Source organism: Nyctereutes procyonoides, unplaced genomic scaffold (genome assembly GCF_905146905.1).
Source record: "Nyctereutes procyonoides isolate TBG_1078 unplaced genomic scaffold, NYPRO_anot_genome, whole genome shotgun sequence".
NCBI classification, from domain to species: domain Eukaryota; kingdom Metazoa; phylum Chordata; class Mammalia; order Carnivora; family Canidae; genus Nyctereutes; species Nyctereutes procyonoides.
Genome location: NW_026575121.1, coordinates 31,033,431 through 31,177,609, shown reverse-complemented (window position 1 = coordinate 31,177,609; position 144,179 = coordinate 31,033,431). Strand labels below are relative to the sequence as shown.

At 38.5% G+C, this 144,179-nt stretch overlaps 1 protein-coding gene and 1 pseudogene across 2 annotated transcripts; both read right to left on the bottom strand.

Moving 5' to 3' along the window:
• Window positions 1-45,170: 45,170 nt before the first annotated feature.
• On the bottom strand, window positions 45,171-46,018 carry LOC129516462 (14-3-3 protein theta-like; annotated as a pseudogene).
• A 19,295-nt stretch (window positions 46,019-65,313) lies between these two features.
• Window positions 65,314-123,813, bottom strand: SLAIN1 (SLAIN motif family member 1). 2 transcript variants are annotated; one of them, XM_055335581.1, is made up of 8 exons: window positions 122,975-123,813; window positions 109,289-109,428; window positions 82,051-82,200; window positions 80,763-80,912; window positions 78,379-78,720; window positions 71,807-71,962; window positions 68,094-68,376; window positions 65,314-66,405 (listed from the first exon to the last, which is right to left on the bottom strand). In XM_055335581.1, exons 1-8 carry the CDS (start codon window positions 123,583-123,585, stop codon window positions 66,330-66,332), a joined length of 1,908 nt encoding a protein of 635 aa, XP_055191556.1. In that variant the 5' UTR covers window positions 123,586-123,813; the 3' UTR covers window positions 65,314-66,329. The 2 variants fall into 2 exon arrangements, with proteins under 2 accessions (XP_055191556.1, XP_055191557.1); XM_055335582.1 differs by lacking the exon at window positions 82,051-82,200.
• Window positions 123,814-144,179: the final 20,366 nt, after the last annotated feature.

The following is a 144,179-nucleotide window of genomic DNA, read 5'->3' as shown; positions in this document are numbered from 1 at the left end:
GGTGACTTAGTGTTGCATAAAATAGGCTAAGCCAGAAGTGTTTCCTTGCATAGTTTGAGTTAGGATTGGCCAAAAGAGAAATTTTTCAAGATTTAGAAAATGGAAGAGAAGCAGCAGCCGTGTTTACAGGAGGGTTGGTTGAGAGTAAGGCACTGTTGCAGCTCACATTATGCACATTGTCACAGGTCTGCTGGGTGATCTCGTTGGCAGGGGGCAATATCCAGTCCTTAATTCTTTCAGCTCCTTCCAGATTTCCTTCAGCTTCTCCATGGCCAAGTACACCACCTCTTTTGCAGTCAGCCATAGCATCAAAGTAGGAAGCTTGGAAGCAGTCAGAGACCACCAAGAGTTCCAGTGACAGGCAACACAAGTTCCAGTTCATCTTCCTGGGTTTCATTCAGTCTGTGGCCTTCTGCATTCCATGCTCTTCCCATTCTGATGTCCCAGATGACCTGGGTCCAGCACTCAGCCACAAGGGCAGCATGCTCACACAACAGCTTCCCTGGCTCCCATAACCACATAATGTCAAATCCCCACAAGAAATCCTTTTTATAGTTCAGTGGGATTCTCCACTGATCAAACCCTTCCTGACACATCTGCATGACTAATTATACTGAAATCACTTAATAACATGATTTAGATACATTTAAAAAATTATTATTGACTACCATGTGTATCTACTAATCTCTTTTAAGGTAGCACACTTCTCAAAATCAATAAAAGAAGCTATCTCTGAAACCCATGTAATCTTAATTTGCACAACATTTTAAACTTTTCGTGTCCTGCTCACTTCCATTATTTAATCTGATAAATTTGTAAGAATATATAAACATTTAGCAGAGAAAGTTTTGGAGGTTACTCATTAATAACTGTGGGCAAGGTGCACCTGGGTGGTTCAGTGGTTGAGCACCTGCCTTTGGCTCAGGTCATGATCCCAGAGTCCTGGGATCGAGTCCTGCATCAGGCTCCCCACAGAGAGCCTGCTTCTCCCTCTGCCTATATCTCTGCCTCTCTCTATGTCTCTCATGAATAAATAAATAAAATCTTTAAAAATATTGTGAGCAAGATTAATGATATAGAAGTTTTTGTTAGCATTTTAGAATAGCAGGGCTATTGAGCTGAGTTTTATGTTTGTCTGTAAAGATGTGGTAGGTCTTGACTTCAAAGTCAATTTAGGAGTTTTTTGGAAAGTATAATGTGAAATCCAAGGCTTGACTCCAAGCATGGATCTAAGGAACTCCTAGAGATGAATAAGTGATGGAAGAAGTAGTCAAGAAAACCAACCATTGCCTCATTTACTCATTCATGCTTTACCCAGAAATATTTATTGAAAACATATCTCTATTGTCTGAATATGAAGTAGTAAACAAAACAAATGAAGCTCTACTTGTATTTTTTTTCTCTTTTGGAATACAGATGGGAATAAGTAAATGAGTGAATTATAAACAAAGAATCAAACCAATAAAATGACATAAATGATATAAATAACATAAATTCAAAGAATAATGAGTGCTATGGAGACAATAAAATAGAGGAATAGGGGAAGAGAGTGAGTGGCTTTTGAGGATATATATTTTAGCTAGGGTGGTCAGGGAAGACTTCTCTGAGGAGGCATCATTTGTGCTAAGACATAGGTAATGAGATTAAGCCAGCCACACAAAGATCTTGGGGAAGAGCACCCCAAGAATCAGCAACTGCAAAGGATCAGCAATTGCAAAGGTCCTGAGGTAGAAATGAACATGAAGTCCAACGTGACTAAAACATGGGGAGTGCAGCAAAGAGTATGGAAAAGCAAGCACAGGCCAGATAGTGCAGCGTCTCATGAGCTCTAATTATTGCTATGGGGAACTATGAGGGATTTTAATCAGGGAAGAAATATAATGATTTATGTGTTGAAGGATCTGTTTGCCTAGAGGGACAAGAGTGGAAGAAGTGAGGCCAAGGACAAAATCAGGCATCTTCTGGAAGGCATTCTTCGTGATGTGGTGAATCTTTACAAGAACTATAGAGAGCTAGATTCCAGGGAATAGTTTTCAAACCAAAAGCAAGATAATGCTCTGCGGTCATCCTTAACATGTTGGTAGTGGCTGCCTGGTCAGCCCCACCTCCGTGTAACATTGTAGAAGAAGGGGCATCACTGCTGTGTTTCACTGAACTGATTGGGCAGCACAAGTGGGCATTCTCCTATTTGAGGATCTTGACAAAAGCCTATCAGGTCTGGAGTTGCAAAGCAAGGCCACCGTCTCCACCAGGTAGAGGAGTCACTGCTATGGGGAAGTATGCTAAGAGCATCCATACCTCCTAGCAACTCCTCAGTCCTGTTAGGAACTCACATGAAGAACTGGAATAGGGATCCCTGGGTGGTGCAGCGGTTTGGCGCCTGCCTTTGGCCCAGGGCGCGATCCTGGAGACCCGGGATCGAATCCCACGTCGGGCTCCCGGTGCATAGAGCCTGCTTCTCCCTCTGCCTGTGTCTCTGCCTCTCTCTCTCTCTCTCTCTCTCTCTGTGTGACTATCATAAATAAATAAAAAAAAAGAACTGGAATAACAGCAGTAAGATGCTTGATTATTTGAGAAATATCTTAGCTGTGACTGATTTGTCTCATAAATGTTTTGTTACCCTGTTTATTTCAAATATTTGAAGCTCATATTTTACTGTTCGGTAAGACCACAGACGAAACCCTTATGTTCTTATTTGCAAGGCAAGTTTAGGGACTCAAAATGGGCTGTCAGAGAAAGGGAAGTGTAGATCTGAAAAGAATGTGCTAGAGGCACATGTGGGGGACGGGGACACCATACAATCAGAACAGGATATTTGCATGTAGGAGAGCTTATAGAGTTAAAAAGTAGCCTCAACCTGAGCTTTGTAGATTATGGTTGAAGTTTTATAACAAAGGGACCTGTACCCCAGGCAGACCAAATCCTAGAATTACGCCAGAAACTCCTGTCAGTGGGGTTGAGGTCAGGACGTTGGTCAGGACCTACTAAAGGCAACTAACAAGACTGAGTTCATAGCTGAAATTCTGAATGTCCTTCTATTCAGTAGATTGGAGGGGGTATGCAAAAGAGCCACATCCCAGGCAGGTAGATAAGGCTGGCTTTCATAGAAAGTATCCTTTTTTGTTCATTATCGTACATTTCCCTTTAGTTTTTCTGTGCTATTCTTTTAGTACATGCTACATGCCTGTTCATCATGACCTATTTTACAAAAGCTGTTTGCTAAGGTGAAGGATTCTAGGTGATGGCATATCAGGCACTAAAATGTTGAGTCATGATCACTGAGATAAGACATTAGGTTCTATTCACTTCCAGGCAGAGCAGTGATCAAGTACCAGTTTATATCTAAGGTCAAAGTTTTGTTTCAAAACTTAATCGTCTACTTCTACTTTGTGGTCTAAATCAGGGGTTGGCAAACTTTTTCTGTAAAAGCCACTTGGGAAACTTTTTAGGCATTGTGAGCCATCTGGTCTGTGATGCAACTACTCTCAGCTCAGCTATAGACAATATGAAAACAAATGAGTATGGCTGCGTCTCATGAAAATTTACAAAATCAAGTGATAGGCCAGATTTGATCCACAGGCTATAATTCCCAACCTCTGGTCTGTATCCACACTCTCCAAATATTTTGAGCACACACCTCATATATGCACATACACATTTTATACGTATACATTTATTATATATGATATAAATAATGTATATCATATAGTATATCTACTACAATAGATATCCACAGTAGTAATTTTAAAAAGCTGAGACAAAAATGCAAATGGAGATTCTAATATTTACTTCCCATACTCTCAATCAATGAGCCTGTGTACCCCCTAGGGGACATGCACCCTATTTGGGAAATCCCTTCTGTAAACACAATGAAAGCACTTGTAAGTGAATATTGTTTGTGCCTGTGGATGCTCTGATTTGCGTTATAATCCACTTTATGGTCCTAATGTTGAATAGTAGAATAAACATATCTGTGAAGTCAAATACAAACCTAGATTTAAATTCTACCTCCCCTTTCACTAAACATGTAAACTTAGGGAAGTAAATCTCTCCAAGTTTGGCTTTCTCCTCTAAAATAACTAACATAATAATATACAATCATATGTCTGATAAGCGGATTTAAAACTTTTTTAAAAAATATATTCATTTATTTCAGAAAGAGAAAGAAAGCCTGGGGTGGGGGGCAGAAGGAGAGGGAATCAAAGAATTTCAAGCAGACACCTTGTTGAGCACCAAGCCTGATGTGGGGCTTAATCCCACGACTCCAAGATCATGACCCCAGCTGAAATCAAGAGTCAGATTCTCAACTGACTGGGCCACTCAGGAGCCCCTAAAACTTATTTTTAAATACTCAGTAAATTGCCTAGAAATAATGAGAGCTCAAGAACTAACCCTCTTTCTCTTTCTTTTCAATGAGTATCAAAAGTAAAGTCTGACCAAATGTTACACCTATAGGCATGAAGTGGAGGCTTCCCATTTTCTTCCCACACAATCACTGCTCACCAGTCACCTGGCCCCATCCCTTAGATCAGAAACCTCATGGGTGCTTCCACTACAAGGGCTCTAGGGGTCCACCCTTCATTTCTTCCTCCTTAGCTATCACTTTGTCCCCACAGAGATAATTCCCTACATCAAAATTTGTTACCTGCCATCAACAAAGAGATTGATGAATTTAATTTTTCTGCATTCTTTAGAATCATTGTTTTCTTAGTGAGGTAGCTGGGCCTGCAGTGGAACCCACATTCACCTGACCACTATCACCAGCTTAAACAAACTATAAAACTTGCATTATAATATCCAGGGTGTTTTCTTTATCCTTTGGGAAAAATCAAACCATTCGTTATGAATCAAAAGATAATTATCAGAAATTGAAATGATAATGGCAGAAATATCTGTAAACAAAACAAACAGCATGCTGGTCCTCTCTGGCTCTCTAACCTGTGATATAAATAATTAACTCTAAAGAGAAGTGCTAAACTTGATCTTTGCTTCTCTTACCCAGAAAGAATGAGTAATGTGGGCCTGATAAGCACGGATTCCTAGTTTTCCTGAATCAGCTTGAGGCAACTCTTATACATTTTTCACAGAAAGAACCCTTAAAATTCTGGCTTATAGACAGCAACCATGAAAACCCTTAGAAATTTTATGGCAGGCACTGAGAGAAAATATGCCAAGGCTCTGTCACAGTCAGAAGTATCCAATGCAAGTTTCTTTCAATAAAATCCAACAGAGAAACACACTGTCATTGTTCTCGACGTTTATCAATCCAGTAATGAGATGAGCCAAATGCAATACAGGCTAACCTATCTCGGCAGGACTTCCCATGTCATCTTTCTTAGAACAAAGCCCTTCTGGTTCCATATTGAACGGGACAAGGCCATGGTGATTCAACAGAGGGGCACTGGTAATAGGATCTGAATCAGATTCCCAGGACCCCAGTGAAGCAACAGGAGAGAATCCGTGTGAACTCACTTTAGAGCTGTTTGGAAGAATAACCTGAAGTTTTGTTATTGATATTTTTAGCTGCCTTTGTGTTCCTGGCACTTGGCTGGAGATGCTGGATTGGTACAGGAAGATCAAAGGCTCAAAGAGTTCCCATTTGGGAGGAAATAAAAAACCTGCTGGTGGCCAAAAACTCGCATTTGCTTGCATTTCCACTCCCTCTTGCAGCCTCTCCTTTCCTCCTGTGATTCTTCCCCCAAGAAGAAGAGGTGCAGCATCACATCAGGCACAACTTAACAGAATTTCTATCTGAAAGAGCTAAGAGCTGATAAACTGAATCTCTTGACAGGAATTATTATCTGAGACTGTTTTCAGATGTTTACTTTTGTATATCTCCTTAATTTTATTTTTATATTTCAAAACCGCCCAAAGGAACAAATACAATAAATCTTACATGTCTATCACAAAACTTTAATGAATTTTAATGTGTTGCCACTTTAGCTTCAAAATTTTGTTTTTTAAAATATAACATTATAGCTCCAGCTACAATCCCAATCCTGCACCTCCCCTCACATCCCCAGAAAATCAATGTCCTGATTTTGGGATTTATCCTTCCTTGTCTTTCAAGTTGTGTGATAAATATATACAATTTATGTTTTTTTGATATTACCATTTACATAAATGTTCTCATTTTACATGTCTTTTGCCACTTGCTTTCTTCATTCAAAATTATTCGCATCATATGTCAATTATATCTCATTAGACCTGAAAAGATATTATGTTTTTAAGACTTTTCCATGTTACCTCGTACAATTTAGCTTATTCAACCTAACCACCATATAGTTTTCCAATGTGTCTCATGGTTTGTTTGTTTTTTTGCCCATATTTCTGCTGATGCTCATCTAGATAATTTCCTATTTCTTACTATTATAAAAAATACTTCTTTAAGTGTTCTTATGCTTGGATCTTTTCACATATTATATATATTTCTTCCTTTTCTAGATATTTACTTGATCATTTTCCTTTTAGGTAGAGCTATGAAAAACAAAATATAAAAGAAATTTAAAGGACGAATGTTGGGGCACCTGGGTGGCTCAGTTGGTTGGGCAGTTCTCTCTTAATTTGGCTCCGGTCAGGATCTTAGGGTCATGAGATAGAGCCCCGCATGGGGCTGGGCACTCAGCGGAGAGTCTACTTCTCTTCCTCTGCTTCTCCCTCTTCCATCCACCCCCCACACCTGTGCATGCACTCACTCTCTCAAATAAAAAAGTAAATCTTTAAAAAATAAATAAAGAAGAAATGTTCAACCCATCCTTCATCCTGATGTTCACATATGCATCCATAACAATCTGAACCTTCCCACTTATTCTGAACTAAGAAAAACTCAGTTGGTTTACATCAACTGAAGTATCACATGTGATAGCAGCAAAGCAACTCAGAATTCATTCATTAACTTTATGATGGTTATTTTCTAAGATTTTTCTATCCCATGTCCAGAGAGAGAATGTTTGTATTCATAGATGAGAAACTATACAATTTTCAGACTATGGCTCGTTTCTGGGTTTTAGTAATAAGGTTTTTTCCAAGACCTCTTTAAACTGCAGCTTAAAATGATCAATTCTTGGGACGCCTGGGTGGCTCAGCAGTTGAGCATCTGCCTTTGGCTCAGTGCATAATCCCAAGATCCGGGATCGAGCCCAGAATCAGGCTCCCTGCAAAGAGCCTGCTTCTCTCTCTGCCTGTGTCTCTGACTCTCTCTGTGTGTCACTCATGAATAAATATATAAAATCTTAATAAAGATAAGATAAATAAAATGGTTGCTTCTGGGATTCAAACTGTGCTTTTAACAGTACAATGATTGATTCTAACTATAGAAATATATGCTATTCTATGTTCCTGTGTAGCAGGTCCTGAACCAACTCCTCCAAACATAGGCTATTTCTATTTCAAGCCCTGAAATAACAGTCTTAACACAGGGATTGCTCAGACCTTGGGATCAACAACCCTAGTCAATAGGTCACTTCTGAGAAAGAAGTAGAGATGGGCTGGGTCTGGCTGGGCTGAGTCTGGCTGGGCTGTTCCTGGAAACCACTGCGTGGCTGGTGGGATCAGAGTCTGGGACTGCCTTTTTAGGTTCTGGACCTGAAGTGTATGTGAAGGGAGGGATGTGATTCAGAAGAGTTACAATAAGTTTTTTTTTTTTTTTTTGAAGGATGTGATGTTTTATAATGATATTTTTAAAAGAGGAGAAAGAAAAAAGGAACGTGCATTTTGGAGTACAACTGAAACCAGGAACACATAGCTCTAACAAACTTTTGGGGTTTTTTTCCCACCAGGCATTGTTATTCCCCATTTCTTTCAGAATATGATGCTCCTCCTCTTCAAATTCTACTCAAGGTCTAGGTCATGTGCCCACGGTGCAGAGCATGAGTCCTCTCTGCTCTTCCAGTGCTTATTCTACTACACTATAAATAATTCACTGAGAATTCCTACTCAACTAGAAAACAGCACATTTTAGTGAAGCCTAAAATATACCTAGAACACATGCTGCCCTCCTGTGGACTGTACTGGTATTGTTGTCTCACAATAAACTTTTGAAGATTATACATTTGTTTACTCAACCGCACCTATAAATTTAATATATTAAATTTATTCAGAAATAATTGTTTGCATAAATAAATTTGAGTGTTTCTATTAAAGAAAACTTTGAATATTACTAATTAACATAAATCGTGTATATTAACACCATGTTTTTCAAATCATGGATTGTGAAACTTATTTTGTGAAATCCATTTTTTGAGTTATGATCAGCTTTTGCTAACAAACATTATAAAGTAGAACATAAAAGAATAAGTAGAAAACGTTAAAAAAAGGATTGCACTGATCCTTAGCAAAACCCATCCACACACCCTAAGTAATGGTCATTGTGAAGTGCAAGTGGTGTAAATTTCCACTAACTGAATAATGTGATCGATCAATCCACGTCTTAGCCAGGGAAGGTCATCTGATCTTCACTGGTTTGTCGCTTGATTTTCTGGCATGTAATAGTTAATCTGAGCATCAACATAATGAAGCAAGCTGGTAGGCGGAATTCTAAGCGGCCTTCCAGAACTCTACTGCCACCTGATGTACACCTTAGTATGATTTCCTCCTGAGTGCATTCCAAACACATGAGTAACGCGGAGTATCACTCCAATAATTAGATTACTAACCTGTTGACTTGTGAGCTAATCAAAAGGGAGATTACTCAGGTGGGCCAAATCTAATCCCGTTAGCTCTTAAAAGAACCTGGGCCCCTCCAGAAAGATCTGAAGCATAAGGAGGGAGTCCCATGATCCTTTAGGCTAACTCTAGGCCAGCAAAACAAGGCACTTAGTCCTACAACTGTAAGGAAGTGAATTCAGCCAACAATATAAATGAGGGTACTAGAACACCCTGAGCTTCAGAAAGGAAAGCAAACCACCAAACGCTTGATTTCTGCTTTGAGAAACTGAATGGAAAACCCACTTCCTCCCAGCCTGGACTTCTGCCCAGGACAAGCTGTAAAGTAATAAACTTGTGTTGTTCTAAGGCCCTAAATTTATGGCAATTTGTTAACGAAGCAGTAGAAAACTAATGTACTTAATGTCCCACAACTTAACTTTATATTTTATAATTAATTATAAAGCAGAATGCAGCACAGCTGTATCCTGCCTGCAAAAATGTTGGGACTTGCCGCTAAGTTAGGGTTATTTTAGTATTAGTTCAGGGTGTTTATCACTTGCCTTAAGCTCCTGATAGTTGTAACTTTGTCATGAAATAGTCTGTCCTTCAAGTTGATAATTTGTTCTAATAAAAAGGTAAAAAGAGCAATGGCATGTAAAATACAGAGGTATGTTTAAGTTCAAGCATCACTGCTGGATCTGAAAGTATAATATATTATGAGAAAAATGTTGACTGATCAGTAAATTTTGATTTCTTTTTTTTTAAGGTTTTATTTATTTATTCATGAGAGACACAGGGAGAGAGAAAGGCAGAGACATAGGCACAGGAAGAAGCAGGCTTCATGCAGGAAGCCTGATGTGGACTCAATCCCAGAACTCCAGGATCATGCCCTAAGCCAAAGGCAGACACTCAACCACTGAGCCACCCAGGTGTCCCAGCAAATTTTAATTTCATGTGAGTCTCCTAAAAAGAAAAAAGTGGAATGTTTTATAATATTATCTCATGTTTGTTTTTTATTGAAGTATAATTAACATGCAATGTTATATTAGTTTCAGCTGTACAACATAGTAATTCAACGATTCTATATATTACTCAGTGCTCACCTCTGCAAGCACAGTCACCATCTGTCACCATTCAACATTATTACAATATTATTGACTATATTCCCTATGCTGTGCTTTTCACCTCTATGATTTATTTTATAATTGGAAGTTTGTATCTCTTAATCCCCTTTATGTCCCCCATCCCCCTACCACCTCCCCTCTGAACTTGTTCTCAGTATTTAAGAGTCTGTTTCTTTCTTTGTTCCTATCTCATATTGTTTCACTGTGCAATGAAAATAACAAATCAGAGTGTATAATTTTTTTAAAGATTCTATTTATTTATTCATGAGAGACACACAGAGAGAGAGAGAGAGAGAGAAAGAGAGGCAGAGACACAGGCAGAGGGAGAAGCAGGCCCCATGCAGGGAGCCCGACATGGGACTCGATCCCGGGTCTCCAGGATCATGCCCTGGGCTGAAAGCGGCGCTAAACCGCTGAGCCACCCCGCTGCCCTATAATCTTTAAAAGAGTCTTAAAAATGAAAGCTTACCCCACTACAAAATTAACGAGATACCTGGAAACACAAAATGTGAATTTATTAAGTCTCTTAAATATTACTTAAGAAAAATAATGAGGCTCCTGGAAGTATTTCCTATCCATTCTACAACTAATGGAAAGCTTTATATCTACCATGTAGCAAAGGAAGAAATAGCTGCTAGCAAAATAAAATTATTTTGACATGTATGGATGTGTTTTCTATGACTTTCTATGCTAATATGCAAAAATCTGTATCTCCTATTAGTAGCAAAATACAATTGGTTTGTCCTATTGCATAATAATCATCAAAACTTAGCTGTTTCAGTCTGGTCCAGATTCTTTTGGGATCCAACTTGACATTTTCACTGAAAACTGCAAAACTTTGAGTTTCTGTCAGATAGGTGTGGCAGGATTGTTTTGTAAGAATTTGTTGTGTTGTTTAAATTATACGCTTAACTGAATTTCAATGTATTTACAGAGTTGGGAGAGAGTATTGCTGGTAAATTTAATCAAACAGAAAATTTAAAGGAATTACAACTGATAGAGTAGTAATCTATCTTCTGTACTAATTTACAATTTTAGTAAAATTGCTCTAAGCTATTAATAAGAGTGCCATTTGGAATCACTGTCATATGCACAGTTACCATTCCTTCAGATCTAAAGGAATTCTGAGTTAAAAATAGAGTTGCCCTACAACCCAGCAATTACACTACTAGGCACTTACCCCAAAGATACAAATATAGTGATCCAAAGGGGCACCTGCACCCCAGTGTTCATAGTAGCAATGTCTACAATAGCCACACTGTGGAAGGAGCCGAGATGTCCATCAACAGATGAATGGATAGGGATCCGTGGGTGGCGCAGCGGTTTGGCGCCTGCCTTTGGCCCAGGGTGCGATCCTGGAGACCCGGGATCGAATCCCACATCGGGCTCCCGGTGCATGGAGCCTGCTTCTCCCTCTGCCTATGTCTCTCTCTTTCTCTCTCTGTGACTATCATAAATAAATTTAAAAAATTAAAAAAAAACAGATGAATGGATAAAGAAGATGTGTGTGTGTGTATGTACATATACATACATATATATATATACACAATAGAATATTACTGAACCATCAGAAAGGATGAATACTTACCATTTGTATCAACATGGATGGAAATGGAGGGTATTATGCTGAGTGAAATAAATCAATAAGAGAAAGACAATTATCTGGTTTCACTCGTGTAATACAGGAAACAGCACAGAGAATCATGGGAAAGAGAGGGAAAACTGAATGGGAAGTTATCAGACAGAGAGAAATACCATGAGAGACTCATAACTATAGGAAACAAACTGAGGGTTGCTCAGTTTGAGGGGAAGTGGGTGTGGGGGGTAATTGAGTGATGGGCATCAAGAAGGACGCCTGATATGATGAGCACTGGGTGTTATATGCAGCTGATAAATTGTTGAGCACTACATTTGAGACTAATAATGTACTGTAGGTTGACTAATTGAATTTAAACTTTAAAAAAAGGAACTCTGTCATAGTATATTGAAAGCCAGTGAAATTTGCTAGTTTTATTAGGAGAATAACCCTCCTCCCTTTTTTCTTCAGAGACTGGAACTAAACATAACCACCTACTGGACCATATCAGTTTTTGGTTGTCAGAAGGGACAGTAGAGCATATGAACTCAATTTATGGTGCATATTTTTCATGGAAAAACAAAGTATTTGGGTAACAAAATGGGCATATTTGACATTTTCAACATTCTTAATACAATTTGAAATTGAAAGACAAAAATGTCTAACATGTTCAGTGGTTCCAAAAGACTTTGTTGTTATGTCAACCAAGATTTAGAAAGTCATTGCCCTAGTTACTCCATTTCTCAACATTATTGCAACATACTCATGAGAACCTTATTGAAGAGAAATTAAACAAAATGACAAAGTGTCGGATATCACTTCTCAGTCTCAAACTTTTAATCATTACCTTTCAGAACAGAAATCTAATATTAAGCTAAAAATCCATTTCACTTTTAAAAATCTAAAATCATTTATTGACTTAAACTTAGTTTCCCCAAGGGAGAAAATAAACCATTGCAGCTTATTTATTACATGAAATAACTAGGTTGTTAATTTACATTGAATAAATGTATCTTATTATTTCAGTATGTTTATCATAATTTTAGGTTAAGAACAAGGAAAAGTTCTGCTAAATTCAAAAAGACTATAATTACCTGGTTCTTTATTAATCAGATAACTATAGTCTTTTTGAATTTAACATCTTAACCTAGCATCTTAATCTAAATTCAGTATATATGGGTTGGAATAAATTATGGGATACTCCTATTTTCCTATTACATCAAACATCTCCTAATTTTTATTCTTATATTGGATATTTTACATTTATTCTTATTGAGGTATAATTGACATAAAACATATTAGTTTCAGGTATGTAACATGTGTGTATGTATATGTACATATACACAATATATACAATATGTATATATTGTGAAATAATCACCACAAGAACTTACCACATAGTCACATTTTTTGTTGTTTTTGTTGTGATGAGAACTTTTAACATCACTCTCTTAGCAACCTTTCTTTTTTTTTAAGATTTATTTATTTAAAAGAGAGAAAGAGCATGTAAGCAAGCACGAGGCAGGGAGAGAGGAAAAGAGAATGTGGAGCAGACTTTCTGCAGATTGCAGAGTTGGAGATGAGGCTCAGTCCGACCACCCTGAGATCATGACCTGAGTGAAAATCAAGAGTTGATGTTCAACTGACTGAACCACCCAGGCGTGCCTCTCTTAGCAACTTTCAAATATGCAGTATAATATTGACTGTAGTCACCATGTTGTACCCTACATTCCCATGACTTATTTATTTTATAATTGTAAGTTTATACCTTTTGACTCCCTTCATTCATTTTGCCCACCTCCATTTCTGGCAACCACCAATCTGTTCTGTGTGTCTCTAAGTTCAGTATTTGTTTTGGGGGTTTTTTTTAGATGCCACATATAAGTGAAATCATACGGTATTTATTCTCTGATTTATTTCACTTAGCATAATGCCCTCAAAATCCATGTTGTCACAAATGACAAGATGTCATTGTTTATGGCTGAGTAAAAAATATTCCATTGTGTATATATACCACTTTTTCTTTATCCATTTACCCATTAGTGGACATTCGGTTTGTTTCTGTGTCTTTTTTTTTTCTGACTTTATTATAATTCACAATAAGAAATACACTTTATATTCAGAATGACCCTTAATGTATGTTTATGTGTGTTAAAAACAGAAATAAAAGTTGCATCATTTACCCCATTACATATGATGCACACTGATATTTTGTTTTTCTACTGTATATTTCCTAAAATGCCAAATAAAGCCTACTAAATTGATCTTAGAAGCAACAAACAGGGCAGCCCGGGTGGCTCTGCGGTTTAGCGCCGCCTTCAGCCCAGGGTATGATCCTGGAGACCTGGGATCCAGTCCCACGTCGGGCTCCCTGCATGGAGCCTGCTTCTCCCTCTGCCTGTGTCTCTGCCTACCTGTCTCTCTGTGTCTCTCATGAATAAATAAATAAAATCTTTAAAAAAAAAGAAGAAGCAACAAAGAGCCCTGACCTGTAGCTTGAAAGACATTAGAATAGCGAATCCAGAGAAAAAAATATATATTTGGTCATTTAATATGATTAAGATATTTTATTTCAGTAGAAAAGCAGTTAAACTTCTGTTTCATACCATATATAAAGTAAGTTTTATGTGGATTAACTATACAAAGAAAACATTTTAGAGGAAGATTTAAGCAACTGCATTTATAATCTGGAAGTTGGGAAGAACTTTTTTTTAATCAAGGTCATATTGTTATATAACAGTAGACTAATTTCAAGTGTACAGTATAATAGTCTGATACATACCCTACAAAGTGACCACCAAATAGGTCTAGTTACCATCTGTCACCATGCAATCAACCCTCCTCACTCTTCTCACACTTACCCCAACCTTCCCCTCTGATAAACATCAATCTGCTGTATCTAGAGTTTGATTCTTTTTGTCGTTTGTTTTGTTTTCTTACATTGCACATATAAGATCATGTCTCTCTCTAGCTTATTTATCTAATTTAGCTTAACACCATCAAGACTCATCCATGTTGTCATAAGATTTCCTTCTAATGGCTGAGTAGTATTCCATTGTGTATACCACATCTTCCTTCTCTGTTCATCCATCCATCAGTGGACACTTAGGTTGTTTCCATATCTGGACTATTGTAAATAATGCTGCAACAACTATAGGGATGCATATATCTTTTCAAATTAGTGTCCTCATTTTCTTTGAATGAATACCCAAAATGGAAGAGCTGAACAATATGGTAGTTCCATTTTTAATTTTTTGAGGAACCTCCATACTGTTTTCCATAGTGATTACACTAATTTACATTTCCACCACAGTGCATGAGAGTTCCCTTTTCTCCACATTCTCACCAACACTTATTTCTTGTCCTTTTGATAATAACCACTCTATCTTATCTTGGTTTTGATTTGCATTTCCCTGATGACTAGTAATCATGAGCATCTTTTCATGTACCAGTGGCCATCTGCATATCTTCTTTCAAAAAAGTCTGTTCAGATCCTCTGCCCACTTTCTAATTACATCGTATATTTTGCTATTATATGATTCCTTTATATATTTTGGATATTAACCCCTTATCAGATATATGATTGTAAACATATTCTCCCGTTCTATAGGTTGCTTATAATTTTGTTGATGGTTTCTTTTGCTGTGCAGAACATTTTAAGTTTGCCATACTTCCATTTATTGATCTTTTTGCTTTTGTTGCCTTTGTTCTTAAAGTCCAATCCAAAAAAAAGAAAAACAAAAAGGCCAAGACTGATGTCAAGTAGTTTAGTGCATAAGTTTTCTTCTAAGAGTTTTATGGTGTCTGGTCTTACATTCAAGTCTTTATTTTTGTGGATAGTGTAAGATAATGTTCCTAGTTTTATTCATTTGCATGAGGCCACTCAATCCCATATATGTGACTTTATTTCTGAGCTCTTTATTCTTTTACATTGCTATGCTTATTTTTATACCAACGCCATATAATTTTGATTACCATTGCTTTATAATGTGGTTTAAAATCAAGGAACATGATGCGTCCATGCTTTGTTCGTTCTCAAAATTGCTTTGGCTATTTGAGATTTTTTGTGGTTCAATACAAATTTTGGAATTATTTGTTCTAGTTCCATGAAAAATACTCTTGGTTTTTGATAAGGATTACATTGAATCTGTAGATTGCCTTGGGTAATATGGATATTTTAACCAATATTAATTCTCGTAATCCACAAGTATGGAATATCTTTCCATTTATTTGTGTTTTTGTTGTATTTTTTCAGCATACAATCCTTCACTACTAGGTTCAAATTATTCCTAGATATTTTATTCTTTTTTATGTCATTGTAAATAAGTTTTTTTGTTTTTTGTTTTTTTGGGGTTGTGTTTTGTTTTTTTAGTTTTGTTTCTGGTAGTTTGTTACTAGTGTATCAAAATGCAACAGATTTTTATGTATTGACTTTGTATCCTACAACTGTACTTAATTTATTTGTTCTGACAGCTTTTTGGTGGAGTCTTTAGGGTTTTCTATATATAATGTCATCTGCAATTAGTTTTACTTCTTTCTTTCCAATCAGAATGCCCCTATTTCTTTTTCTTGTCTAATTGTTCTGTCTAGAATATGCACTATTATGTTGAAACAAAAGTGTAGGAGTGGGTATCCTGCTTTGTTCCTAATCTTAGAAGAAAAACTTTCAGCTTTGTACTATTGAGTAAAATCTTGACTATGGGCTTATCATATATAGCTTTTATTACTTTGAGGTATGTTCCCACTATACCCACTGTTGAGAGTTTATCATTATCAGATGTTTAATTTTATCACATGCTTTTTCTGCATCTACTGTAATGATCATTGGATTTCATCATTTTATGAATGTGCTCACATTGAATGATAAATGAAGGTTGACCATTTTTGCATCCCTAGAATAAATCCCATTTGACAATGTTGCATGATCCTTTTAAAGTATTGTTGAGTTCAGTTTGCTGACATCTTACTAAGAATTTTTCCATCTATGTTCATCAGGGATATTGACCTATAATATTCTTTCTTCTGGTGTCTTTTGTTGTTTTTGAGATCAGTGTAATGCAGATATAAAAAAAATGAGTTTAGAAGTCTTTCCTCCACTTCTTATTTTTGGAAAATTTCATAAGAATTGATATTCTTTAAATTTTTGGTAGAATTCACCAGTGAAGCCATCTGGTCCTGAACTTTTTGGTTTTTGGGAGATTTTAAATTACAGATTCAATCTCCTTACTAATATTTGATATATTCAAAGTTTCTTTTATGTTTTAGTCGTGGAAGGTTTATATATCTAGGAATTTATCAATTTTTTCCAAGTTGTCCAGTTTGTTGGTGGTAATTATTCATAATAGTCTCCTATGATCTTTTGCATTTCTTTTTTTTAAGATTATTTATTTATTCATGAGACACAGAGAGAGAGAGGTAGAAACATAGGCAGAGGGAGCAACAGGCTCCCGGCAGGGAGCCCAATATGGGACTTGATCCCAGGACCCCAAGATCACGACCTGAGCCAAAGACAGATGCTCAACCACTAAGCCACCCAGGTTCCTGATCCTCTGTGTTTCTAAGGTATCAGTTGTGATGTGTCCTCTCTTACTTCTGATTTTATTTGAATCCCCTCTTTTGTTTTCTTGGTGAATGCAGCTAAGGATTTCTCAATATTTTTTTATTTTTTTCAGTAACCCAGCTTTTAAATACAGTGATTTTTTCTATTGTCTTTTTAGTCTCTATTCCATTTATTTCTGCTTTGATGTTTGTTATTTCCTTCCTTTGGGATTCATTTGTTCTTTTTCTTTTCTAGTGCCCTGAAATGTGAAATTAGGTTGTTTATTTGATATGTTTCTTGTTTCTTTTTTTCTTAATGAGTTTGGTAAGCTTTTATTTAGATTTTTTATTGTTGAAGTATAAATGGCACACAATGTTCTATTACTTTTATATATACAACATAGTAATTTGACAGTTCTGCACATTAATCAGTATGGTCAGTAAGTGTAGTCAACATCTGTCACCACACAAGGATATAATATTACTCACTATATTCCCTATGCTGTATTTTCCTATGCATGATTTATTTTATTTATTTTTAAAGATTTTATTTATTTATTCATGAGAGACTCAGAGAGAGAGTGTGTGTGTGTGTGAGAGACACAGGCAGAGGGAGAAGCAGGATCTATGCAGGTAGCCTGACATGGGACTTGATCCCGGGTCTCGAGGATCAGGCCCTGGGCTGAAGGTGGCGCTAAACCGCTGAGCCACCCAGCCTGCCCGCATGATTTATTTTAGAACTGGAAATTCGTACCCTTTAATCCCCTTCACCTGATTTGCTAATTCCCCCACCCACTTCCCCTCTAATAACCATAGTTCTTCTCTGTATTTATGAGTCTGTTTTTTGTTTGTTGTGATTTTTAGATTCCACAGCTAAGTGAAATCATACGGTATTTTTTTCTCTATCTGACTCATTTCACTTAGTATAACTCTAAGTCTATCCATGTTGTTGTAAATAGCAAGAATTCATTATTTTTTAAAGCTGAGTAATATTCCATTGTATGTTTATACTACATCTTATTTATTCATCTATTAATGGACATGGGTCACTTCCATACTTGGCTAGCATAAATAATGCTTTAATATACGCAGGGTTACATATATCTTTTTGAAACAGTATTTTTGTTTTCTTTGCATAAATACCAGTAATAATACTCCTGGAGCATGTAAGACTTCTATTTTTAATTTTTTGAGGAAACTCCATACTGTTTTTCACAGTGATTATGAAATTTACATAACCACAAGTAGCTTCCTTTTTCTCCCAAAACTTGCCAACACTTATTATTTCTTATGTTTCAATACTGGCCATTTTTACTGGTGTGGAAGAGTTTCTATTTGAACTTTCCTGATGATTGGTGATATTGAATCTTTTCATGTGTCTATCGGCCATCTGTAGTGTGTCCTTGGGAAAATGTCTTTTAAGGTTCTCTGCCCATTTTTAAAATCATATTGTTGGTGTGTGTGTGTGTGTGTGTGTGTGTGTGTGTGTGTGTGTGTTGAGTTGTATAATTTCTTAATGTATTTTGGATATTAACCCCTTATCAAATATATCATTTATCTGATTATTAAATATCTTCTCCCACTTAGTAGGTTGCTTTTTAATTTTGCCAATGGTTTCCTTTGCTATGCAAAAAAAAAAATTTTTTTTTGGTGTATTTCCATAGTTTGGGTTTTTTTTCCCCTGCCTGAGGAGATATAGCCATTAACACAGTGCTAAGATTGGTGTCCAAGTGATTATTGCCTATATTTTCTTTTAGTTTTATGGTTTCAGGTTTCACAATTAAGTCTTCAGTCCATTTTGAGTTTAATTTTGTATATAGTATAAAGGATCCAGTTTCATTCTTTTGCATGTAGCTGCCCAGGATGCCCAGCACCATTTATTGAAAAGATTGTCTCTCCCCATGGCATTTTCTTATGTCCTTTGTTGTAGATTCATCGATCATTTAAGTGTGGGTTGATTTCTAGGCTCTTTATTTTGTTCCACATTGATCTATATGTCTGTTTTTATGCCAGTGCATTAGTGTTTTGATCACTATAGATTTATGGTATATCTTGAAATCTGGGATTGTGAGACCTCCAGCTTTGTTCTCTCTCAAAATTGCTTTGGCTATTCAGGGTCTTTTGTGGTTCCATGAACATTTTAGGATTATTTATTCTAGTTCTATGAAAACTACTAGTGGTATTTTGATAGGGGTTGCATGAAAGCTATATAGATTGCTTTGGGTAGTATGATCATTTTAACAATATTTCTTCCAAGCCATCAGCATGGAATAGCTTTCCATTTGTTTCTATTGTCTTCAAATTCTTTCGTTAAAGATTTATAGTTTTCAGAGCTACAGATGTTTCACTTCTTTGGTTAAGTTTATTTCTAGACATTTTATTATTTTTGGTACAATTGTAATGGAATTGTGTTCTTAATTTCTCTTTCTGCTACTTCATTTTTAATATATAGAAATGCAATCAACTTCTGTATATTAATTTTGTATCCTGCAACTTTCCCAAATTTATTCTATTTTTTTGGGTGGAGTCTTTAGGGTTTTCTATATATGGTATTGTGTCATCTGCAAATAGTGACAGTTTTACTTCTTCCTTACCAATTTGAATGCCTTTTTTTTTCTGTTTGATAGCTATTGCTGAGACTTCAGTGCTAAGCTAACTATAAGCAGTAAGAGTGGAAATCCTTGCCTTGTTCCTCTGTTACAGAAAAAACTTTCAGGATTGACCTATTGAGTATGATGTTAGCTATGGATTTGTCATATATAGCCTTTATTATTTTGAGATATATTCTAAAGTTACATCATTTAGAGGGTTTTTTTTAATCATGGACTGATGTTGAATTTTCTGCATATGAGGGGATAATATGGTTTGTATCCTGCATTTTGTTAATGTAATGTATCATGTTGTTTATTTTGCATTTATTGAATTATCCTTGCATCCCTGGAATAAAGCCCACTTGATCATGGTGAACAATTCTTTTAATATATGATTGAATTCTATTTGTTAATATTTTCTTGAGGATTTTTACATCTATGTTCATCAGGAACATTGGCTTGTATTTCCTTTTTTGTGGTGTCTTTGTGTTTGCTATACAGGTACTATTGGCCTCATAGAATGAATTTGGAAGTTTTTTCTTCCTCTCCTATTATTTGAATAGTTTGATATAAATAGGTATTTATTTTTATTTAAAAATTTGGTAGAATTCATTTGTAAGCCATCAGGTGTGAGACTTCTGTTTGTATGCTTTTTTTTTACTATTCTTTCATTTTTATTACTACTAACCAGTTTGTTCAAATTTTCTATTTTTTCTTGACTCAGTTTTGGAAGATAGTATGTTCCTAGGAATTTATCCATTTTTTTCTAGGCTGTCTTATTTGTTGGCATATAATTTTTAATAATATTCTCTTATAAACTTTTGAATTTCTGTGAAGTTTGTTGTTACTTCCCTTCTTTAATTTCTGATTTTTCTTATTTGGGTCTTCTCTCTTGTTTTTGTTTTTGTTTTTTTGTAATGAATCTGGGTAAAGGTTTATGAATTTCATTGATTTTCTCAGAGAACCAACTCCTTGTTTCACTGATCTATTCCATTGGTTTTGTTTGTTTGTTTGGTTTCTATTTCACTTATTTCTACTCTAATCTTTATTTTTTTTTTACTCTAATCTTTATTTCCTTCCTTCTACTGGTTTTGCGTTTTGCTCTTTTTCTAGCTCCTTTAAGTTTAAAGTCAAGTTGTCTGAAATTTTTCTTTCTTCTTGTGATGGGCCTGTATTACTATAAACTTTCCTCTTAGAATAGCTTTTGCTGCATCCCAAAGATTTTTGGAGAATTGTGTTTTATTTTTATTTGTCTCCATGTATTTTTAAATTTCCTCTCTGATTTATTGGTTAACTTATTCATTGTTTAGTAGTATGTTATTTGACCTTCATGTATTTGTGCTGTTTCCATATATTTTTCTTGTGATTGATTTCTAGTTTCATAGTATTGTGGTCAGAAAAAAATATGTGATATGACTTTGATCTTTTTGAATCTGTTGAGGTTTGTTTTGTGACCTAACATGTGATCTGTTCTGAAGAATGTTCCACGTGCACTTGAGTAGAATGTGTATTCTGCTGATTTAGGATTGAATGTTCTGAATATATTTGTTAGATCCATCTGGCCTAATGTGTCATTCAAAGCCATTGTTTCCATGTTAATTTTTCTGTTTGGATAATCTGTCCATTGATGTAAGTGTGGTGTTGAAGTCCCCTACTCTTATCACATTACTATCAAGTACTTTCTCTATATTTGTTATCAGTTGCTTTGTGTATCTGGATGCTCTCACATTGGGTGCATAAATATTTATAATTGTTACATCATCTTGTTGATTGTTCCCTTTATGATTATACAGTGTCCTTCTTTGTCTCTTAGTATAGTCTTTGTTTTGTATTCTGTTCAGTCCCTTACAAGTATTGCTACCCTGACTTTCTTTTCACTTCTATTTATATGATAAATTCTTTCCTATTCCTTCACTTATAATCCGTATGCAACTTTAGGTCTGAAATTAGTTTCTTGTAGGCAGCATGTTAGATGGGTCTTGCTTTTTTATCCATTTCATCACCCTATGTCATTTGATTGGAGCATTTAATCCATTCATATTCAAAGTAATTTTGTGATAGGTATCTACTTATTACTATTCTGTTACTTGTTTTATGGTTTTGTTTTTTTTTTTTTTTAGTTCTTCCCTGTTTCTTCTCTTGTTCTCTTCTCTCACAATTATTTGGCTTTTTTAATTGTCTACTTGGATTCCTTTCTCTTTTGCTTTAGCATATCTGTTACTGTTTTTAATCTGGGATTTATGTTAGGTTTGTATATGACACCTTCTGCATACAGCAGTCCATATTAAGTTGATGTCACTTAAGTTTGAATCCATTCTTTATTCCCCTCCCACCTACATTTTAGGTATATCACGTCATACTTTACATCTTATTTTGTGAGTCCTTTGACCACTTTTACAGATATACTTATTTTTACTGCTTTTGTGCTTCCTACTTTTCTTACTTATTATGATATTTCCAATCAATGAGTCCCATAAATGGGACATATATTGTAGGGCTGGTTTAGTGGTCATGAATTCCTTTGATTTTTGTCTTTTCTGGGAAACTTCCTCTCTCCTTCAGTTCTGAATGATAACCTTGCTGGGTAGAATATTCTTGGTTGCAGGGTTTTTTTTTTTCCTTTCAGCTCTTTGAATATATCATAACATACCCTTCTGACTTATAAAGTTTATGCTGAAAAATCAGCTGATACCCTTATGGGATTTCCTTTGCATGTAACTGTTGTCTCTTGTTGCTTTTCAAATTCTCTCTTTATCATTACTTTTTGACATTTGAATGATTACATGTCTTGGTGTGGACCTCCTTGCATTAATCTCTTTAGGGCTGCTGTGCTTCTTAGACCTAGATGTCTGTTTTCTTACCCAGATTGGAGAGGTTTTCAGCAATTCTTTCTTTAAGTAAGTTTTCTGCCTCCTCTCTTCTTCTCCTTCTGCAATCCCTATAATGCAATTATATGCATAATGTTATTATGTTTCATAATGCCACTGAGTTCCCTTAACCTATTCTTATTTTTCATTGTCCTTTTTTCTTTTTTGATGCTCAGCTTGGTTGCTTTCCAATACCTTGCCTTCCACATTACTGGTCCTTTCTTCTGCATCCTTTGACCCATAGTTGATTCACTATAGTATATTCATTTCAGTTATTGAATGTTTTTTTCTTTTTTTTTTAAAGGTTTATTTTTTTATTTTATTTATTTATGAGAGAGAGAGAGAGAGAGAGACACAGGCAGAGGGAGAAGCAGGCTCCATGCACTGGGAGCCCGATGTGGGATTCGATCCCGGGTCTCCAGGATCGCGCCCTGGGCCAAAGGCAGGCGCCAAACCGCTGCGCCACCCAGGGATCCCTGAATGTTTTTTTCTTTCACTTTTTTTTTTTTTTAGATTTTCTCTTTGTTGAAGTTGTCACAGAGTTCATTCACTCTTTTCTCAAGTTCAGTACAGTTATGACCATTGATTTGAATTCTTTATTAGAAATATTGCTTCTATTTCATTTAGCTCTTCTGCTGTGATTTTGTCATCTTCTTTCATCTGGAGCGTATTCCTCTGTCTCCTCAGTTTGTCTCTGTGTTAAGGATGTTAGCTGTTTCCTGGTCTTGAAAATAGTGCTCTTGTATAGAAGAGGTTTTCGGTGCCCTGTAGTTTAATCCTTCCTGGTCACCAGAACCAGGCACCCCACAGGTGTCTCCTGTGGGGCTGCATGTGCCCTGTTGTAGCTGAGGTACAATTGCTGTGGGCATGCTGGTGAGTGGGGCTGGTTGAAATGACCTGCCTTCCCTGCTCTGGAGCACTGGGCAGAGTTTGCTCCCTGTGCTGTCAAGAGGCCTGGCTGTGGCTAACTTCGGTTTGTTGGTGGATGGGGCTGGCATTTAGCCTATCTCTTTGCAGTTAGCCTCTGCCACAGCTACACACACACCACAGGGCAGGGATTACTCTCTGTGTAGCCAGCTAAGAGGCCTGCCTGCAAGAACTACACGTGTGGACTTTCTCCCCCAACTCCATAGGGCAGGAATCCTTTAGGGTAGCACTGGTCCAGCCAGTGCTGCTTGCCATGTGTGGCAGGGCAGGATCTGCTTTGGAGGGATGCCTGCTATAGTGGGCAGGTTTGGTGGGGCAGGCCTGCAGAGGAATGCTGGGGTAGGGCACACACAGCTAAGAAGGTGGATGGACAGTATTGGAAATGGCTCCTACAAGCATCTGACTATCTAGGCAGAGAGAGGGCTAGAAAAACGGCACCCACCAGCCCTTTTGTTCCTAGAGAAATCTCCTACAGATCCCTGCCCTTCTAGTGAGATTAGTTAATAAATCTCCTTCATATATACCCTTGGTATTTTTCAAACTGCTGCTTCTGTGCTGTGTCAGACCATTATTTGGAGTGCTGGCTCTTTAAAGGTGAGTACTCTGTTTTCTATATCTCTCTAGATCTTCCAGAGCTAAGCCCTACTTATTTAAAGCTCCAGAGCCAGGGGTGCTTGGTGTGGGGTCAGATCCTCCTTGCTCTTCCATGCTTGTATGCTCCTGTTTATGGTTAATCATGCCAGGGATTTGATTCCCAACTGCATTTCTGACACTCTTACCCTTTAAGATGCATTCTTCTCTCTATAGCTAGCTGTAGAAGATTTTTTCTGCCGGTGTTTAGGTCATTTTCATAGTTAGTTACACGAATGTAGTTGTTGCCTTGGTGTATCTATGGGTCAAGTTAAACTCAAAATCCTCCTACCCTACCATCTTCCCAAACTTCAAGTCTATTTGAGATTTTTCTTGATTCTTGATAAAAACTTTATTGCTATGAAATTTTCTCTTAGATCTGCTTTTATTTCCTCCCATAAGTTTTTGTATGTTGTATTTCCATTTTCATTTGTCTCAAAGGTTTTTTTCTTTCTACTTCATTTTTTATTTCTTCTCTGACCTAGTGGTTTTTCAGTAGCATGTTGTTTGATATTCACATATTTGGAAATTTCCCAAGTTTCTTGTAACTGATTTCTATTTTTATAGCATTATGGTTAAAAAATATGCTTGGTATAATTTTAGTCTTTTTAAATTTATTAAGATTTGTCTTGTGTCCTAACATGATCTAAACTTGAGAAGAATGTGTATCCTGGTCCTTTGGGTTGAATGTCCATAATTACTGTTAAGTCCATCTGGTCTAATGTGTCATTTAAGGTTGGATGTTCCATATTGATTTTTCAATTGGTTGATCGGCTGATTAATTCAGTTGATCAATCAATGCCTGATTGACTTTTTCAATAATATGTAATGCCAATATTTAGGTGTTTCTATGTTGAGTGTATAAATACTTATAAATATTATATTTTCTTATTAGATTGACCCCCTTATTATGTAATGCTATCTTTGTCTCTTATTACAGTCCTTGTTCTATTTTGTAACTTACTTTTATTGAGTACATTTGCCATATGCCATTATGTAAATTTAAGGCATATGACATGTTAATTTGATACATTTACATATTGCAGTAAGATTGCTACTATAACAATATAACTATCACATTACATAATTATCCATTTCAGTGGTTGAGACAGGTAAGTTTTACTCTAATAAAGTTTTATTGTAATATAATTTTGTTGTCTTTGTTATTCTATGCATTTGATCTCTATGGCTTATTTACTACTTGTGATTTTCTTACTCTTAAACATGTCTTATCCCTTCATGCCTATCTGATGATAACCACAATTATACTATTTTTTATGTTAATTTTTAAATTCTTTTTTATTTTAGTATGGTTGACACACAATGTTGTATTAGTTTCAGGTGTACAAGTTAATGATTTGACAAGCTTAAACATTGTTATGTTCACCACAAATGTAGCCATCATCTGTCCCAGTTATGTCATTATTATAATATCATTGACATAATATCATTTATGCTATGCCTTTTATTCTTTTTTCTTTTATGATTCTACATATAGGTGATATTATGCTATACATGCTTTAAATAACTTGTCTCACATTTCATAATGGGCTCAAGGCCCATCCATGATAACACAAATGACAAGATATCCTCCTTTCTAATAGCTAATAAAATTTCTTTGCATATTTGTACCACACCTTCTTAACCTATTTATCCATTGATGGGCACTTAAGTACTTTCAGTGTCTTGGCTCATGTGAATAGTTGTACAATAAACATGGAAGTGTACATATCTTGGTGTTTTCATTCCTTTGGGTATATACCCAGAAGTAGTATTGCTGGATCACATGGTAGATCGATTTTTAGTTTTTTGAGGAATCTCCAGATTGTTTCCAATAATTGTTGGACCAATTTACATTTCCAGTAACAGTGTATAAGGCTTCCCTTTTTACCACATTTGTCAGCACCTGTTGCCTCTTGTTTTCTTGATGATAACTTTTATTTATTTATTTATTTGTTTGTTTTTGAGAGAGAAAATGTGAGCACGTGGGAGAATCAGAGGGAAAGGGTGAAAGAGAATGTTATACAGGCTCCATGCCCAGCACAGAGCTGGATGCAGGGCTTGATCTCATGACCCGGAGATCATGATCTGAGCCAAAATCAAGAGTCAGATGCTTAACTAACTGAGCCACTCAGGTGCCCTATAATGATAACTATTCTAACAGGTGTGAGGTGACATTTCATTCTGCTTTCAATTTGTGTTTCCCAAATAATTTGTGATGTTGGGCATTTTTTTATTTGCCTATTGGCCATTTTGATGTCATATTTGGAAAAAATGTCTAGATAGATTTTTTGGCACATTTTTAAATTGGACTGTTCATCTTTTTGTTATAAAGTTGTATGAGTTCTTTATATATTTTGGGTATTAACTCCTTATCTGTTATATTAATTTACAAATTTCTCTTCCATCCTATGGGTCATCTTTTTATTTATTTAGTGGTTTCTTTTGCTGTGTAGAAGGCTTTGAGTTAAATGCAGTCCCATTTGATGATTTTTTTTTTTTTGCTTTTGTTCCCCATGCTTTTGGTATCATTTTCTAAAAACTGCCATCTAAATCAATGTCAAGGAGCTTTTTTTAATTTTTATTTATTTATGATAGTCACACACAGAGATAGAGAGAGAGAGAGAGAGGCAGAGACATAGGCAGAGGGAGAAGCAGGCTCCATGCACCGGGAGCCCGACGTGGGATTCGATCCCGGGTCTCCAGGATCGCGCCCTGGGCCAAAGGCAGGCACTAAACCGCTGTGCCACCCAGGGATCCCCAATGTCAAGGAGCTTTTATCCTATATTTACTTGTATGAGTTTTATGAGATTAGGTCTTGTTTTTAAATTTTTGATACATTTTCAGTAAACTCTTTGGTGTGAGATAGGGGTCCAACTTCATTGTTCTTCATGTATATCTCCAATTTTCCCAGCACCATTTTTTGAAGAGACATCATTTTTTATTTCCTCATTAGGTTATCTTGACTTTCTTGTCAAATAATAGCTAACCCTATATTCTGGGTTCTTTTCTGTTCCATGTTTTATGTGTCTATTTTTATGCCAGTACCATATTGTTTTCATTACTATGGCTTTGTCATATAATTTGAAATCAGGAAGGGTGGTTTCCTAGTTTGGGTTTTTGTTTTCCCTTCCTCAAGATTGCTTTGGTTGTTTGGGGACTTTTGTGGTGCCACACAAATTTTAAGATTGTTTCTTCTATTTCTGCAAAGAATGACCATTTGAGCAATATTAATTTGAACAATAATACTTTGAACACTTAATATTGAGCAATGTTTATTCTTCTAATCCATAAATACAGATGCATTTTTTTGTCTTCACAAATTTTTCACAAAATCTTATAGGTTTTAATTATGCAGTTCTTTTACTTCATTGGTTAAATTTATTCTTAAGTAAAAAAAATATTCTTAAGTATTATTTCTGGTGGTATTGTGAAGGGGATAGTTTTTATTTCTTCTTCAGATTTTCATCATTAGTGGAAAGGGCTGCAACTGAATTATGTGTGTTGATTTTGTATCCTGCAACTTTACTGAAATTGTTGATTAATTCCAACTGTGTTTTGATTGAGTCTGCAGGATTTTCTACAGATAAAATCATGTTATCAGCAAATAACAACTTTACTTCTTCCTTTCCAATTGGTTGCCTCTTATTTCTTTCTCTAATTGCTCTCTAGGAATTCCATTACTATATTGAATGTGAATGGTGACAGAGCATTTTGTCTTTTTTCCTGATATTAGAGGAAAAGTTTTTGATATTCTCCAGTAAGTATATAATATTGCTGTGGTTTTGTTGTGTATGATTTCTATTATGTTGAGTTTTGTTCCTTCTATACCTATTCTGTTAAGGTTTTTTAATCAGGAAGAGATATTTTGTCAAATGCTTTTTCTGCATCTATTAATATGATTGTGTGATTTATATCATTCACTTTATTGATGCAATGTATTACATTTATTGATTTTTTAAATATTTTATTTATTTATTCATGAGAGACACAGAGAGAGAGAGAGAGAGAGAGGCAGAGACAAAGGCAGAGGGAGTAGCAGACTCCATGTAGGGAGCCCAACGTCAGACTCGATCCCAAGTCCCCAGGATCACACCCTGGGCTGAAGGCGGTGCTAAACCGCTGAGCCACCCGCGCTGCCCACATTTATTGATTTGAATATGTTGAAATATCCATGTATCCCAGGAATAAATCCCACTTGGTCATGATGTATAATATCTTTAATATGTTCTTGAATTGGTTTGCTAATAGTTTGCTGAGATTTTTTACATATAATTTACATGATATTTATATAGATTTTACCTATATATTGACATGATATATTTATCATTGATATTGGTTTATAATTTTCTTGTGATCTCCTTATCTGGTTTGGTATAAGAGTAATGCTAGCCTTATAGAATGAGTTTGGAAGTGTTCCATTTTCCTCAATATTTTGAAAGAGTTTAAAGAAGATTGGTGTTAATTCTTCTTTAAATGTTTGGTACAATTTAAGAGTAAAGACATCTGATCCTGGAATTTTCAGTGTTGGGAGATTTTTGATTGCTGATTCAATCTCTTGATTATTATTGGTCTGTTCATATTTCCTATTTCTTCTTGATTCAGTTTTGGTAGGTTGTGTATTCCTAGAATTGTATCCAGTTCTGCTAGATTCTATAATTTGTTGACATATAGTTATTCATAGTAGTCTCTCATGATCCTATGTATTTCTGTAGGATTTGTTGTCATTTCTCTTTTTTCATTTCTAATTTTATTAATCTAAATCCTCTTTTTTAAGCCTAGATAAATGTTTGTCAATTTTATTTATCTTTTTGAGGAATAAGCTCTTAGTTTCATTGATTCCTTCTATTTTTCCCTGATCTCTTAATTTATTTTTACTCTGATCTCTATTATTCCTCTCCTTCTGTTTACTTTGGAGTTAACTTGTTCTTCTTTTTCTAGTTCCTTTAGGAATAGAGCTAGGTTGTTTGTTTGAGGTTTTTTGATATCTTAATACACATGTTTAGTAGTATATACTTTCTCTTAGGACAGCTTTAGCTGTGATCTACTGTATTTCCATTTTTATTTGTTTTGAGATAATTTTTTTAGGTCTTGATTTCTTCTTTGACCCACTGGTTGTTCAGGAGTTTGTTGCTTAGTTTCTAATTATTTTAAATCTTCTCACTTTCATCCTATCATTGATTTCTATTTTCACACTCCTGTGGTTAGAAAAAATAGTTGGTATGATTTCAATCTTAAATGTACTGAAAACTGTTTATGTACTATCATATGATTTATCCTGAAAATGTATATTCTGATGCTGTTGGGTGGAATTTTCTATATGTATCTATTAAGTCCATCTGTTCTAAAGTATGGTTCAACTCAATATTTTCTTGTTGATTTCCTGTCGGGGTGACCTATCTATTGCTGATAATGGGGTATGAAAATCCTTTATAATATTGTATTTTTGTCTATTTCCTCTTAAGATCTGCTAGTATTTGCTTAATATATTTAGGCTCTCTGATGTAGAGTACATATATATTTTTCTTTGTTAAACTTTTTTGATGTGTTGATCCCTGTCATTATACAGTGACCTTCTTTATCTCTTGTTACTGTTTTTGGCATGAAATCTATTTTGTCTGATAGAACTATAGCTATACCTGCTTTCTACTGATTTTCACTTGCTGGAATATCATCTTCCATTCCTTCACTTTGAGCCTATGTGCATCTTTTAGCACTGAAATGAGTCGCCTGCAGGCAGCATATATTTGGGTCTTACTTTTTATATATCCAGCTACTCTGTACCTTTTGACTGGTGAGTTCAGTCCATTTATATTTAGGATGATTACTGATGTGTAGGATGTGCTACTGCCATTTTATCTTTGGCCTTTTTGCCTACCTTTGTAAATTCGTGGTTTTCCTGGTGATTTGCTTAGTCGTTCATTTTCTTATGCTTCATGCCTCATTCCAAATTTTTCTTTTATGGCTACCGTAGTTATATAAAACATTTCATAGATAAAACAGTCCCCTTTGTGTTGATGACAACGTATCATCTTTTACTTGATAAGGTTCCACACTTTTACTCCTCCCTTTTACATTTTTTGATGCCACAAATTAACTTTTTTTCCTGTAAATTTGTTAAGCTGTAGTTAGTTATTGAATGCCTTTTCTGTATTATAATTATTTAACACACTATTCTAAAATAGAATTACAGTTTTCTGACTTTTGATATCCCCTTTATGAGTTTTGAGTACTTTCATTTTCTATTTTTCTCATTAGTGTTTTTTCATTTCAGCTTAAAGAACTCCTTTTAACTTTTCATTCAAGGCATGTATAGTGATGGTGAACTCCCTCAGCTCATGTTTTTAAGGGAAAGCCTTACATATAACTATGCCAGGCAGAATATTCGTGGCTGGCAATTTTTATATTTCAATACTTATGTAATTCCACTCATCCCTGGCCCGTGTAACTTCTGTTCGGAAATCTGTTATATCCTAATGGGAGTTCCTTTGTATCTTACTTTTTTTTTGGGGGGGGGGGGCTTTCCTGCCTTTAAGATTCTTTCTTTGCCTTTGAATTTCTTTTTTAAACAGGAGGAGACAGAGAGGGAGGAAGGGCAGGGAGGAGGGGCAGAGGGAGAAGGAGAGTGATAATCCTTTTTTTTAAGATTTTATTTATTTATTCATGAGAGACAGAGAAAGAGAGAGAGAGAGAGAGAGAGGCAGAGGCAGAGACACAGGCAGAGGGAAGAGCAAGCCCCATGCCGTGGGACTCGATCCCAGAGCTCCAGGATCAGGCCCTGGGCTGAATGCGGCACTAAACCGCTGAGCCACTGGGGGCTGCCCGGGAGAGTGATAATCTTAAGGGGGTTCTATACCCAGCACAGAGCCCAGTGTGCAGCTAAATCTCACAACCCGAGACCATGACCTGAGCCAAAGTCAAGAGTCAGATGCTCAACCAACAGAGGCACCTAGGCATCCCTGTTTTGAATTTTGGCAGCCTCATTAGGTATCTTTGAGAGGATCTTTTTGTGTTGAACTGATAAGGTATTTATTTTATTAGGTTCATGGACTTGTATGTCCAATTTTTTTTCTAGGTTTAGGAAGTTTTCAGCTATTGTTTCTTTAAATCAATATTCTGTCCTCTTCTTCCTCTCTTTTCCCTCTTGTATAACCATTATTCTTACACTGGCTTTTCTAATGGGGTCTTATAACTCTCATAGGTTTTCCTTGTTTGTTTTTTATCTTAATTCTCTCTCTTCTTCCACATAAATCATTTTTGCATTACTATCATTTATTCTGTCTTATATCTGTTATATTTTCAATTATTTTTAATGAATTTTTTATTTCATTTATTGAGTACTTCGACTCTAGAATTTGTTCTTTTTATAATTTTGATCTCTTTGGTAAAGCACTTCTCTACTCATTAATTTTATCCCTGACTTCATTGAATTACCTTCTGGGTTTTCTTATAGCACCTTGAATTTTTTTATAACAGCTATTTTGAATTCTCTATTAATTAGATCATAATATTCTGTGTCTTTGAGATCCGTTGCTGGAGATTTGCTATATTATTTTTGTGATATTGTAATTACCCTGATTTTTTATAGCATTTAATGAAATGTGCTTCTGTCACCCTTTTTGAAGCTGTGAACACTATTCTTGTTTGGGTAAGATTCATTTACTTTGATTCTAAGAGTTCAATAGGTTGATAATTAGAAAAATTCTGTTTTCCAGACGATGCTACTATAGAACAGGTTTTGGTTTGTTTTGCCAGAGTTGACTTACTGCTAAAATTGGGAGCATGTGCGTTGGTGTATTAAAAAAAAAGACAAAAACACAGAAATCCATTGCATTTCTATACAGTAATTATGAAGAAGCAGAAAGAGAAATTAATAAAACAGTCCCATTTACAACTGTGACAAATAGAATAAAATATCTAGGAATAAACTTAACCAGGGAGGTGAGAGACCTGTACTCTAAAATATACCTGAACTATAAAACATTGTGCCATCTTAATTGTTTTTCAAACAAATGCAAAGATACACCATGCTCAAAGATTGGAATAATTAATATTGTTAAAATATATACACAACCCAAAACAAAATGTGGATTAAATACTGTCTTTATCAAAATACTAACAGCATTTTTCACCGAACTAGTACAAATAATACTAATGTTGTATGGAACTATAATAGACCCCAAATAACCAAAGCAATCTTGAGAAAGAATAGATTAAGATCTCACAATCTCAGATATCAAGATTTATTCCAAAGCTGTACTAATCATAATATATGGTACTGATGCAAAAATAGACCTATAAATCAGTGTAGCAGAATAGAGCACCCAGAAATAAGCCTATGATTATACAGTCCATTATTCTACCACAAAGGAAGCAAGAATATACAGTGGGGGAAAAGGCAGTCTCTTCAATAAATAATGTTGGGAAAATTAGACATCTACATGCAAAAGAATGAAATTAGACTGCTTTCTTATACCATATACAAAAATAAACTCAAAATGGATTAAAAACTTAAATGTGAGACCTGAAACCATAAAACTCCTAGAAGAAAAGATAATAATCTCTTTAACTTTGGCCCTTGCAACATCTTACTAGATAGGTCTCCTTACACAGGGGAAGCAAAAGAAAAAATTAACTCTTGGAATTACACCAAAATAAAAAGCTTTCACACAGCAAAGAAACATTAATCAAATGAGAAGGCAGCCTACTTAATGGGAAAAGAATTTGCAAATGATAAATCCAACAAAGGGTAAATACTCAATATATACTAAAAAAAAAAAAAAAAACTTCTAGAACTCAACACCAAAACCAAAAAATCACCAACCTGATTTTAAAATTGGAAGAGGATCTAAATAGGCATTTCACCAAAGAAGACATAGAGATGGCCAACAGACACTTGAAAAGATGATCAACATCACTAATCATAAGGTAAATGTAAATCAAAACCATAAGGAGATACCACCTTACACCTGTCCGAATAGCCAGAATCAAGACAAGAAATAGTAAATGTTGGTGAGGATGCAGGAAGAAAGGAACCATTGTGCACTGTTGGTGGTAATGTAAATTGGTACAGCCACTTTGAAAAACAGTATGGAGGGCAGCCCCGGTGGTGCAGCAGTTTAGCGCTGCCTGCAGCCTGGGGTGTGATCCTGGAGATCTGGGATCGAGTCCCATGTCAGGCTTCCTGTATGGAGCCTGCTTCTCCCTCTGCCTGTGTCTCTGCCTCTGTCTCTCTCTCTCTCTGCGTGTGTCTCTATGAATAAATAAACAGAAAAGAAAAGAAAAGAAAAGAAAAGAAAAGAAAAGAAAAGAAAAGAAAAGAAAAACAGTATGGAGGTTTCTTAAAACTTAAAAATAGAGGGATGTCTGGGTGGCTCAGTGATTATCTGCCTTTGGCTCAGGGCATGATCCCAGGGTCCTAGATCGAGTCCCACAACAGGCTCCCCAGAGGGAGCCTGCTTCTCCCTCTGCTTATGTCTCTGCCTCTTTCTCTGTGTCTCTCATAAATAAATCTTTAAAAGAAAATTAAGGGACGCCTGGTGGCTCAGCCACAGCAGTTGAGCATCTGCCTTTGACTCAGGGTGTGATCCAGAGTCCCGGGATCAAGTCCCACATCGGGCTTTCTACATGGAGCCTGCTTCTCCCTCTGCCTGTGTCTCTGCCTCTCTCTGTGTGTGTCTCTCATATATAAATAAATAAATAAATAAATAAATAAATAAATAAATAAATAAATAAACAAACAAACAAACAAACTTAAAAGAAAATTAAAAATAGAAATGCCATATGACCCAGTACTTCCAATGCTGGGTATTTAACCAAAGAAAATTAAAACACTAATTCAAAAAGATAATATGCATCCCTATGCTTATTCCAGCACTATTTATAGTAGCCAAGATATGGAAGTGACCTAAGTGTCCATCACAGATGAATTGATAAAGTAGAATATATATTGATATACAGAGGAATGTTACTTGGCCATGAAAAAGAATGAGATCTTGCCATTTATGACAATATGAATGGACCTAGAGGGAATTATACTAATAAGTTGGACAGAGAAAAATTAATATCATATGATTTCATTTATATATAGAATCAGAAAAACAAAACAAACAAATGAACAAATAAAAAGCAGAAACAGTCCCATAAACAGAAAATAATCTCATGGTTGCTGTGGGAAATGGGGCAAAATGGGTAAGGGGAAAGGAAGATACAAGCTTGCAGGTATGGAATGAATGTCATGGGGGTAAAAGGTACAGCATAGGAAATATAGTCAATAGTATTGTAACAACTTTGTATGGTGAGAATGGTAGCTACACTTGTGATGAGTGTAGTCTAATATGTACACCTGTCAAATCACTCTGTTGTACACCTGAAACTCGTGTAGCACTGTGTTCAACTATACTTCTATAAAAAATCTAGATATAAAGAAATTCTACCAGCTCAGTAGATCTCTGTTATTTAGACATCAGAGTTATAATATGTGAACCACAAACAGAAGTGAGACATAAAAGAACTTTCCATGGAGGGGCTTGGGGGGAACCTGTAACAGTGAGACGGTGATGTGGGCTTAGCACCTGGGGCTTTGAGCATGCCCAAGGCCTTTGGATCTTTGAATTGTCAATACTAGAGTTTCATTGGCAGACTTCTTGTTGATCTTGCAACAGATGGCAGAAGACCCATTCCTTCAGTTCCCTTTGTTTTTGCCTTTTCCCTCTCTCTTTCCCCTCCCCTGAATTATACAGGTTAACCCTCAGAAAGAGAACAGGTCCTTTCCAGCTGCAGCCCTTGTGGCTTGGTAGACTTTTACTTCCCACTTTTACTGTCCAGTTCCTTTTTAAAAGCTGTTGCCACTGCTGCTACCCCCATGGTTTCCATGGTTCTGTAGCCTCTTCTGAGGTCCCATTTGTATGGTTTCTGATGCACAGATGGATGGCCTCTCAGGTGTCCTGGTGTGCTGTACAGAAGTACTTTTGTTCAATTATGGAGGTCCAATTAGCTGTAAATCAAACAGTAAAGAAATTAGGAACCTCTCATGCCACCATGATGCTAACATTACCAACAGTCTGTGTTAAAGTCTATTTTGTCTACCAGAAGTATAGCAACCCTAGCTTTCTCTTGGATTCCATTTGCATGGAATATCTTTTTCTACCTCTTACTTTCTGTGTGCATCCTTACATCTGAAGTGTGTCTCTAGTAGGCAGCTTATAGATTTTTTATTTATTTATTTATTTATTTATTTATTTATTTATTTATTTTAAAAATTTTATTTATTAATGAGAGACACAGAGAGAGAGGGGGGCAGACACACAGGCAGAGGGAGAAGCAGGCCCCATGCAGGGAGCCCAATGTGGGACTCGATCCCCGGTCTCCAGGATCACGCCCTGGGCCAAAGGCACCATTAAACCGCTGAGCCATCCGGGCTGCCTCTAGATTTTTTAAATTAATTCAGCCATACTGTGTCTTTTGATTGGAGAATTTAGGCCCTCTCTGCTTAAATAAATCATTATTTTTTTTATTGAAGCATGCGGACGTACAATATTAGTTTCAGTTGTACAATATAGTGTTTCAACATTTATATATATTACAAAGTTATAAATCTAGCTATCATCTCTCACCATACAAAGTTGTTAATAATAACTATCTTCCCTGTATTGTACATTGTATTTCTAAATCTTATTTTATAACTGGACATTTATACCTTTTTTTTTACATTTATACCTTTTAATCTCCTATTTTATACACCACCACCACTACCTTCCTTCTAGTAACCACCAGATTGTTCTCTGTATCTATGTCTGTTTCTGCTTTGTTTAATTTTTTAGATTCCAGGTATGAGTGAAATCATGTACTATTTGTCTTTCTCTGATTTATTTCACTTAACATAATACCTCTAGTTCCATCCATGGTGTTACTTACAAATGGCAAGATCTCAGTTTTATGGCTGAGTAATATTCCATTGTGTATATATATGCCACATCTTTTTTATCCATTCATCTATTGACAAGCACTTAGGTTTCTTATATATCTTGGCTTTGTAAATGCTTCAGTGAATATAGGTGTACATATATGCTTCTGTGTTTTTGTTTTTGTTTTACATATATATTTTTGAACTAGTGTTTTTATTTTCTTTGGATAGATAGCAGAAGTAGAATTACTGGATTGTATGGTAGTTCTGTTTTTTTAATTTTTTTTTTTAAGTAGGCTCCATGCTGGGCAAGATGGGGCTTGAACTCATAATCTTGAGATCAAGACTTGAACTGAGATCAAGAGGTGGGTGTTTGACTGAGCCACCCAGGTACACCTGTTTTTAATTTTGTGAGGAATTTCTATAGTGTTTTCCATAGTGGTTACACCAGTTTATATTCCCACCAGCAGCGCAGCAGGGTTCCCTTTTCTTCCCATCCTCACCACTACTTGTTACTTCCTGTATTCATAATTATTCATTCTAACAGGTATAAGGTGGTATCTCATTTTGGTTTTGATCTGCATTTCCCTAAAGATTAGTGATGGTGATCCTCTTTTCACCTGAGTGTTGGCCATCCAAAAGGTTCTTTGGATAAATGTCTATTCAGGACCTCTGCTCATTTTTTAAATCAGATTGTTGTTGACATTAAATTGTGTGAGTTCTATATGTATTTTAGATATTAACCCCTTATTAGTTATATGATTTACAAATACTTTATCCCATTCGGTAGGTTAATTTTTGAATCTGTTTTTCTTCACCATGAAAAAGGTTTTTAGTTTGATGTAGCCTCATTTATTTATTTTTGCCCTTGTTACCCTTACCTGAGGAAACAGATCTAAGAAAGTATGAAAGGACTGTCTTTTGTCCCATTGTATACTTTTGGTTACAGTGTTGTAAGTTAATTGAATATATATGCAGCTTTATTTCTGGGCTATTTTATTCCATTATCTATGTGCCTGTTTTTATGCCAAAACTATATGATTTTGATTACTAATGCTTCCAGGTTTGCTCTTTCTCAAAATTGCTTTAGCTATTTGGTATCTTTTGTATTGCCATACGCATTTTAGAATTATTTATCCTAATTCTGTTAAAAAAAATCCATTTGAGCTTGATAGAGACTTCAATGAATCAGTATACTGCTTTGGGTAGTATGGACATTTTAACAATATTCTTTTTTTCCATGAAAATAATATTAATTTTCCATTTCTGTTGTCTTTAATTTATTTATCGATGTCATAGTTTTCAGAGCACAGGTCCTTACATGTATTAGGTATTCTTAGATATTTTATTATTTTTGATGCAATTGTAAGTGTGATGGTTTTCTTAATTTCTTTCTCTGATAGTTTATTATTAGTGCATAGAAATGCAACAGATTTATTTATGTTAATTTTGTATCATGCATATTTACTAAATGCATTATGATATCTTCTATAAATAGTGACAGTTTTACTAATTGTTGATTTGGTTTGATTTGGTTTTGTATTGTTTTTGTTTTTAATTTAAATTTTAGTTAGTGAACATATAGCACAATATTGATTTCTAGAGCAGAATTCAATTATTCATCACTTACAACATCCAGTGCTCATCACAAGCACCTTCTTTAATACCCATCACCCATCTAGCCCATCCCCTACCCTCCTCCTTCCATCAACCCTCAATTTGTTCTCTATGATTGAGTTTTTTGAGGCTTGTTTCCCTCTCTCCTTTTTTCTTTTTCCCCTTCCCTTATGTTCATCTGTTTTCTTTCTTAAATTCCGCATGTGAGTGAGATCATATAGTATTTGTCTTTCTCTGACTTATTTGACTTAGCATATTTCACTGCTACTTTTCAAATTTAGATGCCTTTTATTTCTTGTCTGTTGCTGTGGTTAGGACTTCCTAAACTATGTTTGCAAAAAGGGATGAGTGTGCATCTACTTGTTTTATTCCTGATAATAGAGGAAAATCTTTCAGCTTTTCACCATTAAGTATTATGTTACCTGTGTGTGTGTCACATTTTGCCTTTATTATATTAAAATATGTCCACTCCATACATATTTTGTTAAGAATTTTTATAGTAAATAGATGTTGAATTTTATCAAATGCTTTTCTACATTTGTTGAGATGATCATATAATTTGTATCCTTCTCTTAATGTGGTGTGTCATTCATTGATTTGTAGATATTGAACTATCCTTGCATTTCTGGATTAAATCCCATTTGATCATAGGGTATGATCCTTTAAATGTATTGTTCAATTTGGTGTGCTAAAGGATTTGTTGAGGATTTTTGCATCAGTATTTATCAGAGATATTGGCCTGTAATATTCCTTTTTGTAGTGTTACGGTCTGGTTTTTACATTGAAGTGCTTCTAGTCTCATGTAACTTTGGAAGTTTTCTTCCTATTCAATTATTTAGAATCATATGATAAGGATAGGCTAACTTTTCTTTAAATATTTTATAGAATTCATCTATGAAGCCATTTGGTGCTGGATTTTGGTTTTGGGGGCAGTTGATTACTGATTTAATTTCATTACTAGTAATTTGCCTGTTCAGATTTTCTATTTCTTCTTGATGCAGTCTTGGAGATTTTGTGTTTTAGGAATTTATCCATTTCTTCTAAGTTGCCCACTTTTGGCATATAATTATTCATATTAGTCTCTTGTTTTATTTTGTATTTCTGGGGTATCAATTGTCATTTCTTCTCCTTCATTTCTGATGTTATTATTTGAATCCTGTCTCATTTTCTTTATGAATCTGGCTAAAGGTTTATCAATTCTGTCTCTTCAAAGAATCAGCTCATAGTTTCATTGATTTTTTTTTCTGTTGTGTTTTTAGTCTCTATCCACTCTGCTCTTAATTATTTCCTTTCTAACAATGCAGACTATATGCATTCTTTTTCTAGCTCCTTTAGGTATAAATTTAGACTGTGATTTTTTTCCCTTCGTTTCTTCAGGTGGGCCTGTATCACTATAAATTTCCCTCTTAGAACTGTTTTTGTTACATTCCTTAGATTTTGGATTGTTATGTTTCCATTTTCATTTCTCTTGTAGTATTTTATTTATAGCAGTTTAAATTTCTGGACCCCATTGGTTGTTTAGTAGAATGTCATTTAGTCTACATGTGCTTGTGTTCTTTCCATCTTTTTTTCTTGTAATTGATTTCTAGATGCATACTTTGTAGTTAAAAAAAGATGCCTGGCATGATTTCAAATTTCCAAATCTATTGTGATTTACCTGGTGGCTTAGCATGTGATCTATCCTGAAGAATGTTCCATATATGCTTGAAAAAGAATTGGCATTTTGCTGTTTTGATTCAATTTTCTCTATATATCTATTAAGTTTATCTGGTCTAATGTGTCATTTAAGGTTTATTTTCCTTATTGATTTTCTGTCAGGATGATATTGATGTCAATGGGGTGTGAAAGTCTTCTACTATTGTATTGCTGTCAATTTTTCCCTTCATACCTGTTATATTTACTTTATGTATTTAGGTGCCCCTATAGTAGATAAATAGATATTTACAAGTATTATATCCCCTTCTTGGATTGATCTGTTTATCATTATGTCATTACAATCTTTGTTTTAAACTCTATTTTGTCTGATTAAGTATTGCTTCCCAGATTTCTTTTTGTTTCTTTTTGCATTGAATACCTTTTCCTGTCATTTTATTTTCAGTTTGTGTGTGTATGTATTTAGATATGAAGTGAATGTCTTACAGGCAGCATATATTCAGATATTCCCTTACCATGTTATTTTGATTGGAGCATTTAGTCCATTTACATTTGAAGTAATTATTGATTAGTATGTACTTGTTGCCATTTTGTTCATTATTTTCTGACTTTTTGTATTTCTCTGTTCCTTTATTCATCTCTTGCTCTCTTCCCTTACTGTTTGATGGCTTTCTTTAATATTATGCTTGGAGTCCTTTCTCTTTATTTTTAGGTGCTTGGTTTGTGGCTACCATGAGATTCATACATATCATGTACATAGCAGTCTGCTGTGAGTGGATGATTGCTTAAGGTCACATATGTTCTAAAAGCACTACATTTTTATTTCCCCATCAAGTTTTATGGTTTTGGTATAGTATCCCTTATTATTTCATGAATACTTTGACTAAGTATTGCAAGTCTAGATGATTTTACTACTTCTGTCTTTTAACTTTCTCACTAGCTATGCAGGTTGTTGATCCACTGCCTTTACCATATGTTTACCTTTATCACTGTGATTTTTTTCATAATTTTCCAATTTCTTATAATGGCCTTTTCTTTTCCAAATAAAGAATTCCCTTTAACATTTCTCATAAGCCTGGTTTTGTATTGGTGAGCTCTGTTAGCTTTTGCTTGCCTAGGAAACTCCTTATCTCTCCTTCAATTGGCTGATAGAATATTATTTGGAAGTTTTTTTCTTTTCACCATAGTGAATATACTGTGCCACTCTCTTCTGGACTATAAAGTTTCTATTGAAAATCAGCTAATAGTCTTTTGGTTGTACCTTTGTACATAGTCTTATTTTTCTCTTGCTGCTATTAGGATTCTCTCTTTAACTGCTGACACTTTGATTATAGCATGTCTTGGTCTCTTTGCATTCCTCTTCTTTGGGATTCTCTGTACTTCCTAGACTTAAATGTCTGTTTTCTTCACCAGGTTAGGAAAGTTTTCAGTCATTTTTTCTTCATATAGCTTCTCTTTCTTTTTCTCTCACTCTTCTCCTTTTGGGACACCTATAATGTGAATGTTAGTACACTTGATATTGTCCTGTAGGTGTTTAAACTATTCTGTTTCTGTTGTTGTTTTTGTTCTTTTTTTCTATTGGCTTTTCTGATTGGGTGATTTCGACTATGCTGTCTTCCTAATCATTGATCCATTATTTTGTACCATCTAATCTGCTGTTGATTCTTTCTAGTGTATTTTTCATTTCCATTATTGTATTCCTCAGCTCCTGTTGGTTCTATTTTATATTTTTTATCTGTTTGTTGAAGTTCTTACTGTGTTCATCCATTCTTCTCCTGAGTTTTGTAAGCATAATTATGACTATTACTTTGAATTTTTTATCAGGTAGATTGCTTATCTCCATTTCTTTTAGTTCTATTTCTGAGATTTTGTCTTGTTCTTTTCTTTGGAACATATTACTCTGTCTCTTTATTTTGCTTAATACCTTTTGTTTCTATGCATTAGGTAGATCATTTATATCTCCTAGTCTTTAAAGGGTGGCTTTATGCCAAAGATAATCTGTGAGACCAAATAGTGCAAACACCTTTGGTCATCTGAGCTCAATGACTCCTGTGTGGACTGCATGCACCCTCTTGCTATAGTTCCCTCATGATTAGTGCAAAGTAACTAGTGCCTGGGTCTCTCTGAATTCTAGCCATGATTGCTATGAGTGTTCTGGTGAATACGTGTGGCCCCTGACCTGTCTGACTGAAAGGCCCAGCCATGACTTGTAGGCATGCTAGTGTGTAGGATTGGTTCCCAGTTTGGCTGGCTGTGAGGTCCAGCTGTGACAACTGCAGGCATGCTGGTGGGCAGGACTGACCTGTGGTGTGGCTTGCTGCAAGGTCCTGTTGTGACTGTTGTAGGAATTCTAGGGTTATGTGGCTGGTCCCTCAGGATAACACAGTGTGGGAGGGGCTCCAGTTCCTGCTGAGGCTATCTGCCAGGTGTGGTGGGGTGGAGGGTCTCTTTTGGGTGGACACCAGCAGTGGTATGGCAGGGCCCACTTGGGACTGTCTTTGGGCTAAGTGGGCAATTTAGCAGGGTGAGTTTGCAGGGGAATGCCAAATGGGGTGAATGGTACAAGCACATTAGATGGAGAGTATCTGAAATGGCTTACACCAACATCAGGGCAGCTAGGTAGAGATGGAGAAGAAATAAAACAAAAAAAGGTGCTCACTAATGCTTCTGTCCCCAGAGAGTAATCCAACAGATATCTCCCCCTCAGGCACATGCCCAAAAATTAGTCAATGAATTATGTGTAACCGAGTCTTTTCATACTGTTGCCTTTGACAGGACTCACAGTGAGTGAGATAGTGTATGTACCCTATAAGAAGAGTGTCTTGGGGGACACCTGGGTGGCTCAGTGGCATGATCCCAGGTCCGGGGATTGAGTCCCACATCAGGATCCCTGCAAGGAGCCTGCTTTTCCCTCTGCCTGTATTTCTGCTTCTCTCTGTGTGTCTCTTATGAATAAATAAATAAAATCTTTTTTTTTATTTATGATAGTCACACAGATAGAGAGAGAGAGAGGCAGAGACACAGGCAGAGGGAGAAACAGGCTCCATGCACCGGGAGCCTGACGTGGGACTTGATCGGGTCTCCAGGATCGCGCCCTGGGCCAAAGGCAGGCGCCAAACCACTGCGCCACCCAGGGATCCCAAATAAAATCTTTAAAAAAAAAAGAAAGAAAGAAAAAGAAAAAGAAAGAAAGAAAGAAAGAAAGAAAGAAAGAAAGAAAGAAAGAAAGAAAGAAAGAAAGAAAGAAAAGAAGAAGAAGAAGAAAGAAGAAGAAGAAGAAGAAGAAGAAGAAGAAGAAGAAGAAGAAGAAGAAGAGAGAGGAGGAGAGGAGGAGGAGGAGGAGGAGGAGGAGGGAGGAGGAGGAGGAGGAGGAGTGTCTTGGTTTCCCACAACCCTTCAGCTCTCCTAAAAAATAATACCTATTAGTTTTCAAAACTAAATGTTATGACTGCTCCTCTTCCTAGTGCAGGTCCCCTGGGCTGTGGAGTCCAATGTGAGGTTCAGACCCTTGTCCCCAGTAGAAGGTTCTACTATCTCTTTCTCTTGGGTTTTTTGCCAGAGTGTGGATCCTGACTAACCCACATCTCCATCCCTCATACCTATCTCAATATGTCTTTTTCTTATTGTGTATGATCTGTTAGGATAGTTTTTGATTTATTATTAGAGATAGTTGTTGTATATGTAATTGTATCCATGGCAGAAGAGAAGCTCAGGATCTCCCTACTCTGTCATCTTGATCCTGCCTCCCAAATTATTTAAAAGTATATGCTAATTGTCATTGTGTTAATTATTTTCCAGCTATTTTATAGTTCCTAGGTTCTTTTTTTCTTGCTCTCCTACTTTGTGATTTCATTATTCTCCTTGGTGGCATGCTTAGAGTCCAGGGTTTTTATCTTCTGTGTATCTACTATAGGTTCTGGTTTTGTGGTTACCATGTGGATTACATATAACAACTTTAAACACTCTGTTTGAAATTGTTAGTTTAGGTTTGAATGCATTCTAAAACTACATTTTTATACTCATGTTTATAATTATTATAAATTTTAAAATTATAAATTTTTTAAAATTATTTTATAATTGTTTTTAAAGATCTTATTTATTTACTTATTCATGAAAGACACACAGAGAGAGGCAGACACATAGGCAGAGGGAGAAGGAGGGTCCATACAGGGAGTCTGATGTGGGACTCGATCCCGGGGCTCTAGGATCAGGCCCTGGGCTAAAGGCAGATGCTCAACCGCTGAGCCACCCAGGCATCCATAGTTGTTTTATCATTTTAGTTATTTTGTTTTGTGTTTTAACCTTCATATTAGCTTTATAAGGGATTAATTCACCACCACCTTTACAACATTAGAGTATTCTAAATTTTACTACTTTTTACCTTTACCAGTGAGATTTTATATTTTCATATGTTTTCCTATTACTAATTGGCACCCTTTCTTTTCTGCCTAAAGAAGTCTCCTTAACATTTCTTATAAGGCTTGTTTAATGGTGATAAATTCTTTTACTTTCTGTTTGTCTGAAAAACTTTTGATCTCTCCTTTAATTTTGAACGATAGTCTTGCTGGGCAGAATATTCTTGTTTGTAAGGTTTTTTTTTTCCCGTTTTTTGTTTGTTTGTTTGTTTGGCATTTTAAATATGTCATGCAACTCCATTCTGGCCTGAAAATTTCCTTCTGAAAAATTTGTTCATGGTTTTATGGAGATTCTCTTATATGTAACATGTTGTTTTTCCCTTGCTTATTTTATGATTATCTCTTTGTCTTTGGTTTTAGACATTTTAATTATAACGTGTCTTGCTATAGGTCTCTTTGGGTTTATCTTATTTAAAACTCTTTGAACTTCCTGGACATGGATATCTATTTTCTTCCCCAGTATAGGGGAATTTTTAGCAATTACTGTTTCAAATAAGATTCCTGCCCCTTTTTCTCTTGGGATCCCCATACTGTGAATATTAATATGCTTTATGTTATCTTAGAAGTCTCTTAAGCTAGGTTCACTTTTCTTTATTCTTTTTTTTTCTTTTTGCTGCTTTGATTGAGTCCAACTGCCCTGTTTTCAAGTTCACAGATACTTTGTTCTGCTTCATTTAGTCAGCTATTGAACCACTCTTGCATTTTTTTCAGATTAGCTTTTTGGTTTTGTTTTGGTTTTGTTTTATAAAATGAGATTTACTTTATGTTATTCTGCTGTTACATACGGCATAACATTTTCACATGGCTTTTTTGGGACTATAGTTAATGATTAGCAATGTACACTAGTGATCCAACTCTACATGACAATCACTAGACAAACTGGACACCCTCTCACATATGCACAAATCTGTATGGAAAAGTATTAACGTTTTAGACTTGAAATTTGTGTACTTTAATTCCACTTTCTAGGATAGTAAGAAATTACACGCACTGTAATTTGCCAAAAGTGATGCTTGCATTCTGCCAGCAACATGCTACTTCTATTACATAGTAAAGTGAATACCAGAACTACAAAGGCAGGAGAAATAAGTGAATTTTTGTTGGGGACATTGTCAACTTAAACAGCAGCAAGTGAAGAATGAATTAGGAAGCTTCCTATTGTCACAGATACATAAGACCTCCGTCATATACCGATATGTGAGGCATTTCAATTTGTGCCCCCCGCCCCCGCCAAGCACAGAAATGCCAAATGCTTTGCCATTCAATCTAATATTTCTGGATTCCTACCAAAAAGGAATATATTAAAAGAATGGAAAAGTTGCTTACTGAAAGGAAACCCCAAAGAAGAGTAAAGGAGGGAATGTAGAAATTAAGAAGTTATGTAGAACACTTTTTAAATTATAATGAACTACATTTTCATATCTTCACACTAATACAAAACACAGTCACTTTGCAGAACTGGTTCAGGTTACTTAAATACCAGATACATTTTTTGTTCTCTATGTAAGTGTTTGGGAGTTACTTATGTTGATATGAAATGAAGCTGTTAATGCTTTCCTACAACAATAACTGCACACGAGGAAGACCAAAACAAACACAAATCAAGGAATGGAATTTTCCCAAAGCTGCAGTGTGAAAAGACTGTAACAGTTGGTTCCATACACATGAATGGGTTTCTTTGCTATAGGAAATCCAAGCAAGTAATGGAGATAAGTAAAAAGGTTTCTTGAGAGGAAGAAGGATGACACTCTGTATGTATATAGTTTTTTGCCTCTTCTGATACATCACATTCTTCTCCTGCACTGATGTCCATATTAGATGCTGTCTTTGCAAATAAGCAACTGCATGATGAGGGTGCTGTCTTTGTACGAGTCTTTGTTCAGTGGATCAAGTTCTGTAATAGCCTCATGAAAAGCTGTCTTAGCTAGTGTGCAGGTAAGCTCTGGGTTATTAAGGATCTCATAGTAAAATACAGAGAAGTTAACAGTCAGCCCCAGGCAGATTGGGTGTATGGGTTCTATCTCTTTCTTGCTTATATCAAAAGCCTCTTGCAAGCTCCTTGGGAATTATCTATCTTTTGTTTTCGATCACCACCACATGCAACTTCAGCAAGGTACTGGAGGTAATCCATTTCATATATTCTCTGGGTTAGTTGCATTGGCTATTAAATAGTTACCCAAAAATTCCAGCACCATGGCACAGATGGACCTCAGCGCAGACTCCACTTTCTCCCAATAGTCCTTAATCATATGCAGCTTCTTATTGGAGGTGTTGGTTTTCTGCTCAATGCTCAAGATGACCCTCCAGGATAACCCGCAGCCCCCAATCATCTTCTTTTAGGCCACCAAGAGCAGGTTGTGTTCCTTGTTGGTCAGAGCAGAGCCCTGCCTGAGCTTTTGTTGCATCGCGCTTGGCCTGCTCTGCCAGCTTCACCTCCTGGATCAGCTCCATCTTCTTTATGGGGGTGGGGAGAGAAGAGCAACAGCAAGCTTGACCTGGATCAGGAGGAGGTGCGAGGAGGACCTTCATCTCCACGGCCACAGTGCAAGTGCCACCACTTTGATCCGCTTTTCACATTAGCTATTATATTCAACTTTGTGACCTCTCTTTGGTGCTTTCTTCTATTTTCTACCTCATTGAAGTTCTCATTGTGTTCATTCATTCTGAATTTGATGAGCATCTTTATGACCATTGTTTTAAAGCCTTTATCACGGGCAGCCCAGGTGGCTCAGAGATTTAGCACTGCCTTCAACTCAGCACGTAATCTTGGGGTCCTGGGATCGAGTCCCACATCAGGCTTCCTGCATGGAGCCTGCTTCTCCCTCTGCTTGTGTCTGTGCCTCTGTGTGTGTGTGTGTGTGTGTGTGTGTGTCTTGTGAATAAATAAATAAAATCTTTAAAAAACAAAAAAAATAGTCTTTATCAGGTAAATGATAAGTGGCTAATCTCCATTTCATGAAGGACTTTTTCTGAGGTTTATCTTGCTGTTAATTTAAAACATATTCCATTTTTCCTTTTGCTTGATTGCCTATGTTGGGTTTTATGCATTAGATAAAACAGACACCTCTCTCAGTCTTGAAGTAGTGGCCTTGTTGTAGGAGATGAAACTTATTGTTCCCTGCCCTAGTTCTTTGTGGTCTCTCAAACCTTTGTGATTGTCCAAGTAGACTGGGGTTGTTTTTGTTTGTCTTTTTAAGTGGTTCCCAATATTTGAGGCTGTGCCAAGACCTTACCCTCAGGAAGCAGTTTTTAAGGTATGCACATATAAACAGTCTGTGGGACCACAAGCAGAAATCCCACTGACTATGGAACCAGATGGTATACAGATGTTCCCTAGATGGCAGTCAGCAAATCAGGATAACAGAAAAGTGTAAAGATTCCTTTTGGGAGATACTGGTAACCTGGAATAAGGCAGAGGGAGAGCACAAAGATGGCACCTACCAGCCTCTGTCCCCAGAGAACACTTCAGTATGTTCCTAGATGTGTGCCAAATCAGATGACTGCCCCTCATGCCAAATCTCGAGGACAAGCAAATAGGCTTATTTTCTAGAAAGACTGGGGTGACTTTCAGTCTGAGGTCTTTGCAGTGCCCTAGGAGTGGTAGCCTGCCAAGTACTGTCTCTTTACTTGTTACAGTCACATTGGATCCAAGAATGCATGTCCCTTGGCCAGCAGAGCCAGGCAGTCAGGGTGTCCTCTGGACAGCAGCCATAAAATCTGTGGTACAGACATAAAAACCAAAGCACCAGATATGTGCAAAAGCTCTCCTCTGAGAAATACTTGCACTCCAGAACATGACAAAGGGAGAATGCAAAGATAACAACACTTGCCAGCCTCTATCCCCTGAGAGTACCCCAGCAGCCTCCGACACATGTGTTACACTAGATGCCTTGCCCTCAGGTCAATGCTTTAAGATAAGAAAATAAGACTGGGTGCCTTTCAATCAGCTGCTTCTGTACTGATCTCTGGGGTGAATGAGGCCAGAATAAAGGTCCTACGATGGCCATTTCTCAATGTTGGTCCCATGGATACAACACTATTGATTTTCAAAAACGAAATGTTTTGGTGGCTTGTCTCTGTTGAGCAAGTTTTAAAAGTTGGGTTACCCAATGTGGTGCTCAATCCTTTCACTCCTCAGTGAGAAGCTCCCTATCTACTGGCAACCACTATATATTTGACTAATCTAGTTACCTTATATAAATAGAACCATACATTTGTCTCTTTGTGACTGGTTTATTTCACTTAGCATAATGTCCTCAAGTTGTACCTATGTTGAAGCATGTGTCAGAATTTTCTTTCTTTCTATGGCTGAATAGTATTCCATTATATGTACATACCACAATTAATTTTCCCATATATAAAAAATAAAAATAATAATTTTCCCATATATCTGCTGAAAAACACTTGAGTTACTTCTATTTTTGGCTACTATGAATAATGATGCCATAAACATGGGTGTACAGATATCTGGTTAAGTTTCTGCTTTCTGTTCTCTGGGGTAATACCCAGAGATGGAGTTGCTGGATCATATGGTAATTCTATTTTACTTTTTGGAGAAACCTCTAGGTTTTCCATAATAGTCACACATTACTACCAGCAATTCACAAGATTTCCAGTTTTTCTACATTCTTGCCAAAACTTGTTTTGTGTAATCTTATTCTGTTTATAAAAGCTATCTAATGGGTGTGAAGTACTATCACATTGTAGCTTTGATTTGCATTTCTCTAATGATATATGACATTGAGCAATTTTTCATGTGCTAATTGGCCATTTGCTCTTTGGGAAAATGTCTATTCAAGTCCTTTGACCACTTTTTAACCTGGTTGCTTTTTTTGTTGTTTTTGTTGTGTTTATTGCTATACTCCTTTTTACATATCAAAATTATATTTGATATAAATTGTTTTTCCTTTATAGTAATTGTTCCCATATATCAATTGTTAACTCTGTTTCTTTAAATGAATGTGTGGAGAGGTTTACTGAATGGTGATAAAAACTATGTTCCAGGTCAAAAAATTATATATATAAACATAAGTTGTTATTTAGAAGAATTACAATATTTTGAGAAGAAATTATTAAAAATTAACAAAGCAAGACTTTATTTTTCAGACAATTCAAGACATTTTTAACACTTCCCTTTTCAAGAATTGCCCAAAATCGGCAGAAAGAACAGAAACCAAAAACTTCTCCATTTGTAATGAAATTAGGAGACATAATAATATAAATCATATGAAACAGAAAACTGGCTGACAAATGTTACCGGATTTAGCTGATTAGGAGACAGTTTAGATGTCCTGGAGAAACTAACTGTACTAAAATCTAAAAGGTGTTGGTGCTGGCATGCCAGGTCTGAGGACCCAGGGGGTTCCACAGTACCAGCCAAGAGGGTCTTTGGCTTTGCACAGGATAGAAATCAAATGTGAGCCAGCAGAAAGTGAGAGCAGAGTTTATTGATGATATGGAGAGAGCAGATACAGATGGAGTGTCTGGGAGACTCAGAAAAGAAAGGAGCATGAGTCTTTGCTCAGAGTTTGGGGATTTTATTAAGGATGGTGGTCTGCTGTACATGGGGAACTAGTTAGAACAAAGACAGGGGGCTAAGTGTTCCTCCTTGGAGCCCAGGGATCTTGGCCTTAAGATGTCTAAGCTCATGGTCTGGAATACGCATATGATAGCTTTGGCCATTCTCACCTGGTCTTCGTTAGATGTTACCTATTCTAAAGAAATCATTAACAACTTGTCCCTTACAAGGAGGGTGTCCACTATTTGCATGATGAGGCATGTGTAAAGTGGGGGTGCAGGTCCTAGCAAGACTAGAACATGAAAAGGAGTGAAAAGCAGATTTTTATGGAGTCCTTCAGTTTCCATCTCAGTATGCTTAGCAGTCATGCAGTGAGAAATTAGGAAAATGGCATCGAAGCTGGAAAAATGGAGACCCTTGTAATGCTGTGGCAAAAAATCTGGTACAGCTGTAGCCTCCAATAATTTTTCTTGCTGGGAGGCTGGGAGAGAGAGCATATCACAGCCCTAAGTTACCTCCAGTCAGTCACTGGACATGGTGTTCACTAAATGAATCTTTCAATCACAAGTTGATAAACTGGCTTAGCTCTGTTTAATCTAAAGTCTAATAAGTCACTAAATCCTGTGTGTTTTATTTTCTCTGTGTCTCTCCAGTCTTTTCCTTCCAGTCTACCTACCGTCTACTCAGTGAATGCAGTCATCTCCATGGTGAATGTGGGCCTCCTTTGGGTATTTCTCCTTACAGTGCAGAGAAATAAAGCTAAAAACCTAATCTTGTAGAGTTCCTTACTGGATGGATTCCGGAAGTAATTCAGAGTCCACCATTCAGATGCTCTTGTAGTAAAAACTGATCATTCAGGGAAGTCTGATGTTTTCATTAACAAGTACAGCCAGAGAGACATTGGCTTTATTCTGTAGCAGCATTAGCAGAGATTCCCCCTATCTGGTCACTGTTTTCACAGGTGGGACACATGAGACCCACGGCCAATCTGTTCTTTGTTAGTGCAGATATGGAAGGCATGATGACAGCCTGGATGCAGCCTGACCTGTGGACCAAAGCTAAGAGTGTGTTAGTGAAGCCAGTGGCTCCAATTACCCACATCCCAGTCTCTTACAATCTCCCCATCTCCTGGTCTGCAGTACTGTTGACAGCCATTCCCAGATGCCCAGCCTGGCCCCACCAAACTGTCCTTCCAACAATTTGGTAGGTACTATTTTCTACTAGCAAATACTTTTCGCTTCAAAACAGCTAGAATAGTTTGTGCTCCCTGGACTAACCTCTGGCTAACAGAGGCTTAGATGATATTCTTGCATTCAAGCCTGACTTTGGAGAAATATGGCTCTCCATTTATACACTGGATAGGATAAAGGACATCCCAAAACTGCATCCTGCCCATTCCTGAGCTGTTTTCTCCTAACACTCCCTGGCACTTTGCAGTTAATGAGACAATTCTGGATTCACCAAGCTTTGCCACTTCTTTCCTTTGCACATACTGTTTCTATGTACAGTACAGCTCCTTTTATAAGATATGCACATATCACTCTGTACTTGATTCCAATCTTGCACTCTTTAATTCAATATAAAGTGAGCTTTTAATGGAACCATTGACATAAAATATTATATTGGTGTCAACTGTACACATAAAGATCTGAAAATTGTAAACATTACTAACTGCTGATCATGATAAGTGTGGTCACCAGCTGTTACAAAGCAGTGTTATCACAAGATTATTGCCTATATAATAATTTCCACATACTTGGTATCTATTTTGTCACTGAAAGTTTTTTAACCGTTGGTACCATTTATGCATTTCACCCCAAACTGTGCCCACCATCCCACTAGTGACCACCACTTTGTTCTCTGCATGTAGTAGTCTGCTTTTGTTTGTTTCTTAAATTCTTCTTGGTAGGTTGGTTGGCTTCTGAAATTCCAAATATAAGGAGAATTCTATGGTACCTATCATATTCTGTCTCACTAATTTCACTTAGCATAAGGGTTTCTAGGGCCATTAATGTTTCATTAAATGAAACATCTTTTTTTCAAGGCCAGGTAATATTTCATTGTATGTGTACACTACTTATTCTTGATCCATTCACTTGTCAGTAGATACGTGGGTCCCCTCCATAACTAGGTTACCGTGGGTAATGCTGCAACCAAAATCGAGGTAATTATATCTCTTCAAATTGCTGTTTTTATTTTCTTTGGGTGAATACACGGCCATGGAAATAATGGATCACATGTTATTTCTCTATAATTTTGGAGGAATAATCAGACTATTTTCCCATAAAGTGCACCAAATTCTATTCCCTCAGCAGTGCATGATGGTTCCTCCTTTCTTTATACCCTTGGCAGCTCTTGGTATTTCTACCTGTTAGGTTGTACCCATTCTGACAGTTGTCAGCTGATATCACACTTTGGATTTGATTTACCTTTCCTGGGTGACTAGTGATGTTGAACACTTTTCCATGTGTCTTTTGGCCATCTGTATGTCTTCTCTGGAAAAATGTCTATTCACGACTGGTCTTTGCCCATGTTTCCATCTGATGATTTGGTGGTTTCCTGAACTGACTTATGTAAGTTCTTCCAATACTTTGGATATTCACCACTTATCAGATATAGCAAATGTCTCTTTCATTCTATAGGTTACCTTTTATTTATTTGATGGCCTCATTTGCCATACAAGAGCATCGCATTCTGGTGTGGTCTCAGTAGTTGATTTCTGCTCTTGGTTCCCTTGCCTGAGAAGATCTATCTAGAAAAGTGTTGCGAAGGCTGACATCCAAGTAGTTATTGCCAATGTCTTCTTGCAGTTTTATAGTCCCAGTCTCACATGTGGGTCTCTAATTCATTTCAAGTTTATTTTTGTGTAAGGAGTCAGAAAGTGGTCCCATTTTACCGTTTTATTGTTTTGCACGTACTGTCCATTTTTTCCAGCACCAGGTGTTGAAAAGATTGTCTTTTCCCCATAGCCTATATTTGCCTCTTTGTTGTAGATCCATTGACCATATAAGCTTGGGTTTGTTTCCTGGCTATTTCCTCCCACTGATCTATGTGTTTATTTTTTATGCCAGTGACATTACACACACACACACACACACACACACACACACACACCACAGATATGGCAACTATAGCTTTGGAATATATTTTGAAACCTGGGACTAGGATACCTCCAACTTCTTTTTTCTCAAGATTTCTTTGGTTGTGTGAGGATTTTTGTGGTTTGGTACCAAGTTTAGGATTCTTTTTTTAATTCTCTGAGAAACACTGTCAGTATTTTGATAGGAATTGCATCAGATGTGTAGCTTGCTTTGAGTAGTATGATCATTTTCATGGTATTCATTCTTGCAGTCCTTGAACATGTTATATCACTCCCTAGTGTGTGTCATCCTCAATTCCTTTCACCTGTTTTTTCATTTTTAGAGCACGAGTCTTCCCCTGCTGGTTAGTTTTTAATCAGAGGTATTTTATTATGTTTGTTAATTGGTAATGGGATTTTTTCAAAAATTCTGCTTATGTTTCTCTGTTATTAGTGTATAAAAATTACATTTCTGTATCCTATGACTTTACTGAATTTATTAATTCAGTAGTTTTTGGAGCAGTTTGAATTTTGTTTATGAACTATACCATGTCATCTGCTTAATGACAGTTTTATTTTATTTGCCTTTTTTGCCAATTTAAGATACTTTGATTTCTTTTTCTCATCTGACTAGTGCATTTAGGACTTCCAGTACTATGTTGAAATAACGTGGTGATTGTGCCTCTTCTTGTCTTGTTCTTGATCTCTGAGAAAAAGCTCTCAGTTTTTCAGCATTAAATATGATTTAGTTTTCTGTTCATTATAGATGGTCTTTATTATGTTGAGGTATGTTTCCTCTAAGCCTGCTTTATGGGAGTTTTTATCATGAATGTATTGTGCATATTGTGCATAAATGCATGTATTGTGTCAAGTGCTTTTCCTGCATTAATTCAGCTGGTTTTTATCCTTTGTCTTAGTAATGTGATATATATGTATCACATTGACTGATTTGCAAATAGTAAGCCACACTTGCATCCCTATAAGTCTTACTTGATTGTGGTAAATGAATTTTTAAGTTTTTTGAATTCGTTTTGCCAATGTGGTGTTGATAATTACATCTGTGTTCAATTATTAATACTGAACCATTCTTGCATTCCTGGAATAGATCCTACTTGATCATAATAAATGACTTTTTTATGTATTTTTGGATTCTGATTGCTAAGCTTTTGTTAAGAATTTTTGCATTATGGCTGTCTGGGGTGATTCAGTTGGTTTAGTGTCCAACTCTTGGTTTCAGCTCAGGTCATGATCTCAGGGTCATGGGATGGAGCCCTGCATCAGGCTCCACACTCAGTGCAGTCTGCTTGTCCCTCTCCTTCTGCCCTTCCTCTCTCTCTCTCTCTCTCTCTCTCCCCCCCCCCCAAATAAAATCTTTTTAAAAAAATTTTTTTGCATCTATGTTCAACATAGATATTGGCCTGTGGTTCTCTCTCTCTCTCTCTCTCTCTCTCTCTCTCTCTCATAGTGTTTCTGTCTAGTTTTGGTATCAGAGTAATGCTAGCCTCATATAATAAATAGAAAATTCTCCTTTTCTATTTTTTGAAATAGTCTTAGAAATGTAGATATTAACTCTTCTTTGATAGAATTCATCTGTGATGCCTTCTGGTCCTGGACTTTTATTTGTTGAGCGATTTTATTGTTATTGTTGTTTTATGTATTTATTACTAGTAATCAGTCTGTTCAAATTTTGTATTTTTATTCAGTTTTGGAAGATGTTTCTAAGAATTTCTGTCTTCTCAGTTATCCAATTTGTTGTCACATAGTTTTTCATAATATTGTCTTATAACCCATTTTATTTATGTGGTGGTTATTTCTCCTTTATTTGTGATCTTATTCATTTGAGCCTTTTTTGATGAATCTAAAATTTTGTCTTTTATCTTTTCAAAGAATTAGCTCTTTGTTTCATTGATCTGTTTTTGAGCTTTTATAGCCTCTGTTTTAATCTTTGCTCCAATCTTTGTTATTTTTTCCTTTGGCTAGCTTTGGACTTTATTCTTTTTCTAGCTCTTTTAGGTGGAAGGTTAGGTTGTTTATTTGGGGATTTTTTTTTTAGTTCCTTGAGCTCAGCCTTATTGCTATTAACTTACCTCTTAAATTTGCTTTTGCTGTGTTTCAAAGATTTTGATTTGCTTTTGCTGTGTTTCAGATTTTGCACAATGGTGTTTTTATTTTCATTTGTCTTCATATTTTTTTATTTCCTCTTTGACTTCTTAGTTGATCCATTCATTGTTTAGCAGCATATTATTTAACCTCCATGTATTTGTGTTCTTTCTAGATTTTTTCTTATAACTGATTTCCAGTTTCATATGTTGTGGTCTGAAAAGATGCATGATGGAAATTCAGTCTTCTTAAATTTATTGAGACTTGTTTTGTGGCCTAACATGTGATCTATTCTAGAGAGTGTTCCATGTGCACTTGGAAAGAATGTGTATTTTGATTTGGATGGAATGTTCTGTATATATCTGTTAGGTTTGTGTAGTCTAATGTGTCTTTCTAATGTGTCTGTTTTCTTGTTGACTTTTTCTCTGGATGATCTTTCCATTCCTGCAAGTTGGCTGTTAAAGTGCCCACTATTATTGTATTACAGACACATAATTTCTTTTTATATGTCTGTTAATTTTTGCTTTATATATTGGGTGCATCAATATTTACAATTGTTCTTCTTGTTGGATTGTTCCCTTTATCATTATGTATGCCTTCCTTTGTCTGTTGTTGTAGCCTTTGTTTTAAAGTACATTTTTTTTTCTGATATAAATATTGCCACCCTAGTTTGTTACTTTCTTGTTGCTTTCATTTATATGGTAGATGTTTTCCCAGCCTTTCGCGTTCAGTCTGCGTGTATGTTAGATCTAAAATGGATCTCTTGTGGGCAGTGTATAGAGGAGTCTTGTTTTTTAATCCATTCAGTCATGCTATGTCTTTTGATTAAAGCACTTAGTCCATTTATATTTAAAGTAATTATTGAGGGGCAGCCCGTGTGGCTCAGCGGTTTAGCGCCGCCTTTGGTCCAGGGCCTGATCCTGGAGATCGGAGATGGAGTCTCACGTTGGGCTCCCTGCAATGGAGCCTGCTTCTCGCTCTGCCTGTGTCTCTGCCTCTGTGTGTGTGTGTGTGTGTGTGTGTGTGTGTGTCTGTCATGAATAAATAAATAAAACCTTTTTTAAAAAATAAAAATAATTATTGATAGGTATATATTTATTGCAATTTTGTTCATTGTTTTCTGGTGTTTTTGTAGTTCTCTGTTCATACCTTTTCCTTTCTTTTCTTATGGTGGATTGTTTTCTTTAGTGTTATGCTTGGATCTATGATAGGTTTTTGATTTGTGGTTACCATTAAGTTCATGTATAGTGTCATATGTGTATAGCAGTCTTATGTTCAAGTTCAGTAACTTTTAAAATGATGATTAAGTTTGAACACATTTTAAAAACACTAAATCTCTCCATATTTTATGTATATGATATCATATTTTATGTCTTTTGTGTATCTCAACTGATTTTTATAGCTATAATTGGTTTTAATACTTTTGTGTTTTAACCTCCATTTTGGCTTTAAGTAATTACTTTTATTAATGTTTGCTTTTACCTATGAAATATTTCCTTTCATAATTATCTTGCTCTAGCTATGTTCTTCCCTTTCCACTTAAAGAATTTTCTTTAATATTTCTTGTAAGGCCAAGTCAGTGGTGATGAACTCCTTTAACTTTTCTTTTTCTGGGAAATTCTTTTTCTGTCTATTCTAAGTGACGGCCTTGCTGGATAGAGTATTCTTGGCTTCAGTTTTTTTCCTTTTCCAGTTTTTTCCTTATTCAATATACTTGCCACTCCCTTCTGGCCTGCAAAGCTGCTGCTGAGCAATCAGCTGATAGCCTTAATGGGGTTTTCCCTTGTAGCTTTTTCTCTTACTGCTTTTAAAATTCTCTTTAATTACTACATTTTTGCCATTTTAATTATTAGGTGTCTTGGTGTGGATCTTCTTGGGTTAATCTTTTAGGGCCTCTCTCTGCTTCTGAGGCCCAGATGTATGCTTTCTTCCCTAGAGTAGGGAAATTTTTAGTTATCATTCCTTCAAATAAGTTTCTGCCCTCTCTTTGCTCTTCTCCTTCTAAGATTCCTAAATTACAAATGCTGTGATGCTTGGTGATGTCACTGAGTCCCCTTATCCTATTCTCATTTTTAAATTCTTTTTGCTGTTCATCTCGGTTGTTTTCTATTACTTTTTCAGATCACTGATTCTTTCTTCTGCGTCCTCTGCCCCCCTGTTGATTCCCTCTATGTACTTTTAACTTAGTTTTTGAATTCTTCATGTTTTTCTGGCTCTTTGTTGAAGTTCTCACCGAGGTTATCCACTCTTTTTTCAAGTTCAGTGAGTATCTTTATGTCTATTACTTTGAGTCCTTTATCAGACACATCTGTATCAGCTCTTTTGCTGTGATTTTGTCGGCTCTTTCATGTAGAACATTTTCCTTTGTCTCTTTATTTTATCTGAGTTTGTTTCCATGTATTAGGAAGGTCAGCTATAAATGGTCTTGACAGTAGTGGCCATGTGGAAGAGGTCCTGTGGTATGTTGTAGCACAGTTCCCCCTAGCTGCCAGAACCAGGAGCTCCAGGAGTGTATTTCGGTTGCAGGTGTCCTACTCTTGTGACTGAACTACATTTGTTTTTAGCCCACTTAGCTACAATGACGTGTTTTGCTGTTGTTAGCACACTGGTCAGGGTTTGATCCTTTTGCTGCTGAGGGGCCTGCCTATAGGAGGCTGCTGTGGCCTTGTACAAGGCAGTGTCAGCAGTCAAGCTAGCTGTCTGCAGTTAGCCTCTCTGCCACAGTTGTGAGCACATTTGCTCCCTGTGCAGCCAGCTAAAGCCTTGGTTGCTTGAACTGTGGGCATGCTGGTTTGGAGGGCTATCTCCTCTTCTCCCCAGGGCAGGAGTCATTTTAGATGGTGCCAGTTCCCACAAGGGCTGCTTTGTAGGGATGCCAGGCAAGGTAGGTGGGTTGGATAGAGTGGGGCTGCAAGGGGACAGTGAGTTGGGCACATGGCACTAGCAAGGGTGGAGACAGTTAGTGCTGGTTCCTGCAAATGTCTAGCTATTTAGGCTGGGGGAGGGGAAGAGAAATGGTACCTATCAGCACTTCAGTTCTTGGAGAAATCTCCTGAGGATCCCTGCTCCTTCGCATAGGTTCTGAGATTAGTAAATGAATGTCCTTCATGTACACCCCTAGGTGTTTTCAAACTGCTGCTTCTGTGCTATGCCTTGGGCAGTTATTATGCTGATGCTTTAAGAGTGGGGCCTCTGTTTCCTATCACCCTCCAGGCTCTCTTGGAGTTAAGCCCTGCTAATTTTTAAGAAGTGTACTTGTGATGAGCACTGGGTGATGTATGGAAGTGTTGAATCACTATGTTGTACACCTGAAACTAATATTACACTGTGTGTTAACTAACTGGAATTAAAACAAAAAGTTAAAAAATTAAAATTAAAAAATAATTTTAAAAAATTACCTGGAGTTAAGACCCACTGATTTTCAAAGCTGTGTATTATGGAGACTTGTTTTCCCAGCATGGCCCCCCATGCCTAGAGTTCCTGGCATAGGATTTGATCCTCTGGCTTCTGTGCTCATGGTGTCCCCCCTCCCTTGTGATTAGTCTGGTTCCCAACCATGTCTCTGCTCCTCTGGCATTAACTGGACAAGGTGGGCTGTGCCAGTGTTCGGGGGAGGGAGGGGCTTTCAGTTAGTTTCACAGATGTAGCTGCTTTCTTGGCGTGTCTGGGAGCAGGAGGGCAGGGAAGACAAGGTGAGCTCAGGATCCTCCTACTCCACCACCATCTTCCTTGTGCCCCCACATAAAGTGAGTTTTACATTCACATTGGTCTAAATGACTGCTTTTTGGTAACCTGCTTTGAGCCAGGCTCTAGTGCTGACTAGCTCTTTAAAATGGGAATACCAGATACTGTATATCTTACCACTTACATGTAGAATCTTTAAAAAACAAAACAAAACAAAAAAAAAACAGACCCTCACAGATACAAGAACAGAAAGGTTGTTACCGGAAACAGAGAGTGGGGAGTGGGCAAAATTGGTAATAAGGGTGTAAAGGCCAAATCTCCACTTATAAAATTAATTAGTCACAGGATGGCACACACACAAAAATAAAATGGAGATAATAGCACTTACCTCAGTAGGCATGCTAGCTGTGCTTAGACTTGTCATTCTATTTGACCTCGGTTCATCAAAGTGTTTACCTCTCTCCTGCAAATTAGCTTCTCTGTGAAGACCTGCTGATCCCAGGCTGAGCCCCCACCTGCTTTCTCAGGCAATTCTCACACACCAAACCAAATCTCCCTTGCCCTAAACCATCCCAGGACCAAGTACCAGCTAACTAGAGACCACCTCTATAGCCCTAAACCCACTGGAAGTATTCAAACTAGCCAGTCCTAAACTGTGTACTCTGTGTTTCCTACAGAAACCCTAATAATGTCTCTGGTCTAGACTTTCCCCTCACTCTCATGCTTTTGCCTCCTGAACAATACCTGATGCTTCTCATATGGCTCTGCACAGTGTGACAGTCCCTTCCTCTTGGGAAATGTCACTAATAAAAATCTTTCAAACCCATTGACTTCCCTGTCATCACTTTGTCACTTCCATATATCCAGGTTTAATTTTAGAACAGTAAGGTTGTGTGAGGATTAAATTAGTAAAGACTAAAAAATGTAGCAGAGTAGCACACAGTAATATTTTTATAATGCTCTTCCTATTAATAACTAGCTTCCCATTGAACTTCAGATACAATTCAAAGTCCTTACTAGGGCTCCAATGGCATCATGCCTATCTCTTCCCTTGACTCAACACTCACTACGCTCCCTGTAGCCAGGGCTGATTTCTGGGTTTTCCCCCCCAAAGATTTTACTTATTTGAGAGAGAGAGAGAACGTACAAGCATGAGCAGAGGGGGAGGGGCAGAGGGAAACGGGGAAGCCAACTCAGGACCCTAGGGTTGTGACCTGAGCTGAAGGAAGACACTTAACCAACTGAGCCACCCAGTCACCCTGGCTTCTGATCTTGGGACCTGTGTAGTAGCATGCAGCCCCATGCTCACAAGGGCCCCTTGATGAGTTTAATGCTCTGCTGTTGCCATCTGGAAGTTCATCATGTTTTCAATATTCATTTTGCATTTTGTTTTGTACTGGATCCCAAATTCATGTAGCCAGTCCCATCACCAGCACCCTAAGGTCCAGGCTCACCAGGCTTTTGGTTCTTTACACTCCAAACTCTTCCCTATCTCTGCTTGAAATAATCTTTTCCCTTCTCTTCATTTGATCCTATACATCCTCAGCTTAAATATCTTCTTCTCAGGCCTTTCTGGAGCACCCCATTGAGGTAAATCATCCTTGTCCTCCCCTTCTGACCTCTATTCTGGATCTTAGTGCTTCCCTTGTTTGTAGGAAGGACATGATATTTTGTTTTAAGCTCTTTCTCACTTGAATCAACAATACAACTTGCATTAAGGGCAGGGACCACATCAGATTTATTGACTCTGATCTCAGCATTGAGCACAAAGTCTGACAAATACTAGGCTGTCAATAAATATTTGCTGGGCAAGTGAACTAAGGGCCTGTTTTTTTTTTTTTTAATTTTTTTTTATTTATTTATGATAGTCACAGAGAGAGAGAGAGAGAGGCAGAGACATAGGCAGAGGGAGAAGCAGGCTCCATGCACCAGGAGCCCGATGTGGGATTCGATCCCGGGTCTCCAGGATCGCGCCCTGGGCCAAAGGCAGGCGCCAAACCGCTGCGCCACCCAGGGATCCCTAAGGGCCTGTTTTAAGGTAAAATAATTAACCACCTGGGGAACTTCTGACTTCACTTGCTGATCATTTCTTTTGTCTCATTTCTCTGTGTCTCTTTCTCTAAATATTTTTTAATCATACAATGTTGCATTGTTTACATGGCTAACTTTGTTTTCTCTGAATTTCAGAGAGCCCCAGAATCTACATAATGATTTTTCTTCCCCAATCCCTGAGACTTAAATTGCATGTACAGAGATTAGGTGTCAGGGGGCTAATGTCTAGTCTGACACTAGATCAGATTTAGGGATATCCCTGTGTTGCCTAGGAGGATGGTAAAGTTGAGATCAGTATTCTTTGATAGGTTAAGGATGAAAATTGTAATTCCTTGGGTAACCACTAAAAGACAACAAAAAATCATTAGGGTAGAATTATCAAACTAATAGAGAAAACTAACAGATGTAAAGAACAGCTCATAAATGGATATTTAAATGTCAGTCACTTTTATTTTTTAAAGATTTGGGGGGAGGGAGAGAGAGAGAGAGGGAGGGAGGGAGGGAACACAAGAGCAGGCACATGAGCAGGGGGGAAGGGCAGAGGGAGAGGGAGGAGCAGACTCCCGCTGAGCAGGGAGCCCTATGTGAGACTGGATCCCAAAACTCTGGGATCATGACCTGAGCTGAAGGCAGATGCTCAACCACCTGAGCCACCCTGATGTGCTGTCAGTCATTTAATCTACTACTGGCTTAAAATGCTCACACTGAAGGGCAAAGATTTTCATACTAGGTTAAGAACTGAACTATATGCTGTTTTAACATAACAATGATAAAAGTTTGACTAAAAATAGTGAAAATTTAAAATATATATATCCTACAAACACTAAAGAAATCTGATATAGCTACTTAATATCAGAAAAATAGATTTCTAGACATTAAAAAAATAGAGTTTCAATAAGAGGTTCATTCTGTGAGGAAGATAAAATATATCCACATGTATATACACCAAATCCCATGTCCTCAAAAGGCATGAAGCAAAATTTGAGAGAACCATGAGTATGCAGAGGTCTACCACTGAGGTAGGTGTATCTCATAATGCTTGTGGAAGTACAGTAAGTAGACACAACAAGAGATTTTAAAACATGACCTGGGCTCCAGGCCTCAACTGGTTCACCAGCAAGATTTATCACCTGTTTTTAAAGATGAGAAAATTCATTATTAAACAAATTCGTCCAAACAGAACACAAAGTACCCCCCACCTCATCTTATGAGTCCAACACTATCTTAATCCCAAAACCTGACAGATATAGTTTAAGAAAAATTACAGATCAATTTCCTCAAAATTTGGGCAAAAGTCCTAAGCATTAGTAAATCAAATCCATCTATCTTTAAAATGGAATAAAATATCCGGACCAAGTTGAATTTATCTCTATTTCATGATTGATTCAATATATATTATAAAGTTGACATATTAAGACTAAAAGAGATATTTTAATAGAGGCAGGAAACGGTTGTTAAAATTCACTTTTGCAATTAAAAATGCTCTTACCAAATTTGAAAGTTAATGGTAAAATAAAAGCTTTTCTTTTGAAATAAGCAAAAAGAAAAATGTTATCATCCTTTATATTTAATACTGACTGCACTGAAGACCATAGTCAAGAAAAAGCAAAGATAGAAGGACAGGAAAGGAAGAAATAAAACACACGCAAATGTTTGTGTAAGTAAAGACTCCCAATGATAAATCAATATAACTGACATAAATTTAAGGTTGTTGAATAAAACATTCAAACCAAAATGTTGGAAATGAAATTAAAAATATCCCTTGTAATAGAATAAAGATACCAAGTATCTAGAAATTAATCTAGCAGAGTATACAAGCACTCTATGGAGAACTTGGCACAATTGAGAGATTAAAGAATACCTCAACCAATGAAAGACATAGACCACCATGTTCATGGATTATAAGACTCAATATTATAAAGAATCAATTTCCCTGAAATTAAGCTCTATGCAATTCCAATAAAAATTCCAACAGGATGTCTTTCTGGAATGTCATTGACTGTAAGTCTATATATATATTTTGAATAATCCTTCCCAAGACACTCCTAAGGGAAAACATGATAGGAAGATTGCTTTGCTGTTTGGCAAAACTTATTATAAGGCCACAGTACTGTTCTTAAAACAGTACAGTTCTGGAATTCTGCAAGAACAGACAGTTGAAATAGACGCACACAAAAGCATTTGCTTTATGACAAAGAAAAACTGGGGGAAGGATAGAGTTTTCAGTGTTTTTAGAACCACTAGATAACCACATGGACAATAAAAAATATAGGTGGAAAGGAAAATAATAAAGCTTTGAGAATACAGAATAGGTTCATGATTCTAGGGTAGGAAAATACTTTTTAAAACACAAAATGGCTAATCTTAAAAAGGTAGTACATGGTACTATATTAAAGTTAATAAGTCTATCAAAATACACCATAAAGATAATTAAAAGGTAGGCTACACAGTGTGAAGATTTGACACCTGGAACAGACAAAAGACTCAGCGAGCAGGCTTTATAAAGAACTACTACAGGGACACCTGGGTGGCTTAGTCAGTGGCTGATGACTGCCTTTGGCTCAGTTCGTAGTTCCGGGGTCCTGGAATGGAGTCCCACATCAGGCTCCCACAGGGAGCCTGCCCCTCTCTCTGTGTGTCTCTCATGAATAAATAAAATCTTAAAAACAAAAAAACTATTATAAACCAGTCAGAAAACTCCAACAGAAAAATGGGCCAAAGGCCTGAAAAGGAATCCATGGAAGATATACCAATGTTCAGTATATCTGCTGAAAAGGTATTTGATCTCCACTAGCAACAATGGAAATGCAAATTGAAACTGTGACACACTACTGCACACCCATAGGTTAAAAAGGCAAAGACACTATAAATAATACAGAGGGTGTATCGTAACTGGAATTTTCATACTGTGTACAGATACGGTGTTACAGTCACTCTGGAAAGGAGACTGGCATTATCTAGTTCAGTTGATGGCAATGTTTTGGAGGCAGTGTTTCACAGGCAGTTTGTAAGATCCTTGTCTCCAGGTTTTAATGTTCTGGTGTCATCCTCTCATCCTGAATGAGGGCTGGACGAGGTGACTGGCTTCCAAAACACAGAATATGGAAAAGTAATGGAATATTGCTTCCAAGATTAAGTTATAGAAGACTAACTTCTATACTTCCAGTTCACTTTCTTGTACTTTTCACTTGTTCACTCTGATGAAGCAAGCCACTGTGCCATCAGCTGCCCAAGGGGAGGTCTGCGTGGGAGAAACAGGACGGCCTCTGCTCAGTGGTACACAAGGAAATGAATCCTGCTAACAGCCCTGTGAGTAAGCGTGGAGAGGATTCTGGCCCAGGCCCGTCTCCACACCACCGCAGCCTCATATGCCAGAGGACTGCGCTAGGCTGGGGCCAGATTTCAGACCCATGGAAACTGTGAGATACTGTGTAAGGCCGTTAAATCTTGTGGGAACTGGTTACATTGTGAAATATATATTCACTATATATTCGCTAACGCAAATTTCCATTTGTGAAAATGAAGCTCTCAGGTCCTCCTCCTGCATCAGGCTCAGTTACCTGAATAGAAGCTAGAAGGCACACATGCCCAGCTCCTGGTCCTTTGTCCTCTTACCGATCTAGACTCACTGTGATGATCTTAGTCCCAATCGTGGGGAACTCCATCCTTCTGCCTGCCAGCCTGAAGTGCCTGTTTTCGTTTTTGAACAGAGTATATGCAAGCCATAAAGAAATCCTGACACTCCTCTTTTAGAATACACCCCAAAGCTGAGCATTACTACCCCCATTGTGACCCTTCTGGTCCAATTCCTCTTTTGCCTAGATTACTGAAATAGTTTACGTTTGCCATCTTCTAGTCTTACCAAATGCCAGGGTGATATATTTAAACCTAAGTCAAATCATGAACTCTGCTGCTCAAAATGGCACCCAGCCCCCTTGCAGAGTAAAAACAAAACTCACCGTGGCCCATAGCACCCTACATGATCTCACGCTCACCTCTACCAGTTTTTCTTGGCTGGTCTGCTTGCAGCCACACTGACCTCTCTGCTCTTCCTCCAGCACACCAGGCCTGCTCCATCCTAAACTTTTGTGGGGGTGTGGTTCCTTCCTTTCCAGCTGTCTTTCTCAGAGGTTCTGTGAATCACCCGAGGGCAAGTCCCATAGGTCTAGGGGGTGGGGCCTGACAATCTGCATTTCTAATAGATCCCATCCAGTGTATGCAATGTGTTTTCTCCTGTGCATCTAGGATAATTGTTATAGACCACCCTAGGGAGGATTGTGAAAATAACCAGGGACACCACTTTGTATTCTGTAGAACTCCAGGGGAAAAAGAGTATGAAGTAATTTTAGAACTAACTTTCCATCTCCCAAGTCTGCAAGGGTCAAGTCCTTAAGGAAACCTAGCCAGGTGACATTTAATTGTGTGATCTCTCCCTGTCTCGGATTTGCTCTTGTTTTGAACCCCCCCCCCTTACTTTGAGCACCTTTTGTTCTGTCCCAGAGTAGCATGGACCTAGTCTGTGATTCGAGTGAGTCCGTTAATTGTCCGTTAATCACTTGTTCATTTACCGTCTCTCCCTCCAATTAGGATGTGAGTATCCACAGCGCAGAGCTCTATCATCCCAAGGGCTGAATAGACTTTTGAATGGAAATATTTAAATTGAAAATGAATTTAATCCTTTAATTTCCTCAGAACAGTAGCTCATTTTTTAAAGACGTACTGAATACATGTTGCTCACTGGAAGAGAGCAGAGAAGTAGGGAAAACAGATTTTTGAGATTAGCTAACCCTGGATTTATAAGTCAGCTTCACTATTAGCTTTAACTTGCCACTTTGGCTCAGTGTCTTTATTTCGTAAATGGTGAGAACAGTGGGTGGTTTGGAATAGACAAATGCACAGGAAATCTCTCTCCAGGATAGTGTACCTCACGAAGTGTTCAAATATTACTTTGGAATGATGTGTGAGTTTCTATTTTAATATTTAACATTAAAACCTTTGCCTAACCTTTCCATAGTACCTTCAGGTGAAAAGTTTTCCAACATTTATCAGATGTAACAATAATATTTTGCTGATATGGAGACAACACTTCAAATTCAACCCCATGAAATGTTAATCTCCATGGACAGTGTTCATCTGTAGGTAAACTTCTGGGCAAGAGACTGAGTTTCGATGGCCTTTCTAAATGGGACCTAAACCTCACTGCAAAACCAAAACCTCCCATTCCTTATCAAGAGTAGTCTAGAGAAATGGTGAAATGTGAACACCTTGCCTACAACATTAGCTATAAATGTTCTACACAAGAACATAGCAACAGCAACTGCTTTCACAATGATAGTGAAACACAGAAGCGGTATTTATACTGCTCATGCTGCACATTCATGCGTGACCTGATATTGCTGAAATAGTCTTTATTTCTGAACATTCCAAAAGAGCAGTGTACACAGTAACAAATATTAAGTCATATACCATAAGAAAGCATTCATTAGTGCAAATGGGTTTTGTAAAAGGTCTATCAAAAAGATTTATTTGCTTTAAAATGCATCCATTTCCAGAAGCATTGTTAATAAAACATTACAGTTTCTCATCCTCTGTAATAAAGTATTGAAAATCAATCATGGTACAGGAGCAAACATTGCAGGTATTAAGTGCAATGAGCCGTGATGCCTTTATAAATCTGAAACCCATGTAGGACAATAAATTAACAATGAAAAAGACATGACGATCTAACTGCTGTCTGGCTGTCTCCTTGCAATGCTTCAGCTTATATTGTGCTCATTCAACATAAAATTAGGTCTTTCAAAGTGTATGGTGGATTTTCACTGATCTATCCCTAGAGCTAAAAAAATAGTACCTTACCACAAAAATATTTTTATGGCACAAAATTTAAGTTGCTCCATAGTGGTTCACGTAGGTGTAAAAAGAAATAGGCACAAAAAATAAAATTCCTGTAAACTATAAAAAAGTAAATTTCAAAGCATAAATTATAGAACCTAGTTGTAAATATGCCATGTATTAAAAAACAGAACACATAAGGGAAGGATGTTTAGAACACGTAAGTATATGGAACAAGTTACTGTAAAAAAAAATCATGGCAAAGAAAGCATTATTGATACATCTCAATTCTCTCAAAAAAGTGTTCAGGGACATAGCAGTTCTACAAAAACCTCCTAGATCTAAGTGTCACGATACCGCAGCCACGGATGTGAGACTGGGGCGGTATTCTCTCAGGCAAATATTTAAGTGCAATCATTAGTCTCTGGCGCTCGGTCCGTTGAAAAACAATGCAGTAAATATGTTAAAATGCAAAAGGGAAAGAATATCCCGACGTTCACGGTTACCTAGCCAGCTAGGTAACTCGACCCTCATTTCCACTCCTTTCCTGGGCTCCAAGGGCGCGTGCAACCGCATCAGTAGCAACCGTCTCTCCAGCTTCCATCCCTCAGGGTGCTGAGCGAAGACAGAGGCTTTGGAGGCTGAAGGAAACTACAGAGACAGAAACACAGACTGTTACGACACTCCCAGGAATCGCAGGCCACTTGTTCTGTGCTGCTTTCCTCCACGCCCGCGCCAGTAGGGACAACCTACTAGCACTTTCCCAGAGCGTGCCAGGGCTTCACGCGGTGACCCTCACCCCATGCTCACTGGCTGGAAATCCCATTCTTGGCACACCACTGTGCGTGTTGTGTGTGCGTGAGTTGCAATGTATCCTTACTGGACAAAGTATTTTAAAATCAAAGAAAAAGATAAACTGTCTAAAAACAAATGATTACTTCCTTGAATACAAAAAGTAAATTCACATGCAGAGAATGTCAGTCTTATAAATAAGTATGTCCCTATCACACTGGCAAAGAATCGACAAAGAATAATACCCTGCGCGTTTGCCTAGGTTTGGGGGAAACATCCTCTCCTAGGGCCTGGCAGTGACCACCTTTATGGGAGATTAATTTGGAGACCTACTCAGAACAAAGGGAGCCATCATAATTAACTACGTATATCAAATAATGTGATTCTATTCCGGCATGAATATAACCCACGTCTGCATTTTCAGCCAGGGGGAGAATAGGCCAGAATCTATTAAACATGTAACAAAATGCTTTCTCTCTGGGGAAGAGGATTATGGGTTCACTTTTGTTTACTTTTATGTTTTTTTTTAATAGTTTCTGAATTTGTTTTTCATCTGAGCACCTGTTACTTCTAATCAGAAACAGAAACTAATCAGACACATAAGGAAGGAAAAACTGTTCAGACATCCCTTTCATACTGTTACTAGGTCCATCCCTCTCCTCTCCTTTAGAGCCTAGTTTCTCGGGGGTAGATATCTGTGGTTACTGCCTCCACTGTCTCCTCTTCCAAACTATCCTCAACCCACTTCTATGGAATTCTTGTTGACCTACAACACTTCAAGGTATCCAGTTCTAGAAAGGTACATCATGATTCTGAGCTTGTCTAATCTGTGCCTAACAACTAAATCTGGAATTTGAAAGAGCAAAAAAAAGAAAAAATATTCCAGTTGGACCATACAAAACTTACCAACATAAGCTAACAAAGGCCCAGCTTAGTATCACTAAGGTGCTTTTTCAGGTACACCTGGGGGCAGAGTATGCATGTGCCTAATATATTTGCTTATTTTGATCAAAGTTTATTGCTCCAACAAGTATTTACAATTGTATCCTGTACCAGGCATAGTCCTTAGCACTGGGGTTTTATATTCGTGAAAACTCCCACCGCCATCCCCATGAGCTTACATCGTAGAGAGAACAGACCATTAACTGATAAATGAGGACAGTCTATAGTCCCTCAGGTGGTGATAAATGCTATGGGGGAGGAGGAGGGTAAGAAATGAGTTACAACCACCACTGGAGTTGTGCTGGTGGACAGAGGGGTCACCTGGGCAAAGTCCTGAAGGAGGGAGAACAGGCCCTGCGCCTAACATGGGGAAAGGAAAGTACACTAATGCTCTGGCAATGGAGTTTACCTGGTAGACTAAAGCAAACAGTGTATTGGGAGTGAAGTGAGGAGGGAGGAAGGGACGCCCCCACCCCAGCACTTTCCAGAGGAAGGAGGTCAGAAGTCAGGCAGCATGCCAGAGACCGGAAAAGTGAGGATGGTTTCCCAAGCAGTTTCCAATTTCAAACTGCAAAAGAGGTTACAGAGCAAACAAAGGTTCCTACCTCCTAACAGGCTGTGCAATTTTGCTTCGAGGAAGGTTACTCCCATTTATTGCCAGTGAAGGTCTTGGAAGAGCGCTGCGGCCCATCACCCCAGATGCCGCAGCCTTGTTTGGGGTGGGGATCCCCGTGCTGGCGTACAATTGGAGGCCATTGGATACGGGCATGCTGCTGCCACCTTGAACAGTGGGACTCACGTAGGCCGTGGCTTTAAGAGGCTGTCGCACAGACACAGGGAAATGTCCCACGCTGTGGATTCTGTGTTGAAGCTGTCCTGGGGATGGAACTAGAAAGGAAAGGACAGGTATTGGAGAGGCACCTATACTGCTACCCAACTTTTAGGAAATGCACCTTTCATTCAAAACCAATAAAGGCAGAACGGTAATATACAGAGAAAAGAAATGTGGGTCCCAGGCAGGATTTAGTACTAGAAAATTCTATTTCTTGGTAAGAATCTCCTGTCCTGTCAATCAGCAATGTTTCTGAGCACCTAACTAGATCTAGAAGCTACATCTAACAACAACTTCCTTTCCTTTAACAAATGGAACCATCTGAGTTCTTATAGGACAATTTTTTCCTTCTTGTTTGGAAGACATTAGGATTTTCTTGATGGTTGCATGGGGGAAAAAAAAGACGATTAATACAGGGATGACAGCAAGACAGAGCTGACATCAATAGGTTACAAACAGCTCATTACAGGTTAAATATTTTCATCATGGCATTTGATCTCCTAGGATTGGTGGGAAGAGTAAATGAGTTAATCCACACAAAGCCTTTGAGTGGTGCCTGACACTTAGTAACCACTCAACCAGTGCTACTATTACCTTGATAACGAAAGCAAAATCTGTAAAATGAAGAGAGCTCCTTGGGTAAGAACTCTTAAAAACTGTGTCAATATACTTACACACCCAACATTTTCTAAAACAGTTTAGCTGATTTTGAACTTAACCATAAAATAGGGAGAAAGAAAAAAGATGTCCATAGTTTTATTTAATGTCTCTTGAATTATTCCTTAATGATTAGTTTTAAGTGTATATTACGTGAAATCTGTACACAGGAATGCTGATGCACATGTAGTCAAAGCTCAATGCAAACAGGTCTATGCAAGATTCTGCTGTAGTTTTGATCCTACCGGGTTTTTGTGACACAGTACAACTTCTCAGTTGAGTCTCTAAGTTCCTTTCCAACCAATTCTATAATTCCTTAAAAAGGTAGCTCTTAACCATGAATGTTTCGATGCATTAGTATGGTATATTTGTTACACCTGATGAGCCAATGCAAGGAGTTAATAGGGGAAACCAGGAAACGAAGGGATAGGTGGAAATATATGGATACTCTGTTACTTCTCAATTGCTTGGTAAGTCTAAAACTGCTCAGAAAAAAGTCTAAACTTAAAAATTCAATGTGAATTTGGCTCAACTTCTCAAAAAATATACATAAAGTACACAAATTTTAAGTCTAGCACTCAATTTTCAAAGTGCACACATGCTTATGTAGACCACTAGTCACACCAAGATATGGAATATTACCTGCACCCCAGAAGGCTCTCATCCCCCTTCCCATGCAATGTTCCCATAATAGTAACAGTGATTCTCGCTTTATCACCACAGATTGGTTATTCCTACTCTGAACTTCATACAAATGGAATTATACAGTACGTTCTCTGGCTTCCTTCACTCAACATCATGTTTTTGAGATTCAACCACATTGTTTCCACTGCTATGTAGTATTCAGTTATATGAATGTCACAATCTGTGTGCCTGATCACGAAAGGCTGGGTTATTTCCAGTTTGGGGTTTTGTGAACATTGTTGAATGTGTTTCAGGGTTCATATGCACTCATTATGTATAGTATGTTCCAAATTCTGTATTCAGGATAAATGAAGTTCACAAAGTCACTGAATACAACATCAAAATACAAAAATCAACTACCTCTAAATACCAGCAAAGTAGAAACTAAAACTTATAAGAATGCTACCTATAAAAAATTACAAAATCAGACATTTAGGAATAAATTTAGCTATGATGCATAAAACATGGAGTCAGAGTTAACACAAATTCCAAATCATTACCGCATTTGTTACCATCAAAATTGTATTCTCTCATTCTACACTAATACTATCAACTTTTGCACTCAACTATAGCACTGTGTACTTACCTTAAATTTCATCAAAATCTGGGCAATTATCCCAATGCCTCACATAAAATAGTAGCTCTCCATTTCCCACCATTAGCAAATTTCACAGGTTGTCTTCTGTGTCTTTACACAAGTCATTTATTCCAATATTAACAGATCAAGCCCTAAGATATGGCCCTATGACATTTGTTTACTCATGCATTCAAACATTTGCTGCAAACTCATTAAATACTGGGCAGCATGCCAGGTTCAGGGTGCAGAAAATCATCCAAGCTAGGGCCCAAGCCCAGAGGGAGCTGATAACCTAGTATGCAAGATGAATATAAGGACCTTAAAATATGACACACTGAAAAACAAAGGTAAGCACCAAAAATCGAATCCATCCTAGGTATGTTTTGGGGGCTTATGGGGGAGGTCCATTAGGGTCATCAAACATTCAAAGAGTGTGTGGTGTCTGGCTGCAGGATAAAGGTAAATAGCAATAAACTGCATAAAGAAAGGAGAAGAGCTTGTGAGAGTCAGAGTATGTTTGTACTTAAAAGCATAAACTCCGGGGTAACCAGAACATTTCTAGCTCTATTCCTTCGCCTGCGTGGCCTTGTGTAAATGGTAACATGATTTGTTTCCTCATCTGCAAAATGGGAACAAGGACAGACAGCTGCCTCACAGGGTTGTTGGCAGAACCAAGACAACAGACATAAACTGGATAAGCACAGTTCCTTGAGCAGAGTAAATGTCCTTTCAAAATGAAAAACTGTCACATGGAGGGGAAATATCACTTGGGCCCCAAAACTGGCTCCGAGGGAGAAGGGCTTCAAACCACTCTGGGTGTAGATTTACTTAGACATCTGGCTGATGATTCTTGGCCACCAGCATACTCCAAAGACACATCAGGCTCCCACATTTTGGCCACATTGTTAACTGGGACTGTGACCCTCAGTCTGCCCCCCAGGGGTCGTTCTCAGACTTGACCCCAACTACTCACATAAACTGCATGAGTCAGAATGGGAGGGGGAACCTGGAACCACCATGTCCCCACACAGAATAAAAACACATGAATGTGAGATTTCACACACATCACATTGCTCACTGCAGCGTAAAACGTACAGAGAATGAATGGCAGACTATGTGGTAAGCTGAAGGAGAGCAGATAAGTACTACTTTACACACTAAAATAGAACTTCATGTTGGGAGGAGCAAAGATATGGACTGGCGAAAAATAAGGCCAAAGTAACAGCAAGACTGAACAAATATCCCTTCTTCAGAGTAAAGGCATCAAGCAGATACAGCTAGAAAAAGACAGATCTGCAAGGAAACAGGTTATTTTCGTTTATACGGCAAGTGAGCAAATCAAACATGTAGTATGTCTACTGCTATTCTTGGGTAGAGAAGACTGAATATAATTTACTGCTACTTAATTCATTAATATATACACTGATGAAAATACCAAATTGTACTAGTGAAGTTAAAAAAAAAAGTAACAAGTTTCCTTGCCATATTCTTGAAATGGAGTAAGATATTTTTCTAATTGTGTTACAACTAAAACTTACTAAAAAAAAATTACAAATTGTCATACTTACTACAAGACTGTATTCTTGAAATCCCATTTCCAGCGCCATGCAAGCTCGAGTCAAAACTCTGACTATTTCTCACGGTGACTGGAGAACTTGCACTGCTGCTGACAGCAGTTGTACTTGGCATCCGAGCTAGATTAGGCATACTTCTTCGGAGCTTATCTAGAAAAGAAAATAATTTTAAAGGTCATAAGGTTTATGCCAATTAAAATACTAGCTTTCAAAAGTAAACATAAATGATAATATGCCGAATAACAGATAAAAATTATCATGTGTGTTATGAACTCTAACAAGCTACCATAGAATTCACCTTCTGTATAAAGAATATACTCGGTATTTCCAGAAAGGTTCTACCAAATAAGCCATTTAAAAAAAAAAGTGTTCTATAAAAAGACCCAGGGATTAGCTCATCAATTAGCTATTTCTTTTTTAAAAAAATATTTTATTTATTTATTCATGAGAGACACAGAGAGGGAGGCAGAGAGAGGGGCAGGCTCCATGCATGGAGCCCGACATGGGACTCGATCCCGGGTCTCCAGGATCATGCCCTGGGGCCAAGGCAGATGTTCAACGGCTGAGCCACCCTGGCATCCCTAGCTATTTGTTTCCATACAAGTGGGTAAAACTGTATCAAAGTGAGGTTAGAGAATAATTTTATAGTCAACAATTTAGTTTTTTTTTTTTAAAAAAAAGCACTATAAATTGTTACATATTAACAAAAAAAACCCTCCAAGAATCAAGACCAACACTTTATCTTTTGCTAGCATATCAAAATGGAATTATTAAAATTCTAACTTGATATGTTTTGAGATACCCACTCATCACATCAGTATGACCCCCATTAACTTCTGGAAAGTTTTAACTAGGAGCATGCCACTAAAGCTCTCAGAGACGGCTTCTGCCACTAAGCGGCAGCAGAGGGCCGCCCACAGATCTCCGGGGCCGCGGAGCTGGTAATTCAACGCAAGACTGCAGCCCTGAGACACACACCGCCCCCAAACTAATGCCCCCAAACTAATAATGTGCATGTAACAGGTCACTCACTCAAGTTCAGAAAACAAAGGATCTATTTGAACACTAAGCCAAAACCCCCATTCAAGTACAAAACACACAGCTCCTCCACTCTTAACTGGGACCTGCTGGCTCCACCCTGATCAGCAAGTCACCTCATCTGGAAATGGAGGCCATCTCCTCCCATTCACCTTCCTTCTTCTATACCCTCGCCCCCAAGTCCTGTCAGTTCTGTCCGTTCTGCCTCACAGTTAATGAATCCTCCACTGAATCTGGTTCAGGCCTCATTGTTTTATCACCCACATTTTCACAAAAGCCCCTTAATGGGTCTCCAAGCACCCTCTTATCCCTCCAACCCATCCTTCACACAACCTGCTCCACTCTTCCTGGAGCACAAGCACACCCCAGTCACCCTCTTAAATCCTTCCAATTACTCTCCCACCTTCATCTGAAAGCCCCAAGCCCCTGGGCATGGCCTACATGAGACCCTTCAAGGTACAGGCTCCTGTCCTTTCTCAGCCTTATCTCCTGCTGCTCCCACCCCTCAGCTTACTTGCCTACCACAGTGGATACATCAGGTTCCCAATGTGCCACACACTCTTGCATCTGTCACATGCTGGTCTCTCCACTTGGCCACGTTTCCCCACTTTGTGGAATGAACAAATGAACGAGGGCACCAGACTTTACTGTGTACATAATCAATGCCAGGCACCGTAGAAAATTTTGGGGATACCTCAGTGTACTACAGGAACAGTTCCTGACTCTGAGTTTTCTAGTCTAGATAGACCAGGGTTTCTCGATCTTTCTTCCATTATCAATCCTAAGAAGAAAACCTAAAATATATTTAACGTTAAATCTTGTTTCTCCTCATCAAATAAATTAAATATTGAAAAAGAACGTCTTGAAACTTTGATACATCTTGAACTTCAGAGGACCACAAACTATTATAAAATATCTCATGCTTTTCACACATGCCCCACTGTCCAAGATAATTTATTTTTATTGGTATGTGTCCTAAAGCAGTAATAGACACATATCAGGACACTCAAGTTTGTGATCACTTTCTTTCAAGCTAAATCAGAAAACAAATGATGTACTTGAACAGTAATCCAAAAGGTGTCCAAGGGAAAAATCAAACTCATCTCTTCTTTTTCCCTTTCTACATTACTTATACACAGTTCCTGTGGCCTGTCCAGCAATTTTTGCCTCCTTGGAGTAGTCTAGGGAAAAGACAGAAAATTAAGCAAGTATGTTTACTTATAAAATAACAATAAGAAAGTATAATGAGAAATTGTAAAGAGAGCTAGGATAGGAGACCAAAAAGAATTGTATCAATCTAGCGAAATTCCTCCAAGCTGAGTTATCTACCACTCCCCACCATGTCCTTACTTCTTGTGCATATTTCTAGAGTAATAATGCTCAAGTACTGCCAATGACTGTTTGATTTCTTGACCATTTTCCTCATTATCTCCTTTAGGAGGCCTATCTTTAAGGCCTATTTTTAACAACCATTTGAGTCTCCTATTCCCAAATTTTAGTTAAAATTCCTAACCCCAGGCAGCCGGCATTTAATACATCCGGCAAGTATTATTTATATGTATGCTTGCAGAGGGTTTGTGGTAGGATAAATGAGAGAAAGGTAAATCTTAGACCTGACATCTAGATCTTCGAACATCACAGTAACTGGCATGAAGAGTGAGCCTATATCAGTGCAAGACTAAATCACTCTGATTATATATATATTTAAGCAGCAACAAGGCCCAGGGAAAGAATTCTGTGCTATGATTTAGAACATCAATTGTGTTTTCTATATTTCTAAGTTTCCAAACTAATATTTACCATAAAAGTTTTCATATATATAGAAGTGTTGAAAATAGTATCATAAACATCTGTATGTTTTCTACCTAGACTAGTTGTTTTCATTCTGCCATAATTCATCTATCTATACACACACACACACACACACGTTTGCTTAATCTACAAAAAAACTGCAGAAATCTTGACACTAATTACCGTCTCCCTCAATTTTAATACGATGCCATGACTTTCATTAAACACATGGAATATTTTCTTCTGATATTTTGAAGTTTAATAAATTAGTCACTATGACATCCCTTAGCTGCCACTGTTTCTTTTACATTTTAAATCTGAAAATACTCAGGTACTTTGAAATCTTTGGTAGCACCTAAGAGAATTCTACAGAATTACAATACTGTCATGACATGTAAACATATTAACAACAGCTTTTAATAATCCACACAAAATTTTCTGAATATAGAGAATGTCTTTCATAAGCTTTACCCCCCTAAACTGCCATCAATCAAGGTTCGCACAGTAGATGTGGTGGTTAGGTTTCTAATATGTTAATCTAAATGCATCTGCCTTTAAAAATCAATCTTTAATTCATGTGAGCATCAAGTCAGTTTCACAAAGCTTTAAATCTGAAATATGCTCTTAAAAATAAATGCTTCCAAGTGTAAATATTTAGAACATGACTCCCCTGGGAGCTAAGCTGTGATCTCCAAGCTATGTCAGGGACCATTTGGAAATGAGGTACACTCTCCTGTCAAATAATGTGGAACATACTAATGACCATATATACGTTCATATTCAAGGAATCAAAAATAACACTCTTTCTATCTTCACAAGAAATCAGCAATTTATCCTCAAGTACCGAGATGAAGCACGGGAATCTAAAGGAACAGACCAAGGAAAGAATTCAAATGAATTTTCTCACATTAAAGCAGCAGCTCTAGGAAACAAAGACTAAAGACTCTTCAGGAATAAAGAGATACTTGGTTACCCACCAATCTGATCTAGCCTTCCAATCAGTACGGGGTACAAGGGAGGAGCTTGGGCTAACAGGGCTTACCTCCTGCTGCTGACAATTCCTGCCATACCCTAAAAACTAGTTAGTAAAGGTCCTACAAGATTCAGTCATTTGTCACATCTGGCAAATTATTCCAAATATGCTCCTTTTAATTCTATAATCCCTGGGGCACCTGAGTGGAGTGGCTGAGTGGCTGAAGGTTGAGCATCTGCCTTCGGCTCAGGACGTGATCCCGGAGTCCTGGGATGGAGTCTGGCGTAGGGCTCCCCACAGGGAACCTGCTTCTCCCTCTGCCTATGTCTCTGCCTTTCTCTGTGTGTCTCTCATGAATAAATAAATAAAATCTTTAAAAAAAAAATCTATAACCCCTATAAATAGTCCCACAACTTTTAAGGGCCCTCTCCTCTTCTGAATGTAGGCAATGTAGGAGCTACAGAAGTAATATGCATATATATGTTTATATAATAACATATTATTGGTTTCTTTTTAATTATTTTTAAATGGATCAATGATCTCACAGTTATTCTCTTCTATCCATATTATTTTGGTGATTTAGAAAAACATTTGATAGATTAGTTTGAAAGTTCCCATTCTTTACAATTTTGTACAAATGACATTTTGTGGTTAACAAATGAAGGCTCAGCTATCTGAGTCAGTCATACACACACACACACACACACACACACACACACACATTTTGTGGAGGGAGGGGCAGAGGGAGAAGGAGAAGAGAATCCCAAGCTGACTCCACACCCAGCACAGAGCTCAACCTGGGGCTCAGTCTCATGACCCAAAGATCATGACCTGAGCCAAAAATCAAGAGTTGGATACTTAACTGACTGAGCCACGCAGGCACCCCACCCCGGGGAGTCATATTTTTTTAAAGGGGGTGCAAGAGAAGAGGGACAACCTTTATTCCCTTTCTTCAGTACTTTTACTCCAGGCAAAAGAATGGTCATTATTGCATTTCTTCCTTAGGTTGGGACAATATGCACCAGATGGTATGGTGTGAAATCATACCTAAGTTTTCCAAGAAAGAGGTATTATTTGTCCACATTTTATAGCCAAAGAAATCAAAGTTTACAGAGGTGAGAAACCTGTAAACGGCGTACAAAGTAGGACAGGACAGGACTTGGGAACCTGTGCTCTCAAGCACTCCATTGGGTGGCACGAGTCCAGCCCAAAGGACTGCTATGGCAGACCCTTTGTATGCAGAGACCAGACCGCTTAGGAAAAATAAAACCACCATAGTCAGGACACAAGCTGTGATAGGTCTCTGCTTTCTTAATAGGAACCATCCCAGCGCAGCTCCAGGGAAACGTAATCCTTTTCATCGTGGCATGTAGTGTAAGGTAAAACCACTTTTCTAAGGTCAGACAATGATCCACTGACAACACTGATCAAGATGTAAAGCTAGCATCTGCTGGACAACTAGGATATGATGTCCTAAGACACCTGACAACGTGAAGAGCAACAATTCTAGGTGCCCTTTCTGAAATTTTTTTAAAGATTTATTTATTCATGAGAGACACACAGAGAGAGGCAGAGATACAGGCAGAGGGAGAAGCAGGTTCCCTGTGGAGAGCGTGTTGTGGTGGGACTTGATCCCAGGATCCGGGATCACACCCCAAGTCAAAGGCAGATGCTCAACCACTGAGCCACCCAGGTGTCCTGCTTTTCCTGAATTTTAAGATGAGGCTTTCACAAAGCACTGCTTCTCTGATATTATGAGCTTTAATAATTTGAGTTACTAGGACATTCCTTAGCTGCCACTTTTTTCTTTTAAATCTAAAATCTAAAGGTACTAAAAGGGAAATTACAACTAAAATGTTCAATATGTTCAAATGACCTCTCAATTAGCATGGATGATACAAGCACAGAAGAAGAAAAGGTGAAAACTAAAAACATGGTAACAGGTGATCACAAATATAATTTGTATTTGACCTTGCAGTACTTTTAAGTAAGTGGCTTACTTCACCCCACGACTCGGAAATGGTGCTATCTAGTGATTAAAAAGCTGCAATAATAAATCTGGTTTATTTCTTCACATCATATAGGATTTGCGTGTGAGAAGTCTGACTGGTCATTAGCGTAACCGCGTAGCTGGCTTAGAAGAGTACATGATTGTTTTCCCTGTAGTTTGCTGGAGGTCAAGGACTATAACTCCTAGAGTGGAAAAGACAGATCATAACGGAGAAAAGAAAGAATATGGAAGAGAGGACACATACTCTGACCCACCATGTTGACACTGGGGCAGATCAACTTCCCATTATTACACCAAGTCCTCCTTATCCCTCCTACTATACAGATCTTACTCCTAGATGTCAGAAGGAAAGACACATTCAGACTTGCCCTACATCTGGATGTTCCCAAGCATCACACTGTCCATATTTCCCATGCATCACTCTGTGTGGGAGGCTCCATGAGGCTCCCCTGGGAGCCCAGCCAGCACCACCTGCCCGTCCTGCCCCTGAATGCACAACCACATCAAGATGCCCCTCATGCTGGCTACAGCATGATGCTTTTCCTGAGGCTACACATCTGTAAATCTGGAACACACCCTTGGAAGCTGGTCAATTTTAGATTTAAACTTAGACCAAACTGATAAGGTCTCGAAGACATACTTAACAAATCTGGGAAATATTTACTAGTTATTTACATTGACCTTAAAACCATTTCTTAAGCACATGGGAAAGATCAAAGCATATTAAAATACCAAAGGGCACACATAACCTACCTCCATTGGTCCTATTTGGTTGCTGATCTGGAGTTTGGGCTTGAGGTGAGTAATACTGTTGCTGCTGGTAATTATTTGAGGGAAAGTATTGGGTACTGGGGCTCCTCCTACATTCCCGAATGCTGGAGAAAGTCTGTGAATGGGGAATTCCTCTTTGGAAAGGTGAACATCTTGGAAGACGGGGCTGAGGTGGTGGCAAATGATCAAATTCTTCCTCGTCCTCCAGACTGAATCGATCATATTCTTGATCGCTACATGTCCCCTTTTTTCCTGAACTCAATGAAACACTGGAACTATGTCTGGACACAGATGCTGAAGTGGAAGCGTAATCTTGCCTGAGACCTAGGACGACAAGAAATGGTATTACCTTAGGAGACATTTCAATCTAGCAAAAAGTAAGTTGCAATTAAGTATCAGAAGAAAATGTGTGCCACACAAACCATTCAAAGGAAGACCCATTATCTTGTTCATAGTTTTCTGAATCTCAAGGAATACTAATACATTTACCTGCCAAACAGATGTCTAACATTAGACACTTCTGTTCTGCAAAAAGACTGCCCTGATTCCAGAGAAGACTAAACATACTGCTACAGTTCATCAATGTCTGTCAATTTCCTCAAATGATCTCTTCTGAAATCTGGGCAGATAACTAGGAGGAGCTACCTGCCATCATTCTGAATAGTATGTTATGGGTTAGACAATTAAAATAATCAAATCTCTATCCAGGGGAGAACTTCTCCTGCTCCCCACCCCAGCTTTCAAAGTCAAAGCAAAGTTTAAAACCTGGGGTACAAAACATTTTCTAACAAGGTCGCCTTTCTGTTCTATTTGTCACTAATATTATCTTTTTCAAAGCATACTGACACTTCAATAGTTTTGGGTCATCCCAAACAACAACTATCTAAAAATAGTCAAACTGGAAGTTTCTAGTTATTTATCCCATTGCCAATACCACAGTTTTTTTTAAAGTAGAAATTGATATTAATTATTTAGCCATACATTTTCAAAAAGAGTCACTCTTATTTTTACTACTACTGAATGAAAACATAAAGCCATCACTCTTCCCCAAAATGTATTTTAAAATTCTCCATAAACATCACAGTTTCCCAGAGTAGCCTGGACTAATTCTGAAAGCAGGAAATGGTTATGCTTCAGTGAAATGATACTTGGCTGTTTCTACTTATGCTGACCTGAAAAGATAACTCCAGTACAAGTCTAACCCAGTCCTGAGCTCTCTCACTGTGCCTTCTGATGCCTTTCTAATACCCTTGCAGTAGTTCCCTCCTAGATGATGTTAACCTTACTGCAGAACCAGTGATAAACTGTCCCATTTCTAATTATCTTCTCTTCCATCATTATTTATCCTGAGAGGTTTATCAATGCAGTTTTATTGAGCTTATATTAAGAAAACTATAAACTCACATGTGGTTCTAAGAAATAAAAGAGAATGCTTGTGCATTCTGCCCAGTTTCCCTCAATGGTGGCATTCTGCAAAATTATAGAGTAATATGAGAGCTGGGATATCATGATATAAATCCATCTTGTTTAGATAAGCCCCAGTTGTACTCAGGTACATGTAAGTATTAAGTTCTATACAACTTTATCACCTGTAGGATAAAATATCTACCACCAGTGTCAAAATACCAAATAGTTCCAAAAATCCACAAAACACAAAAATCCCTTGTGTTGTCCTTTTATAACTACATCTACTTTCCTCCGGAGATCCCACACCCTGTCCCTAACTCCCATCAACCACTCATCTGTCCTCCATTTCTAAAATGTTCTCATTCCAAAAATGTTATATAAAGGGAATTATGCAGTATGAAATCATCTTTTTCACTCAGCATAATTCCTGGCAGAGTCATCCAAAATGCTGCCTGCATCAGTAGTCTGCTCCTTCTTCCTGCTGACTAGTACTCCTGGGTATGGGGGTGCCACAGCCTGATTAACCAGACACCTCCTGAAGGACATTGGAGTTCATTCCAGTTTGGGGCTACTGCAAATAAAGTACTACAAACAAGGACAGGTTGTTGTGTGAACACAAATTTCCACTGCTCTGGGATAAGTCCCCATGACTGCAACTTGCCTGGGTCTATGGAAATTGCATGCTTGGTTTTATAAGAAACGGACCAACAGTTTCCACAGTAGCTATACTACAATGTCTTTATATTAATGTATTTTGATCAGAGTATGTGCTAATACCTTCCGATGCCCATGAGAGCCTCAGAAACACTTACTGGCCTCCCTACAAGGTAGAGTAGTTATAAGAAAAAAATTTCATGTTTACTCGTTACCTGGGGAGAACTTCCCAAGCCTCCCTACCCCCTTACATTTCAGGTAGAAGCCTCTGGGTTAAGAAGTTTTCTACTTTAAAAAGAACATACTTTCTTCTTGGAGACGAGCCATGATCTGAACATCAGTGAGATCCTGTAACTTATATCCCATGGAGATAGAATCATCTTCCAATTCTGAAGTACTCAGCTCACTGTCTATAGAGGACTGGGGGCTGAGTGGGGAGCCCCTGGAGGTGTAACCTAAAAACACAAAGGAAATACTTTATTATTTAGTCTAAAGAACTGATATCTACATAATGCTTTACAATTCTTGTATCAAGTCAGCAATTTTTTCCATTTTCAAACTTTCACCAAAAATCGACCAACACATCACCATTTAACGGTGAGATGATATGCACATCTTTCAGATGTTCATAATTCACATATACAAAGCTATTTTTTTTCAAATTCAATTTTCACAATTAAAAAATGTCATTCTGTACTATACACCCAAAAAAATTAAGAGTAGATTTTGAAATGTTTTTTTTACTACAGTAAAAAAATACATATATTACCAGTGCTGAAATCTGCATCCCAGTAGGTAAGTCTGTATCTAAAGGCATTAATATACGAATATATATCCATGTTCACTTTCAATTAATAATCAGATGCTTATCTATGGTAGTAACTGATTATTAAATTATAAGCTGGTCTGTTTTTCAAACAGGTACAAATAGTGCTATGATTGAATAAGAACATCACACATAAAAGGCACACATATATACACAGAAGCATATACAAAACCTTAATAAAGGAAAGAGTACAGTAATCACAGGAGACTTGTAGTCACCCACAAAAAAAAAAAAAAAAGCAATGGCTTGGGTAAGAGAACGAAGGAAGAAAGGACCCAAAGGGAAAGAAACTACAGGAATGGAATCACACCAATGTTGAGACAAATAAGGAAAGGGTGAGAACTTCATCTCACAAAAAGCTACCATGGCTATTTTTTCTGTGTAGCTCTGGCTTAATAAAAAGCTATCAGAAAAATAAAATTAAAGAAAAAAAAGACCATAAAAAGCTTATTTTCCTGAATCATGATAAAAACACTTGAACTGTGCTCAACATATAATATTAAAGACACACTAAGTGTTTGGAAACGTGACCAGACACATATATTTTTGCTAACTAGGGAAAACTGCCTACGACACACAATTGAGAGCATGTTCCTGGTGCTAAAGTACAAATTAACGCTTGCCCTCTCTCTGTACCCAAAGTAAGTGTGTGGCACACACTGTCCATTATGAGATCACTCTCAACTTTTCCAGGAAAGATGATATTTAAGCTGTTCTTACTGACTGAATGACAATGCAAGCGGCTAGTTAAGAAGTTGAAAGATTACCTGTTCTTTCAGGTGTTAGTATTGCTTTATTTGAGGTTTTAGAGAAGCTGGGAGTATTAATGCCATTGCTATAAGGGCTGAGTCTTGCAACAGGACTGTAAGGAAAAGCCAGTGAGACATTTGAAGAGAAGAGACTCCGCCATCGGCTAGCTGTCACAGAAGCAGAGAATAAACAGCAGCAGTTAGCTATCCGGAAGCAGATGCTGACTTGTCAGAGGGAGAAAGGGAAGAGGTTAAAAAAAAAAAAAAAAAATGAAGAGACAAAGCAACTTTTCATCAAGATAAATGACTTCCATTTATCTAAGGCAAAACATGTAAAAACAGGCCATTTCAGATTTAGGGTCCAATGGATACCTTCATTTAAGAATTAGTAACCAGCTTGATTAAAGTCAATATGCCTGTGTAATAATGAGAACTTCTGAATTTCTACATTAGAAATGTTTTCTACCTTCTATTTCTACACAAGGATTTAAGTGTTTTGTAGGAATGTAAAAAGGTCAGCATCAAAAACAACCCCGCAAACTTAGAAACTGTGGGGAATGTTAATATTAATGATACACAGTCCTATATTTTTTCCTAAGATTAATTTTCAACCCATTTAATATCGGAAAATCTTATCAAAAAATTTTTATGGAAACCTGCTCTTGGCTTACAGGAGAAATTTAACGAGACTACTGCCTTTCTGAATAGAGTCCAAAACAAGGCTCATAGAAAAACAATACAAAAATCACAAGAGAAAGATTCATAATTTAACGACAGCTATTTTTGATGGCAGGTGTGGAGATTAACTAGTAATTTGCTGGATTTTTTTCAATAGAAACTATTTTCCAAATTTTCTGTATGGAACATGTGTTACTTGTGTGACATTTAAAAGTAGTATGATACATACATATTATTACTTTAATACTTTAAAATAAGGAACAAAAGGGAATATTACCTACAACTGGCAAATGATCCAATTCTTACATGATTTCACCTGGCCTAATTAATATATTTCCCTCCTCCCAAATTGCCAACCCCTGCTATTACTAAGTTCTTGAGATCACGAAAAAGACCTCAAACTGTAAAAACTTAAGTCACATCAAACATCATATACTCTCCCTTCCAGGGAAACAAATTACTCTGGTAGGAAAACCCATTTTTCTACAAAGCAATCATTTAGACATGTACTAACAAGCAGGACAGGAGGGAACAGGTAAGAACTCTAGATGAGGTTAAACATCACTTAAGGCAATAACTTTGTTTGCATTTGCTGGAAATTTGACAAAACCTGGAGACACAAGTATAAAAAGGACCTCTGTAACATGCCCTCCCCAGACCACTTTTAATGAGCACTGCTAATGAGCAGTGGGGGAGAGCTGAAGTGTTCAAAAATGGGCAGTGAGATGGAGAGAGAGAAACTAAGGGATGTGGGGAGTCAAGAAAACAATCAGCTCCAAAACTGGGATGATTAAAATTCTTGCAAAAAATATCACCACAGTTATTTAAAAGAGCAAACAAAACGTTTCCTCTTATTTTAGAGCAAGAGTTCTGGAGAGAAGTACCATCCCATTCCAACAAATACACTTAAAAAAACAAACAACCACAACAAAAAACCCTTTTCCCCTGTAGGTGAAAGACCAAGGCAAAGAAACTGCATTCACAGTGATCCCATTTTGAGAATTCCCGAGTTTCTGGAAGGGGCCATTGCAGTGCAGCCTCGCTCCTGGCTGACAGTGCTCACCTCACTTACGGGGTATGTAATTACATGGGGGTGAAGTAGCCCTTCTCTAGCTAAGTCAGAGTGGGGACCCATGGAGCTGGCATTCCCAGTTCCCTAACTTCTACACATGTAAACCTGATCCCCAAATACACTGAGAGATAGGGGTTAATAGGCAGCACTCACAAGGTAGCTGTTCACACCTTCAATCTCTAGGACTCCAAGTTTCTCATTAAAATTCTCTATATATTTTTTAAAAAAAGATCAATAGCTCTTTGTGACAGCTAACTTGCTTAACAGATGATGTTTGATCATTTGCCAGGCAAATTACAGTAACTGCGTGTTCTCACCCACAGATGCAGGCGACAACGCATCCCGAGTAAACAGCATTCATTACTTTGCACAATAACTACTGTGACCCAGCCTCCCAGTACAATGGCACAGTGATTGTGGCAATGACAGCACAATCCCGACTAAGAACACAATTAGCATCTATTGCAAGAAAGAATGCTCCACATTGTCCTTTGGCATGGAGGTTTTTAGAGGAGGGAGGAGAATTATCATGGGGGCAAGCTAACAAAACAACAATGCTAAACTAGTGTCCAAGGCTGTGGCGGAGGAGGAGAGGTGAAAGGAGCGGAAGCCATTACATCCTAGTCATTCTTCACTACGTAGCCAAAGGGTTATAGTAACAGGAAGCATTTTCATGGTTTTGGGTTTTTTGTTTTTTTGTTTTTTGAATAAAACTCTACACCCCAACATGGGGCTTGAACTCAGGATCCCAAGATCAAGAGTCCCATGCTCTACCGACTGAGCCAGCCAGGTGCCCCGCCCAGGAAGTCTTCTTACTGAGCATAAAACAAAGGAACTTTCTAAAGGGCAATTTTATCTTTTTCAGTCAATTAATTTAATGGATTTTTCATATGAGGATGTGAAGTCATTTGAGAGGCTCAGTGATGATTGCAATGACCCTAAAAACAGAGTAAGACAATGCTGCTGAAGGAGAAAACAGGTAATAAAGTTCTGAACAGCAGGTTTCCCCATGCTCCACAGCAAAGTTCTACCCATAAGTCAGCCACTCCTCAAATTTAGTCCAAGCCTTTGGAACAAGAGCAGAGCTGGGCCAGACCCCAGAATGCACTGAAGGTTTTCATTCCCAAATATCTTAAGTTGGCCTGCTTCCCAACACACTGCTTTCCACATGTTCTCTGTGGACTTATAACAACTTCCTTCATCAAGATGCTCGCCACCTCGCACCACATGAGTGACATCTATTCCTCAGCCAATTTTTGCCGCTGCCACCACTGCCCCCTGCAATCCTGCTCTGAACAGCATGACCATGGCTGCATTGGTCGGATACTATTTAAACTGTATTACTCTCTTACATTCAAGTACTGCAATGGCTTTTCGTGGCACACGGGATCTGGAAAGCACTCAGGATCATCTCACCAGGACCGTTCCCCACTGCTGTACCCTCCTGCCCACTGCTAGCTTTTCTGGCTTCCTTGCTCACACGCTTATATGGCAAAACCTTTTATGTTGCCTCCCTCATCTAACAAGCATCTTCTACTGAAATGAATTGTTAAAGTACTAAGGTGTGGATGGATCCTTCACCTTTCTGCAAAAAGAGTGTCTAATTTATTTTTGGTACATTTTCAAAGTTGACAAACTTAAAAGAATAAATTACAAAATCTGTGAAGCTGTTTTTGGACATCACTAGGATTATATAATGTCCCCAAGTTTAATAAATGTTCCAGTGCTGATAATATCCAGAAAAATCACAAAGCACAGGAGATGTGACAGGTTTAAGAAAGAATCTAAATTTCTTTAATTCTCCACAATTAAAATTATTATTAATAAAAAAGTTCCCAGTAACAATGCCATTCCTTCCATGCCTTCCCTAGATTATACCAAACACAGTAAATGTTCAGATTTTTGTTAAATACATTGATCTCTGCATATAATCAAAAATCAAATTTAAGAGTATAACTTAATTTGCATAACAGGAAAAAGAATAACTGATCTAATGAGAAGCTCAGTAATAGTCCTCAAAAGATCAATGCTTTACAAAGCTAAGAGTTCAAAAATAAGGCAGTGCTATTTTTCCAGAAACAATCACATTCATACTTCCTTCACACTCTTGAGATAGCCAGTTCAGTAGCTAATATAATGTCTGGCACACAGTATACAAAGTTCAATGTCATTAAAATCTTGGCAAGTTCACTAATATTTCCTACCTCAAACCATTCTACCATTCCTATCTTAACATCTAAATGATTCTGCCCAACTTCTTAAACTTATTAACTATAATTTAATACACACAGTAATTCTGAAGACAAAAGACAGTTTAGACATCTCAGCCTAACTAGAGGCTCAACGAAGAAATATACCTGTAGGAGCCCATCCCTTTAATACTTCCTAACAGGGGCAGCCCCAGTGGCTTGGTGGTTTAGCGCTGCCTTCAGCCCAGGGCGTGATCCTGGAGACCCAGGATCAAGTCCCATGTCAGGCTCCTTGTATGGAGCCTGCTTCTCCCTCTGCCTGTGTCTCTGCCTCTCTCTCTCTCTGTCTGTCTCTATGAATAAATAAATAAAATTTAAAAAAAATACTTCCTAACAACTACTAGGTTATTAAACTTTGTGTGTGTGAACCTTCTGGTTTCCAGCTAAATGACTTTATATTACTAGGAGCTATGACTGGGGAACTGACACATCCAGGATTAAACAGGAGTCACTGTCTTAGGATAAGCTAGTTCCTGCAATGCTACATTGCACAGTTACAGGGAAGGGTTGTGCCAAGAACACTAGTTGACAGTGAACCATGCAAGAAGGCAACAAAGCTTCCTCAAATTCTTAAAATGCTACCATTTCTTACAATCAAAGAAACTGTTCACAAAACAGCTAAGAGCGTTTCGTGGAATTTCTATAAATCCTACTTCCAACAGTATAGCATCTGAGTTAGGTGAAGAAGTCCTAGAAGGCAGTATTCTTACGCTTTCTAGTGGCTTCTAATAGTACAGCCACATTTCTAATCTATGGTCTGAATGTCTGTGTCCCCCAAAATTCACATTGAAATGCTAGCCCCCAAAGATGAGGGTGCTACAGGTAGAGTCTCTGGGAGAAGCTTACATCAAGAAGAGGACAGAACCCTCATGAGTTGGATTAGTGCCTTATAAATATAGAAGAGGCTCCAAAGAGCTCCTAGGGCCCTTCCAAAATGTGAGGACATAAGAGGCACACAACCTGTCAGAGAGGGTCCTCCATGTCCAACCGTGCTGGCACCTGATGTCTGATGTCCAGCCTCCAGAATGGTGGGCAATAAAACTGCTGCCATTTATAAGCCACCTATTCTGTGGCATTTTGTTATAGTAGCTTGAACAGATTAAGATACAGGAGAACATTTCTCTAGAAAACAAGCCCTGATCTTCCCTATTTCTATCCTGTTTCTCTTTTCTCATCTAAGAATAAGACCATAAAAGGCAGAACTGCAGCTTGTAGAGACCATGGTTCCATCTAATTTGCCACATCTCTCACGCAAAGCAGGTGATGCAGTATCATCACTTCAGAAGGCCAGAATGATCCCGGAAGTGTGAAGAAATCAGTCTAAAGCAGCCCTATAGATGTTTTACTTCTTCTGTTTTTAAGAAGTCTGATGAAAACTCATAAAAAACAGAATGTAGATCTGTTGTATTAAAATTCACAGAACTGCTTTCTAAATAAGTCATAGTTTTCTATCTCCTTGTTCACAGCTCCTCTCAGCTCCCCAAATTTATATTCTTCTTCCTCCTTCCCTAACCTAGAATCTTCCTTGAGAAACTGGCCACTGTCATTTAAATCTTCACAGGCAACACCTTGTGTTATCCCTGAGCCAAAAAAAGAAGAATGTGAAGTGCTTCAGAATGATGCAGATACCCAACATTTACAGACCACACCCATAGTCATCCCTTCCTTCAAAATTTACCAACAGATCTAAAAAAAGAAAAAAAAACAAACAAAAAAAACAAATATTAAAGGTCAGTATCCAGTAGTCATGCAGATATCTTTCAAAGACACACACAGCACACAGTTACTTCCCTGCTCCACAGTCATTCTGAGAAATCTGGCCCTGATGCTCCCACCTGCTTCTTAAAATTCATTTCTCTATTCATTTGGGCAGGCACCCACAATGGGACTATAAAGTACCAGATGCTGCAGATACTCAGATGAATACAACACGATGATTGCTCTCTTCTCCTTCCCACTCCAATTTCTAAAGACCAGCTCGTATGGAAGGCACGCAAGTAAGATATACACATGATGTGATACAGTAAGGGTCCCATGAAATACATTCACAAAGTGAAGACAGTGATTAACTTTCCAAGAGAGTCCAAAGACTTCATGGGAAGATGTTATGTTCAACATGGCTCTGGAAGGCTGAAGAGTTCATCCTGTATGGTACAATGCCATTCCAGGTGGAAATAACTTATGTGAAGCCATGGAAGCAAGAAAAAGCAATGCACATTCAAGGAATGGCGAATGCTGTTGGGGCTGAAGTATAGGTGTGTGGGAAAAGAACTGGGGCTGGAGGGTGGGTAGGGGCAGCTTCCACACTGTCATTAGGAGGATGTGCTTTAATATTCGTGTTTTGACTGAGAAGGAGAAAGGCATGGTAGGTATGTGTTTTATGAAGATGACATAAATCATCACGTAGATGATGGACAATTTGGGTAGAGAGTGACAACCGGAAGAGCAGTTAGGAGGCTTCACAGCAGAGCTGGTGAGACATCAGAAGGTACTGAACTAAAATATCAGCAGAAAATTTAATGAGAACATGTTAAATAAGCTACATGTGAGCTAAAGAGGAGTTATCTGGTGATCCACAGGGAGTGGAGAAAAGGAGGCAGCCAAAGCTAACACATGATTTCTAAGACACTGATTCCATCCACTAAGACAGGCAACATGAGATGAGCATGCTTAATGAAAGGAGAAAATGAGCTGAATTTAAGATAGTTATAGGACATGCCCACGTGCTAGTGCCCACTGAGGAGGTGGGAATCAGGAAAGAAGCTAGAGAGAAAGTATTTGGGACACTTGAACAAGGAGGTGTTAGATGAAGCCATAGGCATGAATGAAATCACCCAAGGAGAATGTACATAAGGAGAACAGAAGGGACTTAAGGAACATTTACGAGTGGATAAAGGGGGACTTGGTAACAGAGACTAAGAAAGGTCACTGAGAGAGAATTCAGGAGCTTGAGGATCAGCAGAGGTCCCAAAACACTAAAGATAATGATGGGATGCATCCTGGAAGCAGCAGTTAATATGGGAATCAATGATGAGAGGTCCTAAAAGGGAAGTAAAGAAATGCCAACTATCTAGACAATTGGGCCACTGATGGGAGCAGTTCAACAAAGGAGCCAAAAGAGATATCTGTGTTCATAGATCAAGTATATATAAGATGAGAGAGAAGAAATAACTCTTTCTAGAGAGATCTGGCTTTAAAGGTACGAAGAAATAGGATTGTAGTTTACAAAGCATGAAACTCAAGGGAAAATATTTTTAGGATAAGGGGAAAGAGCAGCATATTAATAGAATGAAAAAAACAGAACCAGTGGAGAAAACAGGAGTCTGCTGAAAAGGTAAATGCACTGAAGGGAGGTCTCAGATCAAGAGGAATGGGACAGAGAGATAAGGTAGAGGAAACTGGGAAGAGAGAGAGTTACTCCTTCCTCTGCAACTGGAGGCAAAGCTAGTGAGAAGACAGAGAATGCAATAATGGCCTCTTTTATCTATAAATAGAAGGTAATGAATGTGTTCATAAGGCAGAGGCTGGAATAAAGAACCAGTGTAGCAGTAGTAATGGCCTTGGTCCCATTGGGAGAAGTCCAAGTGATTGCCCAGATGAGTCGGTAACAATATGTGAGTCTAAAAAATTATTTGAAAATATTCAGGTTTAGATAGTTGACTATCCTATTGACTACAAGGCTATCTGCCACTGGAAAATTTTAGAGATCTTTGGTAAGATCTTGGTAAAGGGACTTAAAAGAAGGGCTAGATAGCTGTGAAAATCAGAGATCACAGCAACAGGCTAATGCAAGAGTTGGCCAACATTTTCTGTAAAGGGCCAGCTAGTAAAATTTCAGGCTTTGCTGGCCATACAGTCTCTGTTGCAACTACTTAATTCTGCCATCATAGCAATATAGCAGCCACAGGCAACACATAAATGAAAGAATGTGACCATGCTCCAATATAATTTTATTTATATATGGAGAGTGGAGTTTCATAAAAATTATGGGTTGTGAATTTTTATTTTTCCCAACCATTTAAAACGTGTTTGGCACTCTTTTATCTCACAGGCCATACAAGAACAGGCTGAACACCAGATATGGCCAGAGTTTGCCAACCTCTGCGCTAACATACCTACCAGTTTTATAATATCCACTCTGGAGAAAGCACAGGGTTAGAACTGCATTTTAAGGGCATGTCAGCTGATGCAATATTAACAATGACGGCCAACAGTATACTTCTTTATTGCAATTTTTCATAACATATTATAACAAAGATCAAAACATTATAAGGACATTGGACTAAGAATCCAGACACCAGAATTCCAGTCTCCATCCTGTCACATGCTAGATCTCATATGGAGCAAGTCATGTAACATCTTAGTGTTTTGCAGGGCTGTGGCAAGCACAAGACAAAAGTTTGCAGCATGAATTCACAAACTATAAAGTATTTTTTTTAAAGAAGCCTACTGAAAAGTTACAGCAAGTTGGAGCAAAACCATACTCCAAACCCAGATGGGGAATGTTCTAGAAGCTAACTAGGAGAAAGGAGAATACAGAAATGTTCTGCTCTTTCACTCTTCCTAATTCTCAGGCATTTTTACCTATCTTCTCAAAATGATGGGCATACTTTCTACATCACATCTCATCTAGACAATTTCACAGACTCGGTCTTAACTCAACTAGGTCTGAGGCAAAGTACCAAACCTTAAACATTCAACTCTTTGATGAAGGCAGGTCAACAGTGCTCACTTCTGTATCCAAAGACTACCTCAGAGGAAACATATGTCCCAAATGCCACATTTTAAGGGCTATGGTTTCTTCAAAACCACAGGTTCCCAAAGTCATATCTTTGACACTTAAATAATGATGTTCTCTACCAGTGTCCTGGAAGGTTAAGGCCAGAGAAGGAAAGGGGAGATAAACCTTCAATCCTCAACTTTTATTCCTTCTTCTCACAGCAGGTGGGCAGGCATCAGTACTGAGCCAAGCAACTGGAGGAATTCCATACACGGCCCTTCACTAACACCAGTGACAGAGTGGTCTAAGATCAGGGAAGGGAGAGGAGACATCACCTCTTTTAATACCTGTGATTCTCCTACATTGGCAGGAAGTTTTATCCAAACCACAGCATTTTGGCCTAAACCCACACACCACCAGGGCAAGATGATTCCTATTTTCATGAACCATCTTCTCAGCTATAAACTTCCCAGGTGATATTATATTTGTCTACATCTAGAGGCTACAGATAGATCCACTCAAAAATCTGCACTGAACTTAAAGGAATTAAGGAACCTAGGTGAAGACAGTATTTTACTGGTTCATTTTTTTTTTAAGATTTTATTTGAGAGAGAACAAACGCGGGGGAAAGGGATAGAGAGGGAGAGGAAGCCACAGTCTCCCCACTGAGCAAGAAGCCTGACGAGGAACTCTATCCTAGGACACGAGGATCATGCCGAAGACAGAAACTTAACTGAGTGAGCCACCCAGGCACTCCTACTGGTTCACTCCTATAAACAGACTGCCCAGACTGAAATATAAGTTTTCTTAAGGAGCTTTAAGTACACATTAAGTAAGCACTGCTGACTTGAACCCAGCTTGAGCAAGCCCCTTGGGGTAGGAACATATGGCTTGCAGCTTATCTGATCTTTTTTTTATTTTTATTGGGCAAACTTGGGTAGCATTAATTCTTCCACCACCCTCCATGACCTGATTGAATATGTACATGGGAGCTGGGAGGTCCTGCTACTTTTTTGATATAGGTGTTCTTAGCACTCTTTGACAGACATACACAAAGTAAAAAAGATTCAACTATTATGCATTTGCTAGTGTATTCATCTAAGGAGAAGGGTATCCCTCCCTAATTGGTATTCTTAGTGACCATTTATTCAGGATAAGTTCATTAAGTATACTTATAAGTCAATATCCATGCCTGCATTTGTTACATGTTAACACATATTTATATTTATAAACCTGTTTGTGTTATATGCTAGTATATATACATATTTATGTGTTTAAATATATATTTATACACTGTCCCAGAACACTGTAATACTCAATATTTATACTTCCAGTTGTATTCAAAATGTAACAACTTACAAAAACATGACTTACATACCATCTTTAAGAAACACCTAATAAAAGATCATTTACCCATAAAAAATAATACCTAAAGCTAATCAAGAAAGTCACTTTCAACATTAGGATTAAATAAGTTTTAGAATATATGGTTTAAAAGTAAGGGATTATACACCTGCAATGATTAGCAGATAAGTGTTTAATTCTTGAATAAGAGTTATAAAATTTCACCATGGAGTATTATTATTTAACCACATTTATTCTATAGGGATCTGACTTTTGTAATTATTCCTGATCTGGAATTTAGTAGATCAAATGTTTTCTAGGTCTTAATAGTAAAGGAAGACTTGCTAGTTCATGGGTATAGTCGTCACCATGAAAATATTAGACTTTCTCTACTTCTCAGACCTTAACCAGTCCCAAGACCACATGCTGAATGTTCTTCTCGTTCTGTAGATCTTCTCTAACAAGGACAATGGCCTAAAAACTGAAAAATGAGTGGTTCAAAGGGGATATTTTCTGGAGACAGTCAACTTGTTTCCACTTCATCATTGGATAAAGTGGAAGATAAACTGCCAACTCCAAGCACACATGGACCAAATTCAGTGTTGTCCAAGACCAGAGTGAACTCTGCCTGCAACTTCACAATCAGACATCCCATCTCCAATTAACAGGGAAGATTAAAAAACAAATCTGATGTCAGCAAGAACTACACTTCAAAGACACGTTTAAAAATGTTCTTTTTGGGATCCCCTGGGTGGCTCAGCGGTTTGGCGCCTGCCTTTGGCCCAGGGCGCGACCCTGGAGTCCCGGGACCGAGTCCCACGTCAGACTCCCAGCATGGAGCCTGCTTCTCCCTCCTCCTGTGTCTCTGCCTCTCTGCCTCTCTCTCTCTCTCTCTCTCTCTCTCATGAATAAATAAATAAATCTTTTAAAATTTTTTTTAAAAATGCTCTTTTATACATGTCATTTTTCCCCTTAGGCCTGACTACTGTGCCTTTAATCAAATATAAGAATCATGAAAATGGCCACAAAATGTGAGAAGTCACCCTCTGTGAAAGTCCTAATTTAACCTGAAAAGAACAAGGGAAAAGAGTGACCTAATAATCTGCCAATGATGTGATATTGTTATGCAGATTTAGACAGCTGCTTCTAAGTTGGAAGACAGCCACCATACAAGACTTGACAGGCAGCTACAGTGACCTCCAAGTTCTATGTGTCAATAACAAAGTAAGTTAAGGAAGATGCTACAGTCCATTTCTAGAAGAAACAGGCTCGATTATCTCATGTCTGAAAATAGTGTTTCCTCTTCTCAAAGGGTAAACTAAATCACCAATGAGAACCTTCCTGCTCTTGACCATGTCCAGTGTGTTAGGAAATGCAAGTCCAACAGGCTACTAAAAAGCCTTGTGCACTCCTGAATAGGAAAAGAAACAGAAACAGAATTTGGATGATCCTTCCTCTTCAGTATCTCCTGGGCTAAATACTTTTCTTCTAATAAGGAACATAGCCCATGTGCTTATAGTCCCGTGGAAGAAAAGGCCCCTGACCCATTAGTCTTGAGTGGTGATAGAAAGTAAGCATATACAATTAAGAATTTTGATGAGGAAAAAAAATATTTTCTTGGTCCTAAAAGTAACCACTGCATGATTTTATTAAAATGCCTGCACATGGGGATCCCTGGGCAGCTCAGTTGCTTACACACCCAACTCTTGATTTTGGCTCAAGTCATGATCTCAGGATTCTGAGATACGGTCCTCTGTCAGGCTCTGCACTGGGCATGGAACCTGCTTAAGATTCTCTCCCCCTCGGCTGTCCCCTAACAATTAATTAATTTAATGTCTGCACATGGACAAACATTAAAACGCATATAAAAAGGTCTAAAACAGGAATATCTTAGCCTTCTCCACCCAGATCCACTTTCCTGGAGTTTTGTTTGGGAATCTGAGGACAATTATAGAACTACTATATAACTTTAAACAGATAAACTAACATCACTTTGTTGCCCTCGGACTCCCTGCAGTGAAAAGATCAGATATTGAGCCCACACACTCCCTCCGTCTCTTCTCTTCCACTCCCTTCCACCTCCAGATTTTGTGGTTCTGTTTTCACACCGTCAAGGTCTATTAGTTCTCCATTCTGTTCGATAGCTGTGATTGGGACAACTTTAAGGTGATCATCAGATGCTAAACCACATACAAGTGGTGTTTCAGTGCCCTGCTGGAAGCATGGTTCACTGGGGAGCTGAGTACAGCCAGAGGGCCCAGGGAAAGGAAAGGAATAGTCTGGCTCTAGAACCCAACCACTCGGTAAAGAAGGTTACACACCTTTAGAGTCCACCCATTTTCTCATTCCTGGCTTCTCCTGGGTTCCTGGGTCACCTCCGCAGCCACTCTTTTCCAGGCCTCATGGATCTTCTTTCCTTGTACTTTTTCCACCATTAAAACAGGATGCAGAAAGCAAATTTTCTAAATCTTTGCAAAACCCAAATCCTCTACTGTTTGTCTCCACAATCTGTGATTTGCCTGGATACATTACAGTTTGAAAATATCTTTCCTCAAAACTAAAAAGACAGTATTCCTTTTTCAGCTAAGCATCTAGCATCCCTTATGAAATGTCTGAGGTCTATTACACTGCAGATAACCCATTTCTTCTTTTGAACCTCTGTAGTGGTGTAAGCCTTGAAATTCAACAACCAGGATGTCTAGGTTTAGGTCTTTTCTCATCCACTTTAGTTCATATGCTGGGGAGTTGTCTTTCTTGAGATCAAAGAAATTTTCCTCTATTATTTATTCCTCCTTCCTCTCAACTGTCTATTCCTGCTTCTAGAACTGTTAAAGATAAGAGGTTTGGATTATGCCCTCCATGTCCTCTAACTTCTCTCATATATTCTCTTTTGGGGGGGATTTTGACAAATATGGATAAGCAGTTTGGTTCTTAGCCCTGTCCATTCCTATTCTAGTTACTTTCAAGAAATTAAAGAAGACTAAAAATAATGATCTGACTGCTGCTTCTTCCAGCAATCTGTTCATGTTTAAAGGTGCATTATTCTCTTAACTCTAAGCATACTGAGTTCTCTATTCCCTTAGCTTCTGGTTTCCTACAAAGTCAGCAGATCTGTTTGTTTTGTTAATGTTATTAGTTTCCCCAAAAAGCAAACGAGACTTGGTTACTGGTCTATATTTATGAATACAGACTATGTTAACCTAAGTAACTGGCATGAGTTTCTTCTGCACCTGTATAGGTATTACCCCAATAGGTCTCCAACATAAAAGAAAGACAGACAACAGGCACTACATAAATAGATTATCCCATATGCAAACTTTCCATGAGATGCCTAGATGGGCAGCAGCAGAGTAGCTGAGGATCCCAATGGTGCAAAGTCGGGCGGTCTTTATGCTAGGAGTGGACTGCTTTACAAGCTCATCTAACAGTCCTCCTAGCCCTGCTCAGTCTAACGTGAACATCACAACTAAAGTTCCCTCAAGCTCTGCTTCTCAATCAGGGGTAGGGAATCCCATGCTTAGATCTATCATTAAGAATAGGTATCTGGTTTTATGCTGAATTATAAACGTCCAACTACTTGCAGTCATCATCTTTTAGCACATGCCAGCAACTCCTACTGAATATCCTTTTACTGATCCAACTTGGCTTATCTAAAAATGCCATAAAAATGAAGACAGATCAATGTCTGATCTTCATTGATCTGTCACGTGTAGAGATGTACACGTGTATATGAAGACATACAAGATAATATATCTGAATTTCACTGTCACACACACCCCATTTCCTTGAAATACAATTTTATAGCTACACTGTTAAAAAATTAAACTCAAAAAAACTGACAAGAGCTCCAAAATTCAAACGTATGAAACCTGTTACTATATAAAGTTCTGTGTATTTTAAATAATGGAGAATATCAAAGTTTTAGATTTTCAAAGTAAATTGAGTATCATGAAGACTTTGGCCATATTTTAAATGACCACTTTGCACATGAAGTCATACAAGAAATACAGGATATAAATGAGAAAAGCAGAAGGAAAAAAAAACATTTCTAAGTTTATCTAAGTTAAAGAATCCCCTCAAAACTAGAAAGTGCTCAAGCCTAACTTCACTCACCTGGCTAAGAATTTCTAAGATGACTGTTTCATTCTCCACATCTTAACCAGACCTCACAAAAGACCCCTAACAATTAACAATTCTGTTAACACTCTGACACCTTCCTGTTCAGGGTCAGGTCACTCCATTGCTGAAAACTACCCAAAGGCTTCCTAGCCATCTGAAGACAAAGTTGGGAATCCTTAGGCACCCTGAACACGCGTGCCCTGCCCCTCCATCTCCCCTTCACCCCCCCTTCTCCTCTTCTCTCTCTCTCTCTCATTTCACACAGAATCCCTGGGCTCCCTGCTTTCTCACTACTACATTCCCACCACAATGGTCTGCCCTTTCCTCTCCGTTTGCTCTTTCTCTCCCTCTCCAGTCAGTCTGGTGTCTCACTGCTTTGCAAGATCTTTCCACAGGTTGTTCCTGCCTCTGGGCTGCTCTTCTGTACCCCACCTCTCCCCTCCCTGCCCCATCCCCAAGTTATCTCTTAATACACTCTAACTCTTGCTTTTTTTTTTTTCCTCTCTTACTGACCTGACACTGTCACATCCTTGGGAAAGCATTTCCCCTCCATCCTTCCCCCTCAGACTCAGGTCCGCTAGCACCATCATGTTTGTTTTAAGGGAAAGGAAGAAAGGCAGCACAAGGGCAGCTACCTATACACTGGGTTATACTAGATTGCATGTTCCAAAGGCTAGGTATTGAGTTCATCTCGCCACTCTACTCCTCTCATACCTATCACTGTGCTCACAGGCAGCAAGCACTCCATGCATTTATTTCATGACTAAGCATTCTCCAACCAAGGCCCAGTGTTTCAGAAGAGGAGAGTCTATGAGTTCTTGCCCACATGGAAGATTCTGTAGAGGTCCCAAGAGACAGGCATGAACATCCACCAAAATAAAATTCCACTGCCATAAAAGCAATTTCAATCTGTCAGTAGAGGAGCACAATGAAAGCAGTAAACAACTACTATGGGAGAATCTCTTTGTAGTTTTATTTTTTTCTCCTCACGGTAAAAAAATAGCATGTCAATTATATATTCATTATAGCAAACATTATGCACTGTCATAAGCTCTTGGTTATTTTAATAACCTTCTTGTGGTGGAAATGCAAAATAAAAACAAAATTAAAAAACTACAGAGAAACACACATAATTAGCCAAAGAAAGGGGGAGGACTGTTGAGGAGTATCTGGCAAACACACATCCATGTTGCTGGATATAATGGGTTAGAAACTGCAAATTTCATAGGAGCACAATCCCTATGGATATGCTACTTATTGTACTAAATATCATTCCCAATACTGAAGCACACACATTGGGACTATTCTGAACGTATTAGCAAAGCAGAGATGAGATGAAAGCCCACAGCCATGATGATGGGTCTACAATTTCTAGCACACAGGAATAATAAAGAGCAAATGTCAAGAGGCCCTATCTCTGCAAATTTCAGTATGATTCCTGATTATTTTTCCAGTGAGAAAGGGACTCCTTTACAAAGCTTACCTAAAATGAACTACACAGACTAAGTTTTAATTTTGTGTTCCTGATTTGACAGAGCACCTCAAGACTGGAAATATGAGCTGATGAAGATAGCATCTTGGGCCAGGCAAGGAGAGGCTGGATGGGGTCCAGGAGACAGACACTCGATAAGCTTCCTAATGTCTCAGTTCAATCTGTGCGCCTTTTAACAAATGAAAAGGCCACCTTCAGAGCACTGGATTAGTGGACAACTTTCTTTTCCATTGGCTAAATTTAGAGAGGGATACTACATCATCACCACCAAGAGAAGCACGGGAACTGGTATCATAGGAAGATAAAAGCAAGATCAATTAAGAAGCAGTATCTATTTCCATTTGCTCAGCATATAATCCCAGAGGAAATGAAAGATGCTCATAAGGAAACATGACCCAACATAGTAATTGTGTAGGGCTACACTATTTGTGAAAACTATACCTACACTCCTCAAATGTGACCTGTCCTGATTCAATAGTTATGGATATTCAAGTATCTTCAGGCAAGATAAGCTTTTATTAACTGGCCCCAAATTAACTGAGCCACATACTGGGTGTTTCAAATTACTTAGATAAGCTTTTTTATCGTTATTTGGTTTTTTTAACTTCCCAGCCTCATGACATGGACTCACGAAAGGCTCTAGATTAGCCTTATTTCAATTTTGGATATCACAGGAGTTAGTGCTACCCATGAAAGTTCTATGGGTGTTTGTTATTTAACACTCTAAAATGGGTGGAGGAAGGGGCGAGGCACCTGGGTGGCTCAGTCAGTTAAGTGTCTGCCTTCAGCTCAGATCCTGATCCTGGGGTCCTGGGATCCCTGATCAGCAGGAAGTCTGTCTCTCCCTCTCCCTACACCCACTCCCCCCCACACACACACCACTTGTGTTTTCTAATAAATAAAATCTTTAAAAAAAATTTAAAAGGGGTAAGGGAGATGAAGAATAATGAAAAGCATATCAAAAATGGAGTATATATTGATCTAAGAGGAGGCAGAAGAAAAGGAACAGCTAAGGAAGTTGTCTTAAACTTTCTACTGTTCTTAAGTAAATTACATCCAAAAACCTTCCAATATGAGATCCCAACTCTAATAAGTTTCTTTATAAGTAGAAAAACAAACCCACCCACCCCCCAAGAAAAAAAATGCCATTAGTTTCCTATCAAGTATAAACAGCCAAACTAAAAGGATTCCCTGTATGTTTTGGCCCAGATTCTGAATAAAGAATTGCACAGCAGGAATATGTCCATATATTTACATAGCACTTCACATTGATCAAAGTAATTTTATAGTCAACATTTCCTGAAATCTTTCTAATAGCCCTGTGAAATCTGTTAAATGCCCTCACCAGGCAAGACACTAGAAACAAGTGACATGCTTTCTGGTTTTTCTTAGCTGAAGTATAACAACGAGTTATCACCTCACACCTGTTAGATTGGCTAGTATTACAAAAACAAGGAATAACAAGTGTTGGCGACAATGTGGAGAAAAGGGAACCCTTGTGAATTATTGGTGGGAATGAAAAGTGGTGTAGCCGCTATGGAAATTATCATGGCGTTTCCTCAAAAAATTAAAAAGAGGAGTACCAGACAATCCAGCAATCCCACTTCTAGATTACTCAAAGAAAAAAACACCAATTCAAAAAGACATATGCACCCTTATGTTCATTACAGCACCATCTACAATAGCTAAGACCCGAAAGCAACCTCAGCGTCCACTGACAGATGAAAGGAGACAAGAGACTTGGTGTGTACACACTCGAACACACACAATGAGGTATTATATAGCAATAAAGAATGAAATCTTGTCATTTGACACTATTTGCATGGACCTGGAGGGTATGATGGTCAGTGAAATAAGCCAGAGAAGGACAAATACCATATGATTTCACTTATATGTGGAATCTAAAAAAAAAAAAAAAAAAAAAAAAAACAAATGAACAACAGAACAGAGAGACTCAAATACAGAGAGACTCAACTTCTGGTTGCCAGCAGGAAAGAGTGGGGGTGGGAGGGATAGGTGAAACAGATGAAGGGGATTAAGAGGTACAAACTTCTAGCTATAAAACAAGTCATGGGATACTGACCTTTTTTTTTTTTTAAATTTATTCATGAGAAAGAGAAAGAGAGAGAGAGAGAGAAGCAGGCTCCACGCAGGGAGCCCGATGTGGGACTCGATCCTGAGACTCCAGAATCATGCCCTGGGCCGAAGGCAGGCACTAAACCACTGACCTACCCAGGGATCCCCCCTGACCTGCTCTTAATCAGGGTTAAGTAACAGTGAGGCATTAGTGGGCACAATGTCTAACTACTAAATCAAAGACCCTTCTACCATATGCATTCACTCAACAATTAGCATTCAATACCTACAATGGAACAGGAACTAGTCTAGGTACTGGGAAGGTCACAGTAGTAAGCAAAACAGACTCAAATATCCACCCCCAACACTAACATTTTAACCATTTTAATGAGCACTACTATGTAATTTTCTTTAGCTTGGTTAGTTCGATGCCATTTACAATACCAATGTTCAGTTAGTTTCTTTGCTCATGAAAGAAATTTAAATGTACTCAAATTAATAATATAAAAAACTCAAACATTCAGAACTTAAAATAGGTTTGAGAACTTATTAAGCATTGGTAATTCAAAAGGAAACCAAGGCAGAGGCCCCTATCATCAGATGCTTCATCTACTTGAAAGAAGGCATATATATACACACATTAAATTTTTTTTAAAAAAGATGCTTACAAAACAAGACACTTCCAAAATAACATTGTTAGGACCATTTTCAAAGAGAAAAACCAATCAAATACTGAATATGTCTAAAATTGTATATTCAGGGTCCAATGCTTTAAGGGGAAAAAAGAAAATATTATTCTAGGCTTTCTTAATTTTATACCAATAAACTGTACATTAAGAAGTACTGAAAGAAAAAAAAAAGTACTGAAAGATTTAACTTTCAACAATTAGTATTTTACTTTTAACATTACTTTCTATACATTATCCAAAAAAAGCCATTTACATTATTCAAATGTATTAGGAAAGAGACCTAATATTTAAGCTTTTATTATGTCTGCTTTACAAACATCTTTATTATCTGACAACAACTCTATAAAATAAATACAAATGCAGAAGGGACTAAGAAAGCTTAATTGGCCTTTGTTGATCTTGGTATAGAAGACCTTATAAACTGAAATTTGCATATTAAAAGACCAGTTTGGAAAAGGGGAAAGTTTTTGGGATCTACAAAAGTTTCAATTTAATTAATTTTCAATTAAAATATTAATCAACCAATTCAATTGAGATTTTCAGGGCATTGTATACATGTGGGTACGTGGGTGTGTACCTTACACTGAAAGTAATTGTCCTATTGTATCTTAAATATACACATTTAACCAATTTGCAAAACTGTAGCTGTGAAGAAAGCATTTCTTTCAGCACTATCTTAAAAGAGCTCTTAATGCACGTGCTCTCTTGATAAAATTAAACCAGACATTCCTCTATGTCCCTCATTTTCTTCCGAAAAACAAACTTTCTTCAGAAGGGTAGGGGGGTTTTTTGTTTTTGTTTTTGTTTTTTTATTTTTTAGAAGGGTAGGGTTTTAATCAGCCTGTAATCATAACCACAACAAGACACAAACCTCCCATACATTCCCACGCAATTTACCAAGTTCTGTTACCTATCCATGGTCACAGGTTGTCAGATAGAGTGAAGGCTATGCGAGGACCCTCCCTGAGAAGGCAGACAGCAAGGAGAGAGACAGGGCCCTTCTCAATCCAAATGAGCTCATGAGCAACTGCACAATTAGGCACAACTTCAGGGGAAATGCTACCCAGTGTAGCCACAGAAACAGAGGATTACAAGCATACTCAGAAGCATTTCCAGGGAAGTTTACTTAAGTAGAAAAGACCACTAACTTGCAACCAAGGAAACCATACAGGCTAAGTCCCCGGAGTGTAAGACGGGATAAGGAAGGGTATGTGGGACCAGATGGGTGAGAAGGTCCACCACTAGATACACTTTGGCTCCTCACTACTATGGCCCGCTTCCATGTGTTCTACAGGAAATTATCTTTAATTTTTAAGTAATCTTCTTCCCAGAAGAATTAGGGTCAAGAAATAGAAACCAAATATCTAACATGTTTGCACTCTAAAGCAGCATCTAATCTGAAGCCCCAGGCTACAGGTGGAGAATATTTACCTACCTCTTGGTTAAAAAGTGGGAGAGGCATGAAAAGAGAAAGAGGAAATAACACTACCCTTTCAAAAGATCTAATCTCTCATCAGTCCTTATCATGGCCAAGGATGGTTTTAGTGGAGAGTCTTTAAATTGGGGGGCGGGGAAAGGGGGGAAGCGTATGAACACTCATCATTTTGCAACAAAATACAATAAGTAAAAACTGACTATTTTAAAATAAACATGCTTGTGAATGGTGAAACAAGGCTGCAAGCTAATGCTTCACAAGACAGAGAAAAGAAGCAAAGAGATGGCCGGTAATGAAAGCACGGCAAAGACTCCATCCCATAAAATGTTCAAAACCAAAACTGAAATTGTAACAGTAGTAATTGTGACATTAGATTAAAAAAGAATTAAACAAAAATTCATTTGTTTTAGCAACAGTGTCTATAATATGTTGGGTTCCCTTCTAGCCCTTGTGACCAACAAAACAAAGTCACTGCCCTTGGGCAATTTATACTCAAATGAAGGGAAAGGAACTTGCTCTCAAAGAAAATGCTCAATATTTGTTACTCGGAAATGCTGATGAAGTAGAAACAAAGTGTTTCAGTAGAATTACTTGAAAGTTCTAAAATATGAAATGCTCACATTATCCCAATTAAATATTTATGCCACTAAATGAATAAAGTTAAAACCATAATTTCTGCTGTTAAATTGGCTATTATGGACCAAAAACTCCCTTAATTGGAAGGCAGTAAGAATTCTTCAACATTGAAGACTAAATATGAATTCCTTCCTATTCTCTTACAAAACCATAATGGATTTCTTTGAAGGACCTCCAAACTGTTTCCCATGATGGCTGTACTAGTTTGCATTCCCTATCAACTGCACACAAGGGTTCCTTTTTCTCCGTATCCTCATCAACACTTGTTTCTTATGTTTTTTTTATTTTAGCCATTCTGAGGGTTGTGAGGTGATATCTCATTGTAGTTTTAATCTGCATTTCCCTGATGATGAGTGATGTTGAGCCCATTTCATGTGTCTGCCAGCCAGCCATTTGTAGGTCTTTGGCGAAATGTTTACTGGGGTTAGTCCTCTACCCATTTTTAATTAGATTATTTGGCTCTTTTGGTGTTGAGTGTACAAGTTCTTTAGATTTTGGATATTCACCTCTTACTGATCTATCATGTGCAAGTCTCTTCCCCCTCATTCAGTGGGCTGCCTTTTTGTTTTGTTGGTAGTTTCCTTCTCTATGCAAAAGCTTTTCATTCTGGTGGAGTCCCAACACTTTATTTTGGCTTTTGTTTCTCTTGCCTGAGGAGACATATCCAGAAAAATGTTTCTATGGATGATGTCAAAGAAATTACTATCTGTGTTTTCTTCTACGAATTATATGGCTTCAGGGCTCACAATTAGGCCTTTAATCCATTTTGAGTTTATTTTTATGTATGGTGTAAGCAAGTAGCCCAGTTTCATTCTTTTTCATGTAGCTGTCCAGTTTTCCCAGCACCGTTTGTTAAAGAGACGGTCTTTCCCCCCATTATAAGTTCTTGCCTTTGTTGTAGGTTAATTGCCCATAAAGCATGGGTTAATTTCTGGACTCTATTTTGTTCCACTGATCTATGTGGTATGTTTTTGTGCCAGTACCATATTGTTTCGACTACTACAGCTTTGTAGTTTATTTTGAATCTGATATTGTGATACCTCCAGCTTTGTTCTTTTTTCAAGATTGCTTTGGCTATTCTGGGTCTTATGTGGTTCCATACAAATTTCAGAATTATTTGTTCTAGTTCTAGGAAAAATATTGTTAGTATTTTGATGGGGATTGCAATTTTTCTGTAGATTGCTCTGGGTGATATGGATATTTTAACAATGTTCGTTCTGCCAATCCATGAGCATGGATTGTTTGTGTCATTTTCAGTTTCTTTCATCAGTGTATTATAGTTTTCAGAGTGTACAGGTCTTTTACTTTCTTGGTTAACTGTATTCCTAGGCATTTTATTATTCTTAGTGCCAATTATAAATGGGATTGTTTTTTCTGTTACTTCATTATTAGTGTATAGAAATGCAACAGATTACTGTATACTAATTTTGTATCCTGTGACTTTACTGAATTCATTTATCAGTTCTAGTAGTTTTTTGCTGGAGTTTTCAGGGTTTCTATATATAGTATCACATCATCTGCAAATAGTGAAAGTTTTATTTCTTTCTTACCATTTTGGATGCCTTTTATTTCTTTTTCTTACCTACTGCTGTGACTAGGACTTTAAAAACAGAATTACCCTATGATCCATTAATTTCAGTAAATACTGGGTATTTACCCAAAGAATATGAAAACACTAACTTGAAAACATATACACACTCCTATATCTAATGCAGCATTATTTATGAGAGTCAACATATGGAAGCAACCCAAGTGCCTACTGATAGATGGATAAAGAAGATATGGTATATACATACACAATGGAATATTACTCAACCATAAAAAAGAATGAAATCTTACCATTGCAACAACGTGGATGGAACTAGAGAGTATAATGCTAAGTGAAGCAAGACAAATACCATATGATTTCACTCATGTGGAATTTAAGAAACAAAATGAATAAAGAAAAGAGGCCAAGAAACAGGCTCTTAAAGACAGAGAACTGGTGATTACCAGGAAAGGGGCAGAGGGAGAAATATGTGAAACAGATAAAGGGAATTATAACTACACTTATCTTGATGAGCCCTGAAAAATGCATAAAATTATGAATTACTACATTGTGGACCTGAAACTGTCAATTATACCTAAACAATAAAATGTAAAAAAAAAAAAGAAAAAGAAAGAAAGAAACCCACACTGGAATGACAGCCAAACTCGAGTCTTCTAAACCCACAAGGAAGAGCAGACAGGAAAAAAAGTCATTATCAGTCTGAGGAGGTCACTTGATTTAGAAAGGGAAAAGGGATAAACATTAGGTAACAGACTTGGGTTTTGATATTCTCTGCTTCAAGGGCCCACAGTGAGGGACAAGCCAACAAGAACCTGGAACGTTCTGGAACTGGATGTGCAGCATAGACCAGAGAGGGCAGGGAGCTTTAGAGTGAAGCAAAACCAGGATGACTGTTGAAGAAAATACTGGGACCCTCAATGGCCTCCCCCACCAAGCAGCTGTGTGTCTCCCATTTTTATTCTGTTGCTTAAATAAACAAATAAAAAGCTACTAGATGTAAGATACCTTCCACAAATAAGGGCATCATACAAAAGCAGGAGGATTAAGTGAAGGTGTACGTACTAGAAGGTAAACTCAGCAATGGCAAGGGCTTGACGTCTGTGTAGTCACAGCTGCATTCCCATTTCCTACAGGTACCTGGCACATAAAATGTACTGAATAGATATGCAGCAAAGGAGTTTCAGCGAGGAATTTTTACAATCCTCAAGAAAACAGAACATCAATACCAGGGAGAGAAAACAGGACAGAATATAAAAATCTGGGCAGCCCGGGTGGCTCAGCGGTTGAGCACCGCCTACAGTCCTGGGCGTGATCCTGGAGACCTGGGATCAAGTCCCATGTCAGGCTCCCTGCAAGGAGCCTGCTTCTCCCTCTGCCTGTGTTTCTACCCCCACCCCCTCTGTGTCTCTCATGAATAAACAAATTAAAAAAAAAAACTTAAAAAAAATAATATAAAAATCTGAACATCGATCTAGGAGATTCAACCTCTGGCTAAAAGCAGTATCTAGAATGAAAGAATAGAGAAAGCTGGAGGGCAGGAGGGATTTACAAAGAATGCAATACATTTTGCAGTATTCAAGTTCCCTGGTTAAAATCTTCACTAGCACAAAAAATAAAATAAAATAAAATGTCACATACTAGGAATGAAAAGATTCTGAGATTCTATCTAAAAGGTATTTTAGAGAAAGCTCCCAGAAATCAGAAATTAGAATGGTACAGGACTTCCACAGCAACCCCAGAGCTGAAGTATAATGAAATAATGTATTCTCAACTCTGTCAGACATGGTTTCCAACCTAGAATTCTACACCTAGCTCAAAGAACAATCAAGACTGAAGATACAATTAAGACATTTTCAGATATAGGAGGTTCTCAAGGTTTACCTGCCCCATATCCTCTTTCCTCTCCTCCTCCCCTGAAAAGGCAACAGGAGAATGAATTTCACCGAGAGAGGGACTATCAGAGAAAGGCAGGCATGGCCCCCAGGAAACAGGCACTGCTACACGGAGGAAAGGACAGAATTCCTGGGACAAGGGCGAGGGAAAGTCCCAGAAGGACAGCCCTACGCCAGCCTGCAGAGCAGCAGTTCAGAGCATACTAGGTGGTCAGAGGGCAGTACCAGCAGGAACAATTCAAACATAAAGGGAAATAAAATCCTTGGTGGATTTGTACATCTAACTGCACTGAAGTTGGTTTATTTGGAGAGACTGGAGGTAAATTAATGGCAAAAACCAAAAACAGCATGTAAGTGTCTTTTCACAATTAGCTCTAGGAAAAACAAAAGGTTAGATGAAAAAAGAAACATAATGATAAAACACGGCATGGCTGAGATAGGATTATGTCTGTTTGTAATCAATATGAATGCATCCCCAAATTGGTAAAAAGCTACATGGGAAGATGTGCAAAGAAAAAGAGTAAGGGAAAAAGAGTGTTCAAAGAATTAAACCTTCACCATCCAAAGCAAGAAGTTGACAAGTCAAGCCATGGCTGCAAAGGTATGGGAATTTAATGGGATAGAGAGCAAAACCAAAACAAATACCACATCTGGGTAATCAAATGGGCATGAGAGATAGGGTAGCAATATGTTATTTTCCTTATCATATCCATAAGACTAATACTTTATAAACTGTAGACAAATTGCCTTATGAATATAAGTTAAATTTCTTCTTCTTTTTTTTTTTTAAGAGCTTATTTATTTAAGATAGGAGTGAGACAGAGAGAATACGAGCCAGGAGGCAGAGGGAGAGGGAAAAGCAGGCTCCCCATTGAACAGGGACCCCAATTTGGGGCTCAATCCAAGGACTCTGGGATTATTTCCTGAGCCTAAGGCAGATGATTCACCGACTGAGCCACCCAGGTGCCAAAAATATAAGTTAAATTTCAAAAAAATTTCATCTGAAGAACAAGCTATGGTAGACAGTGACTTCTTATCTCATGAAGAGATTACAGAACAAAAGCATTTAATCTCATAGCAAAAGAGGATTTAGACTTATATACAAATTTTGCAAAACACTAAGGTAGGTTTTGAAAAGCTAGTTCTCTGCTTAAACTCTTACATGAAATTTAAATACATTATGAATAAAACTACAGCACATCAATTCATGTCTTCACAACCTTACCATTCTGCTTCAGCCCCTTGTCAATGAAAGGAAATTAGATAATCGGGCACTTGGTCTCAAATCTCAAAAGCAGCCACCAGTAAGGATTAAATTAAATTTAACAAAGCCTCTATTTTTTTTAAATCAACTTTATATATAAATCTACCTTGTGTGCAAATTAAGCAGGGGTCGCAAACTATGGTCTGGGTGACCCAATACAACTCACCCCAGTTCTGTAATACCTACCAGCTAAGAATGGCTTTTAGGAGTTTGCGTTTTTTTAATGGTTAAGAAACAGAAAAATCAAAAGAATATATTTTGTGACACCTAGAAAAAAAATCATAGGAGAAAAAAAAATCATAGGAGAATTTAAATCTCAGTGTCTAACAGATAAAGAGTTATTGGAACACAGCTTTGTTTATTAACGTTTGCATCTATGGCTGCTTTTATTGATGGTAGAGAATGTATGGCCTGCAAAGCCTAAAATACTTGCTATCAGGTCCTTTTCAGAAAAAAATGTGTTGACCCTGAACTAAATGATTCTAGTTCTAACTGAATTTCATTTGAATTTTACTTCAAATGAAACTGAGCCAAATTCATAAATAAAAATGTCCATATAAAGAGTCCTTGAATCAAGAACCTTAGAGACAGTCTATACAACCTTAAAGTCCAGAGGCATTTAATGGTTTGCTTAGGGGTCAGTTGGGTAAATGGGAATAGGATCAAGGCTGGAGTCCACTGACTCACATGGCTGCTCTCTTTGATAAGCATCTGTTGCCAAAGTTTTAACCCTAGTGCTATACCTTTGTTCCTATTTCCACCCTTCAACTTATTACTAAATCACTTATTTTGTTTTAGTTAAAATGTTAATATAACGTGCCTTTTAATTTGAGTTTGCCAAATATTTAAGACAAATTTCTGTTGATATTTACTTAGGACTGTGCCAAAAAAAAAAAAAAAAAAACAGCATTGAACATTGGTGAAAGACAGTCTTTCAGGTCAGGGAGACCCAGCTTCTGGCTCTGCCTCTGGGGTTTTGCTCTGGGCCCAATAATCCTCTGAACTTCTTTCAACCTCACCTGTCTCTTCTCTAAAAGTGAGTATAGTACCTAGCTCAGAGGAGTGTGGTTAGACTGAATAAAATAAAGGCTGTCAAGAACTGAATGTAATGACTGTCACAGAATTCAGAGCTCAGAAAAATGTCACCTATTATATACTGTCTCATGTCCAGATTTTGATAACCATCATTATCCCTGAAGAGCTTCACAGGTAGTGTTCTCAAACTTCACTGTGTGTAACAATCACACTGGTGCACTTGTCAGCGCAAATCCCCATGGCCCTACTAGCAGCTACTCTGGTTGTTTAATCTGGAAAAGGAAGGAATCTGCATTTCCAAGTTCAAGTGTGATTAATACAAGTAGTCCATGGAATGGAAACAGTGCTCCTAGATAGAAAAAGATACCGAGAAGTTAAGAGATGAGCAAAAACCTAAGTAATCACCGCCTTAATCAAACATAAAATGGCAAGGAGATAAGGACTGCTAATTCCTTTGGCTGTTTTTCCTTCCACAACAGTCCTAATTTTTTTTTCTTTAAACTTATGTTGGGCCCCATAAGTCAATAAATGTCATATACAATATAAAGATTATTTCCCAGTTTATAAAGGTTAGGACTTGCAGTTATACAACCAAGTATTTATGGAACTCAAAAAGGTCAATACTCAGGTCCCAAAGAAACTTCAGTTTTCCTTCTTGGAATTCAGTCACACCACCTGTTACTATCCCCAGAGAATTTAAGGCTGAACCATTTTACCTTCTGGTATATCTGCAAATAGAAAGAAAAAAAAACACAGAAAAATAATATGTATTCCTACCTTTTGGTACAAACTGAAACAAGCTAAGAATATGGCTAAAAACAAGCATGAAAATAAATATTCTACATTGAGAAACCCTGGTGCGGAAGGATTGTGAAGCAAATCGCATGCAATCGCTGCACCTTTAGGGAAGGCTTTTCCATTGAAGTGTCAGTTCCAAAACCAGTAACGAAAACAGAATTAATAGTGGCAAGAGTTTGAGAGCATAAATGTACAGGTTCGAAATTACCTTGCTCCAGTCTAAAGCACAGGGAACGCCTTGCTGCTTCCATCTCTGGAGTCGGGTTATCTAGGACGTGTCTACACCACTGCAAAGGGCTCAGGGATTTCTCTGATGATGTGAATGTCTTTGAAGAGCCAACGTATAACCTTAAAAAAAGAAATCTACATTATAGGTTTATATAGGTTTATAGAGATGACCTCTCGTCTAGGGAAAACAACATGTATTTAACAGTTTCTATGGAAACAACTCACATTGGATTGCTTCAAATATCAAAATTATTTCTTAACAGGCAAATAAACCCAAATAAAATGTGATGATTTCTATAACCTGGTGGGAAGGGGGACTTCAAGAAACTATGGAACTATGTCTCAGAGTCAGACATCAGAGGCTCTTGTTACTGAACTAGCCTTGAACAAGTACCGTAACAATCTGACTACCTCACTTGCACTGGTAGAAATGAACCCTTTCACATCTGTCTCTTTAGTAACAGAATCTTAGACAAACTGGGCAAATGTGTGTAAACATGACCTAGCAAACAAGGCAAATTGTATGTGCTTTTTAAAAATATCAGTCTAAAAATAAGTGAAAGTCTGTTGATTCTCTCAGCCCTTAAATAATCAGATATCCCCTCCTCGCCACAACTCAAATCCAAACTAAACTTGCTATGTGCCTCTTTCTCACGAGAGCCAAACAGCTTCCAAAGATATGTTTAAGGAAAAATTTGCTTTCAGTATCTGTACCTTTACACAGCAATGGGTAGAATTCAAAATAACCACCATGAGGCACTTTAAGTTAAAGATTTTCTCTCTGACACACGGCGCTAAGGTAAACTATAGAATATTTTTAGGGTTATACAAAAAAGGTTCAGCTTTCTAGCTGACTAAAAAAGGAAGAGAAAAAATTTTAATAATCACTGCTTCTAGTAATTAACCTTTACTTATAAAGCTGTATTATCATTGCAATCACTTTAAAGTAATACTCCTCTAAACAAAGCTACCATGATTCTAATGAGTATGTATTCTTGATATACCATAACTTCATTATTTATTCTTATACCATTACAGTCGGGACCCCTACCTGTCAAAATAATTCCTCAGTTACCCAAGATGGTTAGGAAATAGTACAGACCAGAGCTTGGCAAACTTTTTCTATTAAGGGGCAGCTAGTAAATATTTAGGTTTTGTGGGCCACACAGTCACTGTCACAACCCCTCAATTCCATTATGGCAGCCCCAAAGTATCATAGATAGTATGTATTGTGAGTCAGTAGGGCTGTGTTCCTATAAACTATTTACAGACACTGAAACTTGAATTTCCCATAATTTTCAATGTCATGAAATAGTATTCTTTTGGAGGTTTTTTCAGCCATTTAAAAATGTATAAATCTAGCTGTCCAGCCATACAAATCATGCAGCAGGACCAACTTGACTCTAAGACACAGTTTGCTAACTTCTGTTACAGATGCATATTCTAAAATATCTTTTAATCAATTCAGTGGTAAACCTAATACACCATTCTTCCCTTAGTTTGCCCCCACAGTCCTCCCTTCATCAGGAGAATACTGATTAATTAAAAATTCTTATTCCTGGGCTCACTTCAGTCTACTATGACAAGATTAATACCTACCTATATAAATCCATCCTTTCCACCCTCACCCCTGAAGAGTACAGTACAGGGTAGCTCACTCCAGTTATCCAAAGGCTAGTCTAAGTCAGCTGTTCTCAATCTTTGGTACATCAAAATCTCTCAACGGGCTTGTTAAAACACAAATTGCTAACCCTTGATTGCAGGCAGGTCTAATCTACCCAATTCAGAAGGTTTGGAATGTGGCCAAAGAATTTGATTGTCTACCAAGTTTCCAGGTGATGCTGGTACTGCTGTCTGGAGACTTCACCTGGAGACAGATGCACTGGGCTAAACCAATTAAGTAATTCTATCATTCCTGTTTGCCCCCCCGTTTTAGGCAAAGGCTCTGGATACAATTCTAGCCAATAAAAACTAAGGGGAAATATTGTGATGGGCAAGTTTCTCCTTATTTTTAAAGTAGTCAGAAAGGACGCAATTATGTGCTGTCTCCAACAGATGCACTTGAAATATAACCACACAGGTTAAAAGTAAAAGGATGTAAAAGCAAAACCCATAAAAAGTCTAGGCCCAAAAGGTTTCACTGCTGAATTCTACCAAATATCACACAGAAAAGAAACTGAAGACCAATATCCTTCATGAATGTAGAAGCAAAAATCTGGATATTTTAGCAAATTGAGTCCAACCATATACAAAAGGGATACTTCATCATTAGTAAGTGGGGTTTATCCCAGGAATGAAAGGTTGGCTTAACATTCAATCAGTGTAGCTTAACATAGGAAAGGCATATAATAATCTCAACAACACAGAAAAGCCCTCCACAGCACAGCGAAGCCTGATAAAAGAATAGAAAGTAACACCTTTGATCTGAATAAAGACATTTACAAAAATAGCATTAACAGTGAAATATTGAACCCTTTTCCCCTAACATCAGGAACAAAACAAGGACTAGAGGTTCTAGCTACCGCAATCATGCAATAAAAACATTTAGACTGGAAGTGAGTAGTCAATCTATCTTTATTCAGAGATTACATGATCATCTATGTAAAAAACCAGAGGAACCTACAAAAAAGATACTAAAACTAATAAGGAAGTTTAGGAAAAAGACTATAGCATATGAGATCAAAATACAAAAGTTAACTGCAATTCTATATTAGCAACAATCAGTATTTTTGAAATTTCACTTCCCATTTACAATAGCATAAAAACATAAGATGCCTAAGATAAATCTGATACAGGATGTCAAGCCCCTATATGCTAAGAACTACAAAACATTCTGAGAAACTAAAGAAGATATAAATGGAAAGACAGCTATGTTTCACGGTTCAGAAGACTAAATACTGTTACGATGTCAGTTATCCCTAAATTTATTTAGCAAAATCCCAAAAGTTCAGTAAGCTTCTTGAAGAAATATGAAAGCTGATTCTAAAATTCATATGGAAATGCACAACCCTGACATAAATCAGCCACTAAATTAGTCAACTATGGAATGGTCTAAACTACCTTTAAAAAACAATGAAGTTGGAGAGTTATCCTTGATTGAGACATATTACAAAGCTATAGTAGTGGAGACAGTTTAGTATGACAAAGATAATATAGATCAATGGGGAAACAAGATGCTCTAGAACTACATGCATGCGGAAAACTGATTCTTAATAAAGTATAAAGGTCAATGAAGAAAAGATAGTCTTTTGAGCAAATCGTGCTGAAACAAATGGATATCCAAATACAAAAAATAAATTTTGACCCATACTTCACATAATATACAAGTTAACTCAAAACAGATTTCCAAAAATGTAAAACCTAGAACTACAAATTTTTAAAAAAAACCATGGGCAAAGTCTTTGTGTTCTTAGGTTGGCAAGTACTTCTTAGATACAATTTCTTAGATGGAAAGTATGATCCATAAAAGAAAAATTTATCTATTTGAATTCAATAAAATAAAAATGACAACTTTGCTCTTTGAAAGATAAGAGAATAAATGATAAACCATAGATTGGGTAAAAATATTTGCAAATCACATATCTGATCAAAAAGACATGTATGTAGAATATACATAAAAACTCTGCGAACTCAATCTAATTTTTAAAAATGTACAGAAGATTTGAACAGACATTTCGCCAAAGAAAATCTATGAATGGCAAACAGCATTTGGAAAATATGCTCATCATCTGTCATTTAAAAAATGCAAAGCAGAACCACTATGAGGTACTACCACATATCTACTAGAGTGGCTAAAATTAAAGACTGGCTGTTGGGATGCCTGGGTGGCTCAGCGGTTGAGCATCTGCCTTGGGCCCAGGGCATGATCCCAGAGTCTGAGGATCAAGTCCCACATCAGGCTCCCTGCATGGAGCCTGCTTCTCCCTCTGCCTATGTCTCTGCCTCTCTCTGTGTCTCATGAATAAATAAAATCTTAAAAAAAAAAAACTGGCCATGACTAGTATGAGGAGGTACAACTGAACCTCTCACACAGTATTAGTGGAAATGTGAAACAGCATAACCAGTTGGGGAAAGATTTTGGCAGCTTCCTAAAAAGTTAACATACACCTCCCTCTCTGTTCCAGCCTCTCAACAGCCATTAAGTATTTATTCAAAAGAGATGAATGCATGTGCCCCCACAAAGACTTATCTGTAATAGCCAAAACTTGAAAACAGCCAAGATGTTCATAAAAGATGAATAAAAAAAACATTGCTACATCCATGCAATCTAACAGTTCTTACAATATGAAGGAATGAATTGATTCATGTAACAACACAGATGAATTTCAAAATAATTATCTTGAGTATAAGAAGCCAGACCAAAAACAAATGAAAAACAGTACATACTATGTAATTTCATAGGTATGAGAATATAGAAAACACAAACTACTCTAGACTCACAGAAAGCAGACCAGTGGTTGGCTGCCTTGACAGGAAGTAGGCAGGAGCCAGAGAACACAAAGGGCCACAAAGAAACTGGGACCATTAAGGTGTTCGCTCCCTTGATTGTGGTGATGGTCTTATGGGTGTGTATATATGTCAAGACCTGCATATTTTAATATACACAGCTTATACTTCACTTACGCGTCAATAAGGCTAAAAAAATTCACAACACAGGAAGTGTTTTCTATCTTTGAATGTTCTTGAGACTTGAGTAGCCATTCCAGGTGAAACAAACAAGCAGGTGCCACAGCCTTGACACAAATGAGCCACTAAATTGTCAACTGTGGAATTTTATTTTGTCCAGGTGGGGGGGGGGGGTGGCAGGGAGGGGCAGAGGGAGAATCTTAAACAGACTCCATGCCAGTGTGGAGCCCGACACAGGGCTCAATCTCTCAACCCTGAGATCATGAACTGAGTCAAAATCAAGACTCAGAGGGACGCCTGGGTGGCTCAGTGGTTGAGCGTCTACCTTCAGCTCAGGGCATGATCCTGGAGACCCTCTTCCTGTGTCTCTGCCTCTCTCTCTCTGTCTCTCATAAATGAATAAATAAAATATTTTTAAAAAAAATCAAGACTCAGATGCTTAACTGAGTGAGCCACCCAAGTACCCCTTTTTTATTTTATTTTTTTAGTTTTTTTTTTTTAGAGAGGAAATGGAACTTCTCTTTCAACAGCTTTAATAAGTTATCCCCACCTTTTTATACATGCAAAAACTCATGTCACTGCCTGAGTCTCTGCTTACACTCAAATCCCTCTCAGCTGCCACTTGAAGTTACTGTGTGAAACACTGTTCTGCTCATTACCTCTAGCATCATAAGAACTGCTCATATCCTCCATTAGAAGACTTCTACCAACCATGTTAACTCAGGATTTTAGGTACTCCCACCACTTGGATTTTTTTGCTGGTAGTTTTTGTGGGTTTTTTTTTTTTTTTTTTTTTTTTTTTTGCTTATAGGGTAATTCTACAAAAAGATTTCCTTAATTCCTTAGGACCTATGTAATATAGTTCTTTCATCTGACAATACAGCCTTGTAGCATATTCATAAGCAGTGCTCACTCCCACCACCTCTTCTCCATCACAACCTAATGCCAGAGGCTGACCCAGAAGCTGACTTCAGGTACATCAAATTTAGCTAAAGGTAAGATTAAGCACTTTACTGAACCAGAGAAATGAAATGAAGTCTACATGTTGACTGGTTAAAACCCTAGTCCCAGTTTCTCTTTACATTCCTAGAATTGACTGCCTTACTTATAGCTCCCAGGAGTACAGAAGTTTGTGTCTAGAGACAGATTAACCCAAGAGAAGACCTAGAAAAACTGAAACTTGAACTGGCTACCCATCCAATCACTTGGTAAAAAGCACCACTATGCAGAACTTTAGATCAACTTCAATACCTACCCCCTTGGGATATAAGCAGATAATCAGTAACATCAGATACTTAGAATATTCCTTTTACATTAGAAGCCTGAGTCTAAAAGTAGAGGGGGGAAGAAATGAGAAAACAATGCAGAGAACTGAAGAAAAACCCAAGACAACCATACTTGGTATCATCAGATAAAATGTTACATTCACAAAAAAATATTTAAAAATAAAGTTTCTTCATTCTTGGGAAATGGAACTATTTTAGCAGAACAAAAAATTCAATGAGTTTGGAAGACCGAGTTTAAGAAATTTCCCAAATGCAAAACAAGACACAGACTGACAATGACAGAAGGCATAAAAAAATTTGCACCAAGTAAGCCTACATCTGATTATCACAGGTTCTAAAACATACACACATGCACACATGCGGAGAGAAGCTTATTTTTAAAAAGGGGCAGAAAATTCGAGAATTGAAGGCAGGCCATTGAGTTCTAAAGTGAGAACACCCACAAACGTCCAGTACAACAGAGTCCCATACCAAGGTACATCAAGACATTTTAGAAAACTAGGGATAAAGAAAACTAAAAAAGTCAAGAAGGATTAGGTATCCAAATACTTCAAAGTCTAAAACATGGTAAAAATTAGAACAAAATGGAACAATGCCTTCAAACATAAGAGAAAGTGACTTAGGCTTTTTATACCCAGCCCAACTATGAATCTTTTATGAGGATAAAGACACTTTTAAATAAGCAGGAGTTCACAGTGTACTTCTCATACATATGTTCTTTCTCAGAAAACTACTGGAGGCTGTGCCCCACCTACTAGAATAACTGAAAGATGAAGATAAAGAATCTTAAAAATGAGAGGTCCTACATAAGCAAGAAACCTAAGGAATTCCCATTAACACAGAACTGTGCATGCAGCCTAAAAAGTAGAGACTGGAGCAATGGGCTTAAGAGTTCCAGGAGGGATGGAATTACAAAATAAATTTTTTAAAACAGATTTAAGAGACTGTCAAATATGTATGACCTTATCAAGGAATTTATGGCTCCAGTAGAGTATTTGAAAAATTAGTAATAGGGATTAAAGAAATTGGGGAAAAGAAAGGCCATTACTAACTCTTGGAGGGAAAAAAGGAATTAGAGGGAAATAAATGTAACATAGGATTAACAGGGCTCAGTTAACAACTGTTATAATATAGGTGTTACACAGGATTTACTATAAAAATTATGAAAACCATTAAAGGAAGATCTGGTGGTTTGGCAGTGAGGAGAAGAAAGCTTTCATCTTCCAAAACAAGTCTACAGATGTCTAAGATCATGTAGTACAAGTGACTGTTCAGAAATAAAGAGCAAAAGAAACAGAATCAAGTGATGCCTGTGTGGAGGATTTGGAGGTAGGAATGATGGAAGGGCTGCTGCTTTCTGTAAAGATCCTTGCTGCTTAGGTCCTATTAATTGCATTACTTTGATACGACTTTAGAAGCACTGTGCAAATGTATGGTATTAAGACAAATGATCTTTTTCAGAGTCAGTCTCCAAACAATGTACCCTTGATAGCTTACTATGAGCCTACTATTTCTATGGTGAGGCCTAGGGCTGGATTTGAAGAAAGAAGAAAAAAAGCAGACGGTGATCATGTAGCTCCAAAATTCCTTGAGTACGACATAACTCCAAAATCAGACAAGCAAGGTAAAACTTCTATTTCTCCTCAAAGGTCTCAATCTTCCAAAAAGTCACCAAAATCACCTTATTTGTTGTTATTACAATATCCTATTTTGCCATCATTAATACAATATTCCTGGTGACTTACAAACTGCTCTTTCAACTTCTGTAGTTCTACTAATTAAAGTATATTTGAATCTGGCAAGATAGAAGAAAAACCTTCATCCAAAACTTGAGAATTCTTCAAATATTAGAAAAGCTATCTTTTAAAATGTCACACTATTTTTCTTTGACTTTGCTTCAATAACTTCCAAAGGCAGTAACTTCCAAATCCTTAGAAAGGATTAGCTTTCTCATAGAACCTCTTCCTTTCCATACATTTCACATTCTGGATGCCCTCACTTAATACAAGTGCTAATACTGGGAGGACAGGAAACCACAAAGCCCGCTATAATAACAACAACCTGGGTGCTTCAAAAGAAGTTATAACTATCTAGAAAAAAAAATCAGTTATTCTCAAGTAAATGTTTGGCTCTAACATCATCCTTCGGATAATAAAAAAAAATGATACAGCAAATATATACATCTCTTTTACAGACCTATCACTGAGAAAGAATACGTGGCAATTTTCAAACATGTAATTCAAGAGCCTTCAATCATCATAAGTTCCATTTTAAGGAAAGTTAAGATATCGGCCCTAATAAGCACAATCAATCAATCGTTAGTCAAACTGAAGTGTTTGATTAACCAGCACCTGCTAGGGTCACATTGGTCAGCCACTGCAAAGTAATCTTACCACCACTAAGCTATTAAAAGGACACATGAAGTCCAAATTTGAGTTATGGAACTGTCCTCCAGCAGACTCTCTCTCCCGCCCTGCAGTCAGAGCTAGATTCTATTTCGGTGTCTCACTGCAGGGTTTCTCGAGGACCTCAGCACATACTTCACTCAACTCTGTTTGCCTCTAGAAAACACTGCGGTTTTCAATTAGCATTTGTCAGAAACTGAAGCACCCTCTGGTCTTTTCACTGAAAATCAATTATGGAAAAAAAACAGTTTAGGTGGTCTAATTTAGCTGTGCCATATGTATAGTACAAGGTGTTCAGCAGTTTTGATGAAGAATTGGCAAGGATTTAGCCAACTGTCCGGGGTCTTGGTGTGACACATGAAAGATAAGTATCTCATTCATTAAATTTTCCTTATTTTGTACATATCACCCTTTTCCCCTTATATAATTTTGAACTTTTCTCCTGTCCTTTCCAATTGGGCAAGTTCAAAATCTCTGCCACATCCCTTTTATATAAGTCTCAATATTCTTCTGACACTCCACTAAAATAAAAGCCCTATATGGGGCTGTATTTTATGTTGACTGGCATATTTTTATCTTGACATTTTCTGAATATAGAATTGTCTTCCTGATTGAGGTGTGCAAGACCGCGCTTTCCCCAGTGCTACCCTATCTTCAAGAGTTTTTGTTTTTTCCACCTGCTTTCCCCAAGACCATTTTGCTTTTCCACCTGCTTTCCCCAAGACCATTGTGCTTTCAAAAGATGTAAATGCCATTTTTCTATCTGTGACCATAACACACAAATACATTTGCCATGCCTACCCAGGGCACACACATGTAAAACGAAATAAGTTTAATCAAGACAAATTCGTATTGTAGGATATGATGCATTCTGATTTTATATCCTGCTGCTCTTTTTTTAAAAAACAAAGAGATGCTGGACAATCCACTAAACAGACTATAACACGCTAATGGTCATAACCAAGCTCAGGAAAAATATCAGTGGTGTAAACACTTCTGAATCTGTCTGAACAATCTGAACTATGGTCTCAATCTTTGAATAAAAAACTGGAGGAGCTATGCAAGTCACTTCACCTCAGAGCTTCAGTCCCTCAATCATGCAATAGAGGAGCTGAAACGGGTCATGGAAAGGTCTAGTATGCAGTTAACAACTCACTGCTCCCCTTGCAACTTTACACTAATCTGATTTCTCTTCCTGATACCCTGGTGCTTGCCAGCCTGGGAACATTGAGGCAGTGATCTTGAAAACCTCCTTCCATACAGACTGGCAAATCATCCAGCCACATGTTCCAGGCATGCATCAAAATTTCAATCCTTGGGGGACACCTGGGTAGCTCAGCGGTTGAGCATCTGCCTTTGGCTCAGGGCCTGATCCCGGACTCCCGGGATCAAATCCCATATTGGGCTCCTTGCATGGAGCCTGCTTCTCCTCCCTCTCCATGTGTCTCTGCCTGTGTCTCTCATGAATAAATAAATAAAATCTTTAAAAAATTTTTCAATCCTTGGAGCTTATTTGCTCCCGATATTGAGATTCTCCCCTTTACTTTCTAGCCTAATGGCATTCTAGAGAGTTAAGGCCATCAAATTAGTAGCATTACTGAAGAATCCATATAGCAGAATGTGAAGTTTACTATGGGATTATAACTGGACTGAAGGTTATAGGGGCACCTGGGTAAGCTCAGTCGGTTAAGTGTCCGACTCTTGATTTTGAGCCCCGCATCGGGCTCCCTGCTCAATAGGGAATCTGCTGGAGATTCTCTGCCTCTCCCTTGGCCCCTCTCAGCTCATGTGCATGCTCTCCCTCCAAAATAAATAAATCTAAAAAAAAATTAGTTCTGGAACCACAGTCTAATTTTCTGAGGCACTTAATTCTAGCAGCCCAGTGCTAAGATGAAAGCAAAATTAAATAATTTAATTTCAATTGAGATAAATATTTGAAATGAAACTGTTTCAAAGCTTTTCATCAAAATGAAGAGGAACACACCATCCTTCTCACATTGTTTTTTTGTAAACAGAAGATACTTAGAGGTGAAATAACTGTTTGGAAAAAAAACTTAAGAGACCTGATTGATTGTTCATTAATGAGCTATCATCAAGCAAATACTGATTTTACAATTCACTGTTTTCCTTCTACACCTAATTCTTGAGCCAAGGGTTATCCAGATTTTTTTTTAGATTTTATTTATGTATTCATGAGAGACAGAGAGAGAGAGAGAGAGAGAGAGAGAGAGAGAGAGGCAGAAACACAGGCAGAGGGAAAAGCAGGCTCCATGCAGGGAGCCTGAAGTGGCACTCAATCCCGGGTCTCAAGGATCACGCCCTGGGCTGAAGGCGGCGCTAAACCGCTGAACCACCCAGGCTGCCCTATCCAGATTGTTAATAAAAGGTGAAGAATTATACTCCAAGGTTTGTAGAAAAAAATGAGTAACATGAAAGAACTTCTAGAATGTTTTCTTTCATGAAAATAAGACATCTTAATGGAAGTACTATTCTAAATAATCAAGAACCAGTTTTCTTTAGCCCATTAGAATGAAGTCACGATAAAAATGCATGAAAAATTACAGGCAAGACAGTTAACAGTAAGCTGTTCCTTACTACTGTTACTTCAACAACAATGCAATTGTTACAGGGAGACAAAGATGTCCAAGATGTATTCAGTGAAAGATTAAAAAAAAACCGCTGTGTATATATTTGCATAATGATTTGTATAATTATGTTTTTATCTTGAAGAATCTACAGCATGTTAATTGTGAAACTCTGAAACGTGGTAGTGAATTGAAGAAAAGAAGGAAGACTCCTATGACTTCATACTCCTATCTGTGGGGATCTTTTTTCTTCCAGTGTGAAAATGTAAAACTATTTTCAAATACTTTTTTAAATAATCAGGTACATATTATCTACTACAGTCGTTTAACAGAGGAAATAAAAAATAAGTTGCCTCCCTGCAAACATGTTAGGCAATCCAAATGAAAAGCACTTTTGAGACTATACAAGTACATACATAGTATGCAGTGATGAAGGAACATCAGAGAGCTTTGCAAGCATTAATAAGTGGGTTAAACTTTGAGAATTAGACCTGTTATTTGTGCAAGAGGCCAAGGTATTGCAATACAAAAATATTTTGATTTATAAGATGCTAAGACAAAGTTTTCTGTAAATCAGGAGCCTTTAAAATTTTTTAATGACATCCCACCTAAGAGTAATGATGCCTCCATTTTTCCACATGGGATTCTAATCCTACGTCTGTTTTGAAAAAGATAGGCCATAAAACAATGTGCCACTTGTCTGTAGAAACATCTGTAAAGCGTCAAGGCATTGATTTATGTACTCCCCTAAATAGCTGATGAGTGAAATTAGTAGAACCTGCTATACTTTACATTCACTTCAAACCATCTGAATTGCTAACAAAGTAATCCCACAGAGCAGGTCATTTTTTTCCAAAGTTATTTCAATACTGTTTTGACAAAAAACAAACTACAAAAGAAAAGCCTACATATCAAAAATCTAGCAGTAGTTGGACAATAGGCAGAAGTCCATTCAATGGAAGAAAATACTATTATAGTAGCTATGTATATACTACCCCATTTGAATACACTTCCAAAATAATAAGCATATGATAATACGTTTAAAAATGCTAACACTTTTAACGTACAGGACTGATGCCCATCAAAAACACAAACAAGTTTCCTTCTACCATTTAAGTACATATTTCCAGAAAAGGCCAAGTGGGAACTAAATCAATGTAATGTAATTAGAAAGCAACATATGGGCTTAGAGTTATTATAACCGAAGAACGACCAACATGAGAGCATTTTCTAGAGCCATGTTCAGGCTGAAACGGAGTTTACAATACAGCCTGGGCTTCACAAAAAAACAAACGTGTAATATCTGAAGAACGGCTTATAAAGCTCCCAAAAGTGGGGAGTTGTTTTGGTTTCTACAACTTGAGCTACCAGCACAGCTGCCTGCCAACAGAGAGAGTACTGAGGAGGAGGAGGAGGAGGAGGAGATGCTTTATTGTAGCTCCATATACGTTTCGATTCTGCAATTCAAACCAATTAATGTACTTTGCAGTCGGGAGCTCTAAGTATATGGAACACCACAGGTCTCAACAGAAAACCAGTAAGATTCTCCATTTCCCATTCCTCCGCGTGAGATCAAGCAACAGGACCACAGAGAAAGTGAGGGAAATCCAGCCTCCAGGAGCAGGAAGAACCCGAGATAAAAGAAGGACTCCAACTCTCCTTCCTGCCACAGCTACTTAAAGGTGAAAGCTGTGCATTTTCCCTGCGGGAATCAAAGTTCCACTTACTGAGGCTTCTACTCATCTTCCCCTGTCCCACTACCCCTAGGAGATGGAAGAAAGCAAATGAAGCAACCAAGAGAAGTAGGTCACGAAAGGAACTTACTCCATGAGAACGTAGCGTAAAAATACTAAGGTAATCGGCCCCTCCCCCCCAAGTTGCTCATTGATGGAGAGAAGAGCTAACCAGATTTCCAGTGAAATGCTGCTGCCAGCCACAGGTTTTTAGATAACCAACTTAATTTCTAAAAAAATAATGATTATAATTATAATAAAGTTTCTCTAATCCCCCTTTTCTTCAATCAACAGTTCGATTTCAAAAAAAAAAAATTAAAGAAAGATCCTTGGTTTCGAAGTAAAGTGTCTTCAAGCTGCCCACCCACCCCATCCTCTGGAAAAGCCCCCATCTTTGACACCATCACCGACAGGAAAGCCAGGGAGGGCAGCACATCTCAAAAAAGCTAGTCGGGCTTTGAAATGAGAGGCGATCAAGGAAAATGCAGCGAACGAGGACAGGCGACCGCACAACTCGAACTGCAAGAACGAATCCCCAAGGAGAGCTCCGCCACCCGGCGGCTGGGGAAGCCACGGGGGGGGGGGCACCCCTCCCGCCGCACAAACCCTGCCCAGGTCCGCCAGGGAGGAAAGACCAGGCTGGCCTCGCAGACGGAGGCCAACCCCTCCCCAGCCCCCGTGCCTCCCCCCAAAAATGACGGGGCGGGCGGGAAGCTGGACTGAGTAACAAAAAGAAGGCACGGGTGTTTCGGTGAATGCTCCCACGGAGCTGGGGGCCGCTGCAGCAGCAGGGCGCGGACCCGGGGGCTGGAGGCGACCGGCTGGTTCACCCCCGGCGGGGCCAGCCTGAGCTGCGGGAAGCACGTTTCCGCCCTCGGGAAAGGCCCCGGCTCCGGGCGGACCTGGGCACCTGCCAGGCCACCGCGTCCGGGGGCGACCGCGAGGCCCCCCGCTGCCCCGGCCCACGCCCACCCCGCTCCCCCGGCCTCCGAGGCCGGGCCCCCGGGGGAGGGAGCGGAGCTCGGCAATACCAGGTGCAGTCGTCCTCGTCCCGCCAGGCGGCCACGCTCTCCAGGTCCAGCGGCTCCACCTCGTCCAGCAGCGTCGGGGGCGGCGAGGGCGGCGCGGGGGCTCCCCCCGGCGGCGTCCCCGCGCCCCCCGGCTCCGGCCCGCCGCCGCCCGCGCCGAAGAAGCCCGCCGCCGGCTTGAAGTAGACGAAGGGCGCCTCGGGGGGCTGTGCCAGGCTGCAGAGCAGGGAGGGTGCCGGGCTGGGCAGGCAGAAGGTGCCCGGGAACGCGGGGCTGGGGCCGCCGCCGCCGCCCCCGGCGCCCAGCGCCAGCCCGAGCCCCAGGCCCCCGGAGGCGGCGGCGGCGGCGGCGGCGGCCGGGGGGCTCCGGGGACCCAACGGGCTGCAGGCCCCGGCGGGGGGCGGCGCGGCGGGCGGCGGCGGCGGCGGCAGCAGCAGCAGGTGCGGGGCGGCGGCCGCGCTCGCCGCCCGGCTCCGCAGCTGCTCGTTCTGCTTCTCCAGCTTGCGCACCAGCTCCTGCAGCTTCTTCACCTCCAGCTCTGCGTTCACCACCGGCCCGGAGCCCGCTCCGGAGCCGCCCCCTGTCGAGGCGCATTTCACCTGCTCCGCCATCATCCTGGGCCCCGGGGGCGCCGCGGCCGCGGGGGGCGGGGGGCGGGGGGTGGGGTGCGCGCCGCCGCGCCGGCTCCTCGGGCCGCGGGGAGGCTACGGCTCCTTCCCTGCCGCCCCGGCCCGAGGCGCCGACCACGCTGGGGCAGGAGCCGAGCCGGCCGCTCGCATCAGCACCGGGGCCCAGCCTCCGGCCGAGGCAGCCGCCGCCAAACGGCTCTGCACATGCTCAGAGCGCCCTCCGGTCCCCGGGGCGGCGCGGCGGCTCCGGGTTTTAGCCGCGGCCCCGGGGCGGGGCGGGGCGCGAGCGCCGGGTGGGCGGGGCCGGCGGAGGACCTGCGGCGGGAGGAGGCGCGCCCCGCTGCCGCCCTGACCCCAGGTGCCTGATTGGGCCCGGCCCGCGCTTTCCCGCGGGAGGCGCTTCCGCAGCTGTGCCGAGCGCCCGCGGCGCGGGTCCGCGAGCCCGGGTCCCCGACGCCCCCGCAGGTGCCTGCCCTGGGGGCGCGCACCCCGCGCCCGCGACGTGCTGCGGCCCAACGGCCTTAGCCACTGGCCCGGGGCTCACGAAGGCCGCGGAGAACCCGAGGGCCAAGGACGTTACCCCGGGGGCTGAAAAGTGAAAACGTGGAGCAGAACGACTTTGAGGCAAAGCCATTAATCCACTGATTGGTAATACAGAAACAAAATGGTGGGAGACAGGAGGCCGGGGAGAAAGGAGACATCCTTCTAAGACCGAGGCCAGCTGCTGAAGAGCCCGGGGGTGCTTAGTTTACTCTAAAGCAGCGGAACTCACATGATTCCGTTACCGCCAGTGCCTGTGGTGATAAAGCAAGAGCATTTTCCGTACCGTGCGTGTATCAAACAAAAGGTCTTGGAGCACTTCACTGTTCCAGACCCGATTCTAAGAGTTGACCATCAAGCAGTGAACAGCACAAGCAAACATCACTGTAGGCGAAACATGAGTAAAATTGCATAGTGCTCCATCTCTTTAATAATTTACAAGCTATTCGGTCAGCCTTACCGGGTGGAAGGGAACCGAGGAAAACAAAACCTCTATCCCAGTATCCCTGACCTCCCCTGCAAGCGTGCTCTTCTTACATCTTTTGGAAATCACTGGCAAATCTGCTCTGGGGGGGCAGGGGGAGGCTTTTGGGTAGAAGAATTGAATCCGGTTTCATTCCATTAATATCGACTTTGAACTGTGAGTGTTTGACACACTCAGAGGGAAGTCTGCACAACTGGTTCTCATCCTCAGATGATATGCTATCTAGTGAGAATGCCTGCTCGGGGACTTTACGTACCAATCTTTGTGACAATGTACCACGTCCCTCTGGTAGTGCTAGCACGTTGTATCGTTGGCTTCAGATACGGCTCTGTGCCCTCCTGCTCTGAAACACTTGTGTCTTCTCAGTTATCAGTTGGTATCTGTGGCTTCTGCAGAGGGTGGGTGCTCTGCATTTGACTCGCATGGTGAGAGCTTCCATAAATTAAAGAAGCATGTGTGAAACCTACCCTGACCCTTCCTATCGGGAGTTGCAGCTTACTGGACCACCACTTGACCACCTGTATCACCTTTCCAAGTTTTGGTCTATCTTCTCGATATTCTGGTGACTACTAAAACCTGGAGAAGTGGAATAATAACTACTGAAAGTCCTAAGTAAAGAATCTATTGAAGGATTTTTCCCGCATGCTCAGTGGCAGATGCGGGTAGCAGTATCCCTGCAACACAAAGAAAGGGAGACAACAGGCATAATGAGAACAAAGAGCTGCTGGGTTCCACATTAGCAAGAGAAATTGGGAATAGGCACATGAAAGTGAAGACGGCACGAATTCAGAGGTAAAGAAAAGCAGTTATTTGACTACAAAATTTATATACCCTAGAGAAGCAGTAAAATAAATAGCCTGCTCCTCCCCCATTTACCCAATACGGGCTGTAGAATACATCCAGGCAACCAGTAGTCAAGTCTTAGAACTGTGTTTTCTAAGTCACAATTATTAAATAACAAACTTAGTGTTTAAAAAGTAAGCATTCATTGGAATTTAGACCTAGGATAGAGATGACACATTCTGCCCCAAATTTCTCTTCTTCATTCTTCTTTTGGAAAGACAAATTTGCCCTCTTCCTGTTTTAAAAAGTATGAAATGATTTATGTCTAGAGAAATGTTAAATAATTGCTTTTCCTTCCTATTAAAGCACCTCTTTTTTCTCCCCTTCTGTGAACTACTCATGTACACATACCAGAGACACTCAGGATGTATATTCAGATTTTAATTTGGTATCCCCAGGATGCCTGTCTCTTTAACATATGATTAAAGAGGTTGATGGTGTCAAGGTTTTAATTAAGCAGTCTTGATTTTTTATTTTGATGCAAATTTGCAAAGCTTTGTGTTTTGAAAGAAATTGCACACATAGCTGCTCGATATAAATTATTTTTATTTTAAATGAAATCTATGATTTCTGAGGTTTATGAACTATGAAAGCACAGGTCTCATTAAGAACTTTGCTTTAAGAATGCATTTGAAGTACCATAAATTGATAAGAAACATCCATATATCACACATTCAAAACCAGATGAATAAACGCAAATTTCTCTGTTGTTTCCCATTCCTTACACTTCAGAACTATGGTCACTAGGTCACTCTAGTGAATTTTAAGGGAGAAGATAGCTTATTTTGATTTGTATGTTCACATATACTTCTAACAGTGTCTATGGACATCAAATCGACCTAGCCACAGAATTGCAAAGGCAGCATAGTTTCCTTGAGTTTGTAAATCTAATTCTCTGAGGAAATCTAGAAACAGCTTGTCACTATCCTAGTTTTACAGATGACCTAACAAGGTTAGGCTACTTGCCCAAATTCAGGCATGAAAACGATGGCAGTTCTCAGCAGTTTCTAGTGGTCCGACCACCCTTCTCCTTACACCTTTGTCTTAGAGTAAAAGTCCTCTAAGAGTAAACCCCATAGATTTTAAATGTAGATTTTCCAGCAGTGCAATGGACATACCCAAATATGAGCACTATATTTGTCATGTTGGTAGATCCAATTACTGCAAGAAGAGAAAAACACCTAATGTGTTAAACTAAGATCAAAGATCCCCAACTGTGTTTTTGAGTTTATTCAGACTAGGGTGTTTGATTTTGTTTGCCTCTTAATGAAGATTCATGTTTGTCCATACTGAATAGACTTGAATACCGTGGGTCCCCACTGCCCTGGTGCGGCACCTAGCACAGTGTCTAGCACATAGCAAAGACACATTGAAGTTTTTTTGAGAATAAATGAATAAATAAATAAATCCCCAAGTTTTAGCTGGAATTTAGACAAAAACATAAGTAGTTATTTCCATAAGCCTCATTTATCATGTGGTAACAACATGGAAGGATTAGAAGGCTGTTTGCAACCCCATAATAATTGATTATTTCACATCTAATCCAATTAAAAGCTAGAAACATACTTGCTGCTTCCAATGTGTGCATTTTAATGGAAGGGGGATAATGCAGAGAGAAAACAAAAACACATGAAGCCACAATTTATATAAATAAGCCCTATGTGGGTTGCTCCATTCAAACCCCACCCAGCCCTACCACTCAAATTCATGCCAATAACCCATGTAATTATACCTTGTAAAGTCACGTATAGTAGTAGTTATAACAGTAATAATGATAATACTTCTGTTTATAAGGCAAGCTATATTTGTCAGAGCCCTCTTTAATAAACATTTATTACATGTCTATTATGTTTAAGTCACAATGCCAGATGATTTTTAGACGTGAGTAAGACAGTGTCTCCACCACCAAGGCCTTATCTAGTTGGAGAAAGAAGCACATCAGTAATTAACTATGGTACAAGACTTAGTGTGTGTGTTTTTTTTATGATAGTCACAGAGAGAGAGAGAGAGAGAGAGAGAGAGAGAGAGAGGCAGAGACACAGGCAGAGGGATAAGCAGGCTCCATGCACCGGGAGCCCGATGTGGGATTCGATCCCGGGTCTCCAGGATCGCGCCCTGGGCCAAAGGCAGGCGCCAAACCACTGCGCCACCCAGGGATCCCCAGACTTAGTGTGTTAAGTGTCAGACAAAAATACAAGTCAGCAACATAGGGAGTGCCCAAGAAGGGGCAATTAATTTTAGCTCTAAAAAAATTTTAGAGCTCTTCGGTTATGTAGAAAGTGAGTATTATTTCATTTGGTTCTGTTTATCAAGCCGTGGGGCATTGGGGCAAGTACTGTGGCATTCATCTATCAGACAGGATATAGGATGTATCAAAGCAACAATAGAACTAGGATTCAGCACCCATCTCTATTTTCTAGTCAATATTGTTTCCTCTTTGGTCATTTTGTTTTGTTTTTGTAAATACTTCACCTATCTACTACTCCCATTAAAATGGAACTTTTTACAATTTACCTTAATAGTACCAATTGATGCTTACTAACTAACAGTAGCTGTTCTAAACCCTTTACTGGCATTAACTCATTTAATCATCAAACAACCCTTTGAGGTAGTTACTGTTATTATTCCTGTTTTATAAGTGAGGAACCTGAGGCACAGAGAGGTCTAACTCTCCTACCCAGGCAGTAAGCAGCAGAACCAATATTTGAAGCTAGGCAGTCTGGCTTTCAGAGTCCGGGTTTATAAAATATAGTATTTCCCTTTCAGTCTTAGGCAGCACATATCAGAATACCCTGCTCTAGTCTCAGTGGCTTATCAATAAAAACCATGGACTAATGCAAAATCAATAGCAAGGAATGTCTTGAACAAAGTCTGATCCATTAATAAGCAAATATTACTAGAATTTAAAAAGCCACCAAGCACAGATTAGAAAACAGCAGGTTTCCAAAGATCAACAAAGTTGCCAGTGCTGGTACAACATTTCTAACAGTACAATGGCTATTCATTCACAGCTTATTTCTGCACAGATGACAAAACAGCATTCATTGTCACTGCTTTGTCTTGCGTTTCTAGCCATTTAGCTTCTTCAAATGTCAATACCACTCTTAAGAATACTCAAAAGAAACAATGTCGCAGCCTTTATCCAATTTGAACAGAATTAAAATCTAAAGATTTAAAATCTTTAATGATTTTAAAGTTCAAAAATGAAAAAAGTTCAGAAACTTTTTCAAAATTTGAAACTTTTTTTACCCACAATAACGTTTTCTCTTCTTAAAAATGAGTGTGTGCGATAACTTAAAACTTGAAGGATAATATCATACTTAGAAGCGTCTTTTTTTTTCAAAATTTCTTAACTATTTTATTTATTTATTTATTTATTTTAATTTATCATAGTCACAGAGAGAGAGAGAGAGGCAGAGACACAGGCAGAGGGAGAAGCAGGCTCCATGCACCGGGAGCCCGACGTGGGATTCGACCCCGGGGTTTCCAGGATCACGCCCTGGGAATTTCTTAACTTTATAAGAGAAAAATAAATCTCATATGACTTGAATCTCGCTGGCAAAAATTGGTACTTATCCTATCATCGCACTGGTATTTACCCTAGAGCTTTTGAAAGTATTTCAGTTTAGAACAATCTATTTTCTTGTTTTCCTCAAATGTTTCTGTCATCATATAAGGCAATATGATAGAGAGTTTTCTTTCTTTAATTCAAAAGAGTTTTTTTTTCTTTGATGATTTCCAGAGCGTTTGCAAAATTCCCTTACAAAATAATTGCAATCACACGAGAGTGTTACAAACCAAAGTCAGAAATTATTTAAAAGTCCGTGACATGGAAGGGCAACAAGCCCTCCTATGATAGTGGATTCTTTGGTTCTCCTTCAAGGGACTAGCACAGCTTCAAGGCCATGACTATCCGAATCTGAGTAAGTGGCAGCGGAAGGCAGCCTACAGAAAAAAGTGCAGCATTCTTTTGGGCAAATCATCACATTTTAAACTTTTTTTAAATTTTTTTATTTATGATAGTCACAGAGAGAGAGAGAGAGAGAGAGAGAGAGAGAGAGAGAGAGGCAGAGACACAGGTAGAGGGAGAAGCAGGCTCCATGCACCGGGAGCCCGACATGGGACTCGATCCCGGGTCTTCAGTTCAGGATCGCGCCCCAGGCCAAAGGCAGGCGCCAAACCGCTGTGCCACCCAGGGATCCCAAATCACCACATCCTAGAAGTCATAAGCCAGTCTCAAAAAAGTTGCTGCAAGTTTATTCAAGTTAAGGGGCACCTGGGTGGCTCAGTGGTTAGGCGTCTGCCTTTGGCTCAGGTTATGATCCTGGGGTCCTGGGATGGAGTCCCCCACCCGGCTCCCTGCATGGAGCCTGCTTCTCCCTCTGCCTGTGTCTCTGCCTCTCTCTCTGTTTCTCTCATGAATAAATACATAAAATATTAAAAGTAATAATAATCAGTGAGTGTCTATTCATGGTCTGTGCACAATTAATATTCAGAAAAGCATAATAATTATACCAAAAGGAGTGATCTGTGTTTCAACTATAAAATCTCATACTAGACGCTTCACAGAAACAATGGTTATAATCACGTCACTGAAGGATTGTGCCATTATGATTATTGGTATGTTCTTATTTCTGATCTTTAGAAATATTGTTTGTTTTCAGAAAGATATGTCAATTAGCAGAAAATACTTTATTAATGATTGCCTTCACCAAAACAGAATGCAAAAACCTAAAAGACATACTCTGACAACTAAAGAATAGTCAAGTGGGTAGGATGGGGAGGAATTAACTATAAAGCAGTTTTGCAGATTTATAACCAGCTTAGAGCCTCTTTTCAGACTCTGGGCTTTATTTGGTGATATTTTATTTTATTTTTTTAAATTTTTATTTATTTATGATAGTCACACACAGAGAGAGAGGCAGAGACACAGGCAGAGAGAGAAGCAGGCTCCATGTACCGGGAGCCCGACGTGGGATTCGATCCCGGGTCTCCAGGATCGCGCCCTGGGCCAAAGTCAGGCGCCAAACCGCTGCGCCACCCAGGGATCCCAATTTGGTGATATTTTAAACACTTTTTCTTTTTCTAGAGAGAGAGAGAGGGCAGGAGGGCAGGACAGAGAGAGTCTTACTAGGCTCCACCTGGGCGCCCAGCATGGAGCCCAACACAAGACTCCATCTCATGACCCTGAGATCATGACTTGAGCCAAAATCAGGAATCCGAAACTTAACTGGCTGAGCCACCCAGGCAGTGCAGCACTTTTTGTTAGTCTGTGGAAAACAGTATCCGAAAGCGGCCAGATGCTACTAAAAATTAGAGACAGAGAAAACAACAACAACAACAAAAAATAATAAAACACAATTTTGAAAGATCAGGCTGATTGGGTGACGAGACCGAAAGATGACAGATGTAGCTCCAAAGAAGAAAATCTAAAATAATTCAGCTTGTAGAAGATGGAAATCCAGAGAGTAACTGGAACCCTAACTTGGAAATGAGAGGGTGGCAATCTGTTTCTTTGATGCTTTACACAGGTGGACAGACGGGAGGAGAATCGGGGCAATCAGTAGAGCGTCATCGTCACTCATGTCCCTGGGCTGAGGGAGGCTCCATCTCCATGCTTTCTGCCAACAGAAGAACAAAGGGTCCAGGCAACTGTACACTAGTTCAGGAGCATGGCAAAAAGACCTTCTACTTTTATTTCATCAACCTAAGCAAATTATATAGCTTCACATAACTTCAAAGCAACACGGTTATGCAATCAAACCCTTTGACTAGAAGAACTGGAAATACTTAGCTGAACTATAATACGTAAATGTTTCCTGCTACTAAATAAAGTTAAGGCTAAGATTTACCTAAAATATTTTGGCAGATTTCTATAAATAAATTTTGGACTCTCCTGTTCTCGTGGTTGTTTGGCTGTAAATTTATTGCAGTTATGTCTTAGGTTCATTTGTAATTTTAGAGATGATTTTTGTTTGTGTATATATACATATATACACATTTTTTATCATCTTTTACACTATTGATTCCTAATTTAATGGCATTGTGACTAGGAATTATGACCTATATAAATCTGATTCAATGAAAATTATTTTCTTAAAGTATAATTGACATACATTATATTAGTTTCAAGTGTAAAACAATGATTCAATATTTGTATATATTGCAAAATGATATACATATTGCAAAATAAGCTGAGTTAACCTCCATCACCATACCCAGCTACAGATTTTTTTTTCTTTTGATGAGGACTTCTGGGATCTACTCTCTTAGAAGTTTTCAAATATATGATACAGTATTATTAACCATGTACCTCATGCCTAACCCCATGACTTATTTATTTTATAATTAAAAGTTTGTACCTTTTGATCCCCTTCACCCATTTTGCCCACTCCCATGTTCCCTCTGGCAACCACCAATCTGTTCTATCTATGGGTTTCTTTTTTATTTTGTTTTGTTTTTAGATTCCACGTATAAGGGAGATGGAATTTTTCTCTGACTTCACTCTGATTCATTGAAATTTGATGAAACTTCCTTTGTGCCCTGATACACTGTCAATATTTGGAAATAGTCTATGTATATTTGAATAGTATTATACCTTCAATTTGTTAGATACATACACATATAAAATTTATACACACATATATATGTTATTTATATATGTATATATAAATACATGTATATTATATATACACATAAATTACAACATTTATTTAAACTTTTATTGATTAAAATATATAATTTATGTGTAATTATTTGAAATCAAATTCCTTATTCAAATCCTTTATAGTCTAATCTATCATTGACAGAAAAATGTTGAAATGTTCTTGTGATAATATACATAGGTATACATATATATTTGTTGTATTATATATTTTATATATTCATGGTCATGATTCATAGGTGATTTATTTATTTATTATTATTATTTATTTATTTTATTTATTATTTATTTGTTATTTACATATTTTATTTTATTTATTTATTATTAGGTGATGTCTCCTTTCTAATGTTTTTTTTTGCCCTAAAATATAATTCGCTTAACATTAATAATATTAATATTGCTATACCAGCATTCTTTTGGTTAGTATTTTTAATTTTTAATCTTTTCATCTTCCTATGTTGCTTTCTTTAGAAGTGATTTACAAGAGGCACTTATAGTTAAATTTTGTTTTATCATCCAATCCAATGGCCTCTGTTATTATTTAAGTTATTATTTAAGTACATTTACTGCGATTATTGGTATTTCTTTTTTTTATTATTGGTATTTCTAAACTTATTTCTATCATAATAGTTGTGTTTTTTATCACACTTTTTTCCTTTTCCTTCTCTGCTTTTTCAGAAAATGAGTTATACATTTTTTATGGTTCATTTTTTCCCCTCTGTTGATTTCAAAAGTATGCATTTTACTAATTAAAAATGGGCAGTGGGGAGCACCTGGGTGGCTTAGTTGGTTATGCATCCAACTCTTCACCTCAGCTCAGGTCTCGATTTCAGGGTCATGAGTTCAAGCCCCATGTTGGGCTCCATGCTGGGTGTGCAGCCTACTTTAAAAAAAAAAAAAAGTGAGCAGAAGACATGTCTCCAAAGAAGACATCCAGATGGCCAACAGACACATGAAAAGATGCTCCACATTACCTATCGTCAGGGAAATGCAAATCAAAACCACAATGAGACATCACCTCATACCTGTCAGAATGGCTAAAATAAAAAACACAAGAAACAACAAGAGCTGGTGAGGATATGGAGAAAAAGTAACCTTCACCCACTGGTGGTAGGAATTCACACTGGTGCAGCCACTGTGGAAAAAAAGTATGGAGGTTCCTCAAAAAAATTAAAAATAGAACTACCCTATGATCCTGTAATGACACTACTGGGTATTTTTTCCCCTTTTTAAAATAAAGTTCTATTGAAAAAAAGTCATGCCCATTTATTACTTATAGTTGATCACTGTTTTCATGCTACAAAGACAGATTTGAGCAGTTGCAACAGATACTATATGGCCCCCAAAGCTTAAAATATTTACTCTCTAGCCCTTTGCAGAAAATGTTCCTGACCCCTGGGAAGTGTAGAAGCACAACCTGGTGTTTTATAAAAGTTCAGCACGTGTCGGAGGTGGTAATGAATTTCATCATTATCATCCCAAGGTGTTTGGGGTTGGCTTTCATTTTCAGAAGTGTGGGTCTTGCTTCTTTTGGTCATTTCTTTCCTTATGGCCCCTACCCTCCTCACATTCTAAGTGTTGGCAATTACACTGGGGACAGGGGCCTTTCCTTATGCTGTTGAGCATACAGTAGGTGCTAATGATAGCACCTTTCACCCCCAAGAGGACCAGAAGGACCTCAGCCTTTGGAGGCCTACAAATCACTTGACAGGACACTACTGGGTATTTACCCAAGAAAATAAAAACACTATTTCAAAAGGATTTATGCACCTCTACGTTTATTGCAGCATCATTTACAATTGCCAAATTATGAATGTATAAAGAAGAGGTGGCATGTATGTATACAACGGAATATTACTCAGCCATAAAAAGAATGGAAGCGAGGGAGGGGCAAGACGGCGGAAGAGCAGGGTCCCCAAATCACCTGTCCCCACCAAATTACCTAGATAACCTTCAAACCATCCTGAAAATTTACGAATTCGGCCTGAGATGTAAAGAGAGACCAGCTGGAACGCTACAGTGAGAGGAGTTCGCGCTTCAATCAAGGGAGGAAGACGGGGAAAAAGAGATAAAGGAACAAAAGGCCTCCGAGGGGGAGGGGTCCCGCGAGGAGCCGGGCTGAGGCCGGGGCGAGGGTCCCCAGGACAGGAGAGCCCCGTCCCCGTCCCGGAGGAGCAGGAGCTGCACCAACCTTCCCGGGCGGGCGGAAAGGGGCTCGCAGGGAGTTGGAGCAGGACCCAGGAGGGCGGGGATGCCCTCGGGCTCCCGGGGACACTAACAGACACCTGCGAGCGCAGGAGAGTGCGCCGAGCTCCCTAAGGGCTGCAGCGCGCACGGAGGGACCGACCGGAGCAGCTCGGAGGGGCTCGGGCGGCGGCTCCGCGGAGGGGGCTGCGGGGCGGGAGCGCGAATCCCACAGCGCAGGCCCCGGAGCACAGGGCGCCGGGACACAGCCCAGGATCCGGCCTCCCCCGGGACAGGCAGAGGCCGGGAGGGCCCAGGACAGCGAGGACGCTCCTGCCCCGAGCTGAGCAGATCAGCGGCCCCGCCCCGGAGCCTCCAGGCCCTGCGGACGGAGAGCCGAGAGCCCCGAGCCCCGTAGTTCCTGCGGGGGCTGAATCCAGGCTTCCAGAGTTGCCATAGCAACTGCGGCTGTTCCTCCTGGGGCCCCACGGGGTAAACAACCCCCGCTGAGCCCGGCAGCAGGCAGGGGCAGAGCAGCTCCCCCAAGTGCTAACACCTGAAAATCAGCACAGCAGGCCCCTCCCCCAGGAGACCAGCTGGACGGACCAGTTCCAGGGGAAGTCAAGGGACTTAAAGTATACAGAATCAGAAGATACTCCCCCGTGGTTTTTTTTGTTTTGTTTTGTTTTTTGTTTTTCTTTTTTCTTTTCTTTTTGATTTCTGATTGCTTCCCCCACCCCCCCTTTTTTTCACCTTTCTTTCTTTTTCTTTCTCTTTTTCTTCTCTTTTTTCCCTTTTTTTTCTTTTTCTTTTTTCTCTTTCTCTTTTCTTTCCTTCTCTCTCTCTCCTTTTTCCCAATACAACTTGTTTTTGGCCACTCTGCACTGAGCAAAATGACTAGAAGGAAAACCTCACCTCAAAAGAAAGAATCAGAAACAGCCCTCTCTCCCACAGAGCTACAAAATCTGGATTACAATTCAATGTCAGAAAGCCAATTCAGAAGCACTATTCTACAGCTACTGGTGGCTCTAGAAAAAAGCATTAAGGACTCACGAGACTTCATGACTGCAGAATTTAGATCCAATCAGGCAGAAATTAAAAATCAATTGAATGAGATGTAATCCAAACTAGAAGTCCTAACGACGAGGGTTAACGAGGTGGAAGAACGAGTGAGTGACATAGAAGACAAGTTGATGGCAAAGAGGGAAACTGAGGAAAAAAGAGACAGACAATTAAAAGACCATGAAGACAGATTAAGGGAAATAAATGACAGCCTAAGGAAGAAAAACCTACGTTTAATTGGGGTTCCCGAGGGCGCCGAAAGGGACAGAGGGCCAGAATATGTATTTGAACAAATCCTAACTGAAAACTTCCCCAATCTGGGAAGGGAAACAGGCATTCAGATCCAGGAAATAGAGAGATCCCCCCCTAAAATCAATAAAAACCGTTCAACACCTCGACATCTAACAGTGAAGCTTGCAAATTCCAAAGATAAAGAGAAGATCCTTAAAGCAGCAAGAGACAAGAAGTCCCTGACTTTCATGGGGAGGAATATTAGGGTAACAGCAGACCTCTCCACAGAGACCTGGCAGGCCAGAAAGGGCTGGCAGGATATATTCAGGGTCCTAAATGAGAAGAACATGCAACCAAGAATACTTTATCCAGCAAGGCTCTCATTCAGAATGGAAGGAGAGATAAAGAGCTTCCAAGACAGGCAGGAACTGAAAGAATATGTGACCTCCAAACCAGCTCTGCAAGAAATTTTAAGGGGGACTCTTAAAATTCCCCTTTAAGAAGAACTCCAGTGGAACAATCCACAAAAACAAGGACTGAACAGATATCAAGATGACACTAAACTCATATCTGTCAATAGTAACTCTGAACGTGAATGGGCTTAATGACCCCATCAAAAGGCGCAGGGTTTCAGACTGGATAAAAAAGCAGGACCCATCTATTTGCTGTCTACAAGAGACTCATTTTAGACAGAAGGACACCTACAACCTGAAAATAAAAGGTTGGAGAACCATTTACCATTCAAATGGTTCTCAAAAGAAAGCAGGGGTAGCCATCCTTATATCAGATAAACTAAAATTTACCCCGAAGACAGTAGTGAGAGACGAAGAGGGACACTATATCATACTTAAAGGATCTATCCAGCAAGAGGACTTAACAATCCTCAATATATATGCCCCGAATGTGGGAGCTGCCAAATACTTAAACGAATTATTAACCAAAGTCAAGAAATACTTAGATAATAATACACTTATACTTGGTGACTTCAATCTAGCTCTTTCTACCCTCGATAGGTCTTCTAAGCATAACATCTCCAAAGAAACGAGAGCTTTAAATGATACACTGGACCAGATAGATTTCACAGATATCTACAGAACTTTACATCCAAACTCAACTGAATACACATTCTTCTCAAGTGCACATGGAACTTTCTCCAGAATAGACCACATACTGGGTCACAAATCAGGTCTGAACCGATACCAAAAGATTGGGATCGTCCCCTGCATATTCTCAGACCATAACGCCTTGAAATTAGAACTCAATCACAAGAAGTTTGGAAGGACCTCAAACACGTGGAGGTTAAGGACCATCCTGCTAAAAGATAAAAGGGTCAACCAGGAAATTAAGGAAGAATTAAAAAGTTTCATGGAAACTAATGAGAATGAAGATACAACTGTTCAAAATCTTTGGGATGCAGCAAAAGCAGTCCTGAGGGGGAAATACATAGCAATACAAGCATCCATTCAAAAACTGGAAAGAACTCAAATACAAAAGCTAACCTTACACATAAAGGAGCTAGAGAAGAAGCAGCAAATCGACCCGACGCCCAGCAGAAGAAGAGAGTTAATTAAAATTCGAGCAGAACTCAACGAAATTGAGACCAGAAGAACTGTGGAACAGATCAATAGAACCAGGAGTTGGTTCTTTGAAAGAATTAATAAGATAGATAAACGATTAGCCAACCTTATTAAAAAGAAGAGAGAGAAGACTCAAATTAATAAAATCATGAATGAGAAAGGAGAGATCACTACCAACACCAAGGAAATACAAACGATTTTAAAAACAAATTATGAACAGCTATACGCCAATAAATTAGGCAATCTAGAAGAAATGGACGCATTCCTGGAAAGCCACAAACTACCAAAACTGGAACAGGAAGAAATAGAAAACCTGAACAGGCCAATAACCAGGGAGGAAATTGAAGCAGTCATCAAAAACCTCCCAAGACACAAGAGTCCAGGGCCAAATGGCTTCCCAGGGGAATTCTATCAAACGTTTAAAGAAGAAATCATACCTATTCTACTAAAGCTGTTTGGAAAGATAGAAAGAGATGGAGTACGTCCAAATTCATTATATGAGGCCAGCATCACCTTAATTCCAAAACCAGACAAAGACACCACCAAAAAAGGAGAATTACAGACCAATATCCCTGATGAACATGGATGCAAAAATTCTCAACAAGATACTAGCCAATAGGATCCAACAACACATTAAGAAAATTATTCACCATGACCAAGTAGGATTTATCCCGGGACACAAGGCTGGTTCAACACTCGTAAAACAATCAATGTGATTCATCATATCAGCAAGAGAAAAACCAAGAACCATATGATCCTCTCATTAGATGCAGAGAAAGCATTTGACAAAATACAGCATCCATTCCTGATCAAAACTCTTCAGAGTGTAGGGATAGAGGGAACTTTCCTCGACATCTTAAAAGCCATCTACGAAAAGCCCACAGCAAATATCATTCTCAATGGGGAAGCACTGGGAGCCTTTCCCCTAAGATCAGGAACAAGACAGGGATGTCCACTCTCACCACTGCTATTCAACATAGTATTGGAAGTCCTAGCCTCAGCAATCAGACAACAAAAAGACATTAAAGGCATTCAAATTGGCAAAGAAGAAGTCAAACTCTCCCTCTTCGCCGATGACATGATACTCTACATAGAAAACCCAAAAGCCTCCACCCCAAGATTGCTAGAACTCATACAGCAATTTGGTAGCGTGGCAGGATACAAAATCAATGCCCAGAAATCAATGGCATTTCTATACACTAACAATGAGACTGAAGAAAGAGAAATTAAGGAGTCAATCCCATTTACAATTGCACCCAAAAGCATAAGATACCTAGGAATAAACCTAACCAAAGAGGTAAAGGATCTATACCCTAAAAACTATAGAACACTTCTGAAAGAAATTGAGGAAGACACAAAGAGATGGAAAAATATTCCATGCTCATGGATTGGCAGAATTAATATTGTGAAAATGTCAATGTTACCCAGGGCAATTTACACGTTTAATGCAATCCCTATCAAAATACCATGGACTTTCTTCAGAGACTTAGAACAAATTATTTTAAGATTTGTGTGGAATCAGAAAAGACCCCGAATAGCCAGGGGAATTTTAAAAAAGAAAACCATAGCTGGGGGCATCACAATGCCAGATTTCAGGTTGTACTACAAAGCTGTGGTCATCAAGACAGTGTGGTACTGGCACAAAAACAGACACATAGATCAATGGAACAGAATAGAGAACCCAGAAGTGGACCCTGAACTTTATGGTCAACTAATATTCGATAAAGGAGGAAAGACGATCCACTGGAAGAAAGACAGTCTCTTCAATAAATGGTGCTGGGAAAATTGGACATCCACATGCAGAAGAATGAAACTAGACCACTCTCTTGCACCATACACAAAGATAAACTCAAAATGGATGAAAGATCTAAATGTGAGACAAGATTCCATCAAAATCCTAGAGGAAAACACAGGCAATCACCCTTTTTGAACTTGGCCACAGTAACTTCTTGCAAGATACATCCACGAAAGCAAAAGAAACAAAAGCAAAAATGAACTATTGGGACTTCATCAAGATAAGAAGCTTTTGCACAGCAAAGGATACAGTCAACAAAACTCAAAGACAACCTACAGAATGGGAGAAGATATTTGCAAATGACATATCAGATAAAGGGCTAGTTTCCAAAATCTATAAAGAACTTATTAAACTCAACAGCAAAGAAACAAACAATCCAATCATGAAATGGGCAAAAGACATGAAGAGAAATCTCACAGAGGAAGACATAGACATGGCCAACATGCACATGAGAAAATGCTCTGCATCACTTGCCATCAGGGAAATACAAATCAAAACCACAATGAGATACCACCTCACACCAGTGAGAATGGGGAAAATTAATAAGGCAGGAAACAACAAATGTTGGAGAGGATGCGGAGAAAAGGGAACCCTCTTACACTGTTGGTGGGAATGTGAACTGGTGCAGCCACTCTGGAAAACTGTGTGGAGGTTCCTCAAAGAGTTAAAAATAGACCTGCCCTACGACCCAGCAATTGCACTGTTGGGGATTTACCCCAAGATACAGATGCAATGAAACGCCGGGACACCTGCACCCCGATGTTTCTAGCAGCCATGTCCACAATAGCCAAACTGTGGAAGGAGCCTCGGTGTCCATCGAAAGATGAATGGATAAAGAAGATGTGGTTTATGTATACAATGGAATATTCCTCAGCCATTAGAAACGACAAATACCCACCATTTGCTTCAACGTGGATGGAACTGGAGGGTATTATGCTGAGTGAAGTAAGTCAATCGGAGAAGGACAAACAGTGTATGTTCTCATTCATTTGGGGAATATGAATAATAGTGAAAGGGAATATAAGGGAAGGGAGAAGAAATGTGCGGGAAATATCAGAAAGGGAGACAGAACATAAAGACTCCTAACTCTGGGAAATGAACTAGGGGTGGTGGAAGGAGAAGAGGGCGGGGGGTGGGGGTGAATGGGTGACGGGCACTGAGGGGGACACTTGACGGGATGAGCACTGGGTGTTATTCTGTATGTTGGTAAATTGAACACTAATAAAAATTAATTTATTAAAAAAAAAGAATGGAAGCTTGCCATTTGCAACAACATAGATGGAGTTACAGAGTATTATGTTAAGTGAAAAAGTCAGTCCGAGAAAGACAAATATCATGTGACTTCATTCATATGTGAAATTTAAGAAACAAAACACATGAACGAGGGAAAAAGAGAGACAAACCAAGAAACAGATCTACTTTTTAGATTCATTTATTTATTTTACAATGAGAGTGGGAGCAGGGGGAGGGGGAGAGAGAGAGAGAGAGAGAGAGGGAGAGAAGCAGACACCCTGATGAGTGCAGAGCCTGTAGTGGGGCTTGATCCCACAGCTCTGAGATCATGATCCTGAGAGCATGACCTGAGTTGAAATCAAGAGTCAGACACTTAATGGACTGAGCAGCCCAGGTGCCCCCAGGAAACAGATTCTTAACTATAGAGAACAAACTGATAGTTACCAGAGGGGATGGTGGGGGGGGGAGGGATGGCTGAAACAGGTGATGGGGATTAAGAGTACACTTACCACGATGAGCACTGAGTAATGTACAGAATTGCTGAATCACTGTAGTGTATACCTGAAACTAACATTACACAGTATGTTGACCACACAGAATGAAAACTCTGAATAGATATATTCCCCAAGAACTTCAAACATACACTTTTATCTCTTCTGGCACCAATTGGTACCAAGAAATCCAGGTGTAGGTACTCTGTCTTTTCTTCCTGGTACATTTTAAGAATATATTTGCATCTTGTTGTTTTATCTTAATATCTCTAATTGTACATTTACTTTTATTCATCTGGAGTATACCTTCAATCTGACAGCCCGAGTTTTAGGTCTGCTCTGAAAAGTCTCGGTTTTTCTCTCTCCACTTGTTGCTTCTGCCCCTGTTTGCTTCTGGGATTCTGTGTGTGTGTGTCTTTGTGTGTGTGTGTGTGCATGTGTATGCACATGTGTGTGCTTGTATGCTCCTGTCTGTTCATTCATTCATTCATTCATTCATTTATAACTATTGCCATATCAAACTATCTCCATATCTCTTAACTGATCTTTCAAATGTTTTTTTCTCTTTGCCTCTCTGCTATATTCCCGGTGAATGCCTTTGAATTACCTCCCAATTCATTCATATTATTTTGATTATTCCAGTTTAGTGTTCATCCACTCAACTGAGTTTTAAATATCATCCTTTTTTGCATAATTTCTCACTTTTTGGATTGATGCTGGTGTTTTTTTATATCTCTTTGATAATTCTAGATATCTTGAAGCTTCCTGAGATGGCACATCTATTTTTTATTTTGTGCAGAATGATTTTACTTCCCAATATTTGATTTTACTTAGTGTCATTCTTGGTGTTAATAATCTTTGTATGTTTTGAAATTTGGTTTTTAGATCCACCTTGAGTTGATGCTGCTTTTCTTTTTCTCTTACTCTTCTCTATTTAAAAGGTTTTGTGGTTGGGATGCCTGGGTGGTTCCGTGGTTGAGTGTCTGCCTTTGGTTCAGGGAGTGATCCCAGGGTCTGAGGATTGAGTGCCAAATCAGGCTCCCCACAGGGAGCCTGCTTTTCCCTCTCCCTATGTCCCTGCCTCTCTCAATCTGTTCCTTTCATGAATAAATAAATAAAATGTTTAAAAAAAACAAACAAACAAAAGGTTCTGTGGTTGCCTCAACTCAGCCCCTAGGACCACAGTCCAACACCAGATCTCCTCCTGATGCTCGGGGTTCTTCTTCCACCATGATGTGGGAAATACCTTAAAGTGAGATTTGTTGGCTGCATGTATCATGAAGGCTGATCCTGTCTTGATGTCTGCCTTGGCACTCAAAGTCTTATTAGCTATAGCTCTGGGCAGAAAATGACAGTATCTTTTTGCAACCTCTCTTCCCAGGCTGGGGACAAAGGAAGGAGGAAAAGAGTGACTTGCCACTCCACCCCACATCTCCACAGTCCTGGGAGCCTGTATCCTCACTGTCTTGGCCACACATGGTACTGAGAATAGAAATCCTGTGACTTCAGTTCCTGGTCCATAAAAAGGATTTTTTCTTTCTCCCAGTTTTATTCATTTGGATGTGAAATCTGTGGGTAGCTCAAAATATGACCTTTGAATGTCACTTTGATAGGAAGTCTACACTCTTGTTACCTCATTTTAAAAAAACAGCAACTAGTGTGTGCATGATAGCCCTACTCCACAGGAGATGTCTAGTTGTGTGCTGGCTCTCTGCAGGTCACCACCCCGCTTAGCCTCCAGCACACCATATACAGTGCACCATTTAATCGCTGTCATCCCTGATCACAGAGAGGAAGCTACAATGATTTTAAACTTCTCTCTCCATTGTAAAAACCAGAAGGTAAATTGCATAACATATTTTCTCACAAAAAGAAAGGTAAAAAATTTTTCGCATGCATTTAGGTATAGTGATATATCTTGTGTCAATCTAGAAGAGTCAACTGGGCAGTGGCGGCAGCTTCCTCTCTGCTTCTGCCTCCAAGGAACTGTAGCCTCATAACTCTTGATCTCCCACCCATTGGTCATGAGGGAGGGAAAGCTGATAAAAATCAAGCATTGGCTCGCCAAAGAAACCACAAACAACCCACTGTTTAATATGAGTTATAATGGATTTCGAAAGCTAGGATAAATGATACTTTTAAAATAAACATCTCAGAATCATACTTGTAATGTTTTTCTCCCCTTTCTTGGCAAAGAGTGGGATGGAGAAGATGAGGGAGGTTTACATTTGGATTTGTTATAAATTTTCAAAAAGCTGTTCTTTTAAATTTACCATCTGCTACTTCACTGCTTCAAAGTGGCTATGGTAACTGTTCGGGGATACGAGACAGAAGCATGGTATAATCGGGTATGGCTTGACCCCTACTGTGCCTTTCTAATGGATGAAGACCAACTCATTGTGAGTCTTGTCACATTACAGAGAAACTTCTCTGCAAATATGTTAGCACTTGGTTAATGCACAGCAGAGATAAGAATTAGTTGTAGACATTCTTGCAAATCATTTGAATTATGAGGTGATAATTCTGAGAAGAAAATTCTACCATCTTCCTTAGCTGGACTTCCACACATACTACAGTACTTCACCTGATCTTAAATAACACCAAGTAAATGTGCTTAAACCATGCAATTAATCTGTGCTTAAGAAAAAGTCATCCATACTGTCAGTTTTAAGATTCCATCCCTTTCCTAGAGATACTTTTATTTGAGTTGAAGAAACTACAAGAAATATATTGTTGATAGTGGTATTGATATGGTTACTTAGAGACTGTGATGTGTGCACTATGGTATAAACAAAAGAGCGTTACATTTGTGTCACTGAAAACTGGTGTGAATAGCATGGATCTAATTTGCCACTAATATCATGAGTTTAACTTTATAATCTTGAATTGAACTGAAATATCAGTTCAAACTCATTTGCAGTACAAAATATTTATTTTTGGCACTATCTACTGAAATGATCTAGAGATACTGACCAACACAATAGTGACGAGTTACCCGAGTGCCTAGATTTTAGTCTTTGAATAGACCATTTTTTCACAAAAAGAGATTAGGGTTCTTGAAAAAAGGAGCTGGTGCGAAGTCTAAGGTAGGAAATGTACTAGACTATCCTGAAACTTTTTATCAAGGGCTAGTAGGATTGTGTCAAAAAGACCCAAGAGCCAACTTTAAGAAGTTCCAACTGTCCAAAGATTACATAACTCAAATGACAATAAGGACAATAAGTGCCGTGAACTGAAGCACATCAAATGTTTATGAGTTCAAAATGATACTTACATTCATAGATCATCTTTGGAGCATACAAGGGCTTTGAGTTATTATTTTGAAAGCTGGTAAATAAAGAAGAAAGTCCTTATTCTATCTTTTTTAATACAATTTATGGGTAACCAAACTATTGATGAGAGAAAGTATATTTTAATAGCTGTGGTCTTCACTAACGAAAAAGAAACAATAGAAGAACATCACTTTTGGCAATCT

Coding starts and splice junctions, on each gene's coding strand:
- SLAIN1 (XM_055335581.1), bottom strand. CDS start 123,585: ATGATGGCGGAGCAGGTGAAATGCGCCTCGACAGGGGGCGGCTCCGGA. Junction 78,721..80,762: donor GGCTCGTCTCCAAGAAGAAA/GTATGTTCTTTT, acceptor TTGTCGTCCTAG/GTCTCAGGCAAGATTACGCT. Junction 66,406..68,093: donor ATTGCACAGCCTGTTAGGAG/GTAGGAACCTTT, acceptor CTGTCTCTGTAG/TTTCCTTCAGCCTCCAAAGC.